At 33.6% G+C, this 144,179-nt stretch overlaps 10 protein-coding genes, 1 long non-coding RNA gene and 1 pseudogene across 16 annotated transcripts; 7 read left to right on the forward strand and 5 right to left on the reverse strand.

Moving 5' to 3' along the window:
* The first annotated feature begins 1,544 nt into the window (after window positions 1-1,544).
* LOC128179473 (uncharacterized) lies at window positions 1,545-3,124 on the forward strand. Of its 2 annotated transcripts, XM_052846906.1 has the most exons (4): window positions 1,546-1,645; window positions 2,336-2,392; window positions 2,462-2,668; window positions 2,800-3,124. In XM_052846906.1, the coding sequence occupies exons 2-4, from the start codon at window positions 2,347-2,349 to the stop codon at window positions 3,012-3,014; spliced, it is 468 nt and encodes a 155-aa protein (XP_052702866.1). In that variant the 5' UTR covers window positions 1,546-1,645; window positions 2,336-2,346; the 3' UTR covers window positions 3,015-3,124. The 2 variants fall into 2 exon arrangements, with proteins under 2 accessions (XP_052702865.1, XP_052702866.1); XM_052846905.1 differs by having other exon boundaries at window positions 1,545-1,645; window positions 2,462-3,124.
* Window positions 3,125-22,511: 19,387 nt separating this feature from the next.
* LOC128179476 (uncharacterized) lies at window positions 22,512-28,725 on the forward strand. The gene is made up of 4 exons (XM_052846910.1): window positions 22,512-22,626; window positions 25,039-25,081; window positions 25,328-25,534; window positions 27,423-28,725. The coding sequence occupies exons 2-4, from the start codon at window positions 25,039-25,041 to the stop codon at window positions 27,566-27,568; spliced, it is 396 nt and encodes a 131-aa protein (XP_052702870.1). The 5' UTR covers window positions 22,512-22,626; the 3' UTR covers window positions 27,569-28,725.
* A 7,327-nt stretch (window positions 28,726-36,052) lies between these two features.
* LOC128179471 (uncharacterized) lies at window positions 36,053-37,283 on the forward strand (annotated as a pseudogene).
* Window positions 37,284-39,265: 1,982 nt separating this feature from the next.
* LOC128179469 (uncharacterized) lies at window positions 39,266-51,242 on the reverse strand. 2 transcript variants are annotated; one of them, XM_052846901.1, is made up of 9 exons: window positions 50,980-51,242; window positions 50,085-50,183; window positions 49,048-49,215; window positions 47,916-48,010; window positions 45,940-46,129; window positions 44,067-44,233; window positions 41,086-41,757; window positions 40,607-40,787; window positions 39,266-40,335 (listed from the first exon to the last, which is right to left on the reverse strand). In XM_052846901.1, the coding sequence occupies exons 1-8, from the start codon at window positions 51,014-51,016 to the stop codon at window positions 40,611-40,613; spliced, it is 1,605 nt and encodes a 534-aa protein (XP_052702861.1). In that variant the 5' UTR covers window positions 51,017-51,242; the 3' UTR covers window positions 39,266-40,335; window positions 40,607-40,610. The 2 variants fall into 2 exon arrangements, with proteins under 2 accessions (XP_052702861.1, XP_052702860.1); XM_052846900.1 differs by having other exon boundaries at window positions 39,266-40,787.
* A 4,021-nt stretch (window positions 51,243-55,263) lies between these two features.
* Window positions 55,264-76,246, forward strand: LOC128179474 (uncharacterized). 2 transcript variants are annotated; one of them, XM_052846907.1, is made up of 4 exons: window positions 55,264-55,334; window positions 56,219-56,286; window positions 58,558-58,746; window positions 75,207-76,246. In XM_052846907.1, the coding sequence occupies exons 2-4, from the start codon at window positions 56,229-56,231 to the stop codon at window positions 75,437-75,439; spliced, it is 480 nt and encodes a 159-aa protein (XP_052702867.1). In that variant the 5' UTR covers window positions 55,264-55,334; window positions 56,219-56,228; the 3' UTR covers window positions 75,440-76,246. The 2 variants fall into 2 exon arrangements, with proteins under 2 accessions (XP_052702867.1, XP_052702868.1); XM_052846908.1 differs by lacking the exons at window positions 55,264-55,334; window positions 56,219-56,286 and adding an exon at window positions 57,653-58,039.
* On the reverse strand, window positions 64,169-74,198 carry LOC128179470 (uncharacterized). The gene is made up of 5 exons (XM_052846902.1): window positions 73,472-74,198; window positions 71,349-71,501; window positions 68,973-69,096; window positions 65,714-65,911; window positions 64,169-64,389 (listed from the first exon to the last, which is right to left on the reverse strand). The coding sequence occupies exons 1-5, from the start codon at window positions 74,143-74,145 to the stop codon at window positions 64,192-64,194; spliced, it is 1,347 nt and encodes a 448-aa protein (XP_052702862.1). The 5' UTR covers window positions 74,146-74,198; the 3' UTR covers window positions 64,169-64,191.
* A 3,909-nt stretch (window positions 76,247-80,155) lies between the features above and the next one.
* LOC128182526 (uncharacterized) lies at window positions 80,156-82,096 on the reverse strand. Its single transcript, XM_052851206.1, has 4 exons — window positions 82,055-82,096; window positions 81,123-81,184; window positions 80,672-80,890; window positions 80,156-80,381 (listed from the first exon to the last, which is right to left on the reverse strand). The coding sequence occupies exons 2-4, from the start codon at window positions 81,169-81,171 to the stop codon at window positions 80,257-80,259; spliced, it is 393 nt and encodes a 130-aa protein (XP_052707166.1). The 5' UTR covers window positions 81,172-81,184; window positions 82,055-82,096; the 3' UTR covers window positions 80,156-80,256.
* Window positions 82,097-86,512: 4,416 nt separating this feature from the next.
* Window positions 86,513-91,301, forward strand: LOC128182533 (uncharacterized). Its single transcript, XM_052851211.1, has 6 exons — window positions 86,513-86,596; window positions 87,123-87,214; window positions 88,382-88,656; window positions 89,376-89,520; window positions 90,302-90,508; window positions 90,897-91,301. The coding sequence occupies exons 2-6, from the start codon at window positions 87,124-87,126 to the stop codon at window positions 91,070-91,072; spliced, it is 894 nt and encodes a 297-aa protein (XP_052707171.1). The 5' UTR covers window positions 86,513-86,596; window position 87,123; the 3' UTR covers window positions 91,073-91,301.
* A 4,480-nt stretch (window positions 91,302-95,781) lies between these two features.
* LOC128179712 (uncharacterized) lies at window positions 95,782-111,358 on the forward strand. Its single transcript, XM_052847247.1, has 9 exons — window positions 95,782-95,871; window positions 98,808-98,927; window positions 99,303-99,399; window positions 100,165-100,220; window positions 101,375-101,437; window positions 101,747-101,964; window positions 102,274-102,354; window positions 104,903-107,418; window positions 111,274-111,358. Exons 2-9 carry the CDS (start codon window positions 98,819-98,821, stop codon window positions 111,356-111,358), a joined length of 3,225 nt encoding a protein of 1,074 aa, XP_052703207.1. The 5' UTR covers window positions 95,782-95,871; window positions 98,808-98,818.
* A 1,075-nt stretch (window positions 111,359-112,433) lies between these two features.
* On the forward strand, window positions 112,434-120,534 carry LOC128179707 (BLOC-3 complex member HPS1-like). Of its 3 annotated transcripts, none has more exons than XM_052847239.1 (16): window positions 112,434-112,632; window positions 113,099-113,251; window positions 113,524-113,645; window positions 113,793-113,901; window positions 114,026-114,177; window positions 114,582-114,810; window positions 115,136-115,178; window positions 115,552-115,685; window positions 115,926-116,073; window positions 116,873-117,072; window positions 117,327-117,491; window positions 118,257-118,369; window positions 118,719-118,910; window positions 119,368-119,500; window positions 119,680-119,793; window positions 120,185-120,534. In XM_052847239.1, exons 1-16 carry the CDS (start codon window positions 112,522-112,524, stop codon window positions 120,440-120,442), a joined length of 2,376 nt encoding a protein of 791 aa, XP_052703199.1. In that variant the 5' UTR covers window positions 112,434-112,521; the 3' UTR covers window positions 120,443-120,534. The 3 variants fall into 3 exon arrangements, with proteins under 3 accessions (XP_052703199.1, XP_052703201.1, XP_052703200.1); XM_052847241.1 differs by having other exon boundaries at window positions 116,876-117,072; window positions 120,185-120,533; XM_052847240.1 differs by having other exon boundaries at window positions 115,929-116,073; window positions 120,185-120,533.
* Window positions 120,535-136,105: 15,571 nt separating this feature from the next.
* LOC128179709 (uncharacterized) lies at window positions 136,106-138,533 on the reverse strand (the record flags this gene model as incomplete). The annotated part of the gene is made up of 2 exons (XM_052847242.1): window positions 136,106-136,859; window positions 137,130-138,533. Coding segments are annotated over 2 exons (2,109 nt in total), but the record flags the coding sequence as incomplete, so codon positions are not given.
* A 1,177-nt stretch (window positions 138,534-139,710) lies between these two features.
* Window positions 139,711-140,184, reverse strand: LOC128179713 (uncharacterized). The gene is made up of 2 exons (XR_008243123.1): window positions 139,970-140,184; window positions 139,711-139,864 (listed from the first exon to the last, which is right to left on the reverse strand). It is a non-coding gene; the product is annotated as an uncharacterized LOC128179713 (long non-coding RNA).
* Between the last annotated feature and the right edge of the window lie 3,995 nt (window positions 140,185-144,179).

A 144,179-nucleotide genomic window follows, 5' to 3' on the forward strand; every position in this document is an offset into this window, starting at 1 on the left:
CCAAAGTGCAAGCCCTTGTTAAAAGGGTCTTACTTGTTAACCTTTCTTTTTGCGTAAATGGCTCTCGATTTTCAACCATTTTTTCCTCAAGGTATAAAACCATACCGTTAATTGACGATACTGGTGTGTGTGTGTGTGTGTGTGTGTGTGTGTGTGTACTATGTTTCATTTTGTTTGGCGATTAAGGTCAGACGACACGTTCCTCAAAAATCTTTTTTGTATCTCCTCGTAATAAAGAGTTCCAATAAAAAATATTAATTTTATAATTACTTTAAAAATGATCAAAATTTACTTGGATTTTGATATTTGTCTAGATGGTCGAGTGGTGAGAACCGTGGCCGCTCACTGCCATAAGCGTAAAGGTTCTAGACGTCGTAAGTTCAAGTCCCCTCCCCGGCGGAGATATTGTTCTAATATAGTGAATTTCGCTGTGCTGTAGTTGTATTATTTTTATATCAGCAATTCAAGTGTATTTTCAAGAAGATTATTATTGCATACTCTAGTATTTTGCAGAAATGCCTGGTTAGGTACCCTAATTTTTTGCAAGAAAGCTTGTCAAAGTAGTAGTAAACCATTAACAAATTCCTGGAAAAAGTTATCTGAAATTGAGGAACGTGTCGTCTGACCTTAAAGTGTTGAATCGATGGGTTTAAGAACGATAACTCGCAGAGAGAGAGAGAGAGAGAGAGAGAGAGAGAGAGAGAGAGAGAGATATGATAAGTTAAGAAAATGAAGAAAATAAATAGAAAATATTGACAAGAATCGTTTTTAGTTAAATGCAGTGAAGCGTGTTTCATGTTTTAAATTTTGAATTTACCGGGTGGCAGTTGTCATGTTGTAAATGTTGTATTTACTGCCACCCGGTAAATTCAAAACTTTTTAAGTATAACTTTACTATTTAAAATCAAATACTTAACAAGTTTTGAATTAACCGGGTGGCAGTAAATACAAAATTTACAACATGACACGTGTATCCAGTTGGAAAATGATGCTAATCTCGATGTCAGTTCCGTTGAACTTTTAACAATCTGCATCGTATATTTATCCACACTATCTCATCACGTCGCAAACATCATGGAGACAATTGCGTTTGCCAATCAACATTTTTTATTCCCAAATTTAAAAAAAAAGTCAGATAAACAGTTGTAGCTCCAACGTAATGTTGTTTTTTTCCCCGTTTTTTCCCCTAAACGTTTGCTTACAAAGCATTCTTCTGTAGCTATGCACAAAATGATGACGTTTTCCCATTGTTACTGTACGTAAAAGAAGAAGTAGCACGACAGCCTCTATCTGACACCTGTTTGATTATAAGACTAAAGTATCAAAGATTAAAATTTTATAAACAGCTTGTGGTACACCACCTCCGTTCCTTACATAGACCTTATAAGGCCAATACGACTCGATTTTGATGAGAAATTATCTCATATCTTCTCGCGCAATATCCGAAAACAGGCATTTTTTTGTATGTAATAGCTATGTACCTCTAGAGAAAGCACGCGGGGACGGATGGAATAATTACCCTACCACCCTCGTAAGAGTGATGGATCTGCGACGAGCATAAGTATATAAACCACGCATCGGTTTCCTCTCATTAGCCTTCCCGTGCATTCGAATTCTCAGGACCTGCTGGACTCTCCACTTCAAGGTGATTGCTTTATCCCGAATTTATCAAATTTTTTTGGGAATGTTTCACTGATCTATCATTTATCAATTTATTCAGTTGTTAGATCTTCAATCACTATATTACTGATATGCATGTTTATTCTAATTTTATTTTTCGTATATTCCTCACATCTTTTTTTTTTTGAATTTCATATATTTTTACTCATTTTTACTACTTTTACTATAATTCATTCTCTGTAATGATGGGGTCTATATACTTCTTAAATCGCATACGATTTGCGATGAAAAAATATGATACTTGTCTAATAATTTTAAAGCCCTGTTCTTTTGCCTCGAAAAAAATCTTTCCTTCTCTCTCTTTGGGCGGGGGGGGGGGGTTATACTTCACCAAATACGGCCTCTGGTTAATAAATAACAGTAGCAATATCGTGTATTAGCATTGTATTTGAAGATTTTTTATTTCGGAGAGGTAGAGTGGTCAGGTGTGGCAATGATATGTAATTAAATTTGCCTATCTAACTCTAACATTGTCCCTCAGAGGAAACTTTTTGGAATAACTGACCGCGTTTTCACTCAAATTTTTCCACTCCACAAATTTTGTGAAAGATTTATAGACCATTTCAGGAATTCGTTATCACTAGAGAAGACTTTTCAATAAGTGTATACACTTGTATTGGGATAAACAGTTAATACTATTTTTTTTCTTTCGCAGTCTACGTTAAGATGCACTCCCTAAAGGTTCTTTTGTGTGTCGTGTGCTTAACTATTGGTAAGTATGAAAAACCCCAATTTCCATGCAACTTGAATTCAGTTTCCTAACAGTCTGTTTGTATTTTAGGCTTTCGTAAAGCCCAAGCAGCGCTGGGTGGAGGGACATGCACCATTCCTGCCGTAGGTGGCGGTCCTGGAGCCACCACTGTGTGTACAGCTGCCGCCAATGGCTTCTGTCTCATAGACCATTTGACGGTCACAGGAGCCGTCACAGGCGTAACTTACGATAGCGTGTGTGTCTGCTACTATGGATACAGCGGACCGCAATGCGCTAGTAAGATTTGTGTTTTTGGGAGAGAGAGAGAGGGAGAGAGAGAGAGAGAGAGAGAGAGAGAGAGAGAGAGAGAGAGAGAGAGAGAGAAAACAGTTCATACCTACCTTTCATGTGTGTTTTCCCCATTACAGCCGCTGATCCCACCGCCACCACCAGCACAACTTCCTCCTCCTCCAACACCAACAGCGCTGTGGCAGCACTGGCGCTGGGCGGCCTCGGCGCTTACTTCCTCTCACAGTTGGGCCAGGGGCAGAGCGCCCTGGGAACAGGCTATGGAGCAGACACAAATGCCCAGGAAGCTCTGTATTTACAACAGGCAGGACTGCCTATCGGAATGGGTAAATAAAGGAATGGAGACCTGTTATGGCCAGGGAAGGCCGCCGTCACCAGTGCCCCCAATATGACTATCTACTTATTGTGTTTTCAAATCTTAATAAATTGATGTTTGCAAAAATACTCTGGAAATTGTTGCCTTTGAACAAATGTGGAATTATCAACAGCGAGAAATATGGGCTGTTGTTCACTTGCTTGTTTCTTTCATTTATTTGTCGTACATCAACTCACGCAACGAGCTGGGTGTATGCCGCAATCGCTAAGGTTATGTTTCCGTTGATTTTTTAAGTTAAATTAATTTGATGTTAGCGAGACGACCTATAAAGTGACTTACGACTTAATGGATGAAAGTATCAATATATATCATACAATTTTTACTGGGTTTTTTTTTTTTTAGGTCAAATCCGATGATTTAGCTACCAGAGAAGTACAATATTAATCGAGCAGATGGAGAGGTGACGATATTAATTGAAAAAAAAAGCCAGCAATGATTTTTTTCATATTATAATTTAGCGACGAATTGATACATACTCTGGCTCGGTTAATATTGTACTTCTCGGGAAGTTAGTCATCGTATTGACCGTAAAACAGTAAAAATTGTATATTATTTTTTAGACGGGGTCACATGACCCCGTCTATTAGAAGTCTCAAACCGGAAGGCACGCGTAGAACACATGAATTGAGTCTACGCGTAAGAAAATAGTTCAGAAAATGTTCATGCATTTCAGTTAATATATATTATAAAAACACGCATTAAATCTTTTTAAGTCCTCTATGTATAAACCAAATTCTATAAAGGATATAACCAAATAGTGTTATTGATCAAAATATTCTTGCTCTGATTCAAAAGATGTAGCGATTTGCGGAATGAGTTACGTAACTGAATTCACAACGCCGTTGATGATTCAGTTGGTGGAGCTCATTAAACAATAGAAGAGGTTGAAGGTTGGATCGAAAGTAAAGTTTCCAAACGCAATGTGCCATTTTTGAAAAGTTGTGAATTTTATTTTAACAATCTATCACCTGAATACCACTGAACTTCATGCGCGAGCCGACGGGTTATACACAGATGTATTACATATTAAATAGGTGTTTTATTGGCTTCCAGTCTACTTGCCGTATTGACTGCTGTTTAAGGAACGCCATAGCTGCCTTAAGGTCAATTTCATATTATATGAATTGGTATATCTTTTATATGCAATAGTAATATCATTATATGCAGTGCTAACATCATTGTATGCAGTGCTAACATCATTATATATACTGTAATTTCACCATTATATTCAGGGGTAGAATCTTTATATGAAGTGGTAACATCATTACGTTATGTCGTAAGATCATTATGTACAGTGGTTCATTCATTATATGCTATGAATAAATCTTTATATGATATGATAAACGAATTTCATATAGAGCTAAACTCATAATGAACTTTTGTTCAATCGTTATGTTATATAATATGGTGCACTCTTCATGTGCAGTTGCAAAATCCTTTTCTTGACATTTATAGGTGATAAGTTCATTTTATGGAGTACTAACATCATGTTATGGTGTATTAAAACCATTATGTATATTGGTAAAACCTTTATGTATTGTGGTGAACGCGTTACATGCAATAGTAAATCCTTTATATGATGTGATAATTTTATTATATGCCGTTGTTGAGTCATTGTATGATGTGGTCTGTTCTTTACATGATGTGATCATTTAAACAATAAAATGCTTTTTTTGGTGATTCATTCGGGATATGAAGGTAGCGTCATTGCAGGAAAAATACATAACCCGCGTTAGCGGGTTATGTTAATTTTTCCTGCAATGATCGCTACCTTCATAACCCGCATGAATCATCAAAGAAAGCATTTTATTTTTTATATTTACATCTTTTTTAAAATAATTAATAAATTGATTATGAAAGGTTAGTAAAATTCACTAAATTACTGTTAATGTACATAAGTACGTTAGCTAAAAGAAACAGCCAAATCTTCTCTTGTGAGACTTTGAGTCTGGCATCATCATGATTATTTCGTGCAGTCCGTGTGTTACTATGGTCGCTGTAGATTCAGACCAATCGATGAACAGGGCGTGTCAATTTCAGTCCTGTCACTTTCAGCCGCTGTAGATTTCGACCAATCGATAAATGGGGCGTGTAACTTTCAGTTTGGCTGTTTCTATAGAGCTATGAATTGACTATATTGACTATATTTTTCCGTAAGAAAAAGAGGAAATTATGCATGGTAGATATAAATGTATGATTGTATGGTGTGGTAACTTCGTTATATGCAGTCGTAACTCTTCATGATGAGGTTGTAAACTGGTTCTCACTAAAAAGTTTTAATGGGGAAGAGGTCCAGTTTTTCTTTTAAAAAGATGCCACAGAGAGTTCTCTGTTCTTGATACATCGATGTGTGATAAATCGAATGAATTTTTAATAGAGTATGCGTTTAATTTTTAATTTTAAAGTAAAATGAATTTCAAAAAAAGATTGTACTTTGTAGAAATTTAATACCCCTCTGCTTCTATATCCGCGCAAACAGTTAGGTAGATCACTTTATGTATCTTGATGTTAACATAGAACAATTTAATTTCTACTTGCTAGCGTGTTTTAAATATACATGTAATTCTTCGGAGCTTAATTGATAAATCTAATTCTGTCTCTTCAAAAAACACATGTAAAATATTACAATGACAAGCGTTTTGGAACTTATTTATCCCGATATTAATTATTTTCAAAACCATCGGAATAGGGGTATTACCTTTTTGTGCGATCAAAAATTAAATATAAATAGATTCTTGTTGCTATAGCAACAAAAAGGTCTTCCGTTCTTCATGTATTAATCTGTACAAAAATCCATTTATCTTGTAAACAGAAAATGGATATAATATAAACTGTAAAGGAATTCCCAAGAAATAAAAACAAAAAGACTTTTGTTTTAGTAATTTCTGTTTTTGTCTCGGGACCGGAAACGAACGAACGGAAGTGATTAAGAAATTGAAAACAGATATTTTAGTACATTTACCTACGATACGTTATTGTTCATCACATTGAGTAAAATGTTAAAAAATTTTAAAGTAAAAAAAACAAAACTTCTATTGCTTGAACGCTTCGAGTGAGAACCGGAAGTGACGTACGACCAAATAAAACAAGTTAAACACATGTTCAATCAAATGTCCATTATCCATAAAAGTTTTGTGTCTTAATCTCTCACAGGTTCTGAGATCCTGAGAAAAGAAGGCTACCTGAAATATTTGATATGTCTCACCGGAAGTAAAACCTTTTTAGTTTTTTACCATGTGTAGATAACCTTTTGTATTTTTATAGCTAAAATGTTACTTCCATGCTAAATAACCAAATTATTTTAAAAAAATCAAAATTGGGTGTACTTCCTGTGACGACCGGAAGTTACGCCGGATATAACAATATAGTGTTTACACATGAACATACATAGGTCTATCATCCCACAAAATTTGGTTGTTTAAGTCGTTACCGTTTTTGAGATCTCGTCGAAATAAGGTTTTTTGTCTCGGAACAGGAAACGGGCAAACGGAAGTGCTCAATAAGAATTTAATTTTTTATTTCTTGCTTACTTGCCCATCTTACAATATTGTTTATCGAAGTAGCTAAACTTATCGAATGAAAACAGTTAAACGGATAAACAGCTTGATCCAGTGTGGACCGGAAGAGACGGTCGACAAAATGAAACGGTTTAAACACATCTTCAATCAAATGTCTATAATCAGTAAAAGTTTCGTGTCTTGATCACTTACAGTTTCTGAGATCTTTTGGGTACAATATATGTTTTAAAAAAAGCTTCCTGAGATAATCGAGATATCTCACCGGAAGTAGAATTTTATTGTTTATTTAACATTGCATAGATGACATATGTAAGGATCTATACTAAAAATTTTATTCTACGGAAAATAAATTAAAAACGTAAAAACAAAATTTTTTGAAGTGCTGCCGGTGACGACCGGAAGTTGCGACAAACAAAACAAAATAGTTAAAACACATCTACAACAATAATTTATCATCCCGCAAAGTTTGGATGTTCAAGTCTTAATCATTTTTGATATTTCGATGCCACAAGCTTTTTGTCGCGGGACAGAAAACGGACAACCGGAAACGAATTTAGAAAAAAATGAAAAAACACCTCGAGGAATCATCATTTTCTATCATCCCTGAAAATTTCAGAGAAATCTATAGAACCTTCTCTGAGAAATTCTGCCGACAATAAAGGAGAAAAAAAATAAGAAAGAAACTAGACTCTTGTTGCTATAGTAACAAAAAGGTCTTCCGTTCCTCATGTCTATCGGTATTAAAAAAATCCATTTCTCTTTAAAATAAAATGGATACAATATATACTGTAAAAGAATACGGAATAAATTATTTCTAAGTTAAACAAAACAAAAAGACTAAATGTCAATTTTTGAGTACTTTTTGTGACGACCGGAAGTTACGACGGATCGATTAAAACATAGCAAACCATATCTTCATACGTTGTTTTGTCTTTCCTCAAAGTTTGGATGTTCAAGTTTTTTTTCAGTTATAATATCTCGTTAAGAAAAGGTTTTTGTCTCGGGACTGGAAACGAGCAAACGGATGATTAAAGAAATTAAAAGTAGATATTTTTAGTACATTTACCTAAGGTACGTTACTGTGCATCACTCTGAGTGAAATGTTAAAAAAAATTCTAAAGTTAAACAATAAACCTCTATTGCTAAAACGCTTCGAGTGAGTACCGGAAGTGACGTACGGCCAAATGAAACCCATTAAACACATGTTCAATCAAATGTCCATTATCCATAAAAGTTTTGTTTATTGATCTCTCACAGTTTCTGAGATCTTGTGGGTAGTTTGTTTTAAAAAAAAAGGCTAGCTGAGATATTTGAAATGTCTCACCGGAAGTAGTTCTTCTTTACGTTTTTATCACGTGTAGATGACTTTTTGTGTTTTTATAGCTAAAATGTTACTTCCTTGCTAAATAACCAACATATTTTTAAAAAATCAAAATGTGTTGTACCTCCTGTGACGTCCGGAAGTTACGCTGGATAAAACGAAATAGTGTTAACACATGTACATACATAGGTCTATAATCCCACAAAGTTTGGTTGTTCAAGTCTTCACCATTTTTTAGATCTCGTTGAAATAAGGATTTTTGTCTCGGGACAGGAAACGGGCAAACGGAAGTGCTAAATGAAAATTAAATTTGTTATTTACTTGTTTACTTGCCTATTTTACATTATTATTTATCGAAGTAGCTTAAACTATCGAATGAAAACACTTAAACAGATAAACAGCTTGAATTGATTGAATTCTTTCGGTGTAAACCGAAAGTGACGGACGACAAAATGAAACTGTTTAAATATATCTTCAATCAAATGTCTATCATCCATGAAAGTTTCGTGTCTTGATCAGTTTTTGAGATCTTGCGGGTACAAAATATGTTTTAAAAAAGCTTACTGAGATAATCGAGATATTTTACCGGAAGTAGATTTTTTTTTTGCTTATTTAACATCGCATAGATGACATATGTAAGGAATTGTACTAATATCTTTATTCTAGGGAAAATTAATTAAATAGGTAAAAATAAAAAAAAATTGAAGTGCTTCCAATGACGACCGGAAGTTACGCCGAACAAAACAAAAATGTTTAAACACATCTACAACTAAAGGTCTATCATCCCTCAAAGTTTGGATGTTCAAGTCTTTATAGTTTCTGATATCTACAGGTGACAAGGTTTTTTGTTGCGAGACAGGAAACGGACAAACGGAAGTGCTCAGTGTAAATTGTATAAAATATTTCTTGTATACTTGCCCTTTGTACATTATTGTTCATTGAGCTAACAACAAATATCAAAGAAAAACAGTTAAACTGATAGACAGCTCGATTTGTTTGAACTCTTCCTGTGTGGACTGGAAGTAACGGAAGAAAAAATGATACCGGTTAAACACATCAACAATCAAATGTCTATCACCCATGAAAGTTTTTGGGCTTGATCATTAATAGTTTCTGAGATCTCGTGGGTACAAAATGTGTTTCAAAAAAGATACCTGAGATACTTGAGATATCTCACCGGAAGTAGAATTTTTTTGTTTATATAATATCGCATACATAACCTATGTATAGATTTATACTTAATTATTTATTCTATGGAAAAAGAATTTAATGCGTAAAAGTTATTATTTTTGAAGTGCTTCCGGTGACGACCGGAAGTTACGACGAACAAAACAAAATAGTTTAAACATATCTACAGATATAGGTCTATCATCCCACAAAGTTTAGATCTCGAGGGAACAAGGTTTTTGGACGCGGGACAGGAAACGGACGACAGGAAGTGAATTTTGAACAATTGAAAAAACGCCTCGAGATATTATCACTTATTATTAGTCCTGAAAATTTCAATAAAATCTATCCAGCCATCTCTGAGAAATCTTGTGGACAAAAAAAATGGAAAAAAAAGAAGAAACAATACAATCACTATAAGGTCTTCCGTTGGACACGGAAGACCTTAAGAAAGAAAGAAAGAAAGAAAGAAAGAAAGAAAGAAAGAAAAAGCACTACAATCACTAATCACGTTTCCAACGGAAGACCTTAAAAATACCAAGCAGTTAGTCTCGATGATTATTCGGCCATCCTGCGTAACCACTCGGGTATACTAAACACGATTAAGTTTGCGAAGATTTTAAACACCGTTTATTAACTTCGGATTTTTTGTTCGAAGTATAATTTTTAAAAATATGTCCCTTTTTTTAAAAAAGAAATGAAAACGAATTTTTATTTATGTCTATTCCTTTTGTGTTGGAGGCATTGATCAGCGAGGAGTAGCACCTACCTGGTACATTGAAACATAGGTCTTTCGACTTTAATTTTAAGACGCTTGCTTCATTTTTTTGTAATTTCTTTTCCTCTTAAATTAAAAGAATACTCTTCTTATAATAAATTCGATTTTTCACACAAAATGGGTTCAATAATTGATATTACTATGATATCGATGTTTAAAGGACAGATAAACTCTCTCTCTCTCTCTCTCTCTCTCTCTCTCTCTCTCTCTCTCTCTCTCTCTCTCTCTCTCGTGACTTCAAAACATACGACATATACACTGTCACAATGAACGCGGCATCTTTTTTAAAATAAAACTGGAACTCTTCCCCATTAAAACTTTTTAGCGAGAACCAGTTTACCTCATCATAAAGAGTTACGACTGCACATATGAAGAAGTTACCACACCATATAATGAAATGATCACATCATGTAAAGAACTGACCACATCATACAATGACTCAACAACGGCATATAATAAAATTGTCACATCATATAAAGGATTTACTATTGCATGTAACGCGTTCACCATAATACATAAAGGTTTTACCAATATACATAATGGTTTTAATACACCATTATATAAATAGTTCCTGCTTAGGAGGCTAAGAGTTTTCGAGGGGTGTCAATTTCAACTCTTACCTTCCTAAACAGGCACTATTTATTTTATTATACTGAATGTCTTAATTTTACAGAAAACTTTACTACTTTTATATATAAATGACGTGAATTCTTTGGGGAACAGTACGCGCATAGTTTACGCGCATGTAACAATTCGTTTTAATATACTTTCATGTTAAATACTGAAATCTGATTGGTTTAGACGCAGTTGATAATCCGTTCTATTACCCTCAGTGTTAGCAACACACTTAGCAACTTGAAATTATCATGTAAACAATGGACATTTCAAATGTCCTCTTTTTGCCCATTCATCCAATATGATACACGCTTAAAAACGTTACCCATTTTAAAATCAAATATTCATTACAATTCAAATACAACGATACCTGCAAGCGTTGCTATTTTTTATTTGCACTAGGGTTTTTGTGCTAATCATTATAAATTGTTCAGTTTTTCGGTCTTTCTTTTCTTTTATTATATTTTTGTATTGGGTCCTACCGCTGAAATTAAAGGTCATCGGGTTAAAACTCTGTGCATTTTTTGCATACAGCATTTCAATTACATTTCAAGTGTACTATGATATTGTGTCCTACCCTCTGAATCAAAAAATTTGATATCGATGAACATCAATATATAACCAATATGTATTAACTACTAGTACCTGATTCTTTGTTTAACTACATGTTTTTATAACATTTTTTTTCAACGGGTTGACCTTTTCTTGAGCATTATATTAGATCATCAGGGTAAATCAAAGCAAGTACATGTAATGATATTAATATCAATTTTCTGCATTCGGTATTTCAACAGGCGGACCTTTTCTTGAGCCATAATATTAGGTCCTACCCTTATATGAATATTAAATATCTGTATTCAGTATTTCAACGAGGCTGACATTTTCTTGAACCATAGAACCATTTTAACAATGCCTTTGACTTTCAGTAGTACATTTACGTATCTATCTAATTCTTGTGTCAAAACAAGTCAAAAATGACGCGGTTTTAAGCGAAATATGCACTGATTGCGTAGTCTTAGCTCAAAAGCCAGACAAATCTTATTGATTTCAGAGAGCCATGGCTGAGTAGCTGACAATGAAATAGACAGGCCTACGTCACATTGCTGTTTAACACAACTACCCAAAGTCCAAGCTCTTGTTAAAATGGCTCTAATATTGGGTCCCCACTGAATCAAACGATCATCATTAGATGAAAGTCAATACAAGTGTCAATTTGATTAAGTATTTTCCTATTTAACAATGATACCATTGCTGCATCGAGGCTGATCTTATTTTGGGATATGAAATGAAACTAGGCACTTCTCCGACATGGAAGTCAGAGAGAGAGAGAGAGAGAAAGAGAGAGAGAGAGAGAGAGAGAGAGAGAGAGAGAGAGAGAGAGAGAGAGAGAGAGAGAGAGAGTTATTTATCTTTCTATACCAATACCAGACTGTGATAAATAAAGTTCACTTTTCAGTTATGAAAAACCAGTTTTTACCAGTCTCAGTTTTTCAAAAAAAAATATTGTACTTTGTATTAAAGGAAGAGGGATCAAGTCTGAGAGAATAATGAGGTAATCAAACACGGTGTGAATACGGATGAAATTATATATTTTGTATTTACATAATTCAGTGTCTTTGTCTGTGATAACACTACGTATCGATTTTGTATTATATAACCCATAATACAAATGACGCCAAATTGAGGCGCCGGCGGGGTTTGCTTATTTATAATTAAAGATTTAATCGTACGATGGCCTAAAATTATATAAATATAAATAAAAGGAATCATTCTTTGAATATTATGAGGTGATAATTTCGGTCGGGCGTGATCAAATCTATCATAAAGCCCTTCGGGCTTTATTGGATTTGATCACGCCCCGACCAAAATTATCACCTCATAATACTCAAAGAATGATTCCTTATTCCTTATATAGATGCTTGGTTTTAGAAATTAGATATCAGATACTTGTTTTGATTTTCCCGGATAGCTTTTGGAAGCATATTCGAGAAAAACGTGGACAATTACAAATTCAAACTTTCACGACCCCGTCTTTCAGCACTCTCAGTACTTTGATTTTAGATTGTGGATATCAGCCAATCAAAGAGCTAGAAATTATTCAATCATGAAATAAAACTATGAAAACAAGCATTCTGAGAGTATTGCATAAGCAATACATGTCCCCTACCGGTTTGTATTATTCTATGAAAGCTTCCAAGCACACAACTATTTCAGAGCCATTGTAAAATGTAAACGAGATATCATGCTTTAATCAGAGAAAAAAGAACAGGAAATTAAAACGATATAGAAATTAAATACAAAATAGGTGAAGTAATACTCTTTATTTCATCTCCTGTAATTTCGCCAAGTCTATTCTGTATTTGCTGGTAAAAATTTGTGAAAACAATGCACTGTTATGCACAATATCATTTCTTACCGTCTTCTGTACCCCGAATCAAACCAAACAGTTAAACAGCCCAACCCGACAACGAACCCGATTGTAATAATACCAAAAAAAACCCTGCCGATTAAATTTACAACACAATGTTTAACATTTTTTTTTACAGAATTTATTTTTTTGTTAGATATGATAAAAGGAACGGTACAAGTAACGCACGATATTATTACTGACTACATACTGGCCTCGTTTATTCAATACACTCCGAACCCGATAACGAAACCGAACATTAAAAAATTGGAATATAAAAAATTAATTTTCTCGAAAATATGTCAATCAGACGCTACGAAAGTGTAAAATTGATCTGTAGTTTGACATTTTGAAGCTGTTAAGCAAGTTTCATATTATTCCTCAAATGCATAAAGAAAAAAAGTGTGGAAAACTGAAGTGGGACAGACAGACGGACTGACGGACGGACAGACAGACGGACGGACAGACGGACTGACGGACGCAGAGGAAAGCTATAGTCCCCTCCGGTGAAACCGGTAGGGGACCAATAAAACATAAATGATGTAGCGTGTGGAATACTTCAACCGACGTTAATTCTACATGTATATCTTAACATCTACCAAGTATTATTCCCTCTACTACTTACAGAAACTTATAGTCACTTCGTAGCTCTATAGAAACAGCCAGAATGAAATCTACACGTCCCGTTTATCGATTGATCGAAATCTACAGCGGCTGAAACTGGCAGGACTAAAATCGACACGCCCTGTTTATCGTTGGTTGAAACCTACAGCGACTTAAGAAAAATCACGGACTGCACGAATGGTGATGATAATGTCAGACTCAAAGTCTTACAGGAGACGATTTGCCTGTTTCTTTTTGCGTACGTACTCATGTACATTAAGATTAATTTTTTGAATTTTACTATTTATAACCAATTTATTGATGAGTTAAAAGGAAAATGTTAATATAAACAATAAAATGCTTTCTTCGATGATTCATGCGGGTTATGAAGGTAGCGATCAGTGCAGAAAAAATTTATTTACATACATGTAACCCGCTACGCGGGTTATGTATTTTTCCTGCAATGTCGCCATCTTCATATTCCGAATGAATCACAAAAGAAAGCATTTTATTGTTTATATTTACATTTTTCTTTTTCTCCACCCAGTGTTGCTTTGCAGAAATGTGTTAGCTACCTTATGTATGTTTTTGACGTTAGTCTTACTATGACGTAGGCAACATTCTTTATCCGATATAAAATAATTTTTTAGCCAATCAGCAAGCGTGTTACAAACAGAATTAAAGTATTTCTTGTTTGAAAAAATGATTATATAAGGAATAAGGAATCATTCTTTGAGTATCATGAGGTGATAATTTCAGTCGGGGCGTGATCAAATCCAATAAAGCCCGAAGGGCTTTATGATAGATTTGATCACGCCCCGACCGAAATTATCACCTCATAATATTCAAAGAATGATTCCTTATTACTTATATTTATATAACTTTATGCCATCATACGATTAAATTTTTAAATATAAATAAGCAAACCCCGCTGGCGCCTCAATTAGGCATCATTTGTATTATGGGTTATATAGTACAAAATCGATACGTAGTGTTATCACAGGCAAAGACACTGGGAAATGTAAATATAGTCGGATACTGCAAACATACATGTATGTACCATTTGCCTCAATTGCAAAAGGGGTGCGCTACGGTCATTGTATCAATTTCAACTGTTGCCCTCCCAAACAGGCACTATTTATACTCTATTAATTTGTTTTAAGCCCCTTCACAATTGGTTTACGAGCAGAAGCGACTGAATATTCGTGCGACTGATAAAATTAGATATGAATCGTAAACTGTTGCCGAAATAATCGCATTTGAAAAAAGTATTTGTACGAAATTCGCACGATCTAAGCGAGCGTTGTGCGATGTAAAAGCATTAAAATATTGCGATATATCTTGCGTCTATATGCGACTGTTGTACAATGAAAGCGACTGTTGAAAGATAAAGCGATAGGATCGCGCGAGAGACAGGTGATCAGACCATTGAACTTGCGCCAACGCGATTGAACGTGCGATCATACGTTCCATGGTACGAATGCTCGTGCGAGTCAGATGGGGTATATAAACCGCCCATTTCCGACGCTCTTCTGTAGACATAGTTCAAAGCGAGAGAACATGCCGCCCAAGAGGAAACAGAGATGCAGCAGCATTGATTAATATACCTGCATATGATAATTCTATATTTGATTGGTCTAAAAAGTCACATGACAGGGCCATTTCATAGATATGAGCATATGATGTAGACAAGTATGATTAAATCAAAAATATCTCAAAACCAACTTAACTATCTATGATTCGAAATTATGAAAGAAAAGTGAGAGTAACAGAGGAAATCAAACAATGAAACAATTTTTAGAAATCAACGTATTTTGTATATTTGTAATAATTCCGGATATTTAAGGTTCGGCCCGGACCGGGTTTTTCTTTTAGTTCCTTTGTTTATGTCACGTGATACAAGGGTATAAATATGACAGTGAATCAGCTGTCGGCTGCTTAAATAGAAATCAGCAGAAGAGAGAAGACTGTTAGATAATAAAAGGTATTGTGTCAATACAGAGCTTGCCCGTTCGTAACGGTGTTAAGTGTTTTCGATAAGTCATAGAGAGGTTGTCCTCTTGATACTGTAGGTTGCAGTCATTTTGGATTGTCAGTGTGTCACAGTAGGCTTTCCTCGGAGAGGCTAGCCATTGTTCATTACTCTAGTAGCTGATCAGACTGTCGTCCAGGCCGTTGTGCTCACTGTCCGTCCTGAATAAGGCAGCCTACAGTGTGCACAGTGGTTGAAGGGCTACCACATATACTGTCCGTCCTAAATAAGGCAGCCTACAGTGTATGCGGTAATCTGAGGACGGTCAGTCATTTTAACTGAGTGGTTGACCTCAGTGGATTGTCACTGTGGGTGTGTACTGTCCGACCTGAACAAGGCAGCACCAGTACATCACACACAGTGTCAATTATATATATTTTTTTATACCCCTTGTTTTGTTTGTAAATATTCTAGATTCCCTGAAATTACTTGTTGACTATTAACCTAAGTAAGGTTAGGCTATACCAATCATTTTTGACAATCAATAGAAAATCATTATATTATAAGACTTTGTTAGTGTATACCCCAAAACCCTGGAAAAGACCAGGCACGAACCCCTTCCCCTGGCAGTACAAGTAGCTCGGTACGTTACAGAAATTTGGTGGCAGCGGTTGGATTTTGGGTTAACAATTAGATACACTTGCATTGTTTTATTTGCTTTGTTTATATTTTGTTAGTTAGATTGTATCATTATATTGAGTGGCATATTTTGACATAATGACAGACCTGCAAGATGAATTAATGGGGCTTGAAGATGAGTTTAATAGACTTCAGGAGAGCATAAATAAAAGTAGGAGTAAAGCCGCAAGAGATTCAGGTTTGCCTGAAAGTATGCGGAATTCCACAGAAGATCAAGACTACTTAGAACAGGGTGCAAGACCTAAAAACATTAGGACCGACACCATAGAAAATCATTATATTATAAGACTTTGTTAGTGTATACCCCAAAACCCTGGAAAAGACCAGGCACGAACCCCTTCCCCTGGCAGTACAAGTAGCTCGGTACGTTACATATTCATATGTTGTTCGTTTATTGCATTAATGTTCAGGGTATATGAAGATTTATTCCCCCCCAAAAAAAAAGAATTCCCGCGGGTGATGCCCTTGGTAAATATCATTTTTCTTGGAGAAATAAATCTTCAAATTTCCCCCACCAGCATGCAATAAATGTTTATTGTTGAATTGTGGTCTGAAACAGAGATGCTTATACAGGGTATATATACTAGTGGCAAAGCATGGCATATTACTAATAAGTCGTGCAATGATAGTGAAACATTGCAAGATAACATGAGACATCTTGAGCAACAGTCTCATGGTCGCACAAAACGCGCATTAACAACTGCGATTCATCTTACGACCTTTCAAATTCGTGCATCACTCTTGCGAGTACACAAAACGTTGTAAAACGTTTGTACTAATGTTCGTGCGTTGCACTGCGATGGTTTGGATCGCATTCGGTCGCGTCTGAATAGTGTGCATGTCCACTATTTTGAGGAGACTTGATGCGAGCACTAAAACGCATGTAACGAATGCGAGAGCTCGTGCAACGTATGCGAGAGCTCGTGCAACGTATGAGAGAGCTCGTGCGAATCTAAAAAATCCGGTCGCAAAGCGTTGTAAAGTGCTCGTGCGCCAATTGTGAAAGGAGCTTTACGGTGCTACCGTTCTGGCGAGCGCAGCAAGAATTACACATACCTTGCATCATTGTCAACGTAGTGTTATTTAGGTGTCATTTAATATTTATTCGTTTGATGAGACATTGCCGCTTCTGATTGGTCGAAAAATTTCTTTGATACCTGCATCAACAAAATTTTGCCGGATCTACTTTTCTAAACTGTTCTGATCTAACATTATTTATAGAACGGGAATTTCTAAAATAAACACTGTCAACAAAATGTTAAGTTGTGTCTGTTTTATTGTCAGCTAACAAAATTCAACTTTATAAACGTAAAAACTTGAAAATTTAACCTTCAAAAATAAACAAAACACATTATTTGATTCACGAAATAGAAAATTAAGCGTCTTCTCACGATTTGGTCTGCTTGAGATCAATCAATATTAGTGCGAGGCTGGCTGTTCCTTTTCCAGAATAATTATGTAGTAATTACCCCATATGATATTGTTGGTTATGTGCAGAGTCAAGTCGTACCCAACCCGACTCGCACCCAAACCAACTCGTACTCAAATGGTCAGGTCATACCCACGGGGAAAAATATATTTATACTAAGAAAATAAAATACAATAGTTTTCATTCATATGTTATGTTTTTTAATTTATGTTTTATTTAACAAATTTATATATATATATATATATATATATATATATATATATATATATATATATATATATATATATATATATATATATATATATATATATATATATAACATCCCTAGATCTCAGTGTATTTGAATACGGGCAGATCAATATTTATTATAAGAAAATAAAATGAATGGCTTTTATTCGTATTTGTATTTCATTTTCTTAGTATAAATATATTTTCCCCCATGGGTACGAGTTGACTAGTGTAGTCGTACTCAAATATTTTGGGTACGAGTGAACCACATAGTTTTGGGTACGACCTGACCATTTGAGTTCGAGTTGGTTTGGGTGCGAGTCGGGTTGGGTACGACTTGACTTGATTCCTGTGCAGATACCCGATGGGCGTGGTCATAATATATGACACGAGGGAGCGTAGCATAGTGAATAGCGTAGTGAATAGATTTGATTAAACTTATCACTTCAAAGATAACATCATGCAAGTGGAATTATGCTGACGTGAAAGACAATCTGACATTACTTACTCTGTTTTATTTGATTGATAAAACAAAACTGTACTATCGTTCTCTTAATAACTGAGTATACAAGATGTATCTTCATGTTTTGCAACAAAACAGCACCGTAAAAACCTCTTGAAATGTCTTCGATATCTTTCGACAAACTAACTTGATTTTAATTAATGAAAAATAACGCTACGGTTATTTGGATGAACAATTCAGTAGATCATATATATTATGCATCAAAGTGGTCACTACTGATCTCATCAACGAAGGGAGATAGATCACTGGTATGATTCTTTTGCACGAAGCCAAATTTTATGGGCTGTAGTGTCGGTTACCTTACAAATTCTAAGATAATAGTAATAATAATTTTAGGAACAAATAAACAATTTTCGGAATCAATTTTGGTACAAATTGCTATCGTGTTTTTACCTGAAAGCACCTTGTTGCGAGCAACAAGTGGGTCTTTCGTTTGATTTTGAATTGATAGGGTTCATTTGGTACGATTTACTATCATTTACTATCATATTGACTTCCTTTTAAACTAATTTTTTAACCTACACTGCGAAATGCAGATTTCCGGAAAACGTCATTTTTAAACTTTAATATCTCTGCAATGCGTTGTCCGATTTTAAAAAGGTTTTTAGTTTTGTATTCAGTACAAAAATGTCAACAAAACGTATATGCTTTAAAATTCCAAATATCGAAATATTAGAATCACTTCCGGTGACGACCGGAAGTGACGGGCGACCTGCTCATATTAAAATTTGATAAGTTTAAAACATATTCTGATGGGAAAAAAATTGTAGATTATTTGATTTAAAAAAAATTTTAAAACACAATTTTCCAAAAATGCTGTTTGAGCGGACCGGAAGTGACGGACGATCGTAGTTTAACTGATCGGCCCTAGAAATTCTAAAATCTATCATTCCTGAAACTTTCAATTTTCTATCTTTAATCGTTTTTGCGAAAAAGGGAGGACAAGATCACTTTTTACAAAAAGAAAAACGAATATACCGGCCGACCGGAAGTGACGTCATCAACAAAAATGTACATGATAAAAGACCTTGATATTTTGTATTATTCGTGAAATTTTCATAAAAATCCATTGTAGCATATTTGAGATATTTGAGTTTTAAGAAAAATGTTAAGAAAAAAAAGAATACTAACTAGGCGACTAATTGTTCACGGAACAATTAGAGGCCTTTCCACCTTTTATAATGATTAAAAAAAACTCCCGAAAATGTTAAAAATTATTGAGTAATTAGAGAAAAATCAATTTACGACCAAAAAAAAAAAAACCGGTTCCGCCTTCAGATATCGATCTGAGAACCCTAAGCTTTAAATGCAAGAGCGTTGCCACTAGGCTATTTCGCTAGTTAGTAGATAGAAGGTAAATTTTGTTGAGTTGTGTAGTTAATTTGGATGATGATAGAAAGAAGAGATTAAGCATTCTTCTGTCCATCTAAAATTGATACCCAACGCTATAGCGATTGGTTGGGAGGGCAGTATTTGTTCATCAGTTTATTAATAAAAATCAGTGCCGCTTGTAAAAAATGTGGCCGGATAGCGTTGACTAAGAAATCAACAGGCCAGGTCAAACTCTGGTCGCCGGCGGGTATTTGAAGGTGTGGGAACGTCACGTCGGCTCAGCTGATGCGAATTCTCCTTGTGATTTGAAATGCACGTGCTTAGAAATCTATTAACTGTCATGCATTCGTGGATTACAAGTACGGAAAATCGGAACTGAATTAAGGTCAGTCATGTATTTCAGCCAAGTCGGGAAATGAACAAACTTAGAGAAAATGTAAACAGGTAAACTTAATTCATATAAAATCGGGGTCTGGGAAGGAAGAGTTATCTTTCGTAGAACTTCAACACAAGTCGTCACAGTTGCTGATAGAAATGTAAACACAGATTTTCAGTGAAATTTTAGCATGAATTTACAAGACACAAATATCGAAGCGTTGAAATTTCGTTTCTCGGGATGATGGTTCGATGCCGCTGAGGTGGATAACTTTCTTCAATAGGGTTCATTTTGTTTGAAATTTGGCAGGCAATTAGATTCAGGTATGAGGAACAGTCCCATGAATTTTCGCCAAGTTCTACAGAGTTTTACTGGAGCTGGAATTTTTATTTGGAGGCGTAGTCTAAAACGCGGTCTGGAGTCAAATGGCAGGCAGTGTTTCACCTTTTAAAAAAATCTGACAAACGGTTGTAACACTTTTTTAGGTTTTATTTTAAAAAGGAATATTTAATTTCAAGTTCAAATATCGAGGGTCATGTTCATATAAGAATTCAATCCTTGTATAAAAGAAGGGGGGAGGGGGGGGGGGGGGCAAATTGTTCATATAACTGAATCTGATATATATGTTGCATACACTTATTACAATCTGAGTATGCATGTTAAACCAAACATTTTGGCACAATTTTTTTTAACGTCGAAGGTCATGGTCATCCGTTACCCCAAAAAGTGAAAAAGGGGGTTTATGGACTAGTCGCGCAAGGTAAAATCTTTGAATTCGTGTCGAATGGTTCTTTATTGCCAGGGGTCAAGGTCAAAGGTCAACTTTAATGGGATAGGTCAGCGCCTGAAGGTCACACACTTCTGCAATATGACACTTTAGCGATCCTAGTTGACCTTTGACCTTGACCTTTGCTGCAGCCAAAATGGTCCTCGAAGCCATCGCAAGTGGTTTCGTGTCCCTACGATCAGTCGTTTTCATTTTTGGGAATTGATTTTAATCAACTCTCCTATGCAGTTACTCAGACAAACCGAAAGTGAAACAGTGTTTGGACCTCAGCACAAACCATCGCTGTTGACAAGACTTAGTTCTTGAAAATGATTGATGAATTCGATGTAATGTATGCTAAAGCATTGTTTTTCAAGGAAACTTATTTATAGATACTTTGAAAATAGTCTGATTTTTAATGGTACGAACAATTTAAATATTTTTCGAGTCGTATGTATTCCTACGCCCGAGTTCAATAAAGTCTCGTTCAACTCGACGCTCGGCTGTCTCCGTAAGTGCTTGTCGGAGATTTACGGTGTCAGCCGAGCGTTTGGTTGAACGAGACTAGAGTTCAATATTGCTTGGATCCATACAGTTTTAGAGAAATATTTTGTATTACTGATACATAGTTTGATTGAATTAATTTTACTCTAAATATTGTTTAACATGGTTCATATGGAGGTTTCTCGACATTCTTGTCGAAAAAGTCTAAGAATTCATATTATAAAAATGTGCTTAATTCAAATACAAATTAGAAACTACATGTACTTGTCATGCAAAATAACATGTCATTGATTTTAAGATAAACAAACATCGACAAAATCAACTCCCGTCAGTTCTTCAGTACTTTGATTTAAATAATTGGCTAAAAATAAAAATTGCGGTCGACAGTAATTCTAAGCGGAGACTGCGAAACCTTTCGTCTTTTGGACATCTGAGACTTCTCTTCAGACCGACATCATCCGCGAAGGTTTCCAACTTGCGCGTGTAGCGGCTTCCGAGGAGTAGCGATAACAAACTTTTACGTGCGCGCGTCAATAGAAACGAAACGCGAGGTGTTTTCAAGACGCAGGGTCAAATGCCCACATCATTTTCCGAAAGCAGTAAGACGTGAATGAAAGCGTTTCGATAAGTCGCGAAACAAAAATTCATTTTGCTTTACGGAAGAAAAATAAAAATAAAAAGAAACAGAACAATATCAATAGGCCTTTACACTGTGGTGTAAAGACCTAATAATAATAGTGAAAAATAGAGAAAAAGAAACCAAACAAAAACAATAGGGTCTTCCGTTGGAAACGGAAGACCCTAATAATCATTTATTAATGTCATTTACACAAAGGCAGTCGTTAAGATATGAACGTTACGTAGTCATGTAGTGACCGGGTACGGGATAATACCTGTTTAGTAAATTTCATACCCGGTTCGGCTTCGCCTGGCCAGGTATAAAGGTATCATCCCGTACTCGGTCACTACATGACTATGTAACTAATATAACAATATGTTTACCATTATCGAGAACTGTACATGATTATTGCAAGAGAAATATCACGCGTTCAATAAGGTTTGGTTTCCGTATTATGAAATCAACCGAACATTAATTGCCGTATATCCAAGATTAATCGACCATCCTGTTATGTATGGTTCCGCTGAGGCGTCCGTATAAAACGCCCGTGGATAGTGTTCCCATGTAGCCGTGTTCTTTCTCACTTATAACCAGCGTAACGGTGATTGATAGCATCAATAAACATCGTCAATTAGGTAGAGGTATTTAAACATTTTCAGCATCTTTCAAGTCTTTATTCGCCTTCGTGTGTCAAGGGGGATCGCCGGATCAAGGTGATTTTCAATTCTTTAAAAATTTTATTCTGTTTTTTTTAGTTTCTCTTCTTGTTTCATTTGATTTTATTTGAACACCGATTTGAGGAAAAAAGAAAGAGAAAAATCCAAAATAAAAAAAAACTTAAATAGTACAGTTACAGCATAAGTATACTACTTTTGCGTACATGTATTAGATGCATGTATATTGCCATAGTTACATGTTAATAATTTTAGCTAAATCTTTTATATTTTACAATGTAGTTATGAACTTATTTAAATAGTACAGTATTTTCATCATATGAAATGTCATCATCTCCAAATAACAATAAATCTTTAGTTACTGTTTTTTTTTAGCTCACCTGAGCTGAAAGCTCAAATGAGCTATTCTGATCACATTTTGTCCGTCGTCCGTCCGTCCGTCCGTCCGTCTGTAAACTTTTTTACATTTTGAACATCTTCTCTAAAACCGCTGGGCCAATTTAAACCAAATTTGGCACAAAGCAGTCTTATGGGAAGGCAAATATAAATTGCAGAAATGAAAGATCGATCTTTTTTCAAAGCGGAGAAAACCTCGAAACTGTAGAAAAAGGGGGATGCATTTTAAAAAATCTTCTTCTCAAGAACTACTGAGTCGAATTCAACGTAGTTTTGCGAAAAATAATCCTTACGGGAAGGAAAATATAAATTGCAAAAATTATCGGCGAATTTTGTTTCAAATTTGAGTAATTTACGAAAATAAAAATAAAGAGATAATTGCGGTCAATCAGTTTATAACTTCGGGTTCGGTATTCCATATCGAAAACGAAAGTTTTTTGTAAAAGGCAGCCATGTTTGAATGTTGACGCATGACAAACGGGTCAAACTGACAAAGATGAATTTGCTTGTTGTGCAACAGTTTACGTGCGAAGGGATACTTGAAACATGCTAAATATATTTGTGCCGATTTCGTGAAGTGAATTGAATGGAAAATTTTCCTGCAATGATCGCTACCTTCATAACCCGCATGAATCATCAAAGAAAGCATTTAATTTTTTATATTAACATCTTTCTTTAATTAATAAACTGATTATGAAAAATTAGTAAAATTCACTAAATTACTGTTAATGTACATAAGTATGTTAGTTAAAAGAAACAGCCAAAAAGTCTCCTGTGAGACTTACAGTATGGCATCATCATGATTATGCCGTGCAGTCCGGGATTTTACTAAGGTCGCTGTAGGTTCAGGCCAATCGATAAACAGGGCGACCTCTTTAAAACAATTAAAAACATTACTGTTACGGGGATAAATGTATTATCGCTATTCCTAAGAAAAAATTACAGCGGAAAATAATCTTGATTTGTAGCCATTTGTTAACGTTGATTTTGAATAAAGGGTGGGCCTTCGTAAAAAAGAGCGATATGCCTGTCAATACATTGCAGTCTGAGGCTCATTGAGAGGGGTGGGGGCTTGACCTTATCAGAAATCTTGACAAGCAAAAAAAAAATAAGATTTTGAGTCAAGCTATGTCTAACTTTGCAAAAAAAAAAAAGGGGGGGGGGGGGGGGGCTTCCCCTCCACCCAGTTCCGATGCCATATATAATAGCTCTTTAATATATCACATGACAACTTTTTTCATTCGAGTGTATTCATTTATCAAGTGAGTAAGGTTATAAAACGTAGCACGAGTTCACGTCTGGTAAACAACAATCGTTTATAATGCGGAAGACCAATTAAATTTTTGAATGTTTTTAATGTGAGCGCCTTGGGGAACAATTTTCCTCTTTCACATATAGGATTTTTTTAAATAAAATACAATAACTAGCTAATATCTTTTTTTTAAAAAATGGCTTTAGTTAAATGTTTTGTATAAAAATTAACGACCCTTAAATTACTTACTAAATCAATTTGCTATTCATCATTTTCAATTTTATAAATGGTCATGCTTATTTATTTTTAAAATATCTTTAACCAATTTGCAATTATTATTTTTTTAAGAAATCACTCTATGAATTATATTTTACTAGAATCTTCTTTTTCAGACCTTTGATATAAAATTTCAACTCGTAATTGTCTTAATTTTCATGTGTAGTTACATATATTTATAACCGTGATATTTTTTCCATTTTTTTTTTCTGAAAAAAAAATTAAAATGAAAATTATACTCTAGACACTTACTGTAATATATAAATAAGTTAAAGTAAGGAAATATAATTTAATAATTACATAATTTCTTTTTCCCTATCAATGGAATATTGCATTAATTAAACAATGTTTAAACAGTTAAATCTCATTAGATGGTTTCACAAATGCATTGTTTATATAAGAAAGTGATCCTTCACCCCTTTGTAGTCATTTTCGATGGAGAGAGAGAGAGAGAGAGAGAGAGAGAGAGAGAGAGAGAGAGCAGTTTAGTTGTGTTAATTTGTAACAATCTTTTTATTCATTTCTAGATGAAGTTTTTAGTTTTCCTTTGCTCGGCGTGTTTCGTCCTAGGTATCCAATTATTTTTTTACTGTATATTTGGATAGTTTTGTTTTAAATTATACTGAAGTTCAAATTTAAACTTTTATTAAAAAAATTCATATTCATATTACATAATTACAACTTACTTTTATATATCAAAATGTCCAACAAAAACTAGATTAATATGTAACATTTCCTTTGTAAATCTTGTGACAATTTATTGACATTTTTAAAACATTCATTTACCGAGTTTCTTTTTATTAACATTATCTTCAGGGATTCATAAAGCCCAAGCTGCACTGGGTGGAGGGACATGCACCATTCCTGCCGTAGGTGCCGGTCCTGGAGCCACCACTGTGTGTACAGCTGCCGCCAATGGCTTCTGTCTCATAGACCATTTGACGATCACAGGAGCCGTCACAGGCGTAACTTACGATAGCGTGTGTGTCTGCTACTATGGATACAGCGGACCGCAATGTGCTAGTAAGATTTCCTTGTATAGTTTTTTTTCTCATGTTTATTGGAAGGTAGGTGTTAGGATTTATCGAAATAGTAGTCCAGCTAATATATTTCACGAATGATTGAATATTACATGTATACGAAGCACGAATAGGGCCACATACAAATATATTTTGATCTCGTAATTACGAGAAAAGCTTTCGTAATAACGAGTAAGTTATCTCGTTATTACGAGAAAAGATTCATAATAACGAGAAAAGATCTCGTTATTACGAGATGATTTTAAAACTCGTAATAATGAGATCTTTTCTCGTAATAACGAAATCTTTTCTCGTTAAAACGAGATCTTTTCTCGTAATAACCAGATCTTTTCTCGTAATTACGAGATAATAAAGTCGTAATAACGAGATCTTTTCTCATAATAACGAGATGATTAACTCGTAATAACGAGATCTTTTCTCGTAATAACGAGAAAATCGACTCGTAATAACTCAATCTTTCCTTGTTATTACGAGATATAAAAACGGTTTGCTCCATTGCATTTTATCCCAGTTCATCATTAAGTGACATGAATTGCACATTTGTAAGTATATAAAGAGAATGGTAAAGCTTTTCTAAGTTGTTATACATTTGCAATATCTTTTGTGTACTTACATATACAAAAATGTTCAAAATGAACCAAATCTACGTTCATACCAAACTGTCACTTGCGTCTGGATGTGTGCTCTTCTCTATTTTTTTTTTTTTTTTTTTTTGCTTAATCGAATTCGGCATGCAATATGAAATGTCCTGTGTCAATAATTCCCTGCAAATTAATATAGGACCTTCAAAGGACATGACAACGATATAAGCTCAAAACATATCTACTTCTTATTGTCGGACGTGATTTACAATGCTGAAAAAAAAGATGGGGGATAAGATAATATAATATTTTCAACGTATAGTGGGTTGTAGATTGGCATCGGCTTTTCTCCAATAGACCTTATTAAAATAAAGAAAAAATATGGAGCACAACCCACTCCATGACATAAAAGACATTGAAGTTCTAAATAAAAATGACACCATTTGGAGGTTTTGATACGCACATCATCATGCCAGTTTAATTCAACACATATTTCAAGTATTGAACATATTTACGGGTTAAAATTGATGGGTTTTTTTCATAAATATATATTGTTTAGATTGATTTTTTTGAAAAATTATCAGATTTGTTGTTTCTTGTTGTACATAATCTTGACTGTCCTTATATAGACATTTTACAAGCCTTATCCACCCATCCTCTTTGTTGTTGACGGTTAATGTTGTGCCATGTTATTTGTTTTCTTAGGTAATGTGTTGGTAAACGATTAATAAGCTAGTATATCATATACTGGTAGATGTATATATGTACATTTTTTGTTATAAATGTCATTTTGAACACAGTTAAGCGGCCTTTATGCTTGTTACTATAGCTATTTTGTCTTGAATATGGCATTTTTCTCAACAGTGCATAATTGCAAACAAAAGTATGGCACCAGTAATGTTTTCATAACAATATACAAATAAATATATTTTTTTAATTCCAACTACCAACAAAAGAATATTCCATAAGATTTGGGTTAAAATAAGTATTGATTCCAGTCCTACATGATTTAAAGGAGATATACTAGAATGATTATTATTTTTAGAAGTGGGAGTGGTGGTGATGGATCTTTTATTGTTAATGAAAGAGAAAAATGGATTATTTTTAAAAAATTATATGAAACATGAAACAAACCTTTAAATAAAAGAACTTTGTTAAAAAAAAATCTTCGTAACAGCACATTTTACTTGTAAGACATATAAAAAGTAGCGGAACTTTAAATGATCTCAAACTTCCAAGCTTCAGTACATTATATTAATGGAGATTTTAAAAGAAATATTCTTTTTTCAGCTCAAGACGCAACAACTGGCACTAGCAGTGGAGTTACAAACGCTATCGGGGCTATTGCTGTGGGTGGAGTTGCCGCGTACATTTTATCTCAGGTGGCATCAGGACAAACTGCTCAAGGAATGGGCTCAGGGATTTTAACCGGATAAAGTGGTCCCTATATGATTTAGGATTGTCAAAAATTATATAGAAAGATTCAATAACCATTGCAGCAAACACCTGCAGCAAACATCTTTTTGGTTGTATGAAATATTAAATTGTATTTTATTTTTTGTTTGGAATTTCAAAACATATTCGTTCATTTAAGGTCCAATTTTTATACACTTCAGATACTATTTTTAATTATAATTGAACAACATTGTTACAGTACATTTCCTTACTTTGTGGTATACTATTAATAGTATTACTTGATACAAAAAATTAATCACAATTCAAGTATTTGACCATTTATAAATACTATTTTGCTTTATAAAAAAGGGAACTTAAAGGACATTTGTTAACAATACATACTTGTATTCGATATATGTTGAATATTGAAGAAAAATATGATGAAAGAAGGCTATTTCTGTGATTTTTTTTTACAGATGCAAAGTTAATTTGAATACGTTAACAAAATGACAAAAACGTTATAATGATTACGGCTTAAAGTTACTTGGTTCGATTGCATAATGGAACTATGGACGCTGTTAGACAGTTGTATATTATTAACAGTTAAGTTTTCTGTTACGAATAAAAGAAATGATTTTGGGAGAGGGTGGTCTAAGATATGGAACTTGTGTCCAATCCAAATTGTATTTTTGTACAAAAAATATATTTTCAAATCAAATAAAAGAAATTATAATACACATTTTTTTGTAATTTACACGAAAATGAGAAAGTATCATGTCTTGTCTCTTGGATAGATAAAATAGCCATTGATTTTACATCCACGGCCCAATATTGAGGCGGGTACTAGTGAAACGTCTGTTACATTTGCTAAAATTAACGTTAGTTATAATTTATACTTAATGAAGTGATTTTGATTATTGACACAACATCCCACGTAAGAGTTAATTTTTATTTTATCAAAACATACGTTTTGTTTTTTAAAATATTTTTTTTAAGTCAATATGCGGTGTAGATACCATTTGTTAACATTTCCATTTAAAAAAACGCACTTCTTTCCATTTCTTGTGTAATGTAACCCAACAGAAGATATTTATGTTTACTTTTTCTTACTTATTGTTCTTATCTTTGAAAAGACAACGTTAAAAATTCGGAGTGTATAATTTGGTAAAAGTTTTCAATAAAGAAATTTTTAAAAAGAGCTTTTACTTTAAGTCCATTACTTCATTATTTTGTATTATGAATTGTTATGTATACTTCCATTTTGAGCAAGATATGTTGACCTAGAAATAAACTAAAACTACCACGACCAAAGGAAACTGACTTGGACTTGAAATTGTTAAAAATTTTATACCAAAAAAATTTGATACAATTACTGAAAATTATATAAATACATGTTAATAGGGAACAAGGAATCGTCAAAAAACCGAAGATTTGGTCGTTTTGGATTTGACCACGCTTCGACCATAATGATCACCTCATGTTACTCAAAGAATGATTATTTTATCCCTCGTTCATAATGACACATTTTACAATACTGTCGATTTAGATACCTGTATTCTTGGCATCAATGTTATAGTCATCATTTAACAAGCGACACTATTTGAATTTTCATATTGTTAATGAGGGTCGTAAAGTGAATTGTAGACAAAATGAAATGACACAAACAAGTAGAAAAAGTGTTAGGATTTTGTTTCGAATCAAATGTTTTCACAGATTATTAAGGAGCTTGGGCGTATAATATTGTTTTTCTCATGCATGGAACAACAAATACCACTAGGAGAATGCTATGTTTTTATAACTAAATTAAATTTCATTAAATATTTAAGATTTGAAGTTGCATTTTTAAAGAGTAAAAAAGATAAAGAATTTCTAATAGAATAAATAAAAAAGATTATCCTTTCAATCTCATCTATACTACTATATTAAAATAATAGACTCGAATTTTTGGGCTTTAATACCGAGACATCGGAAGAGTATTGTCTTTTGCTATATACATTTTAAACATCATTGGTACTTGACGATTACCAATTTGTTTTTATTTTTTTTCTCAATCAAGCTTTGCTAATTAATAATCGACGAAAATTCCTCCAAAAATTTTAGAAATCATCTAGCTTTTTTGGATATTACAATCTTGCGCATGCGCATTACATATTCATGCTTAATCACGGGAAGCTTTAGTTATGTTTCCACATTATCACATTTGCATTAACAAGCTTCTTTACTACTATGTTAAAATAAGAGACTCGAATTTTTTGGCTTTAATACCGAGAAATCGGAAGAGTATTGTCTTTTGTTTTATATATTTTAACCAACATTGGTACTTGGAGATTACATTTGCATGGATAAACTCAGAATTTGAACGATATTACAAATACGTGTAAAGAATATGGGCGCTTAAGATGTAGATTCGGCAGGAATCTGGGCGCACAAGGAGAGTGAAAATTTCATCAATTAATTTTGAATATTTTTCGAATTATAACCGTTATTTGGTTTCTGTTGGATGTGGAATGAATGGAAAAATATTTGAAATGCAAAAGGTTTTATTATAATATGGGTCTAAATATAGCAACACGATGCAATTCATGCAAAATCCTACTTATTTACAACTGTTTTTAAATGATTTTGTTGTCTCTGGGTCTTCTCTCCACAAATTTGAAACGTGTAAAGGTAACATATTTCAACATTTAAAATGTCGCATTTTAAAAAAAGATGGAGAGATCACCCAGAGATGACTAATTATGTACTTTTCAAATTATTTTTTGAAGGATAAAAAACAAAGTCCATTGATATGACAGTGGTGTTTCAAACAGTACTTTATAGAGCATATATTGACAAGTCTCCGTGGCTCAGTGGTTTCGTCCTGGATTTAGTGAATACATACATTCAGTGTTTTGGGTTCAAATCCAACTGGTGGTCTTTTTAAAAAAAATTAAACTTTTTTGTTTTAAATGTATGTTATTATAACATGATGTTGAATTATAATATACCGGTATATTTTAATTTGTTTTTATTGATTTCTAGATCTGCTGTATGAACACTATAAAAAAATTCTTTTCTTATTACTAATTTTTTAGGATAACACAATATAACTTCATTAAATAATGTTTTCATTAACATTTCCAACTAGTTATCGGTTTACCTCTCATTGCCATTTTTTGAAAGCTTTGTGAGTTTTTAATAACCGGAATAGCCATGTACTTCGACTCTCAACATAATATATTTTTGTTGAAACCTGTACATAGCCTTTTGAGGTTATAGACATTTAAATCCCAATTGATTCGTGTCGAGGATTCCTGCAAACTTACAATCTTGAGCGCTCACTTTCTTTTCATTGAAAATTTGTCATATATTCTGTTCATCAAAGGAAATACGGAAGATAACTCTAACTCATTTAAAAGTGCATTTAATATGAAAAATCCAGAGAGTTCCGAATGCCAACATGGCGTGTAAATTCGAAGCGAGTAAAAAACATGAAAAAGTGTTGAATTCTTAAAAAATTTGAATTAAATTTTTAGATGAAAGGTATTTACAGCCTCAAAATGGTTTGTTCTGAACAATTTGACTGTTATTTACAATACAGCTTCATTAATTTTCTCCTAAATCGTTTCAGAGCGATTCTGCAGTTTTCTGCTACATTACGGGTATATGGATGGCATTTTTACTGTGGCGATGGCCTGTCCCGAGACATAGATTATTCTAACTAAGCAGAGTGCAGTGAAATTAATAGCATTATTGTAGGCTTACAGCTTCGTTATGTAAATGTCAACAATACGGTGTATCTATTTAGTAAAAGCCCGATATCATATGCAATATGTCACCCATGCACGCACGGGTCAAAGTCTAGTATCTTTTAAAAAGATTGGTGAGCTAGCGCTGTAGCCATCATCAAACACAAAAGGAGATTTCTAAAACATTGGTTTAAAATTTTTAATCGACTAATTAACAATAGGAAGGCACTGTACTGGTGTACTTGAATTGTGTTACGTACATTAGCTGGAGTGGGGTCTCAATTTAGAATTGTGAATCTACAATGGGCTTCACATCGGAAATGGCATAGCTCATTGACTGTGCCTTAATCATTTTGTATCTACTGTAATTTCACTTTCGAAGTGAAACTTTTCAAGAATCATCGGTACTGTTTTGTAGCAATCGTATCTTCTCCGGCCTTTTCGGCAAGCTCGGTAAACATATCCGAGGTTGTTTACGAACTTGGAAGGAATTTATAATAAGATAAAGCTAGCTATTTATTAAAATATTTAAAATAACTTTGCATTATATGACCCGCTACTTTTACAATAAAACACAAAAAAACGAAATTCTACAGAAGCCTGTTAGTGCCACATAAGATATATAAAAAGAAAAGTCTATATAAGAAAACCTCATTGTATATATAAAAACACACACATATATATAAGATGAACTCGAATATATAATTAAAAAATAAGCAGCTTTATATATAGAGGAATTGCCAATATATACAAAGAATTGTGTATATATATAAAGCTAGGTCGTGTATATATAAACAGTACTTTGATATATAAAAGCAACAGTGATAAATATATAAAGCGAAAATTTTCCACTGAGTGACCTTCACTGAGTTCAGCCCAGCGTGTGCATGATAAACCCCGCCTACGGAGGAGAGGGTCAGCAATATTATGCTCCCGATGATTAGTTTGAACCATCTAATTAATGTTACATTACATGATTCCCCAGGGATTTGGGAAAAGTCAGTGGCAGATTTAAAGGGATGGCATCCAGCACCCCTACCTAAATTTTCAAATTTAAGATCTTTTTTCTGTCAAGTTTTCTTTTCTGTTACTTGTGTTTACTGTTGTAAATAAACGATGATATATTTTTTCAATACCTTCTTTTAAGGTTCTACATTAAATAATACTTTCTACCAAATTTGCAGAACAGTTGCCCAGAACATTAATTTTACTTCATTCCACTTCGATGAACATGAAAATTTTATATTCTATATTATTTTACAAATAATTAAATAAGGAATTATCATTTCTTTTGACAGAATGGCTCGAGGCAAACACAATATAAACTAATTTAATGTTCATAAATTTATAACATTATCAACAGAAGAACCAACATTTGATTGAAACTGACCAATACAAACAAATATGTAAACTATATAACAAGACTTGAGCTTTGAAGAATTTCAAAATCTATCTTGCTTGTAACTCAGTTTTTGTACTTTCAAATTTTGACATTATCATTAAAAATACCCATATTAACCATTCTAAACACAACAATAATGAGATTAAACTGCCCCCCCCCCCCCCCTTGCCCAAATAAAACCCAGCCTCAAGGAGTTTGTATAAAGCATTGATACAGGGGCGTCGGAAGGTATTTCATATTGTGACGGCGAATTTGATCGATAAAGGGGGGGGGGGGGGGGGTAAACCGGATTTGGCTTGAAATGAAGATATTTTACGATGTATCCAGTTATCTTTAACTTAATAAATTATATTGTCACTTATTTGATAGCATTATAAGAAACAAAGCAAAATTGTACTTAGTATTAGTTTATTTAGTTTGACGACATGAAATGTGTATCAAGATAACGCAACTCACATTTATATTAATAGAGAGAGAAGTTAATATGCATGTATGAGCAATAATTTTGATTCAACTTATCAGTCTCTGTTGCACATCAAAAACATCCAAAAATGAATATCCATGAATCTCGCGTTGACACGAATTTGTTTGTTCATTTTCTAACAGCTTCTCAAAAACATTCTTTGAAATTAAGTGGCTATTGAATCTTAAACTGCCTGCCTCGGGAGCATAGTGTTGTTGATCCTCTCCTCCGTAGGTGGGGTTTATCATGCAGATGCTGGGCTGAACTCAGTGAAGGTCACTCAGTGGAAAATTTTCGCTTTATATATTTATCACTGTTGCTTTTATATATCAAAGTACTGTTTATATATACACGACCTAGCTTTATATATATACACAATTCTTTATATATATTGGCAATTCCTTAATATATAAAGCTGCTTATTTTTAATCATCTTATATATATATGTGTGTGTTTTTATATATACAATGAGGTTTCCTTATATATATATTTTTCTTTTTATATATCTTATGTGGCACTAACAGGCTTCCGTAAAATTCAAATGGTACAGTTTATATCTACAGTAGTACAGTATTCCCAGAAACCCCCACTATGGAGTCAAGCACGCGTATTCCAGTGAAAAAGATTAACGTAGTTGCTAGCGCTTGAGAGCGCTAGCAATAAACTCAAAAACGATAATTCAATTACGTGTAAATTTTTTATTGGAAATTTATGGTGGCATAGTTCTGCCATCCACATAATTTTTTGTCAGCATGGCATATCACGTAAAGTCAAGATAACTTTCTCGTCAAGTCGAGACAACTTTCTAGTTTCCCGATCAAGACTGACTCCTTGTTGGAATAGCTATCTCGATAATTTATCTAAAATTCGTGTCATTTGCAATGACAGCCGTTCACAAAACAAAATAAGTTATAAACATATATTTGATAATAGAAGTTTGGAACTCATTACCCAGGATTCCTTTGATCTGCATAGAAGATAATTAATGAAAATTATAAGGCCGTCCTCAAAAAACATAAATATGTTGATTTTCATTTTGCCTTTTAAAACACACTGTTTTTAGCGTCATTATATCATATCTATAAATTTGTATTGTCTTAAATACACTAAACTCTATGCGATTGAAAGTGTTATGCTAATAATTAAAATAAATCCTTTTTTACTTTTGGTTCTATTTTGGAGAATTCTATTTGATCTTAATACCAGTAATCTTTGTTTGTTTTCATTCCTAATTAAAACATAATAAATTGTTGTTTTTTTATATTGCTTATTATTTTAATCTTTAATCGTACGATTTAATTGAATTTACATGTAGTTCAATATCAACCTTGCGTCATCCGTTTTTTATCCAAGGTGTTTAAAGCTCTATGAGTCAGCATACAATGTATTTATATATTCATGTTAAACACAGATTTAGATATGAATTTGCACCTGGGGATAAAATAACAAACGATAATTAATGAGACACTAATTGACGGGCCATTAGGTATATTTCATTTTGATTACGTGCCTTTCTATAAACGTAAGGGGATCGGGTATTGAGTTTCAAAATACGATTATACGATTGTTATACATGTACTATCTCGTTTTGTGGGTGGCAGCATTTAATTGCAAATGCAACAAATTTTAGTCAAGATACAAGATAAATAATCTCATCTTATCAAGATAGTTATCGCAACAAAATGAAGTAGCTTATGTTGACTGGACAAAATAGAAGTCGGAGTTTGTTGAGAAACAAGAAAGTTATCTTGACTTGATGAGATAGTTATCTCGACTTGACATGATATGCTATGTAGATTAGAATTATGTAGATGGCATAAATATGCCACCATATTTATGCCACCATATTTATGCCATCCACATAATTTTTTGTCAACATAGCATATCTTGTCAAGTCATGATAACTATCTCGTCAAGTCATGATAACTTTCTGGTTTGTCGTCAAAAACTGACTTTTTATATTGTTCGGTCAAGATAAGCTATCTTGTTTTGTTGAGATAGCTATCTTGACTCGACGAGATCAATATCTTGCATCATGAATAAAATTGTTACATTGACAAAAACTGACATTTCAGATATTGCAGTCATGATATATAATAGTGACGTTTTACGGGTGTCTCGGTCATTTTCGTATTAAATTTCTGAGGAACGGGAAGTTCTCTATCACAAGGTACGTAAATTTATTTATTCTTTCTATTCCCCCCCCCCCCCCCCAATTGACCTCTAACAAGACCCACGGGATTAAACAATTGCCTTAACTTGGATTAAAGTGAAATTCTTGCCAAAGATTTCATAGAAGTGGGTTGGGTGGAAGGTATTTTACTGTAAGATTTATAACCTGAAATTAATCTGTGAAAAAAATCACTATTGAATTTAAATCATAATTTTCAGAATTTTATAGTTAATTTCACTTCCTTGTAGAGAAATCATGCTGGTCAAAGTATATGACAGCAATAGTCGTCGTTTGGTCTGTTATGTGATATGAGTTTATTACAAATACTATTCTTTAGATTATATTTACTAGCATTTAAATTATTTAAATACAAAGAAATAATGTTATATAACGTGCGTTACTAAATTAGTATGCACACACCTTTGGAGTTATGGGACTATATCTTTCAAAAAAATATGTAATGATTCCATGGCGATTGGATTTGCTCATACGCCGTGTTAAGGCCGTGGGGCTATAAAAGCTGGACGAGCTCGCTTTTAATCTCAGTCTCCTCAACTATATAAGTGTGACTGAGATCAAAAGTGGGCCCGTCTAACTTTCATGGCCAAGGTTTGTCAAAGTTGTGTTAATGAACATTAAAACGTCGCAGATTTTGAATATAAACATAAGGGATATACATGTAGACACTGAATGTAAATAATATATTAATTTTTAATTTAATATAAAATAATTTGTTATATTTCATGCAGATAAAAGTCAAGGCAATGGGAGAAAATTACATTGGAACCTTGATCCAAAACGTGCAACTGCATCAGATGGTGACAAGGGATGATCTCATTGCCCTTTACTATCATGCTGGATATTCTGTGAATGAAATCATTGGATTCCTTGCATGTCATCATAGTACTAAGAAGGATGAATATACAGAGACGAAACAATGAGTCATTATTAGAAGACATAGTCAGAGCAATTATTTTGGAGCTAAATGGCAGTGGAGGTAACGTTGGATACAGAAATATGAAAAGACGATTATTGACAAATCATGGTCTCCTTGCCACAGCAGAAACGGTCAGACTGGCTCTTGTAGTACTTGATGCAGAGGGCGTCCTCGCTCGTAGCAGACATGTTCTTCGTCGTAGACAGTACATTAGTAAAGGTCCTAATTTTTCAATTCATATTGATGGATGGGACAAACTTAAACCCTATGGAATATCGATTCATGCAGGCATTGATGGATACTCTCGTCGCATACTGTGGCTAAGAGCATGTAGTTCAAACAAAAAACCGGAATATATAGCACATTTTTATTTGAAATATGTAAGAGAAATAAATGGAGTGCCATCTATCATTTATGGAGACAGGGGAACAGAAAACGCAATTGTTAGGGACATCCAGTATGCGCTTCGCTGGTACCATAGGGATCCATTCCAAGGGTTATCTAGTTTTATATATGGGTCATCAACAAGGAACACTCGCATAGAAAGATTTTGGAGAAACCTCAGAAGCATGTGCGGACAATATTGGATGGATGTTTTTAAAGAAATGGCAGACCATGGAATTTTGGACACTTCAGACAACATTCATTTTGAGTGCATTAGATTTTGTTTTATGTCCTTCATCAACAGAGATCTTAATGATACTATTCAGCAATGGAATGAACACAGAATTAGACGAAGCAAAAACACGGATGGACCTTTTGGCAAACCTGATGTCTTATATTTCCAACCAGAGGTCTTTGCAACAAGGGATTTCCGATTGGAGTTGCCTGGAAACATTGATCATATTGAAAGGGAATTCAGCATTGCTCCACCTGAAAATGGAGTTTCAGATGAATTCCAGGAACTTGCAAGTGCCCTCATACAAGAACACAGACTTCAGTTCCCACCGAGAACAAAGGATGACGCCTTGGAATTGTTCTGCAACATCGTCAATGCTATTGACTCGATTTAAATTTTCTGCATTTATCAATGGAAAAATTAAAAAAAATATATTACTCATTGCAAACACTTATTTTTCTGTAAATTGAGAAATTTAATTAGTAAATTATTTGATGTATAAATCACATTTGCAGACAAGGCAAGAAGTTAGCGCGTTATGAAAATTTGTATGCACACACCGCTGCAGTTATGAGACTATATCTTTCAAAAAAAGAATGGTTTAATGCTTATATTTACATTTTTTAACCTCTTGCCTTGTCTGCAAATGTGAATTATACATCAATATTTCTGTTTTATCCTAAGGGGAAGTTCAAATCAATGGAAGAGCCACTGTAACAGCCACAAGCGTGAACTTTGATTCCCGCTTGTGACGTTGCATTTGACAGCGTTCAACGTTTGTGACGTCATAATAAAACTAGTCATTCTAACCTTTGAGTACCCTGTGTGTGTTACGGTCTTATAACTGCAGTGTCTTTTCACACACTTTACATGCAAAAAATATTTGGAATGTAAATATGATGTTTTATCACGCAAAACATGTTTTGCCTAAATTCAACGAAGACGTAATAACGCGTGATTTACGTCAGACGTTTTGTGACATATGGATTTTTGCCTTAAATTTCTACCAAATTCTGAATTGGAAAAATCAGAGGAGTTCCAAGAGGGGTGCGATATGGTACCGTATCAGCCCCGCAGATCCCATCGTCTAACGCCACGGGTTTTGGGTCCATTCTATTTTCACAAAGAATGTGAAAATAGAACGGACACAAAACCCGTGGCTTGAGACGATGTATCAGACCTTGAGGCTATTACAGTTATTATAAGTTGGCTTATGTGTCGCATTTGCAAAACCCCTTTATTTATTGAAAAATATAACAATACATACCATTTTCAATATTATACCTTGAATAAGCCCTCGGGCCTATGGCTGACATTGAAGGGTGAAATATGGGGATAAAGTATGTATTATTCTCTATTTAATATCACGTTTAGCTCAACATCAGTAGTTATCACTCATGTAATAAATTGATATTCATTAGAAACTCATTATTTTTTTAAATAGTATAGTATCATATATAACTGCAACGGTGTGTGCATACAAATTGTGTAACAAAGTTCACAATTGACTGTTGCAGTGGCTCTTCTATTAATATGAACATACCCTTAGAATAAGATAGGAATTTTAAGGTATAAATCACATTTGCAAACAAGGCAAGAAGTTAAAAAAATAAATACTGAGGGTTCCACGTAATCTGGTTGCGGTTAAACTGATATTTAGGTTATTCTAATATAATAATAAAACATCAAACCATTCCTTATACATTCCTTTATATTTGTTCCTGATAATCTGATAGGATTGTGACCGTGTAATAATAATTTCCAATCCTCTTACATCTGTATATTACTTTAATTGGTTGACGCCCCTCTTGTGTACACAGTAACTCACTACAAGGCATAAGTTACACTTCAACGCACATAGATGGCTCCCTTCTTTGTAAAATGAAAGCTACCGACATCGATAGTTGTTTACACGTTAAATTGTTGGTTTATTTACCTATACATGTATTGTATGTGTTAATTTCAAGCAGGGCTTGCTTAAATAAGAATAAGTTTAAAAATGGAATTTCTGAATGTATCTAGTGATTTGCTTTAGATCATGTGACATCGAGGATATTCTAATACTTAAAAAAAATTCAAAATAAGGTTCGGGGATCAAAAAGCGCAAAATGAGTAGGGTAAAAATCATATCAATTTATGAGAGATCCTATATATCAACAGCAACATCTATCAAACAATTAAAGTATGCGTGAGGTAGGACCAGTGATTTTTTTAGCATCCTTGATAATGGAGATCGTGCACAGTGAGGTGCTGCATCTGAAGCTATCCTTAGGCTAATGTTTCAGATCCCAAGGTACATGAACCATGAACATCTGCCAGGGCAGCATTTTCTTCCGACAGTCAAACCTGCTATGAGCAACTAAAAAAACTTCCACCTTGAATATGATTTAAAACAAGACTTCTTCCATTTTTTTCCAAACATTTTATTGCAACATGCAATAACAAATAAAACATACCTTTGTAAAATGATTAAAAAAAGGAGTTAAAATAAAAGTTTCCCTGCAAAAAGAGCATTTTTTTATCCCTAATTTCATCGTCATTCTTGAAAAATTAGACATTGTCCCATTTTGGTTTCATATAAAATCCTATATTTTTTTTCCTTATCCTTTTCTGATAGAAAAAAAAATACAATGAATACAATGGACCTGTACACAACCCATATGAAAAATGCCAATGAAAATGCATGTAAACAAATACAAGTAATTGCATCAAGCTCATTAGTGAGAGAAACTTCAAGACAAAACTGATCACAAGACTACATTTTACTACAAGAAAAACTCACAAAATAAGACCCTTTTATGCATAAACAAAAATAAATTTCTTTTGCTTTACATTCTCAGAACAGAAAAAAAATATCTGAAACTTATTGAGCAGTTACTTTATACCACTTAAAAGTATCTATTATGAATCATCAATGGGCATTTATCTAAGAATCAAGTGTTTCACAATCTAATACTTCTTTTTAGATTACTTTTGTGACTTTTACAATAAACCTATATTGGTCATATAGAGCAGTTTTTGAGTTAAATATACATGTACAACAGAATAATGTTTAAAATACTGCAAGTTTTCTATTTAGCTCAGTGGCTCTCCTCTGAGAAAACAGCTCTAGTTTTAGATATTAGATACCCCTCTAAATTATTGCAAAAGTCACACAGGACTCCAATATATTTTAAGATTGAACAATATAGACATAGACAAGAGGTACATGGGCCACATCACTAACCTGACAACAATGAACATAATATTATGGAGTCATAAACAAAAAAATTGTATGTCCTGGGGCCCAAGTCTAAACAAAATATCTGGACAATGTAGTATAACAGATCCTGTATTAAAAAATTGTTCTCCCCTGGGTATTCTGTTTACCATATAAAGAGGCTTTGTACCAAGTTTCCTTAAAAGTTATTTACTGATTATAGAGAAAAAAAAATGTAAAAAGTTTACATATGAACAGAGACAGACGAAAGATGGACAACAGATGGTCTGAAAAAATAAATGATCGTGTTAAATTGTCAAAAAAAAGTTTCCCTGAACATATATATATCCCCACTCGAGGAGATAAAATGGAACTTGAATTGAAAAATAAAAGACAGACTGCCAAGTGATATAAAAAAGATAATTTGTCTAAAACAAAGTGTCACCAATAGCTATTTTGCTTCTAAAGTGCTGTCTTAAACTTTAACAAAAATAAAAAATGGTTCATATTCTTTAATTTTCTAGAATGTTTCTTAATGAAATATTGTTCAATACATACTAGTTTAATAATACAGTTGGGATACTGTTGTGAACTTCTGTCTGCAAATATGGCAGATAGACCCCCGCTCTGTAAGTTCCGTGGCACAAACAAAACAGAGAATGTGCCCACAGTTTAAGAAAGCATCTGAGAATCTGTCAGAGCATATTGTGCAAGTTGGTATCCTAGGCATTCTCAAAGTCTGAAATACAAAGCATATATTGTATACAGTTAGTATATAGTATATAATTTAGATAGATAGTTATTAATTAGTTAAGAGATTAATTGCTCAAGCATTGACCCTAGGCAATGACCCCAACCTCATTTATTGAAATTTACAAATCTCTATGCTAAGATGGAATGCTTCTGCGTTTTGAATGCAAGTTGTTTTTCTATAAATTATGTCACCATGAAAAATAATTATGTCAACATGCAACATATGTTGACTTCCAACAAGAAATGAAACCAGATACAATTTTGAGATACTTTTAAACACTTACAACAGGGGAGAGATCCAAATATGGATTTGTCTCAAACATCTGGTGTGTGTTGGTAACAGTTGCAGCATCATTTGTGTTGGAAACAGTTGCATCATCATCCGGGTTGGTAACAGTCTCAGCATCATTTGTGTTGGTAACTGATATGACATCATTTGGGTTGATAACAGTTGCAGCATCAATTGTGTTGGTAACAGTTAGAGCATCATTTGGGTGGGAAACTACTGCGGCATCATTTGGGTTGGAAATAGTTGCAGCATCATTTTGGTTGGTAACTGTTGGAGCATCATTTGGGTGGGAAACTACTGCAGCATCATTTGGGTTGGTAACAGTTGCTGCACCATTTGGGTTGGTAACTGTTGGAGCATCATTTGGGTGGGAAACTACTGCAGCATCATTTGGGTTGGTAATAGTTGCAGCATCATTTTGGTTGGTAACTGTTGGAGCATCATTTGGGTGGGTAACTACTGCAGCATCATTTGGGTTGGTAATAGTTGCAGCATCATTTTGGTTGGAAACAGTTGCAGCATCATTTGTGTTGATTACAGTTGCAGCATCATGTTCCTGATGGTCTGTCTCTAATGACTCTGGGGAACTGTGGGTGCTGTATAGTAAGTCAGGCAGGTCAAAGTCATCAGAGGAGTCCCCTGATAGTAGTTCAAATAAGGAAGGTAGCTGTAAGTGTAATTTAATGATATTTACAGATGTATTACCTCTGGTAAAAACATTATTATTAGTAGTTATTACCGTTACAAGTAGATTTTTTCCCATGACGGGATTTCGAATGAGGAATAACATGCAGGAAAGATATACCGCCCACCAAACAAAGAAAAGAATTGAAATGTATATCATTTCGTCCTGAATCTCTGAAAATTAAAGGAAGTGAACATGAAAAAATTAATTGCTGCTTAATAGATTTTAAAAGTCCTTTGAAACTTAAAAATGAGGTCTGTTACTTTTTTGTTTATTTCTATCAAGAGATTTTATCAATTTAACACTCTCGGTGAAAGGTTTATGGGGGTAATCCATTATTCCCCAGCATGCATCTGTTCTCTGACGTAGATAAGCCACATTGCTGCTGGTGACTGGGTCAATGTTGGAACTAGGCCAGTGTTTATGTACAGAGTTGATAAAAGTTACGAACTGTCATGAGAATAAAGGATTTAGTACATTTCTATAAATGAACCTCAGATAACTATGTATGATTTGTGCAAAAAAAGAATAGATAAATTATTTGTGAAATATGAGACCATCACATTCCAGATGTGGCAGTCAGTGTTTACATAAATAAAATGCTGTTTGTAGATTTCAATTTTAATTAATATAAAAATGTAATTTCTTTTTCCTTGTTGGGGTTTCTTACCGTTACTTTTTATTTAAATGCCCTGAAAATTTTCTGATTTGTTTTTATCTTTTTTGATAGATAAGATCTTGATCATATGTACCCTGTTCTGTTTATGCTGTCAGAAGAATAACAGGACTAAGACACTTTTTAAATGTCAGGATGCTGAGCAATGAACCTTGTGTGCTCATTTATGTAGCACACATAATGTTCAAACTCATAAACAAGAAATTCCTGAGTGCAAGAAAAAATAGGTCACAAAAAAAATTAATAACACCCTGATCCACAGACATTCCATTCTAGTTACATGTCACATTAACTGATGGTGGGAATGCATCATTCTGAGATCCAAAATCTTCCTCCAATAAACACTGTTTAAAAATGACAACTCTTTACATCCATTGCAAATTTCAATTCACATTTTGATGATGTCATTTTATCACTGTTACTAAATGTGTGTAAAAATGCAATGTGTCTCACTGACGTCAGCATCAGTGCTGCCCTCTCTCAGATGCTTAGAGATAACCCAGCAGGGAGGTAATGATTTTAACAATATGGCAGCGCTCATGGATTGCAAGAATTAGTTATTCTAAGTGGTATATCTTCTTACTGAGGAAAGCTCTGTCTAAACGGTTTTCAGATATCATTATACACATCAAACAGACAAATTTGAGCCCTTGATAATTTTTTCATACAGTTCACTTCCTTTAAGAGAGACATGAAATATGATTGATTGTGTGTGTTCTTTATGTTCTATCCAAGAAATTTTTCAATCATAATATTAATAGATGTAAATATTAATTATAATATTAAGGGTTTTTTTCAATATTATAAAATATTTAGTTAAAATATATTGTACAAAAGTTAGTTAAAATATATTCTAAGAAATGCAAATAACCATGCTGAAACTAGAGTCTTAATTATCTTGCACCACATCATTAAAATATTCAGGTTTTGTTAGGGATATATAAGATTTAAGAAAATAGTTAATATATGATATTGTAGTACATCATTTATATATAGCCATTTATATTTAAAAAAAGACATCTTCTGAAAAATGTTAAATGCATGGCCTAGTGGTAACACGGGGGTCTTTTTGATTTTGTGGTTGCTGGATCGAATCCACCGTGTAGTAAATATTTTTTATCATTTATTTAAGAAACATGAACAGGATGGAGGTATTAAGTTACATGTATCTAATCTTCTGGCATTTTAAAAAAAAATATTTATTTAATTCAATCTGAGTATGAGCACACCCAATATAAACAGATTTCTTCATTAACACTGTACGTGTGCATGTCCTCTATTTAAACATTTTGCTTGAACTTAATTATCACGGTTCAGATTATCAACTGACATTTTACACAGAGAGATCCCGAATGTATGTCAAATCAGTTGTTTCAGACACGATTATAAAATCAGTAACTAGGTTTTGAAAATCATACTGCGACAGTTAGGTACCTGAAGCTATTTTTAGTAACAGGTACTTAACAACCAAACACAGGTGTAAGTGAAATAATGGGAAAACGCCCTTACCTCTTTTAAACTGTTTAAACTATCCTTTGAGCAACATAACCTAAAATACCTGGAGCTTTAAAAGAAATTTAATAATCACCAATAAATAGGAACTGACATAACATACCTCTTGTTCAATTCTTTCCTTTGTCATAAGATATATCCTTGGTTTGTTTGAAAAGCAGGAATTTGTTGTATATTGTTGCAAACTGAATCCATCTTCCTTTATCAAATTTTGGGTGAAATTTCCAAGGACGCAAGAAAATTTCTCAATCCTTCCTTTTGATGACATCCCTATTAAAATATTTGAATGAAAATTACACATATTCCTGTATGAAAAGGCTGGAAATTAAATATACATTTTACTTTGATGTTTATTGAATGTTCATATAAAAAGAAAAGTGTGTCTTTAGTTTGGGGGTATTAAACTGGGTGCCATTGGTGTGTAAACAAGGTTAAGTGATTTTAGTTACATTTAATCTTTATTTACAGAAAATACATTTAGATTATCCATAATCCATTTGTCAACCCTGAATTGATAAACAATACCTATCCAGAGAAATTGTGTATATGCAATTTTCTGCAAGGAAGTGACTAAGTTCTACAGCTGGTATATTTTTTTACATCAAACTCTGAACCCTTGTGTGGCCCAAGAATTATCCAGGGCCACAGTCTAGACAATTGAAATTAACAAATGTCAATATGCTTGCATATTATAATACTATAATTATTTTTTAGAATGATAAATTCATTTCCTGTGTAAAAAAAAAAATGACTTCAGCACCCCCTCACATCCTTTTTTATTTGATTTTTCTCTATACTTTACACTACCTGAGAATGCTTCAATGCTAGCTTCCACACAAGCTACAGCTTTTCTGGTTAGTTGATTATGAAAAATTAAATATTTCTCATTACATTGCAATGTAAAATCTTGACCCCCATTGTGGACCCACACTATGTGGACCCACACTACTTGAAGATGCTTCCACACAAGTAACAGCTTTTCTGCCTATTGGTTTTTGAGAAGATTTTGAAAGATTTTTCTCTATATATTCCTATGTAATATTCCGATCCTTCCCCTTCCCTGTGGCCCTATCGTACCCCCCAGGGATCATGATTTGAACAAACTTGAATCGACACAACCCGATGATGCTTCCACACAAGTTACAGCTTTCCTGAACAATTAAGAAGATTTGTTAAAGATACCACCAAACTTTTAATAACTCTTAATTATCTCCCCTTGAAAGGAGGCCCTTCATTTTATTGAACTTGAATCCCCTTTATCTGAGAATGATTTGTGTGAAGTTTAGTTGAAATCAGCCCAGTGGTTTTGGAGAAGTTGAAAATGGTTACAGATGGACAGACAGACAAACAGACAACAGACAAAAAGTGATCAGAAAAGCTCATTTGGGCTTTCAGCTCAAGTGAGCTAAAAAAAAAGATTTAATACTTAGTTGTTTCTATTTCTGGAAATGTATGATGTTCCTCCAGGCTGGGGTTATTTACTTTTAATTTATATAAAGTGAACCCACACATGCATGACCCAAGAAACAAGAAAAGATATGGTTTAGAGGTCACAGGGGATCTCAACCATTTCAAAATATATTTGGGCACTTCCTGTTCTAAAGGGTCAGGACCACCCCTTGGTCTCCTGACTTGCCTACCATTTAATGCCCCATATTACACCAGGAACAAGATTTATATATACAGTTTAGGGATCAGGATCCCAACTGTTTTTGAACTACTCGGTCATTTCCAATTCCTAATTTGGGGTGGGATGGAGGTGGGGGATGACCCAATGGGCCTGATCTAATATACCCCATATCTTGCCTATGCATCAGTGTATGATTCTGAAGACCCTATTTTATTACCTTTTACATTTTTTTATTTATAGGTTATAACTATTTCCAATAGCTTTTCTCATAGGGTTCTAAGTCTTGTAATATGTCATATTATTTTTTGTTTCATTTAGGACGAATGCTGCATTTAAATATGCTTACCTGCTGGGAAAAAAATGTCGATTGCCTTCTCTAATATTTCTTTGTATGATGATGAAATGCACATTTCCACCGTTCTGCTTCCACCACCGGTTTTAAGTTTTACTTGTTGGTATTTGTTCCTGCTTTGATCAAAGTGTAACCATCCAATATTAATTTTCATCGAGGTTTTCGCTTTCTTTGTGGCTGGTTTCTGTAATTTTATCATGAAAGTTTAAAAATTACTGCATGGTACTCCAATGTTAACAAATTACAAACAATAAACTATCTGTATTGATGCTTAAATCTGACCTATTAATTCAGCAAAATATTAATTTGTTAAACCTCTTAAAAACATGTATACACTCTGTATACATGGGATGAAGTTTATATAGCCACCCATATTTAAAGACACATGATACATTTTTCAATTCTAGATACTCATTTATTTGCATCTGAAGATATTTATGCCAAAATATTCAGGGTACATTAATCACCAGACTTGTTTTGGAGTAAGATCTTGGATGCCTATAAAAAGTCAATACTGGTATATATGGTATGTGGTATATGTATTAGAGATGGCAATCAATTGCAGAATTGCTAATCGGTTAATTGCAATTCATTCCGACCGATTAAAAGGTTACTTGTATCAAAATATGCAGATTGTTGATATCTTTTTATTTCTTTTTATAAGTGTTATAAATGACACAGGAAGAAAGATATGAATATTCTGTTTATGTTTAAATCCAAATACATGTATAATATTAAAATTATATTAAATGAAAATTATTCAAAGAGAAATTTTAAATGACAAGCAAACACTCGATTCACTGGTCACAAGTAAATTCATAGTCAATTCAACTTCTCAAAACAAAGTCTACCCATTACAATTTATAGATCTCCGTTTGAAATAATTATCCATTCGGACAGTAATAATATGTATGTTAATTCACTTTACAATAATTGCTTCATATTTGTAATAAATTGATGTTGTGATTTAAAATTTATTTACATTGATACATATTATATATAATGCATGCATACATATATATTACATATGTTTACTGACAACAGTTGTTTATATATTGATTTCCTGAACACCGTGGGTCACATTATATTTACTTCCTTACTCTTTCTCTCTTCTCTCTCTCATTCAAGTCAAAAGCGGTAAATGTCTTAACTCCGCCTTCTACAATCTGATTGGACAAGGGTCAGTCAAATATTTTCATCACTGAAGATATTACAGCATACCAGTAGCTTACACACTAGTACCTAGTTCACTGACCTTTATGGGGTCTAAGGGCAAACCCAGAAAGATTTCGATACTAACCGATTCATTCTAATTAGCACAATCGGCTGCAACTTTAATTAACAACATAAAATATTCAGCGTGCTAATGGAAAAAACCTGAGAATCTGGCTCAAGTACCGTCACAAATATTTTAAAATCACTTAGTTCATTCCTCATTTTTACTCAAATCCTTAAAAGAAAAATGCTTAAATTTTAGGTCAATACTCAGACTTAAGGCCATTAGTATTGACTTCAGAAAAGTTGGTGACGGTGGGGCCTGATGAAGCCCTATTTCACTTCGCCAGCAATGCTCTCTCTCTCTCTCTCTCTCTCTCTATATATATATGAATAAAGTCATTCCAAACATAATAATTTCAAATATTAGTAAATATAAGGAATAAAGTTGTTTTTTCATCTGCAGTACACTATTTTCAATGCAATAGCATTGTTTCAAACTCATTTGTTGATGTGGCAGCAGCATGTCTTCGATGCTGGCTAAGCGACCAGCCGACTGAGTCGAATGGGAAAATCTACGGTGTTTTGAAACGGGCTCTATTTTTACAGTACCTCCTTTGGAAAGTTTCGTGAGGTATAATTATTAATATGAAAATTCTTGTCATCATGACATCTGAATGACAACAAACTTAAAAGATAAATGGGTAATAATTTTAGTTCAGCTATCAGTAAACTTTACATGCAGCTGGATGTACCTTTATATTCAAGCTAGTTTTCCTTTTTCTGATGTTATCTACCAAACTCAAAAGATTGGTCCACGGTGATGTCGAGCTCGAGGAAAAATCTGAATCTAAAAAAAAAAAAAAAAACATAATTCACTTTGAATATTTTGAAGCAGATTGACACTGATGTTCTACATATTTTAATTAACAGGTAATAAAGCACACACACACCTTTCTATTTCATCTATATCTTAAAAATATTCACCCTAGTGAATGTCCCTGAATCAATTAATTTAGAACTCTGCTACTCTGACCTTTTCCAATAAAAAAGAATAAAATGATTTTTATTTGTTTTCAGGAGACTGGGTGGTCAACAAATTACCCATCAGATCTAACTTTAATCTCTTTCACTATAAACTGTTCTTATATGTAAAATAAAAATTATCCATAAAATTAAACTTTTAAATTTGTAAATAAGACCCTTGACATTACAATTTATTGCAAATAACACAATTTTGTATCTCATGTTCATGTGTATTTTAATGGTTTGAGAGAATAAACATATTGAAATTGAGAAGCATTATTATGGCCATTAATTTACAGAATCAAAAGCCTGAAAATTATGAGTTCTCAATTGTTTATGGATTGTTAGTTGAAAGACATAAAAAAATCAAAATGCCCAATCTTCAGGTGCAAGTCAACTTTATAGAAAATGACAAAGGAAGATTTTATCTTCATAACTAATGATGTATTGATCATGCATCATACACCATTAAAAATATAAGCACTTTACTCTAGCGTTTTTGTGTTTTGTTAATTTCATATTCTGTAGATTGGAATTAATCAAAATAATCATAGAAACCAAAGAACATTGAAAAAAAAAATCAAATTATGACCCATATGATGTTTAATTAAAATTTCAAACATGATTCTTATAATTACAAAATTTTTTCAATGCAAAGTTAAGTCTGAAAACAGACTATAGCTTACCTGTAATTAAATTCTTTAATTTGTTCTCCACCTGCACCCTATTCCCACTTAGCCAACACAAATCTACCTGTATTTTACCTGTATTTCTGCAAAATGTTGGGTAAGTGGGAAGTGGGAAGAGGCTCATTGGCAATGTATTCATAAGTATTAAAACAAAATTATTTCTATAGCTTACCATTCAAGGATGATGAAGGAGCACCAGTCAAACGTGATTGTCCTGTAGTTAGAACAAAGAGTTCTGTACCTGAGCTCAAAAGCTGGAATGCATCTTCATCTTCAACCTTACAACCATCAGATAAGGAGATGTGAAACTCTGAGCTGGATATTTCAAACTTTGATTCAACTGTAAAAGAGATTTGTTAAATCTAAAGATTGATTTCATACTATAACTTATTTGAAATGGGACATATGTACATGACATTGTATTGTGCATACATTAATTACCGGTAGTACTATCAATTAAAAAAAAATAAAACTATGTACGGTAGTGCTGCAAGCACTGTGCATACATGGGTAACCCCATGATTCAGAAATAAAACTCCTCATTCTTAATTGTATTGAGCACATCATCGCTCCCCCGGGTCCATCTTGTCTCTTTTTTCCAAGTAAAACCTTTTGGTAGTAAAACACTCAAATGATGTTGATTTTTCTTTATGTTAATTAAAGCATTATATATCGCTTACTGGTACATTCATGACGAGAAATATCAAGCCTGATGGTAATCATTTATTCAAACAGTTTTGATTCAATTGAAACATTTAGAGAATTTTTCAATAAACAGTTCTTAAATTTATTTTGCAACATTTGATTTGGGGGGGTCAATATGGGATTACATGTATATAAACCAGCATAATTAACCCTCTATAATTAAAAAAGAATGAACTTATTCTTAAGAATATGTGAGAGCTGTCCAAGGCAATATGAAGTAAAAGATTCATTGAAATGTGTAATTTGTATAGAAATAGAGGATTGGAAAGAGATAATGGGTATACAGTTTTCATTATGCATTCAGTATTTAAAGAGGAGTCTTGGATAAGCTAGGGATGGTAATTTAACACACATGCAGATATTAAATGAACAGATTATCATTACCCCATCACTATATACATTTTTTTTTTAAATATATCAAATTCAATATTCAAAATTATGTTCCAGTCATATCTGTTCAATATTTGTTCCAATTGCATTATATATGCATGCATATACATATACCTTTCATTTTTAGCTCCTCCAACTTCTGAGCCCCAAGAAGACTGCCGGAAGTTTTGTTGACATTCCAAACTTTAAATATCTTCATTGTGTTACATGTATCTACAAAGTTGATTTTTTTTAAACATTATTACCGATAGCTTTAATTATTCCTTCAACATGTTGGTTGCCTCATACTGGGGCAATCAAAACACAAAATGGAAACTGGTTTCTTAATGTCTTATGACAAAGTTACAAACCTTCAAACTATACAAATACTTTATTGTGAAAAATCAAACGTATAGGTTTTGATATTCCCCAAAGATGGCGGCCAAGGGACATAACTTTTGTAAAGTGAGGATCACAGGTGCTTTTATATTTACACTCGTTTCCCCTATATATAAAAAGAGATAATTATATATATGTAGGGAAACGAGTCAGTGTGAATATAAAATGCCATAGAGTCGTGATATTTCTGTTATTTTTCAACTGGAGACATATATAAGGGGTTGTTAACGATAATTAATAAAAAGAAATTAAAAAAAAATTGAACAAAAAAATAGAAAAAAAGGGGGGGGGGGGGGTGGTAGTGCACGGTCCAGTCCACAAGCACCTGTGGTGAGGATTGGTGGCAATGGTCTATAGAGTATATATATAATAATAATGAAATCTTAAGAAGACCTAAACACTAAAATGAATAAGTCGTATCATCAGGTTCTGTGCAAAACAGAATGACGGCATTGGCGAGGGAGGGGGTTATATATGGATAATCTATGCATGCAACGTACGTCACTACTAACAAAACTATTTTTATATACGTACACTGATGCATATTTTGCGGGGTGCAGATATTTACATGTTTATATGTGATCAATGTCATTTATGAGTATACAACACATTATAAAATCGTCAAACTTACCGTCCATGTCAGACATCCGCTGCCGATGGCGGTGCATCTATGTTGTATAGCCGCACGTGCTCGATCGCTCTTTATCATGACGTCAGGATACTGGGAAATGAGTTCCGAAATACTATTGCCTAACATATTTTTATAACTTATCTCGTTGTGTAGATGGCAGTAATTGCAAATGCGACAATATTAAGTCGCGATACACGATAGATTATCTCTTTTTGTCGAGATAGCTATCGCAAAAAGTACGAAAGCTTATCTTGACCGAACAATATAAAAAGTAGGTTTTTGACGACAAACCAGAAAGTTATCATGACTTGACGAGATAGTTATCATGACTTGACAAGATATGCTATGTTGACAAAAAATTATGTGGATGCAGGCACGTAGCATCAGGGGGGGCCAGGGGGGGCCTGCCCCCCCCCCACTTTTTCTCGCAGCAACAATTTTTTTAAAATTTACATATAAAAAAATGAATTATAATGGAGTTGGCCCCCCACTTTTTTGGAAGTTAGTAAAAAATTGGTATGAAAATTAGGAAATGAGTAATCAAATTGAATTTACCCCCCCCCCCCCCCCCCCCCCCCCCCCCCCAGGGATTAGGAATTTCATGATTTGGAGGAAGAAAAATTTTGGTAAGGAAGAATTTTTTTTTGAAGGATAGTTGAGTCTACCCCCCCCCCCCCCCCCCCCCCCCCCACGGATGACGATTTTGAAGATTTTTGAAAAACTTTAAATTTTCCTTTTTTTGCTAGTCAAGATTTTTTGGATGGGTCTGGCCCCCCCCCCCCCACTTTCAAAAACGATGCTACGTGCCTGGGATGGCATAAATATGCCACCATATGTTTTGAAGCGAGTAAAAAACGTTGGTGAAAAAGGGTTGACTAGCTTCTTCAATAATATGAATTAAATTTTTTTATCAAAGGTATTTACAGTCTCAAATTAGTCTGTTATAAATAATTTGACTGTTATTTTAAATGCAACGTCATTAATTTTCTCCAAAATCGTTTTGGAGCGATTATGCAATTTTCTGCTATACAATTAATGTACATAACGGGTAAAATATACGAGAGGCTTTTAAGACAGATTATTCTAACTAAGCAAAGTATAGTGAAAATAATAGCATTATTGTAGGCTGAAAGGGGCATGGTCACGATTTTGGTCATATTTTTGTTTTCGTTCGGTTTCTTTTTCCCTATTCTTTTTTTTTTCTTACAAATTTTGTGCACGCGAGTTCTCGGAAACGGCTCGGTCGATTTTTATAAAACTTTCAGATCTGATAGAAGTTGATCTGAAGCTTATTGGAAATTTTTTATATTGATGACGTCATATCCGTTTCTGAGGTACTGATGATTTAGTAATTTTTTGAGGGTCTGCTTGTCCACTGAACTCCTCCTATGCGGAAAAAGATATTGAGTTCAAATTTTCAGGGATGATAGACGAATGATTGAAGATATGTCTAAAGGCAATCAAAACTGTCTAGGTCAAAGAGCCTAAAAGCTCGCCTGAACCCGAAAATAGGGATTTAAAAAAAGTCATGATTTTTTGTGGTTTTCTTTGTTTATCTCTTTTCTTAAAAATATTTTGTTAAAACTTGTAACGCAAATAAAGTTTATATTTATAAGAGCTTTCGTTTAATACCAAGAAAAAGGGGCTGGTTCCTAAAATTAGGGACCTAACTGGGTCTAAAGTCTTTGATTTGTAGCTCTTTACTGAGAGTTATTTTGTTATAAATCATAGAAGCAAAAATGTTTATCTTACTGCGATGTACCCATACAATATAATGACTTACTCAGATGTTATGTACTTAGGGATTTTTAGGGGTCAGCAGTTCAAAACTTTGATCATCTATATCTGCTTAATGAAAAATATTTTGATAAGCAGTATAGAAGAAAAGATGTTAAGAATGACGCACTCAACAATATTCAACTCTCAAAATTTCGTTAAACGGCCCCGATAAAAAGATAAGGGGTCGGCCCCTAAAACTTTTTTTTCTAGGATATCTCAAGAACGATAACAAATTTGTAAACACTTGTTGAACAAAATATGTGTAGTTTTAAGTGACCTTTCATTTAATATTACGGAAAATAGGCTGGCCTCTAAAATTAGGGACCAATAGGGGTATAATGCCTTTTTTTTTTTATATTAAGGGTCTTTACTAGAGGTTATTTTGTAATAGGTTATAGAACCAAAAATATTTATCGTACTGTTTTGTACCAATACGATATAATGATTTTCTCATGTATTACATAATTTGGGCTTTTTTTATGGGTCAAAAGTTTTAAGTTTTGATCACCTATATTTTCACCTATACCTGGTAAAAGAATTTTTTTTACAGCAGTATAGAAGAGAAATGCTCAAAACGATTTACTAAACAATATTCAACATTTCAAATTTCGTTAAACGGCCACAATAAGGAGATAAGGGGTCGGCTCCTAAAACTTTCTTCCTCAGATATATCAAGAACAATAAAGAATTTGTAAACTATAGGGGCCTGAGGCAAAAAAGTTCACTTGCGGTCGAAATTGTTCGTCATTAAACGGTTTTTTTAAATTAAAATTTGTCTGCGACGTTTCTCAAAAACGGCTGAAGATATATGGCTGAAATTTTCAGAGATGATAGATGTAACGTTTTTCTGGTGCACTATGGTCTAAAAAATGTCCGCCGTCACTTCCGGTCGTCACCGGAAGGAAATTTAAAAAATTGAATTTTTTGAATTTTTTATTTTTTTAAAATTTTTTACAACTAATAGGGACCCTTTTACAGTCTAGCCCCCCACTTTCAATTTGCTTCCGACGCCAGTGTGACATGTTATATACCTGTAATTTTACATTTTAAAATTTCTTTGCTTTGGTAATATACAGAGCACCTAATTTGAATTTGTGACATGTACATGTTATTAATATATCATTGTTGAATTAATTTTAAAATTACATCAAATATTTAAAGCTATACACGCTATAATTTGCGTCAATTTTGAATGACAGTGAAAACGCATGTGTTTGTCTACTTATAAAAGTTATCCTTAATCTGTAAATTACAAGGGTGAATTCCATCTCGTTACAAAGATATAGATTTTAAATTGTTTATTTTCCTGCCGGGAAAATATACCTTTTCATGAATATTGAGGAAGGAAGAGCAAACCGACCTCATTGCGCATGTCCGCGGAGAACTAGGTGGTCGTTATTGTTTTCCTAATTAAATATCCAACTTGATTTTTAATATGCTTAACAGTTGTTAATTTGAAATACATTGTATAATGAGTAAAATACGCTTGCCATTTACGATACCCTTACTTCTGCATTAACACTTATAGGATCTATAAATAGCACATAGGGGAAAAACACAGGTCTACGTCATTTTTTTAAAGGAAGTATTCATATCTACTCACAGGCTTGTATTTTTTTCCTTTTGTTTGTACTCGTATATCTGACAAATTTATGCTTTACTGAAAATATCCTTTCCTTTGTGAAACTATCACAATTATGAAGATGTTGACCCTTCACCAGTTTTGGTATGATAGGCTAAATTTAGCTGTCGATATCACGTGATAGATTGATATTCACGAGGAGGCATTACTTTCCTGGCAGGAAAATAAATATTTTTTATTGTTTAATATTTGATATATTTGTTACGTGATCGAATTGAGCATTATAATTAACAGCATAAATTAGTAATCAAACACATACATTTTCCCCTTTATTCAAAATTGACTCAAATTATAGCGTGTATAGCTTTAACGCAAAAATCATTGCGTTTAATCGCAAAATCATTGCATTTAATCGCAAAAATTATTGCGTTTAATCGCAAAAACGTTTGCGTTTATTCGCAAAAAATATTGCGTTTAAACGCAATAATAGTTTTGCATTTAAACGCAATGATTTTGCGATTAAACTGACCCGGCAAGCCTTGCGAATATATACACCATTTCAACTCGTTGGATAAAGCAAATATAAAATCACACAATATAGATATCCTCTATATATGATACATTTTTATATAGAAAAACGGTTTTTTTTCTATAGAACTATCACTCAGATAAAAATAGGCAAAATATTACTGTATTTCCTCTCTCATTCTCTGTCTATCCGTATGCGTGAGAGATATTGAGAGAAACACAGGAAAGGGCTTAAAAACTAACATATATACGTATAATAAATACATAACAGAGATAAAAGATGGCTTGGTTCAACAAACATATAAAGATGACGTATCGCCGCCCTGTACTGTGATATCGTAATTCGTAATAGAATATGACAACGCTGAACTTTTGACTTCATTGTAAAGGTGTATATAAACAGAAAAATCGAAATCAATTGCAGTTAGACAGAAGATCTCCGGATTATTGGCAGGCTTCACATCTTGTAAGTTAGTTTTGTATTTTTTTTTTCGGTCCCACACAATAGGTTTTCACGTTTACAGTTTAATCATCTCAAATAATTCCCCTCACCATCACACCCCATACTAAAGTTTAATTTACCGTTAAATTCATTATCTTAAGAGAAATTATAGACGAAAAAAGATCAAAATTAATTAATTTTCAAAATAAATTTTGGCTTAATTATTGACATTGAGAAATGCGAAAAAAAGGATGCAGGGGCGAGGGAATAAAAACACGGGATAATTAACGCTTTGTAAAACAGTTTCCTAAAACTTTATATAATTATGATAACCATGAATGATAAACAATTTTTTTTGTTTATCTAATGGTAAAATGTTTAAAAAAAATATGCCTCATTTTACAGAAAAAAAAAATAATAAGCATCTTATTAAATTATTTGGAAATGCTGCTATTAGTTGGAACATTGTTCAAGTAACTTAAAATTTTTTGAAGATTGGAAATCAGAAGAAATATTCTTAACAATACGTAATCGTATGAAAAATACATTAAACTTTATTCATAGTTAGAGATATATTAAATACAATTAAGAGGGAAAATTTAATTAATGATATTTAAGGCCTTGGTACATGTAGAACAAAGCTTTTGTTCGGTGATCGGGCTATTAAAAACAGTACTACCAATCAGTTATTTCTTACATATGAAAAAAAAAACCAAAATATTTTTTTCTAACTGAAATAAATAAATAAATGTAAATGTATAAATATAAATAAAAAAAACTAAAACAAAAACACCCGAAAAAAAATAATTCCAAATCTATGAATTGCTACAAAATGTCCATCTACATGTACGTTATTTATAAATCTTTTTAAAGTGCTCAATGAAGTACGTAACCGCTTTTCTTTGCAGACTCAAAATAATGAGCTACGCTACTCTCTCCAACCTCTGCTGCTTGCTGGTCCTGGTGGCAATTTTCAGTAGGTATATTTTATAATCAGGTTTGCTCCTTTGGTTGGTGTAAAGTTATTCACGGTGTCTAAAGATTCTGCAGCCTGTTGATTTCGGATTTTACAAACTTTTAGTGATTTTGTCCATTGGGATTACATATTTCAACAATGTTTATGAATTCTGTCGACACAATTTAATTAAAACTATCGATGGTGGATCCGCTCGCTGACTCGCTACACAACTGCTAGTGATTAAAGTGAAATCATTGAATATTTATAATCTCCGTGGGAAATCTGTTTTCACTCTTTGTCATTTGTCTGAGTATAAAAGAGGAAGCATGTCAAAGAAGAAATCTGTGACTTTTTTCCCCCCTTGAATCCATTTCAACTATTCCTCACTAATAGACAGGCACGTGCTTTTAATTTATCATAAAAATCGACAAAAACAGGAACCTATATAGCTAGGACGAACTGTAGATATTTTATGAATGTTTATTTCACTAAAATCATATCAATGGTACATGAAGACAAAAGACAAAAAAGTATTTACAAATGTACAAATGCAGGGTCAAGCTAGTAGGAAGAGTACAGAAATTAAATAAATCGAGCTAATATTTTTTAAACTAATATGGACATTTTTTTATCAATGGTATTCATAAGATTCCCAAATTCATATATGTTAACATTTGATGAGTATTTTTCCTAAATAAATTTGTTGCGGAATAAAGAAAATGCCTGACATTCCATAACATAGTGGCAATCGTCACCCAAAGTGTAATTATTACATAATGAACAGATTCTATGACATCTTCCCAATCGCAACTTCTCGAGCCTTTCCGGCAAGCTCGGAATTTTCGAGCCTGCCGGAAAGGCCCGAGAAGTTGCGATTGGACATCTTCCTTGTTACTCTATCTTCCAGTTTCAATTGGTAATTTATGATTACAGGTTCTAAATTTTGTAAATCGTTTGGGAGTTTCTTAAGATAAATCCCTGTCCAAAGCTTTTCTTGAAAATTCCGTATTTAAAACATTTGAATGAATTTTCTACATTTCTTTTGATTAATCCAGACATAAAAAAAGACCATATCTCTCATATATTTTAACCATGGGTGAATAAACGAACCTTCAGAAAGCTTCGGAGCTTCTTTTTGCTGATACAGATAAGAAACGATCTATGGTTAATGTGTATGCATACATTTTCGTGGGGTTCAAAGTGAGTTTAGTGCAACATTTTAACAATATAATGCTTTCTTTGGTGATTCATTCGGGATATGAAGGTAGCGACATTGCAGAAAAAAATTTTCTGCAATGATCGCTACCTTCATTACCCGAATGAATCATCAAAGAAGCATTTTATTGTTTATATTAATATCTTTCTTTTAGCTAATTAATAAATTGATTATGAAAAGTAAGTAAAATTCACTAAATTACTGTTGATGTACATAAGTAAGTTAGCTAATAGAAACAGCCAAATCATCTCCTGTGAGACTTTGAGTCTGACATCATCATGATTTTTTCGTGCAGTCCGTGATTTTTTTTTTAGGTCGCTGTAGGTTTCGACCAATCGATAAAGAGGGGGTGTCAAATTCAGTCCTGTCAGCTTCTTGTCACTTTCAGCCGCTGTAGATTTAGACTAATCGATAAACGGGCGTGTAAATTTCATTGTATGGCTGTTTCTATAGAGCTATTAATTTGCTATAAATGTCCGTAAGAAATAGAGGAAATATTACTTAATACATAAGATGTGAATATATACGATATGAAACTTCAAACTGGACACACTTGTATGTATCTTTTTGTAACTTTGAAGTGGAAAGATAAAAAAGTAGATCTCTATTTAACCATAAATTAAATTCACTTCTATTACAAGTAGCTTAAAGCAATATGAGCTGCATTTTTCATGTTGAATTTTTTTTTACTAAAATGTTCTTTTCTACTAAATTGACAAAAATATCATAGTTTTTCAATTTCTGTTAGCCATATTTTTGTGGGAAAGGCCGTTAAGAAGCCTTATTTGGAGAAAAATTGAATTATTGTCAACCTGTACAAAAATTCATTTGCTATATATTCCTTAAAAGAGAAATATTTCCTTTTGACAAAAATTAATGATTTTTTCAAATCTTATTAATCATAAAAGTTTAAGTTATATGCAGACTTATCATACTAGCAGGTTTTAGCAGCAAAATAAAATTCTAAAAAAATACAGCTCATATTGCTTTAATATGCTAGTAATGCCGGGTCAGAGCTCTCAAATTTTTTTTTCACAAGTGACCTAGCTAGCTCTGTTTTTATTTTTTGATAGATATCGACCGCTCTGAGGCTACGCTTGGTGGAGCAACGTGTAAAATTCCTACAGGTTCCCCCGGAGCCAGCACCTTGTGTACATCAACCAAGAGTGGTTTTTGTGCAGTCGATACTCTTGACATAGATAAAAAAACAGTCACCGGTATCTGCATTTGCTACCCTGGCTTCACCGGAGACAACTGTCAAAGTAAGTCAGAATCTTTTTTTTTTTTGCTACATGCAGATTAAATAGTAGATGATTTATTATTTGATTCATGAATCTGTTTATTATCTGAGCAATATCTGAATTCATCTGAGTAAAATCTAGACTCAGCTTATCAAAGAGCTGAAGTGAACTTTTCTAATCAAAATGTTTAAGTCTTATGCATGTAGATCATATGATCACATATTTCTAATTATTATTTGTTTTTATAAAGTTTGTCCATGCTAAATGTATAAATTTTTATTAAAGCTAAATGATTTGGGATGGGGTTTTAAAGTCAACACTCGCAAAAATTATATTTAACGTATTATAACGCACAAAAAGTAAGGACGTTATTTACGTCCAACACGCAAGGAATTAGAAATATTTTTTTTAAAAATTTCAGTGTCTTTGCCTGTGATACATGTAACATTACGTATCGATGGTTTTTTTTACTATACAGTCCAATAAATTCAAATGACGTATGATTGGGCGCAAACGGGGTTTGCTGATTTATATTCATATCCATCAGATCTACCTTAAGTTTTTCTTAGAAACCATTTTTTGTCATACACAATTATTTAGTTAAGTAAAATTCCATATATTTTCTTTTATATAATTGAGTACTTTGCTACATCTTCTCAAGAAAATCAATAAAATGTATCGTCTGATAATGAGCACAGCCACTCAGACCTCTGAATAGTAAAGTTGGACTGTTTCCAATTTTTTTTTTTTTTTTTTTTTGGTAAACCAAAGTCCCATGAGACAAATTGCTCACTCAAGAACAATAGTTTAAGTGGTGACTACAGCAGCAAACTAGTTTTAAGAACCGCCATTAAACAATAATACCGGGTACTTGTAAATTTTCAATCCCCCTCCCCCTGGTTCAAACAATACCCTTCATATCAGAACACTTCAAAAGAAGAAAATCAACATATTTTTTGGTCAGGTATTTTGGGGCAAAATCTCAAAACCAGGTTATTTTCAAATCTCGACTTATATTCAAGATAAAACTACTGCACGGAATAGATAATAAAGGGTTGATAAGTAGAAAAGACGACTTTTTAAAGTTCACGTTTAGATTAGATTAGATTAAGGATTATAACTTACATTCTTCATTTTAAAAATCAGTAAATGTTTATTATTTACGATTCCGACTTCTCCTGATTAGATAAATAAAGTGATATACATGTATATATTGGTCCTTTATCTGAATGTTAAGAACCAGCAGTAATCTTAATGTAGACCAAGCCTTTTTGAAATTTATATCAAACAAAACCTTTATTTTTATTTGAACAGTTACAACAGCTTATAAACTTACTAGAAAAGCAAAATATTTATACCTTAGCACATTTGTTTTCCTACAGAGAGCTTCAGCTCACATTGTCCAAAAATTCAAAATCCGAATTTTATAACACAATGAAGCATGATGATCTCATAATTTAATTAATTTTGCACCAAAACAAATCTTGTTAGGTTATAATAAATAAATTTTTTGATTGTTACGTGATCGAATTGAGCATTATAATTAACAGAATAAAGGTAACTTTTATTAGTAATCAAACACATACATTTTCCCCTTTATTCAAAATTGACGCAAATTATAGCGTGTATAGCTTTAAGGTAAATTTATCAATTGGTAGATTTATTAATAATTTATATGCACTCTAGCATATCCTTATACAGTGACATACTAGTAACTATATTTTTATTCATTTGTATTGATAATAATTGAAAATAATATATGTATTTCAAAGTACATTTTATTGATTTTAAATCCATGCTTGCAAGCAGGCCTACAAATTTCAGCATGCGCAGTCTAATATTTCCGGACACGACTTCCTACTAGACTGTGAAACTTGCAAAGTTGCGTTGGCGCGACGGCGTGTTGTGCAAAGTTGTGTTAGCGCGACGGCGTGTTGTGCAAAGTTGTGTTAGCGCGACGGCGTGTTATGCAAAGTTGTGTTAGCGCGACGGCGTGTTATGCAAAGTTGTGTTAGCGCGATGGCGTGTTGTGTGTTAGCGCGATAGTGTATTGTGTGTTAGCGCGATGGCATGTTGTGCAAAGTTGTGTTAGCGCGACGGCGTGTTGTGTGTTAGCGCGACGGCGTGTTGTGCAAAGTTGCGTTAGCGCGACGGCGTGTTGTGTGTTAGCGCAATGTCTCGTTTATCTGAACGCGATTTCGCGCTAGCGCAAATGGCCCTATCCGGACACCATATGTTTCTGTTTACATATGTTCAATATACCAGTAAAAAAATCTTTTTCCAGCTTACTTGTCTATCTTTTTATTTATTTTAAGCATAGATAAACAGTTCCTAATGTTTAACACATTCGTTTTAGGTTTAAAACTAAATTTTTACTTCAACGTTCAAAATGTAAATTTCAAGCTCTGCAACTCGCTTATGACTCAACAAATGATACTCAAATTTCGGTTACCTATTTAAAATGCCTTTCTGAAGCATTGTAAATATTAAAATCGGAAAAATAATTTTTGACCAAAATAGTGACCATGCCCCTTTAAAATGCTTCGTTATGTAAATGTCAACAATGCCGTGTGTCGATGTATCTATTTCGTAAACAGTGGTAAATGTCCGATATCAAAACACGTTATGTAATGTCAACCCGTGCACGCACGGGTCAATTAAGTAACAAATAAAAAGCTGTCAATGTGACGGCAAACCGTTTCTTTTATGTGAACTGTATCCATAATCCATGTCAACCCTGAATTGATAAACTACCTACCATATCCAGTGAAATGGAGAACACTATCTGCAATATTTTGCAAAAAAAATGACTAAGTTCAAAAGCTGGTATTTTTTCATAAATTATCAAAAATCGAAATCCTAGCAATATGCACACCTCTGATATATGTACAATTAATCTGCGAAAGAACAACTTCCTATATCTTGAAAACTGTAGGAGAAGTTATCCATACAATGAGGGTACCCTATATGTAATATTTTGCCCCCCCCCCCCCAAAAAAAATGACAAAGTTTGATCTGCAAAAGAACAACTTTTCAATCGGAATAAAATTTCCTTTATAGTTTTTGAGGCAAAAAGGCTTTGTAACATTTTACTGGGAGGTTAGTTCTTTTCTTGATACGTATAACACTATTTCATTGAGATGTCATTTCAGTTGGTAATTATTTTAAATCAAGTATCATATTCTAAATTTCTTTAATGAAAAATCCATTATTTTTGTTTTTTAGGTCACCTGAGTCACTCAGGTGACCTATTGCAATTGGTCTTCGTCCGTCGTCGTGCGTCTGTGCGTCGTGCGTTAACAATTTTACATTTTTAACTTCTTCTTAAAAACTACCAGGCCAATCGTTACCATTTTTGATGTGAAACATCTCTATGGTAAGAAGAATCTAAATTGTGAAATTCATGGCTCTACCACCCTTGGGGTGCCACGGGCGGGGCCAAATATGCAAAAAAAAAAGCCAAATTTTCAAAAATCTTCTTCTCTACTCCAACGCATGTGAGGAAAAAACTGGTTGCATGGTTATGTTGTCCATGAAGCCCTCTACCAAATTGTGAAATTCATGACCCCTGGGTCAGGGGTTCAGGATCTAGGGTGGGGCCAATGTGGCCAAATAGTAAAAATGTATTAAATCTTAGAAAATCTTCTTCTCTACTCCCATATATATTTGTTAAAAACTAAATGCATGATTATGATGTCCATGAGACCCTCTATCAAAATTGTGAAATTCATGACCCCTGGGTCAGGGGTTCATGCTCTAGGGTGGGGCCAATATGGACAAATAGTAAAAATGAATTAAATTTTAGAAAATCTTCTTCTCTACTACCATAGATATTTGTCAAAAACTAAATGCATGGTTATGATGTTCATGAGGGCCTCTACTAAAATTGTGTAATTCATGACCCCTTTATTAGGTGTTCAGGCTCTAGGGTGGGGCCAATATGGCCATATAGTAAAAATGTTTTAAATCTTAAAAAATCTTCTTCTCTACTCCCACACATGTGGGCAAAAAACTGAATACATGGTTATGATATCCACAATCTCCGTTACCTAAATTGTGAAATTCATGGCCCCTGAGTCAGGGGTTCAGGACATGAAGGGGGGGGGGGGGGCGCAATATGGCAATATAGTGTTAATGCATATAATGTTTAAAAATTTTCTTCTCTATTCTCACACATATGTATAAAAAAACTGACTAATAATTATGTTTACCAGGAAGTCCTCTACTGAACTTTTTTAATTTTCATGTCCCTTCAAGGATGGGTTTTGACTCTAGGGCAGGGCCAAAATGGATGTATAGATGTTAATGTATATAACGTTAAAAAATTATTTTCTTTACTCCCACACACCTGAAAGGAAAACTGAATTCATGATTTTGTAGACCAGATCTTTTAGTTTTTCACCAAATTAATAGGTTTCACAGTTCTTTTTGAAATGTGGTCGTCATTACAAATTTATAATTTTTTTACTCCAGTATGAAACCTAATTAATTAGATGCATATATGAGACTCCCTGACAAGTTTGTGTATGGGATATATGCTACTCAGGTGACCCGTTAAGGCCAATTGGCCTCTTGTTTAAAATACATTGAACAAAATGATATATTTTCTATAGATTTATCAGGCACAATGAAGATTCAGTTTTAATTTTCTTCGTGTTTATTGATTAGGAAAAAGTTTTTTTTTTTACTTATAAGTGTCTATGAATATTCACCAGGGACAGATAGGACGGAAACTATGTCACGTTAGATAGAAAATATTCACAGAGGTATAATGTATCCGAAGATACATCTATATTACACATCAATAGTTACATTATTTGTACAAGTTGATTGGGAATGAACAAGATTTGCTTAATTATATACTGTGGAATCATTTAAATTCGTGGGGGCCAATTTTCGTGGATTGTGAATTGTTTGCTTATTCGGGGGGATGTAATTTCGTGGATGCGCCGGTTTTCAGTTTCAGTAACAAGATAACTCTTACTAAATTTGTTTTCGTTGAGGATGTAAATTCGAGGGGGAGGGCTACCCAAGAATACCACAAAAATTAGGCCACCACGAATTCTAATGATTCTACAGTAAGTAGCTCCAAGACCATAAAACAATTTGATTTTGTCTTAAACCTGCTTAAGCATCTGGATAATTAAGATCACTGTCCGTACATGAAGCTAGCTGCTTCAAAAACCTTAACCTCCTCAAGCATAAGATTCTAAAATTCATGGCCCAGATTCAGCATCCTAGCATCCATCTTAAAAGCATCTTTAAGTTCATAAGTAGGCTCAGATACACAATCTATGCAAGTTTGGTGAAGATAGGACAAGTAGTAACTTAGATACAGGACCTGCAACAAAAACTTTAACCAAGTCCGGATGCCAATGCCGAGGGTATAGCATAACCTCCCACTGACTTCGTCTCAGTGAGCTAAAAATAATAATACAAAAAGCCCAACATACAAATATTTATTGATTAGGAAAAAGATTTTTTACTTAAAAACTCCATCAGTTTCTTAAAATGAAGAAAGGTTTGAATACAATCTGTTCTCCCTTCCTTTCTGAGTATGTTACATTCTTTACTGAATGTTATTGTTGCTCCTTTTTCCATCAGAAACCCATTTTTCAAATTCTGGTAGTAAAAACTGTCTGCCTTGAATGATGAAATCATCACCTGGAGAAAAGAAAGGTATTTTTGCAAAGATTTGGTGTTGAAAATTAAATTCAACCTGTACAGAGCAAGGCAAGTGAAGTAATTGAAAGAATAAAGAATTGAATATTAAACATCATTTATATAAATTGTTCTGTTTTCTGTTCAGTAAAAATGACTTTGGTTGTCATTGCTCGCCAAGGTGGAGCACATGGCTCAGTGGTCATAGGTGTTAGGCCAGTAAGTCAAAGGTTGCTGGTTCAAGCCCGCTGTGGCCACTGTTCTTGTGCCCTTAGACAAGGCACTTTATCTACATTTGTCTCATCCGTTGAGTCCCACCGAAACTGGGGATAAGCACAAGCCCTATTGGCCTTATGGCTTGGAGAAGGAGAAGGATTGCTTGCCAATACAGCGTTGTTGATAAATTTTGATGAAAAAAAAAAGGAATTAATGCTTATCAGGTATATCACCAAAAATGCACCCAGACAGAAATCACAAGTTATCTTTCTGTTTTGTGGGAGAAATCAATTAATTGAAGAACAGTATACAGTTGTTGACTGAGGTTGAGGGCAACAGTTGATCTGTTGGACCGACTTGCAAATTGTTGCCCAAGGCTGAATGCAGCGGGCAACAGTTTGCGAGCCGGTCCGACAGATCAACTGTTGCCCGAGACACGGTCAACAACTGTTTTGTTATACCCCTTCTAATCAATAACTCGTTTTTGCGGGATGTGGCGTCACCAGTCAGCAGTCTTTTTTAACAGTTGATTTTAACAGTTCCAATCCAACAGTTCCAGTCCAACAGTCAAAATGGTGGACTTGTTTTCGTATATAGTTATATAGTAACTGTTTTACAGGGGTATAACAATAGGAGATATTTCACCTTCCAAGGATTCAATTCTCACCAACACTGGTTTAGTTTCTGATCATGGTTCACCTCCTTGAAAAAGGCACAGAAGAGAGATTTAGAGAAAGTTGGTGAAACCAAGGATGATGTGAAACTATAGATGTATATGTACATGTGATTGATTGGAACCTGTGAACCATTTACCTGCTTCACTGATCATACGCGCCTGGGGTGGTATTGATGAGATAACACTTTAAATGGACGTTTGACTTGAAAACAGGGTGGTGGTCTACAAGTTTCTCGTCATAAAGAGAATCTTATATAGCAAAAAAACTGTTTCTTAAAAATATTGTGTTATTATAAGAATTGCGATGAATAGAATGGCGATAATTTGTGAATTGACTAAACAAAGTTTTTGGGAGGGGGCGTAATAAATACTCTGAAATAGATTATATTAGTCCCAATGACCATCTCTTTTCTTCCATAAATTTTGAAAACTTACTTTTGTTCCTTGGACTACAATTCCAAAATTCCCTTTCTCTCCGAACAGTGAGTGTGGTTGAGCACAAAGAATCTGTCCAACATGCTGACTTTGTAAATCTGATCCAATATGATGGGGATTAGAAATTCTCCTTTCACATTTTCGTAGGCTATGCACATTTTGGTTTGAATAATCTTCATCTAACCAATATTTCTTAACCTGCAAATAAAACCATAGAATGATCAAAGTACTGAAGTACTGACGGGAGTTGATTTTATCAATTATTATTTTTTCTTAAAATCTTGCTTGGCAAGTAGTTTATAATCTCTATTTGAATTACGCACATTTTTATAATATGGATTCTCGGACTTTTCCGACAAGAATTTCGAGAAAATCTCTTATGAATCATGTTGTATTATATTAAAAAATAAAATTGATTTCATTAAACTATGTATCGGTATTCGAAATATTTCAAAAAGTGTATGGATCCAACCAATAATGAACTCTAGTCTCGTTCAACCAGATGCTTGGCTGTCTCCGTTAATCTCCGACAAGTAAGAGATACAATGTCACATGATAGCTTGATGATGCGACCTCTAAATATAGACTGACTCTCTGCTTGTCAGAGATGTACGGAGACAGCCGATGGTTGAATGAGACTATATTGAACTCTGGCGTAGGAATACATACGACTGCGAAAAACTTCTAAATTGTTCGTGCTATTTAAAATCTGACTATTTTTTTAGGTATTTATAAATAAGTTTCCTTTTTAAAAAATGCTTTAGCGTACATTACATCGAATTTATCGATAATTTTCAAGAACTAACTCTTGTCAGCGGTGATGATTTGTGCTTAGGTCCAAACACTGTTTCAGTTTCGGTTTGCCAGAGTAACTGCATAGGAGAGTTGATTAAAATCAACTCCCAAAAAAGTAAATCATTAATTCAGTTGAAAAGTTTTGAGTTGTAAATGTGAAACAATTTAATGTTGTTTTGATTATTTTTCATGAATTTATAAAAGTTTTCCGGAAATAAAATGTTTGTTTGTTAAACTTCAAGGAACTTTTTTTCCATGCGTAAAGTTGTTGACGTCTTGTAGATAATCTGTTTTCGGCTCACAATAACAATGTTTACAGAAAAAGTTGAGATTAACAAATTACTTGGTAAAACATGCGATAAAAGAATCTCTCATGATTTGCAATGGTATTTGATTTTTATCCAATCCCTTGTGTGTTTTCTGTTCCCTCGAAAAGGCTCAGGGATAGAAAACACACAACTCGTTGGATAAAAATCATATACCATCGCAAACCATGAGAGATCCTATATTTATCACATGTTTATCTCAATATCAAGTGGATATCACTCATGGGAAAATTTTTTGATATTCCACTGCGTGTTCTTATGCCAGTGACATCATAATAAAACATTAGGTAGCTTCAATCGTTGAAGCAGGACCAAATTCAAACTCAACCTGTATATTCATATGACACATCAAATTTGAGTTGAACGTGTGCAACGGTTGGTGAGATAATGATCGAAAAGTGAATGATGACAGAATGACAGGAGGACGGAATGAAGAAACATGGTAACACTATATGACCCAGCCATATCATGACGGGGGCATAAAAAGCGGTAGATTTTCTAATAAATGGGGTAGGTGGGAGACAGTTATAAAGCAGTAGACTTCCATGTAAAGCGGTAGAGTTAACATGTATGATTAAACCTTAAAAATCTTTTTCTCTACTCACATATCGTGTATGTTTAAAAACCTAAATGTATGGATATGATGTCCATGAAGATATCTAACAAAATTGTGAAATTCATGGCCCCTGGGTCATGGGTTTAGGCCCTAGGGTGGGGCCAATGTTGACCATGAATTTTACAATTTAGGAAGAAGGCTTCATGAACATCATAACCATGCATTTTGTTTTCTCAAATTCTCATATACATTATTACCATAATTTCTGCCCCCCCCCCCCAACACCAGTAATGCAGTACATAGTAGACACAATTATGGGTAGTAGGACTTGGTAATAACATTAAGGTCAGACGACGCGTTCCTCGAGCATCTTTTTTTTATCTCCTCGTAATAGAGAGTTCCAATAAAAATTATTAGGGTCTTCCGTCTTCAGCGGAAGACCCTTCTATTATTCTATTGTTTCTTTTTCACTTTTCTTATTCTTATTATTATTCTTTTTTTTTCTTACCGATTTTGTGCAGACGATTTCTCAGAGATGGCTTGATAGATTTCATTAAAATTTTCAAGATTAACGTGTTTTTATCTGAAGTTTATTGTTTTTTATCCATTTCTGAAAATACACTTCCGGTCGGAAGTTATCGTCCGTTTACGATTTTAAAAAGTCAATTTTGTCGGCGACGTTTCTCAAAAATGAGAAAAGATAGAGGTCTGAAATTTTCAGAGAAGATAGATCTACCGTTTTTCTGGTGCAACACACTCACCAAAATGTCCGCTGTCACTTTCTGTCGTTTTTGGAAAAAAATTTCAAAAATTGATTTTTTCGACTTTTTTATTTTTTAATATTTTTCTTTGAAATTTTTACACCTTATAGTGACCCTTTTACTGATTCAGAATATGTAATTAGTTTTAAAATCGATCAAGGCATTCTCGAGAAATTGAGCTTCAAAATCCTGAAGCGGAGTCCGAGTAGCTCAGTCGTTATAGTCGTGGACATGGCCCAGGCGACCCGGGTTCAAGCCTCGAGTGCCGCAAAATTTTTTTCTCTTTTTTTCGCTTAGATCTACGATTTTATCTTTCAATTGATAAGTTTAATCTTATCTTTTCAAAAATCGGACGGAAGACCCACTCGTTGCTCGCAACGAGATCGAATCTAGTTATTTTTATAATTATTTCCAAAATGATTAAGATTCCATTATAAATGAATATATGCCTACATGGCCGAGTGGTTAGAGCTGTGGCCGCTCACCGCCAGGAGCGTAGGTTCTAGAGTTCGTGAGTTCAAAGCCTGGACCCGGCCAAGATAGAACTCAAATATAGAGAATTTCGCTTTGCTGTACATTTATTTATTTTTATATCAGCAACTCAAGTGTATTTTCGAGAAGATTACATCGGAAATTTCATACTCTAGTATTTTGCAGATTTGTCTGGTAAGGTATCCTAATTTTTTGCAAGAAAGCTTATCAAAGTAGTGGTAAACCATTAACAAATTTCTGGAAAAAGTTATATAAAATTGAGGAACGTGTCGTCTGACCTTAAAATAGAGGCACAGATAACTGAGTGTTCTAACTTATAGACTTCTTACCTCTACTACAGCACATATGTTGTCCTTATCTGTATTTGGATGGCAGATCACAGCATCTGGTACAGCAACAAATCTATTGTCATCCCCAATACCCATAGTGTACTTTTCAACATTGGATCCTGACCTTAAAAATGAGTCGTACAATGCTAATATGATCAATATATGTGGTAAATATTGTACAGACCCTGAAATGTACTACTACACCACAAGCTCGCTAAATGGTTAACACAACACGCTACAGCTTTGCCAGAAACAATAAACGGCTTGCACGAAATGCCCCCAGTTTACACAAAACGTTTCTCGCATGGAACGGTTTGCTTAGTTTTCACACACTTTGGACATGCTTTTATCTTGATCAATTTCTGTTTCACTTGGGTCATCTCAGATTTTTCCTCTGATGGTAAGAATTGTTTTAAAATGGCACAAGATAACAGAAGTACTGATGTTTGACAATGAAAAATATCTTTATTTAAATTGATACCAATATTGACATTTACAGTAATAAGAAAAATTTTTACACAGAATTACAACAATATATTGCTTTACGAACATGCATTTACTGCTCAAAAGAAATGTCCACCATTTGCAACAATATCTTTTACAGAAAATTGTATGTTTTTTCTCAAATTTTCTGTAAAAATACAAATGTAGAAAAATGAAATTAGTTATCAATACATGTATCAGAATTGAAATCTGTATCATTAGAAACCAAAATAGATTTTTCGATTTTCAGAAATTTTTTCTAGCATGAAGAATGTATGTTTAATTGACAGGTTCAGCCAGCTGCAGATGTTACCCAATGTCTGAGGTTATGTTGCTAATTGTACACAGCCAAATCGTTTCAGTTATCAATGGAAAAAAACCCATACATGCTTATTATGAAAAGACACTACCTCTAAGAGTTAAGAATTATTTTTCTAAGAAATTCATATCTCATAACAAACATTTCAATGCTTGGTGTATTTGAGTATCGTACTGGTAGGGGATATCAGAGAGAGACTTTCTAAGCAGTCTCCGATTGAAACTGATTTAGTCTTTTGTTTGCTGAAAAAAGAATACAAGTTTGAAAAGTATATTGATAGGTATATTGTTTTCTAAATTTATTTCCATGAGTAAACCATGTATACATGTATGTTTTGTCAATCATAAACCATTTGAAGAATTCTTAAGACTCACACACCATTTTGAAATGATTAATAAATTTTAAAAAAGGTTCTGATGAAATCTGATGAAACTACCTACGTAGATTCTTTTGAGTAATTAAATGCATGAGTGCATTGTATCCTTGTGTTAAAAATTCAACTGCACAGAAGTTGCATGCTTTTTTTGGTGTAGTATGACATTTCAGGGTCTGTAAATAATTTTACTTAACAAGAAAGCCAAATACATTATTCTTTTAACTTGTGATGGACTGGTGTCCAATCAAGGGGAAGTAAATGACTTTCATCCCCTTAGCAGAATAGCAGTGTTACAACATACTTTGAAAAATTACATACTTTGAAAAGTTTTTCAAGGGAGAACCCAGTGTTTGGCCAGCTTGATTTTTCAATATCTCTATACTTTACAACAGCAAAGCTATTCTTTAACATCTACCCTGTTTTAAAACATGGTAAATAATTTTCATTTGCATTTACAAAGGACTATGTGCGTTATGGTCAAATATCTGCCCCCGATTTCAACCAATTTTTAAATAGTGTCGTATAAAAATCAAATCTTCACAAATCATTGTATAGAGGATGCCTATAACTTTAATCTTAATTTTAGTCATCATTGCTTGTTCGCTGTTTATCTATGACGTCATCTAAATGACCTAATTCCCGCAAATTTGCAAACAAATGAAAATATTCTCATTTTTGCTCTATATTTTGCATTCGGAAGTATAGAGCGCAGGTCTGCTCAAGTGCGATTTTAACATATAGTTTTCTTCAGATAGTTATACATATTATACTAAAAAATGGTACTTGAGCAAGCCTGCGCTCGATGTTTCCCAGTCGAAAAACCATCGGAAAACACCCATATTTTGCTACAAAACAACAATTTATCAAAATAATACAACCTTCATGACGTCATTTCTACATTATGACGTCACTGTGGTGATAACCTTTTACACCTTTATTTTCAATATGATTTTAACTATCTTTTACCTTATTTTTAAAGCTCTTTTTAAAACTTCGATTTTGGGGGCAAAAAATGCATAAAACCGCACATAGTCCTTTGTGATTTATACATTTTTTTTTCAAGTCAAGAGGATTAATTTGTTTTGCACTCACAACGTATTGAGACGTAGGCAAGTTATGTTTTAAGATATAAATGAATTCTTTAGCCAATCAAACGAGGCATTACAACCAGAATTAAATTATTCTCATATATACTTACAAAATATGAAGATTGAATGTTTTAGCAAAGAGCACAAACAATTCCTGGTACATTCCTTTAGTTATTTCTTTCCCTTGATTCTGTGATTTTCTCACCATGTGCATTAGCTGCCACACAAATAGCTTAAGTTTCCTTGCAAGATCCTCCAACACTCTGTAAAAAAAAAAAATTACAAAATAAACTGGTTTAATTTGTCACACTTTCCTAAAAGAGTACTTAGACAGATTCTAGGTATTTAGGAAACTGACCAAAGTTTACGAAATGTTTTACAAATAGAAATAATTGTCAGTAGATTGTAAAGAAATGCCAAATATTATCTCCTTTTCCAAGGCTAAATAAAATATATCAATGAAACGTGTAATTGATTAACTTAATTGATGGCCAATATTTGACACCGATGAATGCTCCAATATTTAACATTGTTTTAATAATGCTATCAGAAGTATAGAAATTATGTATTAGCATAATGTCCCTTTTATTTTACCTTCTTTCCTTTAAATTAAAGGCATACGGAATAACAAACAACTCCATTAATATAATAAATGAATATAAACATATTCATGAATTTCCTTAATCATATTTCTCGTATTTTGTGTGAGAAGAAATTATGGGAGGAAACTCACATTAAAGACAAGGACAGTTTTCAAATGATATCAATTTCAGAAGACCGCGACGGTGTGGAACACTGTGGATGAGGTGAAAAGATGTACGGCGAGGATGCCCAGTTTTAACTAAGTTACCTGTGTTAAACCACGATCAATTTCACACGACGAGGACTTGCAGTAAATATGGAAACTATGTCAACCATAATGTAGATCTATTGTCCACACTTGATGGGTCTTATTAAACACATTAACAGTAAATATGACTGTGCTTCATTCTGTTAAACAGCACAAAACACCGTAACTGTCAACCCCAAATAACTTTCACCACACAAGTCAGAGGTACCACTTGTTTTGAAAGATGTGAATATTGCTGCAGGCAAAAATGTTGAAATTATGACATCATGCAATTAAGTTCAGTTTACCAGAAAAATGACTTCGCTTCGAGATAACCAGGTGAAATTAGGGATTCAGCCCTTCAAAATACTTCGACATAAGCGGAGTATTCGAGATTACAGTATTTGAGATATCACCTGGGTTTTTAAAATCTTTTATTAATACAGAAAAAACTATAATTGACATAAGCGGGGTATTTGAGATATCCTATGTTCCACCAATATTTACCTTTGTTTTCCCTCAGACTGAAATGTCACACTGTCATTGGTTTAACAAGAGACATGACTGCCAAATATGATTACTTATTAGGTTTGTTACTGACTGACTACAGAAATATATAGGGTTGATCAGTTTCATAGATGGCGAGGCGAGAAGTTGCCATTTGAAATTACGTCACTATGTTGTGTCTGGAGCAGAATAAAATGGCATGCAGTGTTGAGATTTGCTCAAACCTCTGAGGAGGAAAGGGAGAAAGCGTGTAAATTAAATAGCAAGAAAATATTGAAAGTGAACAGGGGAGTGACAAGATTTTCAACAACAACTTGAAAGGTGAGAATGAGGTCTTTGATGAGACCCCTTCACAGTAACTGCAGCAATGCTATTTTGCAGGGAAAAATGACATGTAAGTTTGGTGAAATACGATTAACATCAATTGTTTAATCTACGTCACTTAATTGTCTACTTACATAAACTTCACCAAAACGCGTCAGAGAGCAGTGCAGCAGTTATTTTGATGGGGTCCGGGGTCATATTGGACAAGATGTAAGGCCTAAGGCTGCTTTTAGTTTTACATGGATTTCTGTATTCAACGCTTCTTAGTAGTCCTCGAGAAAACAAAACACATACTAGGTTTGTTACTGACCGACTACAGAAAAATATTGGGTTGACCAGTCTCATAGAATTTCACCTTGCCATCTCTAAGACTGAGCCACCAGAATGTTTCTGTTGTCAGTCAGTATTAAACCTAATACAGTGTAAGTAAAAGCATCTGTAATTCCTGCTGCACTCACTCCAATGGTTGCACCGTAATTCAGATAATAGATCGTAACAATACATAGTCATAGTTCATGTGGTTTAAGCTACTGTATATTCAAATTTTGCCCAAGCTCAGAAAAGCAAACTTACTTTCTGCAATATTGCTTATTTGGAGATCGTTCTGCAAAATTGTCAATCCAATGAGGACTTGTCAACACACTTTCCATTTCTCTTAAATCATCTAGTTCAACATTTGAAAGATCATCACAATGCAAAGTAAAAATATGCTGCAACACATGCTTAAAGCATCCAATCACCGTTTGCTCGTCTTCATTCTTTGACACAAACAGGTCTGGCATGATTTCGGCACGTTTTTGTGGGTCATCTATAAAGTGTAAACAACCTTCTAGAAATACGTCATGCATATCAGGAAATTGTTGAACTACCTGAATTCTAAGACATGGTAGTACTTCTTCTGACCATTTAGATGTGTATTTTGGAATGTTCTTTAGAAACACCGGGCTGTCTGAATCCATTCGCGACAAAGAGGTTTCTGTTTCAAAATGGACTCGTTTACACCGTTTCACGGAATCTGGACTATCTGTATCAGAAGTTGTATCTGCTTCACTTTCAGCGTCAGACTTTTTCTTTGGAGATGCAAAAGAAGTATCTTGGCTACCGTCTGGACTATCTGTATCAGAAGTTATATCTGTTCCTTCAGATCGACTTCTTTTTTTCTTTAGAGATTTGCAAGAAGTTTCATGGCTGCAGCCCTCAGACGTCGTTGCTCTTTCCTTTCGCTCGAGATCACTCGCATCCGACATTTTAACCAGGATGGGCGCATGCCCAAAACCAACTGTCCATCGGGATCGGTAAACGTTGGGAGGAAATTCGAAAGCTATTTGGAGGAACTTCGAACTAATATACTGCGATTTTTATTTTTACATTAAATGTTCAATATAATAAAAATATTATGTAACCATACATTAGATTTTACACCAAAAAGTTGAATAAATGATTGAAAAAACAAAAAAGCAAATTTTCAGGAAAACAACAGACACTTAGAATCGGGGGGGGGGGGGGGGCACCCCCCCCCCCCCATTCCAGTACATATTATCTCGCACAAAGATTTTTCTTGAATTTACTTATTAAAAAGTGAATTAACATAGAGTTGCCCCCAATGCTTTTGGGACCATGTAAAACTTGAAATGAAAGGGAGGAAATCAACTTCCTCCACGGATTTTCAATTTTTATAAAAAAAAAAGAAAAAAAAAAGTATTTTGTGGGTTTTTTTTGCCAGTCAAGATTGGATTTTATGTAATCCAATATTATCTCGTGCATTGTGTTATTTACCAGGTTCTTCAAACATCTAAGTCCATAATAAAATTAATAAAAAATCCAAGGCTAAGGCTGAGGAACAATCTATTTTCCTTTTCTTTTTCTCATGAGCTTTTTTGGGGGGATATTAAGGGTGAACAGGTCACTGACACCTTATAGAACTATACATGACCCATCACTACGGTCTGTGTGCCCATCCCCTGGGTCTGTACACCCATAGCCAGTGCCCGTATACCCATCACCAGGGTCTCAATTACACCCATCACCAGGGTCAGAGTTCGTATCACCGGGTCTGTAAAACCTATCGTTTCTCTGTTGATTTAAGGTTGTTGCAGGAAGTTTAATAAAGATACCTTTCCACTGATCTTGACTGGAAGTTCTTATTTGTAGAATTGTTATAGCCTTTAACCTTTATGTTAATTTTCAGCTATTTTGGAATAAAATAACCATAACCCATACACATAGATGTTCTCAAACTCCCATTAAACTCTTCCGTGCATTATTTAAAACAAATTAATATTTGAAGAAATTTTTTACGCTTTTGTAGCTGCAGATCCATCTGTTCCAAGCACCAGTACAGGTGGAGTTTCAAACACTGCTGCCAGTACCGACGGATTCTCAAATTCTGTTGTTGCTATAGCCATGGGTGGAGTTGCTGCATACCTTCTCTCCCAACCAGCATCAGGACAAACTGCTCCAGGAACAGGGTACGCTTCTGGTACAGGCCTGGGCGCGCTCGGAAGTCAATATCAAAGTGCTTTAACATTGTATGGAAAATAATAAATGACTAGGTGTATGTTGACAGAGTTCAAGACAATATGAATCTAAATCAAAGTATTGTAGGGTTAAAAAAAAAAACAAACATGTGCAGCTCAGTCATAAAACCTGGAAAGCATGAATAGATTTATAAATCCTGCTTTAATGTTTTTTAACGTTTTAACAAGCTTTTGTCGTATCTGTAAATTGATTTGTTTGTAGAATCTGTTTACCTGATTTTTTTAAAAAGATGCAACGACCATCAAAGAAAATAGGAATCCTTCATAATCATAATTTTCTTATGTTCCTGTAGCAGGTGCCCGTTACAAAAATATTGCTTTATATCAACGCGATTTCATAAATTTGCTTGTCTATTACTAGGCAAATTATCGTTAATAATTGCTGGTATACTGCTGGTATACTTTATGACTTTGTACCAGTCACTTTTCTTCCCATTATGAAAAATAAAGTTACATTAGAATTTTCACAATATTAAACGGCTCCTTTGCAAACCTTAACTTACTCAAAAGTACAATCATTTAAATCGAAATTCGAAATTTATTGCTCATAAATTCCCAATTATATGCAGTTTCAGAATTTGCAGCACTATATGAATTTAGGATGCAAATTTGGGAATAAAAAAGAACAAAGTTATCTATTTCCATATTTTTTTCAAAAATATTTTGGTGATCCGCCGAGAATTTATTTAGAGTTTTACACCGGCGACTGTTTTTCCAGAGTTCCTTCGTTGTCACAGTTTTTTAAGCATATACTTGTACATGTATACAATGTAACAAGTGTCCATCCTTTTTAAGTAAATTTAACTTCATATGAATTGTTGTTATTAAAGATCGTCGATTTGTCTGACATGTACTAGCATCCTAACATTAGAAGTTGCGGCATTTTTTATATAACAAACAAGAGACAGCTTATGGGTTTTTTTTTATGAATTGATTATACATGTAGCTACAAGGCTGTCCCAAGTTATTCCTACGTAAAACATCAGATTCTAAATTTAAAAAAACCTACGACAGAGCGCGATAAAATTTAAATAAATTTAATTTTAAAAAAAATATTTTGGTGCTCCGCCGATAATTTATTTGGAGTTTTAAACCGGCGACTGTTTCTCCAGTTTAATTCATTTACATGATTATGGTGCATGGTTTTTTTTTAATTAGATTTCGAAAAAGCATTCAATTCAGTTGTATGGAATTTCCACATTACAAAATCAATCTTCATGAAAACTTTACCTTATTCATTAAAATCTTTTACACGAAACTTATATTTAGAAATAAAAAGAAAAATTAAAAGTATATGCATATCAGGCTTGGGGTAATGCTAAATGTAATGGTAATGCATTGCAATGCATTACATGTTTTCAAAGTAATGCTAGTAATGTGTAATGCCTCAAAATTAGCATTACAAGTAATGCTAATGTAATGCATTACTTTCCAAAATCTAGTGTAATGCTGGCATTACATGGCATTACTTTGCATTACTATGCATATTTATGCATGTTCACTTTAAAAAATGTGATGAATAAATGAATAGTTGAAATTAAATTTGATTAAATTTATTTTTAAACAAGAAAGAAATAATTCTAATTAAGAAAAAATGTTTTAATTGTACATGTTTTATTAAAAAAGGTTTTTTAAAACTCATTTTTGAATTGTTTATATTACTAAAGATAACAGCACAATTTCATAACATTTTTAAGAGTGTTGTTATTAAGAGTTTTTAATCATTTAAACAATTTACTCCAATTAGTTTGCACTTCAATAAGAAATGTGTCAACAACACACTATGCCCCCAGGATCAAAACAATCTATTGTTATAAGAAGTGCTAAACACCCCAATCCCCTTCCCTTCGCAATATGTCACAATAGAAAAGGAGACAGACATGCACCTTTAAAAGCCAAATGAATGCACTGTCCATCCATGATGAAAATCAATATCGCTTCCAATATCATAACCCATTTGAAAATAATCTTACTTATTCTCTCTCTCTCTCTCTCTCTCTCTCTCTCTCTCTCTCTCTCTCTCTCTCCTGTATATTAATTACACTTTACATTAGTTTGGACTGATAGAAAATACAAGATTTATGTATTTAATCTATTATTGCACTTAATATATCCTAAGATAAAGATCGTCAAACAGTATTTTCCAGTCCAAGCTTTGACTGCTCCTGCAAAACATTTATTTAGTATAGCCCGGAAGATGGATGCATTTAAAAGATGAACCCTTTGAAACTTCGATCATAAAATGCAACAGCAATCTTTTGTCCTCCGTAAAAAGAAATACGATTAAAATAAATTAAGAAATATAACTGGGAAAAATCATCTGTTTATAAATTAATAAAATTAAGTGTCCAAAATTATAAAGATTTGTGTAATCTGGGGATATATCTATATTTAGCTTTTAAAAACCGCAACATTATTTCATAAATTGTTTTTTGTTACGCATGTTATCCTGTGTCTCTATTTCATAATTATCTGATATTGTATCATGCCAATTGTCTATAAATATCATTTTACTTATGTAATATGTTGTTCAAAATGTTGCCACAATATGATTATATATTGAGCAAATAAAGAATGACTCTTGTTTATTCATTGAATTTGAACCTGATACCGCAAGCATAAAGCTGTAGATATGTTAAAGAGTGTTGTACATTTGAAACATTTGCAAAGACTCTTTATTAGCTTTACTTTAAAAAAAAAAGTAATGGTAATGGTAATGCATTACTTTACTCATGTAATGGTAATGTAATGCATTACTTCAAGAAAATCAAGTAATGGTAATGGTAATTTAATGCCCAAATTCATGAAGTAATGGTAATGTAATGCATTACTTTACAATGTAATTCGCCCCAAGCCTGATGCATATACAAAATGAACAAAAAAATTGCATATAGATTATTCAACATTATATATTATAACGTTATAAAGACAATCAAAGAGTATCACTGATTTCAATTTGATCCAATGGTTTATTGACATCAATATGTTGCCATACAGTCAAAATAAATTAAATGACAGACAAAAGAATATTATAACATAAATGCTACAGTATGCAAGACAATTTTAAACAATACTTCATAGTCCCTGGAAATGTATTCTTTGCATGAAGCATTTACCTAGGAAGTAGACACATACACTTTTTGTAGCATTATAATCACATGGATTAACAATTTCTTTAATGGGATCAGTACCACTGTATAATTTATCATTAAAAATACATGTATTGCAATATTGAAATCAAAGATTGTCATACACAGGACAGTAAAGTACAAAATGTTTTTCATTTTCGACTAATGATTAACAAGCATAGCATAAAAAATTTTCCTTCGGGATAATTGGTTTACAATATCTACCTGTTTCAATAAAAAGTGAATGTGCACTTATCCTTAATCTTGTTAGCTGGGGTCTTCCATGGTTTTTTATAAGGAAACGTTAAGTAATCTTGCAACTTATACTCAGTAGAATTTAAAATTTTAGTGTAGAAAAGAACGTTTAAAAAAACTGTAGGAGGAGTTATCCCTTCAATATACTATAGTGTTACGTACCCTATATCATGCAATATTCTGCGAGAAAATGACCAAGTTCAACAGCTGGTATCTTTTTCATAAATTATCAGAAATCAAAATCCTAGCAATATGCACACCTCTGATATATGTACAACTGATCTACAAAAGAACAACTTCCTATCTTGAAAACTGTAGGAGGAGTTATCTGTACAATAAGAGTACCCTTTTGGCAGCCGCCTGCCCGCCATTTTCACTATTTTAATAACCGGATTTTTTCGTTGGAAAACCCGGTTAAAAATACCAATAATTTCATTTTGAGTACTCGAGTATATAGTTTAAGTAGTCGGTACTCGACGTTCTGTTCAGTAGTTTGATCCGTCTATTGTCTTATTAAAGTCTGTCCAAAAATATTTATGCTGCACATTTTGAGGATTTTTAATAAAAAAAAAAAATACACACACCTGTGAAAGAAGTGCAATTGAAATAGATGAAAGGGAAAATTTCCAAGATAACTTCATTCCCATATTATCATTAAAATTCATTTTCCTTCCTAAAAATTCACAGTAACGAAAACAATTCTATTTTTATTTTTTGTTTGTTTGGGGTTTTATGTAGGTTAGGTGAAAATACAAAATGAGAAATAAGTCAATTTTAAAATTTCAACTAATTAGATGTATAAAATAGCTTAAGATATTCTGTTGCATTGTTATTTGCTTGCTTGGTTGCTAGGTAAATTTCTAAGTTCTTAGAAAATCACAAGTTTTCAAAGTGAACCCAACGTTAAAAATAGGCGATGAACCGAACCAACGTCAAAACACGTCTGGTCAATAAAACAAAACCAAATATTTTTTCAGCGTTGGTAAACAACGTTGGTGTGCTTGCTTGGAAAGAAAACAATACAGGAGTAAAAAACTTTTTGTTTCAGATTTCAATCGATATTGATTGATTCTCTGAGGTGATTACTTGTTTGTGGGGTGCGTACCACCCTATCGTCAGGTTTAACCTCCCTTGCTTTTGAATAGTTGTCTTGGTGTCAGACAAACAAAATGTAATGCAAGGGTACTAGTAGTGAAAATGTAATGTATGGGTACTAGTAGTGAAAATGTAATGTATGTGTACTAGTAGTGAAAATGTAATGTATGGGTACTAGTAGTTCTAAGAGAAACCATCATTTCTCAAGTATAAACATTAAAAGCAAAGTCTTTAAACTTTTGTGAATGATTTAATTCCAAATCTTTTACTTTACAGGCAAAGTAAACAAGATCCAGTCAGGAAGGAAGGCTCATTTATTTCCTTCCTTTTTCTTTTTTTCCCCTTAGTATTTATTATAATAATAACTGTCTTTATTACTATGCTGAGAGAGGTAATACGCAGCTAATGCAGAAAGGGCGGCGGCCGATAGGAGGGTTCCTGAATTGGACTTTGATGAAGTCGTAGACGCTGTGAAAGACGAAAACATATTTATTTGTAATATAATATACTAGTATATTGTTATTTATATACCGAGAGATAGACAGAGAAACATATATAGAGAGAGAGAGAAAATTACTTAACACTCTGAAAATTGTATTATTTTATATATAAACACAGAACATTTATCGACATTCGTTCACTAATTCTCTTATGGTAAAATTCATTTTGGCTTAATTCTCACGCAGACTACTTATATATAACATTCCATCGATCTTTTAGTCCTCCTGCATTGTATACATATATAGGACTAAACGTACTTTTCGTGGCACACTTTGGCCCGCTATATCCGTAGTAACAGACACACTTCCCGGCCGTATTCACGCCAGTGACGGGATTAGCTCCTGTCACCGTGAGCTGGTCAATAAGACAGAAGCCATTTTCCGTAGAAGTGCACTGTGCGCTGGCTCCAGCACCGCTACCTACGGCAGGAACGGTGCATGTTTCTCCACCCAGGGCTGCTTGGGATTTACGAAAGCCTAAAATACGAACAGACTGCGTGTCAGAAAACAGTGCCGAGTCCAGGATGATTGGCGCAAGGAATTGTGTATACTTCTCTCCTCCTATAACTGTCTAAGCTGTCTCGAGACCAAGGGGACTTCAAAGTTAAATTGCAGTAAAAACTTCTTCCACACGATTAGTAAGAAAAAATTCACACTTGACCACCTTTAAACAAGTTAACGATTTGAAAAATCAAATAGAAGTACTTACATGTACCAATGATTAGCAAAATCAAAGAGAGTGGTGCCTTTTGGAGCATTTTCTAAGACGACCTATAGAAAATAAAGTTGTAAATAAAAAAAGACTCGAAGTACAATACGCTGTCTTACCAGGCATTTGTTTTCCTCATTAAGCAATTTCGTGTATCATCAGAAGTGATCTACATGTAAAAGGCGAAGCGATCTTGGTCACCATAGATACAATATATTATTTAGCCTCCGAACAAGGATAAAATATTATGTAGAATCAAATGCAACAATCATTCAACATGACGAAAATTATATCACTGTGCCAAATATTCATGTAATGTCACTATGGGAAAGAGGACCGTAAAAACTTTCACCGCTATTTCTTACTAGGTTTGTTACTGAATGTCTACAAAAATATGTCGGGCTGTTAAAAGGCGAGGCCGCGCCTTCAATGATATGACAACCCGATATATTTTCTTAGACAGTCAGTAACAAAACTAATAAGTCTAGTTTTGTCGAGGATCGAACCTTAATACGTCAGTATGACAAAAGATATAAAAAGCAAAACAATACATGTTGCCGTCTATAATTTGCTTAAAGCAATCACGTGACGGATTATTTCCAATGTCGTTGGCGCAATAAATTAAAATATTACTTTCATTCCGTTGAGTTATTGATTAAATCAATGTCAAGATATACAGGAGTGTATGGTTTATCTTGGTCGCCGTCCCTTGGATGAGGGGACAGATAATCATTTTCTTTGTAGAAAAAATATCCTTCCATCTGTCAAATGGACGTTACGGCGTCAAAATTAAAACATCCCATGCTCTTCGTAATGTTTTACAAAGAAATATAATATCAAAAATATCAAAAAAGAAAAGAAAAGTATTAACCACAGAAAGGTTTTCTTAATCGATAGAAAATAAGTTACTTTGCTTCACTGAAATTGCTTACCTTTGATATGCCTATGCGACCTTTTAGGTGTGAACGGGCCCAGATGACTGAGGTTATATACTTTTTTCTTTATGAAGTATATATGATTTTTTGTCACTTATCAATCACTGTTACGATAGTTTTTTTAACAACTTCGGGTGAACTGGTCAAGTGTACCTACATGTATATCGGCAAAAAACTAGATTATTAGATTCGGACAGTGATTGCGTAATGATGACCAATACATATAAAAAAAAGAAGACGCCACCAAATCTCTCTAATATCCATGTCTACGTGAATATATATTTGCCAACATTGTGAAAATTGTGGATTTACTTTGCGGATATTTAGCTTTACTATTTTTTTTTTTAACTTTCTGAAAATACTTAAAATTTGCGGAGAGAATAATTGTATTGTGCTCGATTGGTGTACGTGATTTAGTGAAATATTATCATGATGTAAATAAAAAAAACCAATTTTGAAACACCGAATGAATTTAAAATTTCTTTTTATATGATTTAATTTAGGTGACGAATCATTGAATGATTATACAAGTTACAGAAATATCCGCTATAACACATCTTCAGTATAGGAATGTCTGCTGTTTGATCGAGTTCAAGAAGAAAATCAAGTGAAAAAATATATTCGCATCTTTTCGGGTTTTTCCGAAGGGCTCGGAAAACACCTCGAACGTTTTATATAGGCGTCCATGACAACCCCCTTCTTATAAAACTTGATATTTTAAATGCAACACATTTTACGATCTGTCGAGATATGGCGAGACATATCTTAAATTATAACCCAGAAGCGACATACGAGGCTGTCTAGCCGATACTGGTATTAATGGGGAGCGAGTTGATATAATCCGTATTTAATATCATTGAAACCTTTAATGTATATGCAATATTAAATAAAAGTTTAATCAGATATGTTTTACACGGATTTGAAATCGAAAATATCCTATTATCGTTAGCATTTTCATAAAGCCGCACATTGCAATGTCCATAAGTGCATTTAGCGTATAGAAAATTTAACAGACACGAAGCATCGCTTTTATATTTCAGTTTTAAATGTTTACAATGCTATACTAGTGAGACATTCTAAAAGTCAACCAAAATTTGAGGTCAGTCGTCAGTTATGAGCAAAATACAGAGCTCACAATTCATGGGACTTGTATTCGTCTTCATTGAAAGCGCTTCATGGTATGCGTAACCGAATTTACGTTTGTAATGGAGATGTAGTAAATAGAACTAAAATACAAGACATTATACGAATAGGAACGGAATAACGCAACATAGAATTAATCATAAGTTAACAGAATGAATAAAACAGAATCAAAGTGAAATATAATAAGCAAGGATATGAATACAATAAAGTGACATACATGTGAAAATGTAATGAAGAATAAAGAAGTAAGCAGAATAAGAATAAAAGCAAGATACATAGAATTTTGGCGGTAACTCCCTTCCATAGTTATGTAAACAAAACTCAGGTGATTTTGCGAAAAATAAATTGCAAGTTTAGATCTGAAATGAGTGTTAAAAACGCTAAGAACTCTTTAAATATGTTCAAATTGAATTAGCACATATAAATACATGTATCAGCTTAGGGAAGTGTTTTTACTAGTAAACCAATGATATCAAAAACATACAAACATGGCACGAGCCTAGCCCTTACTTACATAATAAAGAATTGGGCTCTGTATCTTGCTTGTAACTCTACGACAGACACTCTAATTTTGGTTGATCATTAGAAATGCATGATTAAAGCATTGTTAAAAATAAAAATAGAAAAATAAAGTTTGACCAAAATCGTGACCATGCCCCTTTTAAGAATATGTTCGAAATCATTATAGATGGTGTTCCGATGGGGCCGCTTCGACCGTCGCACTTTCGCCTTTAGATCGAAGATGCGAGAGTGCGAAGTTGCGAAGGCAAAAGTGTGAGAGTGCGACGGCGAAGAAGCGAAAGTGCGAAGATGCGAAAGTGCGAAGGTGCGAAGGAGCGATACTACTATCGTTCATTCGCCTTCGCAACTTCGCACTCTCACCTTCGCAACTTCGCACTTTCGCCTTCTTTGATAGCATTCAGAAAGTCTCGGTCAATTAGATAGAATTTATGGTGTTCCGATGGGGCCACTTCGACCTTCGCACTTTCGTCTTTAGGTCGAAGATGCGAGAGTGCGAAGTTGCGAAGGCGAAAGTGCGAGAGTGCGACGGCGAAGGAGCGAAAGTGCGAAGATGCGACGATGCGATGGCGAAAGTGCAAAGGTGCGAAGGCGAAGGAGCGATATACTACTATCGCTCCTTCGCCTTCGCAACTTCGCATTCTCGCCTTCGCAACTTCGCACTTTCGACTTCGCCTTTTTTGATAGTATTCAGAAAGTCTCAGTCGATTACATAGAGTTTGGTGCAGACACCATACTCGCCAAGGTTTTCCGATTAATCCATGATATTATTGGTACGCATGCGCTAGGCCATTGTGCTTACTATGAATGTTTATAAATATTTTAATGTGTATATGTGACATATATGTTTACCAGTGCTGGCTATACCTAACCATTATATACTCCACATAAATGTAATGTCCGTCATAATGTATACATATGCACTTCCAGACTCCTGTCACTTACCAGCTGTCTGTTTACCGTGAATCAAACACAGTAACATTCCAATTTCATAATGCGACACTCCTTGCTCATGTATGGATCTAGAGGAAGAGAGGGGGTCCGCCCCCCGGAAAATTCAATATTAATAACTTCACACATGCAGTAAAGGAGGAGAGAGGGTCCGGAACCCACCCCCCCCCCCCCAACCGAGAAATTTAATTTTATTAATTATATATAATAAAATCTCCAAAATATGTCTCGAACCCCCCCCCCCCCCCCCCCCCCGACAAATATTATTATCCCCCCCCCCCCCCGAAAAAGTAATGGATCTGCGCATGCTGTTGAAAATAAATTCTAAGAAAGCGAAAGCGAAGGCGAAAGCGCGAAGATGCGAAGGCGAGAGTGCGAAGTTGCGATGGCGAAGGAGCGACATTAGTATCTCTTCTTCGCCCTCGCAAATTCTCACTTTCGCCTTCGCATCATCGCGCTTCGCCGTCGCATCTTCGCACTTTCGCTCCTTCGCCGTCGCACCTTCCCACTTTCGCCTTTGCAACTTCGCACTCTCGCACCTCGACCTAAAGGCGAAAGTGTAAAGGTCGAAGTGGCCCCATCGGAACACCATAATTATCCCATGTAATAAAAAAATATGTGTGTAAATGTATGCATAAAGCAATCACAAAGCATAATCTGAATAGGCTATTCAATTTTGTTTTAGATTTACGAAAATAATGTGGACGAACAATGTTTGTCTAAAATTTGTTTGGCTGGATAATATTTTCATGTAGAAACATGAAGTACAGGCATGTAGCATCGTTTTTGAAAGGGGGGGGGGGGGGCAGACTCATCCAAAAAATCTTGACAAGCAAAAAAAAAATCTTCAAAATCCTAATCCGGGGGGGGGGGGGGGGGGGCGTAGTATCTAACTTCAATTTCAATCCTAATTTCCTTTATTCATATCAATTTTTTACATCCTCCAAATAAAGTGGGGGGGGGGGGGGGGCAACTCAATGATAATTCAATTTTTTATATGTAAAATTTATTAAAAATTAGTTGCTGCGAGAAAAAGCATAGTATTACACTTGTGCAAATTTTCCCCGAGTTGCAAAGATGACCATGTATATATATCTTTTAGAACGTGTCGGTATTGGCCAGTGGGCATTCGGCTATCTTAAGACCAAGGTATGAATGTCCACGACAACTATTATTTCACCTCTTACATAAGCATCAACATCGTGTTTTGTTTTTTCCTTAGGTAAAGCATATCCTTGTTTTATACAGTTGGCTTGTGACCATATTTTATCATATCAATACATTACCTGTTAAATAAAAGAAGTTGGTTTTTGTATATAATGTAAGTATATACATGTACATCTTTACTAATCAGCAATATTGAGGGAAAAAATGTTTTAAAATTATTGGTTATATGGCTGCTGTAATACAAAATACAGCGCATATCTAATTTACAAGTGCAATGTTAGATTTATAGAAATTTATAAGAAAAGTAAAATGGATAGCAATAAAAGGGGGAAAATATGAATATTAAATTTTCAGAGTAAATCTTGCCTTTCCGGAATATGTCAGTTTAATATTAAATTTTGTTCTGGGTAAAAATTATAGAACTTTTTCTTTCATAAAATCGAATAATTTTTGTCACTTTTAAAAGACGGATTAAAAGCTAATGTTTACGGTTATGTGTAATTATAAGACTATACAATCAGGAAAATGTTTAGTCATTGGAAATGTAAAAAGATATTTTCATGATTTATTGCAAATAGATTTAAAAAAAGAAAGACTTTTTTCTATCTTTAGTGATAATGTCTCAAAAATGTGCAGATTCCGGAATTATTTAAGTATTGGTTTTAAATTTATAAAACAAAATGCGGTGTTCTTATTGGCTACTTCACGATGTTTACTGCACCACAGCGCCATCTTTGAAAAACAGATAAAAGCGACGAAGTAAGTATGTTGACTTGCAATGCTTTTTGTGCTTAACGTAAACAAAGGTTGTAAATAGAGAAAAGAAAAAGCTCCATACATCAACTAGAAAAATTGTGCGAGAATAATTCAATTTCTGTCGTCTTCAGTGTATAGGCTTTTGAATACAAGTCACGCTGAAAGAAAACTGTGCCGAGCCCTGTGGTACATCCACAGATCTCTGAATTTAGATATCATTAAGCCATTAAATGTGAGGTAAAAGTTAATATGAGACTCGAATCAAAAGTGAGCTCAACTATATTAATTGGCCTTTGGGCCAGCAGATCAATGCATATTGACATATTGATTATTTATTTATTGGTAAGACTTATGCAAGTTTACCCATAAGTTCAAGTTTGAAGCAATAGAATTCTTTAAAAAAATGAGATATTATTGAATTTTCTTCACATGATAAAACTTAAACAAAATAAAATAACAATATAGGAACATTAGTATTTAGTAGGTCTTACAACATTTATATGACTGGATATTGAATTATTCCTTTTAGAATGGCTGCATTATCCTTCCAAACCTATATTGACAAGGAGAACTCAAGTAGTCTTTCATCAAGAAAGGCCAATGGTCTGAGGAAAGGCCTAGGTATTTATATAATCTAGTTATAATTCTCTAATCTTTGTTTAACAAATTTTCATCCTTTTTAAAAAAAATCACAAAATACTTGATTGTTTCTTTTTTAAGGAATGATATCATTTTAATTATTAGATACAGGTAACATCTACTGTAAGGGACTGTGCCTGACCTGTTCAATATTCTTCTTTTGAAACTTCATTGTGCATATAAAGTTTATATACTGTTATTTTGCTTCTTTACTTTAAAAGACTATTTCACTCTGTGAAAGTTTTTGAGATTACCTTTAATTTCATACAATGATTGTTTACTATCAAGTACATTTATATATTTTTTCGAGAGGTACTGGCGTGCGATCAGTTCTTGCCGAGGACCATTTCTTGCCAGTGCATTGTTACGTCATTTTATCACGTGACAACACATAAAATTATACATGAAAAATGTTGTAACAATGCTCAGTCGAGAAATGATACTCGGCGAGAACTGGACACAGTCCATGCCAAACATGTATAAAATCTATTTATCATTATAAGACACCTTTTTATATTTTAAACTTGGAAAAAAAGTAATTGAGATGTAATTGAAAAGTAATTGAAAATACACAATATTTTTGGAATGTATTTAAATACATTCAATTACTTGTAATTGAAGACAGACTCAATTACAAATTACTTTCAATTACTTTGAAAAATGTAATTAATTACAATCAATTACAAATACTTTTTTCAATTACCCCATCCCTGGGACACACACAAGTATAGACAGCGATAGCTGTCAGCTTCCTCTCTTTTCTAACCCTCCTGAATTCAGGAAACTTGTCAGAACCAGTGAAAGTTTATGTGATTGTCTTGATTGACCAATGTTTTGACTGAAACGTGCCTTGATTTATCCAATAGGTGAATCATTTCAACAAACTTACCGATAGTACCGGTATAAGTGATCAGGTGGCTCAAAGTAATCAGTATTTTATATATTAAAGATGCATGAATGGAAAAGTCATAAAACTAAAGATCTGTTAGGCAAATCAAGGTGAATATTTTAGTCAAAACATTAATAAAAAATGTAGACAAACACCAGTTCAACATCAACAAAGTTTCCCGAATCAGAACAGGAGGATTTCCAAAGAGAAATGGATGAAGGCAATGCCCATCCACTTCTCTAAGGAGAATATTTTTCAAGGTGTGAAATCAGGAAAGGGGCTAGATGAGAACTTTGTGACCCCACGCAAAGCACTGGGCAACCTCAACAAAGAAAATCAGGGACTCAAGACCTTTGGTCTGAAGCAGAACAGTGCAAACCCTCTGAAGCCTCTGAAACTTGCAGACAACACAAATCTAGTCACCCCAAGGAAGGCCCTGGGAAACATCAACAAAGACCCCAGGGCAGCAAGCATCAAAACCCCAAGTCTAAAACCTTCTTTGAATCAAGGCTCTGGTAAACCAGACAACTTCAAGGTAAATAAAAGTCTGTAGAACAAGATCAGAAAAATTGATGTCAATTCATCTAAAATTTCCTTACTGTGTAATCAATTAATTTCATGGGGGGGGGGGGGGGGGGGGGGGAATTATCATGGATTGTTGGGGTTTTTCTTTTTTGCTTATTTGTGGGGATGTAATTTTGTTGATGTGTCAGTCTTCAGCAAGAAAGATAACTCTTTCAAAATTTGTTTTTGTTGAGGATGTAAATTCCTGGGGGAGGGCTATCCATGAATACTACTAATATGAAGCCATATACATGTATGAATGTCAACAATGCTAGTATAAATGATAAAAAATCTCATTTCTTTGTAAATTAAATTTTCATTTGTAACAAAATTTAACAAATCTGAAAAAATAAAGCAAACACTCTGTATATTTTTCTCACTTTAAAACACAGCATTGAATGAGGTACATTTAAGTTTACAAGTTAATTTTTGCACAATCTTGAAAACAAAAATTAATTTAAAAAAAATCCTAAAAATTTTTCCTTTCATAAAACACCTGTGATCATGTCCTGAGAGAGGAAACAAACAATTTTTAAAATTATTTAAAAGTGGTATATTAAAAATATATAGAAAACAATTGAGTTTATACATAGCATGAATTGAATGAAAGGTATATTTGGATAGCTACTGAAATTTAACTTGTATAGAAAGGTTTCGAAAATGTATTTTTTTTAAATCGCTCCCTTTCAGAAACTGAGCAGTAAGCCATCCAATGATCTTGGCCAAAAACCTAAATCTGCAGCTCCCAAACTCAAGTTAGGAAAGCTTTTAGCACCGATCAGTCAGCAGGTGGAGGATATAGAACACATGTATATTCCACCTCCCAGTGACGCAGGTAAGACCTAATCACACTGGTATAGCCCAGTGACGCAGGTAAGAACTATTCCACCTCCCAGTGACACAGGTAAGACCTAATCACACTGGTATAGCTCAGTTTTAACAGATTAACTTCTGTAGTACGATATGTACTTTTTCACATACCTACTCACACATCCCACAATCACCACCACCACATACATGTACAGTCATAAAGTTGTCAAAACACATTTCTGAATAAATAGGGGTCCAAGTTCCTTTTAAATTGGAAAATCATACTTCATGTACTCACGATTACATTTGAAAATCTGAAACAGGCTACTCAACACCTCTATCACATTAAAACGGGTAAAGTCATTAAAAAGGTGTTTATGAAAGATTTACTGTGTATAAACCTTTATTTTTCTTTTCTATTCATATTCTTGATATAATATTAGAGTAAACACCACAATTGGTAAATTGCAATAAATGCAGTGTATGTAGAATTTTTTTCATAATTAAATTCCTTAAATCATAAAATTTCTCAGAGGAAGATATTGTTAATATTTTTTCAACTCAAAATTTTCACCATGCTTACAGAACTTTATTGGTGTAGATAAATTGCAAGACAAATAAAAATGTGGTTTGATAATAATTTTAGTCTAATTAAAACCACCCTCTTTCTCTTAACACTTGTCAGAGACCCTGACACGTGTAAGGAGAAGGGGGTGGTGTTAATCAGACAGATGATAGTTTCTAAAACTGTTTGTATCTATCAAATGGGCTTGATATTTTAAACTTTCCCATTTTAAACTTGACAGAGGACGATTATGAAGACATCATGCCGAAAGCAGACCGAATCAGCACCTACATCTCCAAACTGATCAGCTGGAGGCCGCCATGTTTTGGGGACTTCCCCTTCTCTGACGAAGAAGAGACACTGAGTGAGGAGGAGGTTTTGAGGAGGAGAGAGGACATTGCTCAGAGACTTGGACAGAACCTTCCCAGCAACGACTTGGACTTGCAAGGTGAGATCAAAATGGGATAAAAAATTTAACGGTTATATTTGATTTATATAAGAAAGGTATATATGGGTAAAAGATAAAGAATATGTTAATAACTTTGGCAGTTTGGGATTTATTCTCTTTTTTTGACAGTGTTTGTGATTGATTTTGAAATATTCCTAAAATCTAATTTAAAAGTTTCAGTTAAAAAAGAAAAAACATTTCAATGTTTGCTCTGCAGATTGCAAGGTATTCATGTATTCCGAAAATGTATTTGCCTAGATTTCAATTATAACATAAATTTTCTGTCACAAAAGTATTTCTCAGCTAATCAAAATGTTATACAACTGTACAGAGAAGTGTTATAGGCCTACAAATCATCTTGCTGATTTTTCTCTTTCCTGTCTTTCAGTAATGGCAGACGAGGACTTCCTAGCTTTGGAGCCTCTAGAAGACGTTCCTTTGCCATCAATGGCCTCCATATCTGCCTGCGATAGCTCGTTTCCTGGACTAGACGATTCAGTTGACATCGTAAGCAGCATGGGCACTCTTCAGCTTTGTGAACTTTCACCTCTGCAGAAGACCTGACCAGTGAGAGAGAGCTGCTTGATAACTTGATACAGTGACAATTTTCAGGAGTAGATCATTGAACAAGAGTCAAAGACTAGTTGTGTGTGTACTGAGGAAAATATCCTTTATGTCTTATCGTACCAAGTTTCATTTTGTGTAGCAGTAGTCAAGATAAGAAATGGCATGTAGTTTATTTTAGATTGCATCGTCATGATCTTATAATTTGATATTGTAAATACAGAGTCTGATTTTTAAGGCGTCGAGCTAATGCTCGGCAGCCTTCTAGCGATCGTCTGGATTGGCAATCGTCCAAAAATTCATGCACTGCACCGCCTTTTAAATGCGCACAAAAAATAAGTTCCTTACAGTATTAAACGTGTTACAAGATTTTTATTCCACTTATTCAACTACATTGTGTACAAAAAATCCAACTTTGCCTCCCTGGTTATTGATAACTCTTTGCATGATATTCAAGAATGGCGGATGAATACAAAAGGTGTAAACATTCACTAAATATTATTTTAGTTTATCGATTACATTTTTACTGGAGACCGTGCCCAATAGAAATAAAATTTGATATGTAAATTTATTTGTTATCGGGCACGGCCTCCAAAATGAATGTAAGCGATAAACGTATCTAGTGATTCTGTTGCAATAAATAAACACGATAATGCAGTCGGTTTGGTCGAGCAAAATATAGCACGTGTTGTGGATTTGTTTGTAAACAACCATACCATAGGTAATCTTGTTTCAAACGGGAATTGAAATAAATAAAAGTATGTTTTATTATTATAATTAGAGACACACTGTAATCAATGTATTCACCTTGAAAAATGTTCAAAGACTGTTTAAAGCAGAAAGAAAATATAATTTTTTTTAACTTTGAAATTTCTTTGATTTTTGTAACTATATGATGAGTTATTGTATTATAAACGCATCACAACCTATTATATTTGGAAATATAGTGATTTTTGTTTTTAAAGAACGCAAAACATAATTCATTTACTTTTTTTATTCTAATATGTATTATTTGATATACGACTATTAGTACAAAAATTCAAATTATTGATATCTTTTTATCAATCTTTATAAAAGAAAATGTCAGCTCGACGCCTTTGTGGCCGTTCCGGCCTTTGATTTTTTTTTAAGAAATTTTTAGATTTAATTCAGATGAAATTATGGCTGTTGATTATCTGATAATGATTTAATGTTTGATACTACCGGTACTTTTCAGTCTCCAGTTGAACAGTGGTAGTTTTTTCTATTTTTACTTTGATAATCTTGTAAAAGGCTCTAGTTAGGAAAGAAATTTTTTTTTTATTTGGTGCAGTTATTTCAGGATAGATTTTAGTCTTTTTAGTTTTCTGAGGCTTAAAGACCTCTGCAACAAAGAAATTTGGGATATTTGCAAACAAGAATGCGCCTAAGGGACACTTTTAAACTTGTATTTTTTCTCTTTCCTCATGATTTGTGTTTTATACGTTTTACTAGTACATGTATTAATTTTGCCAATAAAGTTTTTAAATTAAAAAAAAACAACCTTTGTTTTTTTTCCCATGTAACAGTAAGGATATTTAAGAAATCTTCATATTGCATGTGATGTATGAGGTTCTCTCTTTCGAAATAATTAAATTAACTCGGCTCCATTCATTTATGCTTTTATAGCTTGATGTCCAACACTTCTGTTGCACAATAGGTTATGATAATAGCTAGAACCGTTTTAACAAGAGCTTGGACTTTGGGTAGTTGTGACAATTTAAACAGCAATGTGACGTAGGCCTGTCTGTTCAGTGTCGGCCACTCAGCCACGGCTCTCTGAAATCAAGATTTGTCTGGCTTTTGAGCTAAGACTACGCAATTGGTGCATATTGCGTAATTTTTAACTTGTTTTGACGCAAGAATTAGATATTATGTCCTACTGAAAGTCCAAGGTCTTGTTAAAATGATTCTGTTTCGTTGGAAACCTGCTACAATTCAAAATATAGTTTTAACGTTATAAGAAATTTTCGAATGCATTTTATTTCAGAAATAAACAGCAAGTTAAAAAGTTAACCAGGATATGAACTTTGTTAGTCACGTGATCAAATCCTATGAAGCCATAAGAGCCTCTAAAAATTAATTATATCATAATCTGAATCAAATTCATATTCTGGTGAACTTTTTATCATTGCTGTTTATTACTTACGTTTGAGAAAGAAAAATTGTTCAGAATTATACAAAACTATGACTGTCAAACGATTATTGCGTGCGGTAATCATTGTGACGCCATTAAAAGTTCTCACAGAAACTAACTTTTTTGCTTTTCTATAGGTTCGTAAGTGGAAATATAAATTAAATATACGTCAAGTATTTGACAATATACGTCAAAGGTTGTTCCTCGAGTTTACTGAAAAGAGCGAGGGATGTTACTTCCAGTTGTTCAGTTTAGGGGGGGGGGGGGGGTAGCGTAGCATATTGATAATTTCAATTTAACTGTTAATTTCCTCCAATTTTTTAAAGCCCCCCCCCCCCTCCCCGACACTACGTGCCTGCCTAATAGTCCAAAACATGTATGACCCTTATATTAACAAAGGTCAAGGTCACAGCATTTGTATGTCAATCGACAATTGCACCTGTCTCAAAAAGGTCCTGTAGAGATTCAAGTCCTTAGCCAGTAGTACTCGGTTTTTAAAACTTTAATAGTTTTTCCTATTGTAAAAAGTAAATACATGTATACATTTGCATCTACCATGTATTCCTTTGCCTTTTTTATTTTGATTATATGCCACTGCATAGCCATTATGCGTCGGAACCGATGGTGCGGGGGGGGGGGGGGGGGTGCCCCCCCCACACTTTTATCGTAATGATATTAATTAATTTTTACAATGCACAGCAGTAACCCCCCTCCCACCCAAGGATTAGGATTTTGAGGATTGGCGAACGTGATTTTTCCTCTTTTGGGGGGGGGGGGTGTCTTGGTTTCGGATATGGCTAGCCCCCCCCCCTTCCCACACACACACTTTCAATTTGCTTACGATGCATATGCACTGAATAAGAGTATAATTTGTTTTTGCTCAATAACTCTATAATGGAGAAAGTTCAAACATTGTGGCTCTGCTTTGTAGAAAGTACGAGGAAGTCAAGTAAATTCCTGCCCTGGCCATATAATCAAGGATACTCAGTACAAAAAATTAATGTATGTGACCTGAAAATGTTAGGAGCCTTACTTGGCTAAATTTGAAGATCAGGACTTCAGATTTTTAAAGCGATTTGTACCAATGTTTGGCCATGGCTCAGTATTAATCCAATGCCCGAATGCTGTTCCTTCATACTAGACGATAAAATAAATTTGGTTTTCAACTTCTTTGTTTTCCAGTACAGTTTTCCTGATATTTTCAACACCTTGGCAAGTCAGCCTTGCAACAGGGATTTATAATGACTGCATGCTCACTCTGAAATCCATACAACTACGTATACCTGTTGCGTTCATAACTCAATCATCGCAAATGCTCTCAGTAAAATTTTATGATAGATAAAAATCAAAATGTACAAAATTGAAATAAGTTGTCTATATAAGTAGCATTTTCCAGTGATCATGGCCGTATTGTGAATTGTAGCATGCTCTGCTGGTATTCTTACGAGCTAGTGTGCTAACGTTTATCTGGAAATATGATTGCAGAAGAGTACTTTTACTGTAGCTCATAAGTCATGTTAACAAAAAAACGATTACGTTGTTTTGCTTGAATTTATTTAAATACATATGTAACTATTGATACAATTTTCAAGAAAATACAATGCTATTATGTATTAAGGAATCATTTTCATATAATAAGAAAGAAGGTGGGGGAATAAGCCGAGGCATAAACTTACTTAAGTCTATTTGAAAAACCCACATTTTAAGCATATGTAATAATTTGCATTCAGTAATGCCTAAACCTTCAAAAATTGACTTCAAATTTAACTGATACTAAGACATCAAAATATGTATATGCTAACTGAGCAACAAAATGCTAATGGAATCGGATGTTAAGACTATAGATTTTTATAGAGTGGTCCATCATACTATTTTTATAAGAACATATACTGATAAAACATGTAAATGTCTATCTTTTTCACTTTAAAAAAAATGGTACCAAAACCCACTTTATGGTAAAAGGCAAGTTTTCTTCCTTCAATTTTCAAGATGATCATCATATGGCTTAGACCGAATTATGTTTGCGCAATTCTAAATTGAGTGGAGTGTCATTTCTTGGTGTAGCGGTTAGCAAGGAGTTCCTAGATCATTTATATGTTGAATTAGGTGTTCAAATCCAATGATTTTATGTCTTTGTTTACTTTGTTAAATTCGAAAAACTCATTTGACGTAAATTAAGAAAGTAAAAATTGCGTTGTTATGAATTAAACACACGCACTTAATTATTTTGTAGTTTTTTTGTTAACTGCTAAATAAGTCATCTTTAGTATAAAAACATGTTACTTTGTTGAGGGGGTACAAATTATGGACTTTAGGACAAAAAACTGGAATTCTTTATTCTATGTACACGCAAATAAATAAATTCTCTGGAGATATGTAAGCACAGGAATAAAAATACTTGAAATTAATACACATATTATACTAAATGCGTGATTGTCATTTGAAACATACTTAAGTCTAATGATAGGGTTGTGGCCACTTCAGTGTGAGCATACTCTGCTGACCCAGTGATATCGCCTTTTCCATAGTCATTCCGGATAATAGATCTCCCCCCCCGTGTTGGTTTTTCAATTAGATGTAGACACAAACAAAGCAGGGATGGGAGGATCCTTCGATGTTTTTTAACAGTTTTTCTTAAGCAGATGTGAGTATTCTATATTCACTTTGGAGAAGTTTTCAAAGAGTTTTACAGCTTGGTTTCTAAATGGGGATCTTGAATACATTTATACATATTTGATTATTACATTCGAATTTCCTCTGTTCCTCCAAATACATTACACTCATTTCCTCAAACTAACGACTCAATTCATAACAGAGAAATACCGGAAATCAATCGTGCGATATATTTTTCTGGTGAATTTAAACGTGTATATAGTTTATGCTTAGAAATTTATCTATTCAATCATTCATGCATATTTAAAAATTTTACTGTACAGTGTAGGCCTATAGTCTGTCCCAAGATATCTTGGATTCACATTTTGCTTAATTGCTTGATATTTAATATGTTTTACGGTGCGACCGTTGGGGCGAGCACAGCATGTGATCAAACAATGAATTATAATAAATTAATAAAATAAAATTAACAACGTGAAATTTGAATGCCCCAAAAAAAACATACCTATTTTTCAGTAAATTTTCATTATTCATAGTTTATAAGATTTGTTATAATTTATTTATTTATATGTAGAACAATAATTTAATCTCAGATACAATGTTGTTAAATAATTAAGATTTTAATATATAAATATTCATTGCACTGCATTCTCCTCTTTAAAAGTGATTGTGATCATGATTGATTGATTGATTTCCCCCTTTTTTTTTGCAGTAGACATTTTTTCTTAAACTTACATAGAAAACTTGACTCATCATAGAGCTCCCCCCATGCTAAATTTTTTTTCATTTTTGTCAATTTATACATAGAAAATCAACTTACTATGGATTTGTCCCTCCACTTTAAAATAAATAATTAATGTTTAATTTTAATTTTAGTTTACGCTTAAAAATATTTGCTTATCATGTTAAAAGAACATGGTGTTGTCCCCCCCCCCCCCCCCCCCCCCCCCCCCGCATGTAATAAATGGAAGTGAAAATAAAGAAACCATTGAACTGCTAAAGAGCTGAAGAATTAGAATTTTCATGATTTATTTTTCTTTTTGCTTGCAACGATTTTTTGGATGATGCTGCCATCCACCCACCCACCCCCTTTAAAAAAAAGGCGCTGCTACGTATAACGTTACGTTTCAGGAAATTACCGTAATTATAGTGAATAAAATATTTGTGAGCATTCATCCAAATTAGTGCAATTTACAACTGTTTTGAGAGGATTTTGGTCATTTCAGCAGATTTACAATAACTTCAATTAGAGTAATTTCCCCTTATCAGTGCTTATTGTGACGTCAAAGCTGACGTTGGTTAAGTGTCGTCTTACTCTTTAAAACTCCCCTGAGAAATAAAAGTATGCGAAGTATACTGTTTTATTTACTTAAAAAGCATGATGTTCTTAAAATTACACATCTTATAAGCTTTTCAAAGGTTTTACTTTGATTCTCGAGAGAACGTGATGTTGGAACGTGAGGTTGGAAACCATTGGTACTATGAATTGTGGGTCAAAATTTACTGACTCCGAAAAAATATATCGGATCAATGTGTAAACGTTTGTGACGTCACACGATTATTTTTGATTGAAAGTGTACTGAGGTGAACTTTAGAGGTAACATTGACTGTATGTCGCTTACATCGTTATTGTTTTTACTGTTCTTTGTCTTGCTGATTCTCGTGAGAGTGTGAAGTGATAAAAATTGCCATGATTACAGGGAACTACTGGGACGATTAAAACGATGCATTACTGGTCCGATTTACTGACGCCAAAAAAATCCGTTGAATGAATGTGCAACTAGTCCGAATTTTCTATTCACACACGCCTTGCCGGTAGAGCTCGCTTCGCGCCGGCGCTGTGCGCTGGCTAGCTGCGCTCGCTATAAATACCTCAGGGTTCAAACGATGTTCATTCAAAAGTATAAAAAATTTCCAAGATATCTCAGTCGAAACGCCCCTGTTAGCGTATCAGGTTTTAATACAATGCTAAAAAATGTGATGTCTAGGGAGATTTTGTATTGCAGCAAGCCCGGATGATAACGTTGAAAAATTGCGCGATGTATTCCGAGTGTATTCTGAATAGAGTAAAGATATAAACATTCCCCATTATAAATCTCCGTAAGGAATCTGTTTTCGGTCATGTGATTTTTTCTGACTGTCAGTTGATAATGTGTCAATGAAATTATCTTGGAAATTATCCATTTCAACTATTACAAGTGCACTTCTTTCACAGGTATGTGTATTTTTTTTAAAAATCGTCCAAATGTGCTGCATAAATATCTTGGGACAGATTATAGTTACCAGGTTACATATCTATATATCATAATACATGTACATTGTATACTCTGTCCCGAGTTTTTGCTTCCACCACTTTTTGCTTGATATTTCAATAATAGTAAATACCTTTGTGCTCAAACTACATCCACTAATATGAAAAATGTCCAGATTATCTGTTTTGAAATGCCCCCTCTACTGCTTCAGGTTTCAATACACATCCAAAAATTGAAAGTCTATGGAGATTTTGCATTGCGTCAGCCATTAATAAGCCCAGATGATAATGTTAAAACATTGAGCGATGTATTCCGAGTGTATTCCAAATGGAGAAAAGATGTAAACATTTCCCATTACAGATCTCCGTAAGAAAATTGTTTTCGTTCCTGTGAACTTTTATGAGTGAAAAGGAATAATTGTTCAATGAAGATATCTTGTATATATTCCCTTTCATCGATTTCAATTGTATTTCTTTCACAGGTATGTGCATTTTTATCAAAAAATCATCAATAATTTATGGAAGCAATAACTTGGGACAGACTATAGATAACTTATCTTTCTATAGTTCCTATTGGCTCTCTGAAGACTTTCGTGGGCCAAAACATTGTGAGAATTATGTATTATCTAGCTGTAGTGAGAGTATTTCTCTATCCAAAGTGCTTGTACAACCAGTACTTGTAGTAAGTCACAATGAAGGCGACTTTGTTATTTCAGAATCTGTAAACATGATGGAAAAGAAGGTAAAGCTGAAGACGGTGAACCCTCACATCTGCTGTACTTTGTGTAAGGGATACCTCGTAGAAGCCACCACCATCACAGAATGTCTCCACACATGTAAGTGCCATGTCCATTGGCTTTTCTGTACGATTTGATTTATCTGCATTATGGAATCACAATCTTCATTGTATGTCCCTTTTTCTGCTTAGATTTGATTGTGAGATATTTGATATGCTTTGATTTCCATTAATGTAATTGGTACTATCATTAATATATTTGATAAAAATACCATGCATTGATGATTTTTATTTTTTTGGATATTTTATTGTAATTTACTGTATTAACATGATAAAATAGATAATTTAAAAAAAAATGAGATTTGAAATTCAACAATTTACAAAACTAAAATTAGATTATTTTGACTTGAGATGTGCTATTTTGGTGGAGGGGGTTGGGAGAAACATATGCTGATGAAATTTTTTTATTTTGCAGTTTGTAAAAGTTGCATCGTTGGATATTTGAAAAAGGAAAAAAATTGTCCAAAATGTGACATTCTTATTCATCAAAGTCACCCCTTGAATTACATCAGGTAAATGATACAAGATGTTAATCTATTTCTAAAATCCAAAAGGATTAAAAGAATTTATTACTTTTACTAAAATTTATGCTACTTTATGCAACAGAATTTAGTATCTGTAATGGTCAAGATATTTTAAATAAGTAAAAAGAAAATAAATTTGGCTGTGATATTACTAAACATTTCTAGAATTAAATTGCACATGAACATGATTTAAGATAGCTTTAAATGTGTCTTCCCCTTACAATTGTCTTAAAATCCTTTTCCAAATCAAGTACTTTGAAAGACTGTCCTGTGGCTACTTTGCATTAAAAATATATCAAAACCGGTCTTTGAAAATAAGCTTTGTAAAACTCTCTATATTAAATACATGTATCCTTGACAATGTGCTAAAAATTAGTTTCATTTGAACTTTGATGAAGCCTATGAATAAATGATTCCCGAATGAGAGAACACTTAATATTATTTTTAAAACGGTTTCCAATTTCTTTTGTCTTGAGGGTGAAGTGATTAGATTATTTACATGTGATCCATTTCTAAATACTTTCTTATGTATTATATGTACATGTATACAATTTATTCTCTTTCCTTTCTGTGATAATTTGTGACAAATATCAGTCACTCAGTCAGAACAAAAATCCAATTCTTATACATGTATGACCTCTTTATACTATACTGGTATAGACCTTTTAGCAGATTCACCACAACAAAACATTGATTGGAAAATGACTTTTTTACAAGTACATGTATTTTTTTTTTTTACTTTCTTCTTTACAGCCATGACAGAACTATGCAAGATATTGTGTACAAACTGGTTCCAAATCTTCAAGAAAGTAAGTGCCTTGCTCAACTTCAATATATAGGCCTTTTAGCAGATTCTTCACAGCAATTGGTCATTATACCCTTCGCAAACTAAGTTTGGGGGTATATACCAGGGGTAGGAATCACCTTGTCCGTCCGTCCATCTGACCGTCTGTCTGTGCAAAATGTCCAGTCCATATCTTTTTTATGAAGAGACATTGAAAGTTTCATAATAAGGATGCAATTAACTTATTCATTAACAGTTAAGTTCAAATAAAATGGAATTTAAAGAACAGAAATTGATTTGTGTACTCATATTAGCATTATAGAACATGGACGGTGAAGTAAATAGCATCCATTACTTTCTATAATAGAAAAATACTTGAGTTATGATTTTTTTTTAGGGGGGGGATATCATTTGTGAGCTTGCTCACAGTTTATTTTATTATGTTTGATCATATCATAGGCCTTTTAACTGCTACTTCAGTCCAGGAAATGATAACTTTTTGCAGAAACAGTTTACCTGCAATCCTATTGATGTGGTATGTTTTTTGCTTTTCTATTCTTCCTCTTAACTGTTTTAAAATCAAATCCCCCAGTTTACATGAATATGCACATTTTATGATTGTGTATCATCATAGTTGCAAGTAGAAAATGTTCAGCTATGATACTACATGTACCGGTTTTGTAATTTTGGAATTTGACACTTCCTTGAATGGAGTGGGCTGACCTATTGAATTATTATATACCCATCAATTTACCCTGCTTGATACTGTCAATTTTACAGAGTGTGATCCAATTTTCTGGATCACCACACTGTGCTTTTCTGATTCCGTATCACCACTCTCTGAAACTGATGATGTAGTACGCATTAAATAACATCTGTAAATTTTAATGTGTTTAAAAAGAGTTTAAAAACAAAGTTTTGTTATTAAAACTTTTAAATAGATAATGGTTAATAATAAAAGTAACTTGATCCAAAGTGCGAATCACGTCTCATTGCCAGGTGCCGATCATCAGATCAAACGAGACACAAACTCACTATGAAAAGGAATTTTGCCTAAAAAAAAAACCCCTGTAATGATCTAGATGTACATGTAAGATGTGATAGTTGAAAGTGGTTTGCACATTCATTTGCACACATGTGAGTGATCCTCTTTTTTATTCCTTTTTATTTGCCTTGTAGAAGAAAAGAAAAGGCGTCAAGAATTTGCATCCAAGCATGGTCTTTCAGAGGAAGTAAAAGAAGGTAAGTCAGGTAAACAGGTATAAACTGTGACCACCATAATAAACATGTAGAGGAGAAATTATGATTATTAAATTAAAGCACTTAGTTTGATATGTGGAATAAATGGTGTGTGAAACATATAAATACCGGTACATATATTTCAAATAGTTTTATTTTTTTGCAAAGTAATTCTTCTTTGCCAATACATGTATTTTCCACAACAAGCTGTTTAAGTTAGAAATAGTTGAGAGTCTGTTAAGTTGCACAAGGGAAAAGCTACATTTTTGGGCTAAAAGCATATGATAATTCTATGAATTATCTTCATCACAGAACCACCTTGCCAGTCTAATGAAAAAGAAAAGGAAGATGAAGGAGCAGACAAGGATTACCACAGGAACGACGAACAGGTGAACCTCTGTCTGGAGTGTAAAGGGAACCTGAAGCACCTCAAGAAGAAGTACCTCAGAATCTCCTCACAGGCCACCATTTGTCACCTCAAGAAATTCCTCGCTCTCAAGGTCTTCAACGATATCTCCAAATATGGAGACGTAAGTTTGACAGTTTTGAATTTTGATTCAGTTGGAGATTATTATTCCTGTCAGTTTTATTCATTATGCATTGGAAGTTATGACTTGTTCTTAATACATGTATTTTTTTGTTCTCTACAAGAACAAAAAGTAAAACTGCAAGTTTCTTTTGTTTGTTTTTTTTTGTTAAGGAGGTAAAGGAATATAATTGAGATTTAATAAATAGATGTTAATACAATGTACTATATGTATAAACTATTTATCAAATTAAACATAAGAAGGAAACAATTTGATTAGTTTGGATTCATTGATTTTTTTTTTTTGACACAGGTAGAAATATTGTGCAATGATGAACTTTTAGGAAAAAGTCACACCCTCAAATTTGTGGCTGTCACAAGATGGAGAGTTAAGGTAATGTACATGAATGTTTAAAACAATAGAGTATTTTAAATATCAATTCATCGTTCTTAGATGTACTTTGGATAAGAATGACCTAGTAATCCATACATACTGCATCAAAATAGGACGAAGAAATTTTTCTTTTACAAGAATGATCAAATATGGGTTCTCATACAGACATACATACATGTTTATAATAGTTTTGAAGATATTTCAAGACAATACCATTATTTTTTTTTTCATTTCAGGATGTGCCTTTGACACTTCATTACAGGAAGAAAACAATTGATTTGTGATGTCTCTATTCATATATGGACTTCATAATTTATGTTGAGTGATTTATGACATTTCCAAGTAAATGCCATTGTCAGTGACAGAGTATGTAGACAAAACAGTAACTGTCAATGACAGTTAATTATTGACAGTGGCAATTCTGACCAAATGTTGAGTGACTGTCAGTGACAGCAATTTTTTTCTGAATGTTGTATAGAGTAGTGATCTGGAAATGGAGAAAATACTTGCTTTGACCTGTTATTTATAAGATACTAGTATACATAATGTTTATTTATAGTTTTACATCAGATCTACTGCCATTTTCTCTTCAGCTTATATTGATTTTGCGACTTTATAATTTATGAAGTATGACAGATGAATAAATGAGAAATACTGTGAGTTAAAATATTGCACTGCATATGTTTTGCAATTCAACCTTTAGAATATGTACAAGTAAGTACATGTATTAGAGTTTTGATAGAAATGAATACAATATTATGTCTGTCACTGAATTCACTTGTTTTTTGTTATTATCTATAGATAAATTGTTGATTTTTTTGTATTTCACACCTGTGTATTCTTACTACACAGAACAAGTAGATTTCACATACCTTTCATGCAATTGCATGGATGAATTGCGCAAGAGTATGTATATATTGCTATTAGGTGTGTGATTGTTATTCTGAAAAAAATTGTGTAGTTGCAAACATTTTTTTCTCATATTTCTCATATTTTTCTTATTGTTCATAGTACAAAATTAAATATTTATATCTCTGAAGCATCTTGTTTTTTTCTAGAGGCTGTATACATTTCAGTTGGGTTGAATACCTATTTAGTCTCAATTCAAAAATCAAGAGTAAGTTCACAAAGCTGACTTAGCGCCAATAAGTCGGACAATGTGTAGATAATTTCCCCTATACTGTTAACCAACTATTATTCGCGAAGAATTTATTTCGCAATGTATCTGAGATGAAGTGGTTCGCAACGGCTAATTTTCATGAACAAGTCATATCCCCACCTATTTTTTAATTACGACTACATGTATATTGCAAATACTGGTCCGTGGCGAAAAATATTCGCGATAGTGAGGCTCTTGCGAAGCTTGCTTAGTTTTGGTATCCTTCGAATTGACTTTGCTGCGGTTTATTTCTATATGTTTAATATGGTCAGATTTTTTGTTTTTTAAAGTAGGATGAAATCTCTACTTCTAATAATAGAAATGTAATGAATGTTAATGCCTGTAATCATAATAAAGAATGAGAAATAATCTGCATTTTGATCGGCGAGTACTTGACAATGTAATCGCAATATACCGGTAGTATACGTAAAACCAAAAAATTGTAATACATGCAAGGGTTTCTATGCAAAATACAATACAAAAAACCCCCAAGTAAACCATGTTTTTCACAAGTTACAGTTAATGTCGACCTTTACTCTGTAAATCAAGAATTCGAAACTGCATGGTTGGGACTTTACCAATGTTATTTTATAAATATTAAGGTCAAAACTAGCATGAATTGTTTTTAAATACATGTACAAACCATCTTTTCTAATACATGTATATCATAACTACCCGGTACTTGTTTAATTTTACTCCCCGTGTCCAGAGTATAGTTCGATACGTAACGGTGCTTTATTCCTCTGCCCCCCCCCCCCCCTTATTTGCTAATGACATTACATGTTTATAAATTTAAAATAGTGAATGATCTAAACAGTTCAAATAGACTAAATTGAAAGTATTGCACACTATCCCAATATCAAGAAAAACAAAATTTACAAATGCAAAAAAAACAACAACAAAAAACCCCCCAAAAAACAACAACAAAAAACAAAACACCCCCCCCCCCCAAAAAAAAACCAAAACCAAACAAACAAACAAAAAAACTCATACATAAAATAAAGGTTTGCTAGATCCGCCATTGAAATTGTTGGAATTTCTTATTTTTAATGTTATTTTAACAAGGTAAGTCGCTGAATTCGTTTTGCATTTAATGCCTATCCTTTTAAGGTATGAAGATTTAATATTAATATTTTAAGATTATAAAAATAATTGAGGTCGTCCTGAGCGCAGCAACTCAACCACTAAGTTGAAAGTATTGTTTTATGTCTGCATTGGAGCAAAAATCGATGGAAAAAGTCCATGAGAGTGATGTGATTTACCGAAATCCTAAAGCAGTAGCCCGTAATGATGCCATCTGGCATTTGTATATTATAATTATTTTTTGTTTTAGTTCAACATAAAGTTCACGTCATGTGAAGTAACTATCATTTTACAGTGACGTAATAGGAACGCAATAAAGGCAATGACGTCACAATAGCTTACCTTGAATTTCGGGTATTGCTACCCAGCGGTGGAAATGTCGAAATGACAGAAGGAAAGAAAGTTGTTAAGAAATCGGCGTTGAAGACGCCGAGGCTGAGATCAGTGATTCAAAAAGGAGACACGGCGGGCAAGGTTAGCAACGTGATTGGCAAGTGGAAAATGAAAGCCAACAAAAGCAAGGAAACCCTACTGGTGCCTGTTGAGGAGGTCAAGATCCCGTCGGCCATGAGGAACTTGCATCACCTTAAAATTCGAAGGGAAGATCTGGACAGAGTAAGACAGAACAGCAATCCCGTAAAAGCACGGCGATTGCCGCCTCGTCTGCAACAAGTTGTAGTTCGTCGAACAAAGAAAACCGACCAAAATGTTGTCACTTACGCAGTGTTGAAGCCAGCCAATGAGGACTTTGTTCTTCCGCCTGTTGATGTAACTAACTACGCGGGGCCAAGATTTGACTGCGAAGGAAATTTCATTTCATATAGCATTCTCGGAAGTCTGTCGGAATTCAAAAGGGTCGCAAAGGAGCGCGGGGAATTCAATGAACTTTTTGTTGCTGAAAACGCAAAAACGGCTACATCGATGAAAAAAGTAGGCGAACAACAGTGTTCTTCGTTGAAACTTTGGAAAGATAGGATAAATGAGTGGAATGAAATTCACAGAACCTTGTCACAAAGGTCTAAAAGACCAGTGGAGGATTTACTTATGAGAACACCCAACGAATATCCGGAAATCGTAAATCAACGCGCAGTTATTGAAATGGCCTTGGAAACATCATGCGGTTGTGATCAAAAGAGAGAAAATGCTAATTTTTTCAAGCTACGCAATACGATTGGCAAAGGCGATTGCTCAGTCTTCTCCACGCTCGGCAAGTCGGTAACAAATGAATACACTCCTGTAGAGATCTTTCAAGTCCCTGACGTCATTGACCAGGAGAAAGGGTCGGACACGCCGTCACTCCGTAGAGGTTATCCCGTCTACCACACACCATATCTACAGACCAGGGCGTCAGAGATTCAGGAGAGCACCCACATGTTCATTCCTCAGGCGCAGCAGCTTAAACAGCTGCAAGTTGTTGGAGTATCCTTTTCAAAGCAGATGGGTCAGGAAAGGTTAATCAAAAAACTCGAATCCTCTATCGTTGAACCTGTAGAATCTCAGAATGGGGTTAAGACTGGACAACAAGATGTTGGATCGAAATACCCGATAGGTTTCACTGGACCTGCTCTCATGGTTGGAAATCAGCTGATCAAATGGGAGGGTCACGGACTATCTCAACAAGGTCAAATTGGAATTAAAACTTTCATCGTGTTTGATGGAAATCAAAACGAGTGTCTACACAATAGGATACGGCTAGAGAACGTGGGCACCACGCGACTGGTTTACGATTTGACAAGAGCGCCGGTTCGAAATTCTTTTGACATCCCTAGATCGAAGGAAAAGCGGTTCTTCTTACTATCAGAAGGGGGAGTTCTAGCTGCCAGTGAAAGTCTGATGCTACCAGTTATTTGCAAGTCAAAAACTCCCGGGATCTTTCAAGAATCGTGGGCTATAAAAACTTCACCAGTTTTAGGTTGTGGGTCGGACATCATTGTAAATTTTAAAGCCATTATTCATAGTACAGAGAACTATACGCAGAAATTTGCTATAATTGAAGAGAAACTTTTGCAAAACAAAGCGATGACAATTGTGAGGGAAGTTGTTAGCAGACTAGTGGATAGTATTTGTTCTCCAGACCCTCCCGCAACGCCTACATCTGAGTTCATTTCAGAAGAAGAACAGTTCAACGCCGAGAATCAAGGGCTATTGTACCACAGCACCACAATTCGCGCAATGGAAAATTACCACAGTTTCCTGATAGAAAATATTCCGGTCATTCCTGAACAATACCGGGAATTCTCGTTGTCAAATCTTAGAAAGTCCATTATCATAATGACCGATATCGAGGAAGGGGAATTAGACAACCCGTCACCACTAATTGCTGAAATGGATGAGGACTGGGATTTCACTAAACGCCGACTACTGTGGCGGTATCTAAGACAAGTGAACAAGCTGGGCTGTGTGTGGCCTGAACCTTCACAAAATCTCGGGGACATCACGTTCAGAGGTTGTCGCGCTGTTCTTGCTTCGATATTTGATCGTTTTAGCGATCGCTCAACAAGCATGGCCGTCTTTCTTAACCTTCCCATGAAATCTAATAAAGACCAAGTTGAGAAAACGGTCGACAAGAAAAATAATCACAAGGGAGGTAAACAGAGGAGCAATCAAGTTGTCTCTAAAGTAAAGAAAGGGAAGGACGCGCCGTCTCCAATGAGAGCGAGAACTCCCACCCAAACACCGTCAATCGTCCGGAAGTCAGCCGTCAGCCCCTCAATGGACGACCAGCCTGATGATGTCATGGAAAGTTTCATCCCGGTCCCCAAAGAAAGTGAACATGAGAAAGAAAAGTTGAACTTTTACAGCGGCAAACTGCAACAGATAATGTATGCCGAGTTGAGTTCAGCGATAGATAAACTGATGGTGCTATGTGATGGGGAGATTTAAAGACATGATAAAAAATAGTTTTATTTCATCTATATGTGTACAGTGTCGTTAATTTCTTAGATATAGATTTAACTTAGAAAATATTTTAAATGACTCTGATTAAATCTCTTTGTTACAAAATAAATATTCAAGTCTTATTTCATTATTCCGTTACATATGTATAAAGGTTTGATGGTCAACAAACTAACCACAAGATCTGCCTAAAAATTTAAGATATTATTTGTTGAGCTATAAATTACTTAGTATTCTTTAGTCAAGAAAAAGAAAAATCCATCTATATTACTTATTAAATGTTGGTATGTTTCCTAGATTTGGATTCTTTAATTATACAACATATTGTTCCACAAAAAGATATCAATGTCCAATCCATAATTTGTGGAAAATTTGAAATTTTAATAATATAGACCGTACCAGCCTTCCTTAATTCACTGATGCACCAATAACGAAAAATAAACCCAAGAATTCATAAACATTTATTACACAATAACACTCAATAAAAATATATTGCCACGTGTCCATAGTTCACACTGATACATGTACACATAAATCAAAACAACAATACATAACAACGTGCACAACTCAGTGTAAAAGATATTTTTTTTCATTTTTAATATCAGATAAAAAAAAGATATCTGTGGGTCAATGCTCACTAGCGATACCCCTGCTCTGATGTGATTATGCAAAGTTGACATTTAACAGAAGTTGGCATCTGATTGATACAAACATATATCCCACAATATGGCATGCCTAAACAAATAGTGTGTTAAAATTGCAAGCATCTGTAATAAATAGTTGCTGAGAAATCTTTGACGAATATTTGTTTGAAAATTTTGGCTAAAAATAAACAAAATCGTAATTTAACGGGAAGTGGACGTCCGATTGGTACAAAATTATATCCCACAATATGGCATGTCTAAACAAATAGTGTGTTAAAATTTCAAGCATCTGTAATTAATAGTTGCTGAGAAATCTTTGACGAAAATTTGTTTGAAAATTTAGGCTTAAAATAAACAAAGTCATCATTGAACAGGAAGTTGACGTTTGATTGGTACAAAATATATTCCATGATATGGCATGCCTAAACAAATAATGTGTTAAAATTTCAAGCATCTGCAATGAATAGTTGCTGAGAAAAATGTGACAGAATTTTTTGTTACGGACGGACAGACAGACGGACGGACGAACAGACAGACGGACACACAAGGTTAAAACAGTATACCCCCTTCTCCTTCGGAGAGGGGTATAATAAATATTTATTCATAGTCTCAGACTGATTGAGAAATGTTACTTTAGAGTTGCAATGATATAATCAATTTATCCTAAAATTATTGTAAGTCACACGTATGTTATAATTTTTTATGCATTTCAATATATAGAACTATTAAGTGTATATTTGATATGAATATGTAAAGCCTAGCATGAATTTTGTTGTTTTTTTCCCACATCAATTTCATGAATATATTTCAGAAGACTTTAATACTGTTGAATCTATTAATTCGTGAGGGCCAATTTTCGTGGATTGCTTAAATTTTACAGGTTCGTGGGGACGTTTTTTCATGTATTCTCTTATACCTACAAAAGGAAATATGAATTTATTGCCTTAATTTATTAATTCGTGGATAAGAATTCCACGAAAATTGAGCCACCACGAAATCTAATGAATCCACAGTATGTGATTAAGGAGGCTGGGGGGGGGGGGGGGGTCAACAAATTAACCATCAGATCTTTCTTAAGTTTTTATATATAAATCATAAATGTATTTTCACTATAAAATATCATTCAAGTAGGAAAATTCCCTTTATCATGTGTATCTTGGCTTTTGAGTTTTGGCTACATAGTTATACAGAGCTCTTCTATTTAAAGAGATTGATTAAGTGATAAAATGGACACAACCATCCATCCCTCTTAAATTCAAATGAATTTTATGTCTTACACATTTGCACAAAAGAAATAAAATAGATTTGTGGAATTCACAAGTACAAACAAACAGCAAAATAACTTTGAGAATAACACCCTAAGGGTATAATCTTCTATAATTTAAAACTCTGATGATCACAGATCAGCATTCAACAATTGAACACATAACATTTATACAATCCATTTTCCAATGGTGTCAAGTTCATCATTCCACTATTGACTAACTCACTGCACTGCTAACAGTGTAAAAGATAAACATTGGAGTTCCCTGGATAAAAAAAAAAGAAATCAGTCAATATAATGTTGGTTCACCTTATTCATGATGTTGGCTAATCAAATCAATGGAAAAAGTTTTTCCTTTGTGAAAAAATACTGGATTTTTCAAAATCATTAATGTTTGGAAACAATTTCAAAGTAGCATGTCAGAAACTCTAAATTGTGGTAAATTAATACATGTACCAAAAAGCATTGGACTAGTACAATAATATAATTTAACAGAGAGAATACATGAAGGATCTGTTTTTTTAAAATAATGATATCTTTTTTTTTTTTACTCACTCTTGGACTCCAGTTCATAAGATAAACTTGCTTTAACGACATGTCATCTTGAAGCTCCTCAGCTCCACACATTAATAATAACTAGAAAGTAGAAAGTGAGAAAAATAGCATCATTCAATTTGCATGTACTAGCTACCCAAGCATTGAGAAATTTAAAGCTTTCGAGGACAGAATTATCTCCCTTGTCAAGTTTTGATGTTCCTAGTCATTAGTAGAATACTGAATGTCTATCATGCTGTAAACATCGTTTATCCAATTGATAAATTAATATATATCAAGGTTTCTTAGCCTTCACATTTGCTTACATTGAAATGAGATGGAAAATGTAGACGTTCATACAAATGCTGTTTAAGATCTGCCACACAAACTCTGGCTGAACACCGTAGGAATTTTTTCTCTAGTTTTGGCAAGGTAAAGGAGTGGCTAAAGAAATGTTGAGGATGCATGCTGAAACACAAACAGAAATTATAATGTGTATACACTGTAAATAATTTCAATTTATGCATTATAGAAATTTGACTACTGATAAAAAACATTGGCCCTATAATTTTTAATGATACATATACATGTAAATATCTATATGACTACATCACTGGAATTTTTTAGATAGCCGCCATATAAATCGGTACTTTTTTAAAGATGGACCTGGGGAGACCACACTAAAATCCCAATAATGAGGAGTTTAATAAAAAACAATTGACATTCACAGAATTTGCTGAATATGAACACACAGCAGGCAGCTTAACTTTATCTTTGTTTTAGGTGTAATGCATAGTTCTATTCTAATCTTGTATCCATTTCCAAATTCTGCAACCTATGATAGCCAAAGAGCTCAAAATGTACAAGTTAGTATTGCATGTAAGTAAAAAATGTGAACAATTGGTATGTCACATACCTGTATCTTTCCAAACACAGACATATCTTTTCATCAAATTTGAATTGATGTGCATTCGGTATACTAAGTATACAAGACAGTTTTGGCCCTGACTTCTTTTCTATAACTCCAGCTGTAAAAAAGAATTCAGTATAATCATGTATTTTTCAGTTAAACATTCATTTCCATTTAGGGCAATTCTCCATGAATATATTAAGTATTCTGTAACTGTGCATACCCAAAACTTGGCCCTTTTTCTGAGTTTCAAAACCTCTAGAGTTGTAAAACTCTTCTTTTCTTTTTTCCTCACCTGCAAAATTAAATATAATATTACAGTTACTGATTTTTAATGCATGATACATAAACTTTAAAGTTTCTAAATAAATATTGAAATTGCATGGTTTTATTAACATCTTAATTATGTTTTAACAAATTACTTTCAAAGAGATGAGGCACAAGCTTGTATACTACATCCTGCAGAGTACGGTCTGGTCGAAGATGAAGAAGAGGCTGAGTCTCATGAACTTTGACCCCACACTGCGGACAATTCTTGCTACTCTGGAGATGCTTTACAATACAACTTTTACAAACTGTTGCAAAACAAATTATGTTGTGTAAGAATACAAAGGTAATTATTAGTGTACAATTAGTGTCAATTAACACTAGCTTTTATTATTTCAAAAATCATCAAATCATTCTGGTTTGTCTAGAGATAAACAATAAAGATCCTAGGTGGCCTTAATTAAAATTGGTGAATTTCATATTTAATCTCAGGCTAGCTTTTAAAAAGTTAAATATAGCGGAAAAGTAAGACGTGGTCTGCAGATATCAAAAGTGGGCTAACTTTTTTACTTGCAGTTTCTTGGTGACCCTACATTGATACTGGGATGCATTTTGAGACAAATTTGCGACAATTTTGTAACTTTTACACACTATCAGTTCATGACCCTTCATGGAATTTTTTTTTTTTTTTTCAAAAGCATTTATTTTTAATGAATATTATTTCACCCTCTATAGTTTATTTGTAAAGACATCATTTTCAAGCTGATGAATAATAAATATTAAATGATGTGATGGTGAGTCATAAGATCCTTTATAAATCACGGCCCTGATATGTAATGAATTCACAAAACTACTACAATTTAAGTCAAAATTCAATCATACATGTGTGAAGGCATTCTGTGATTGTTGTGGCATCAATGAAGTATCCAGCACACATGGAACACACGATATGGGGGTTTATCAATTGTATCTTTATCTTCAAATCCTGAAATAAAGAAGAAAATTTCGATCGAAAATTGTCTTTTATTATGCTGTCATTTCTATCAGCATAAAATAATTGTAAGAATCTTAATTTACCTCTTCCATCATCTTGCCATTTGTTTACTATTTATTTTCGTATTATTTGAAACAGCAACATATTGTTAGTAATGTAAGATTTTCGCACAATTACACAAATTCAATTAAATTGGTTCTATAAATATTTGACAATAGATATGATGTCAAGTTTGGAGAGGGAGTTTTTATAATACGAAACTAACAATATAATTCCTCGTCTTCTCGGTGTTTATTTTAAGAAGTTTTATACAAAATTATAACAAAAATCAAACTTACATTGAGTCTAAAAATGATGGGGGATGATCCCATGACCAATTTTTTCCTGAACTTGTAAAATGCGGCGAAAATAGCAATAATGAGAGGATTTGTGGTTGTCAACAAGATAAACGACGTATTCTACCTGGATTGCGACACAGAGTTTACAAACCACATCAATGCACAAGCTGTAGAACAAGGTTTACTCGAGGTGAGTCAGTTGCCCTGAGTTGGTCATTAGACGTATCCATGCAGATAAAATCTTAATAAAGTAGAACTAACTATCAATGACAGTTTTATGCTTTAGCTTATATGCACTGGAAGCTCAAATCCATCGGTTCTTAATCTTAATAATGGTTGTTTAAATTTATCATGCAAATGGTGGGACTATTGCTATGAGTACAGCAATACACATTTACTTAATTGATCGGATTGACAGAAAACATGATAATCAGGCCATGATTCGAACCTAGCCACCCCTCTCCCTCCCCTGAACCTGAAGACAGAATCACTATCAAGTGAGCAGTGCTGAGGTACTCTCATTCGCCTGTTTTGGACATTCAAGGACACGGATCATTCAAGAGACGAATGGAAAGGGGGAACCATAGAGATAAAATGAGTTTCAGTGGCTTCATAAATTATTGTAAGTCATCTGTCAACTTATATTTTTTTTAAAGGCTGGTAACTATGACACAAAAATTCTGGACCCAAGCATGGTCATGCAGTTGTTTTCACCGCTGTTTATGTCTCAGTGGTTTCTCATTGAGCAAAGAAAGAACCCATGTACATCGATCACATGTGAAAATGGATTTATATTTGTTTTCAAACAGGTCAGTTTACTGTGTTGTGTGAATTATTTGAATTTATTTTAAAAATACGATATAATCTTCTTCTTCTTCTTCTTCTTCTTCTTCTTCTTCTTCTTCTTCATATATATAATCTTCTTCTTCTTCTTCTTCTTCTTCTTCTTCTTCTTCTTCTTCTTCTTCTTCTTCTTCTTCTTCTTCATCATACTAATTAAAATATATTAAATGCTTTAAACTGTATTTAAATTATGCTCCTCATGAGTCAAAGGACTGTATACACATTTTATCTATATTAGTTGGAGGATTTGTTGATTGTTGCAATCAGCAGAGAGAAACCAGACACAGAACAGTTCTTAAGTAAGAAGATTGGTGTGTTTATACGTGTTGTTGAATTTCTATTTGGACCAGTTACAAATGAGTGAGTTCTATCGTGATTTATAAGGTTGTTTAACATTTCTCACACAATGATAATTGATCACAATTCTTCACAACTTGGTTTTCATAAACAAGAACAATTACCGGTACATAACTTTGATTTTTGATAAATGACAATCATGTGTTTTAGAATGGGCTACAGTGTCTTCTGCAGAAGAAGCGACAGGTGGACATTTTTACAAAATCTAATGAAAACCTGGGAACTGTTGAGAAAGGAGGAACATTCCTTTCTTGTTGAGGTAAGTTTTCTTGATATTAGTTTAAGGTAAAGAGATATTTTGCAACTGTTTAATGTCAACGGTGATGTTAAATTCATTGATGGCAAGATAGTGGTGTGATGTAATAACGTTGAGAATTTTTCAGGCAATAGAGAGACTGCATGTAAATCAACTTGTAAATGAAAAATGTATGGAAAGTTTGGAGTATGCCATGAGCCGGTTACAGAGTGCTGGAGAGAAAAACATCCATCATGCATTGCTGGTTGTCAACAGCAAACTGTTATCCCTTTACTCAAAGTAAGATGAATTACTGGGAAATCATTTACAATGTAATTTCATGGGGGCCAATTTTCATGGATTGTGGAGTTTTTGTTTGTGGGGATGTCATTTCATGAATGCATCAGTTTTCAGTTTCAGTAGGAAAACTAAATCCTGTATAATTATGTTTAGTTTTTATTGAGGATGAATGCTACCCATGAATAGCATGAAAATTGAACCACCACGAAGTCTAATGATTCCATGGTAATTTTAAAAAGTGATTAATGAGTATGGAGTTGTTAAGCATGATCTTACTGAACAAAATCCATAATGTAGCATCAATATTGGGGTTTAGGGGGATAGGGGTTGTTGGAGTAATTGATATCTCTATAAAAAAAATTCTTAAAAATCTTTGAAATAATTACCGGTATTTATTTTTTCAGTCGAAATGCACCATCATTAGCTGAGTCCGATGTTTTATGCACCATCTTGTTGGCACGTCTGTTATTTCCCACCAATGAGAAGTTAGAGGATTTGTTTTCTTATCGTAAGCCAGACGACAGTGGGTCTACTACGGAGGAAATGAAATCGCCTGCTTCCATTACAGTAACGCCACCTCTTGAGAGATATGAAAGCGCTGTAGAGGGAGATGACTCATTGGATGAAGACAATGTATATTGATTAATTCTTTTATGTTTAAATTAAAAGATCTTTAATTACCCGTAATGATTACTTAGAAAAGTGAGAAAAAAATTGACAAAAACCTAAAGGTATTCATAGAGAAATACTTCCTGATATTTGGTGTAATTCTTGTCCTTGAAAAAACTTTACAATCAAATTAAAAGAATATACATGTGTTTACCAGTTTTTGTCAAAAATTAAATAATTGACTTTTTAAAAAAATATATTTTGATCAGCAAAGCATGCTTTAGGTTCTGGTATGTAGAAATCTTGTTACATTGTATAATATGTAACAAATATTTTTTTCCCTTTTCAGTACCTAAGTGCAACAGAAACTATAACTAAAACAAAGTTGCCAGGTAAACTTAGTGTGTATTCTTTGAAACCAGTAGTAATACATGTACAGTGGTCTCTTGTTCTTATCATATAAGGGTCACACTGATTTATAAGTCTTCATATTTTGCTACCTGTCCAGTATATCTAACATAAACTTACATATACTGTTAATATCAAGATTTTTTTTTATATTTTTTTTTGCAAAATTGGGGAGATGCAGTAATGAAAAATGTTGAATAAAATCAATCTTATTTTAAAGATTGTATATATTCATCAAACCTTTCTGGGGAATAAAAAAAATTCCCCTTAAATGGTATTGCAATATATGAATGCATTTTGATTATCTCCACTTGGATTTATGGACTTCCATTTATTGATACTGATTCTGATTGACAGAGAGCCCTTATCCTGCTGTCTCAGAACATGTCACTGAGGAGGAGACACCCACAGCAGAACCTAAGGGGACCGACATGATGGGGGAGGGATTCGCTACCCCCGATTCTGCCTCACCTGTCACAGACATCCATAAGGTAAGATTACAACTTACATAAAAGTAGATCACAGATCTGCTATAAGGCTTATTATGTTCTCTTTGAAAATGACTACCCTGGTATGTTTTTGTAATTTTTATGAAATGGTGACAAAGTTTTGTTTGATGCATGTTCTATTAGAATTAAGTTAAACAATTTATTGTACTTTGAAACATGATGTAAAATCAACTTACACTGTATGTCATGACATACAATCAGTGTCAGACCCTATTTTTTAAACAGCTGATAAAAGACAATACGGGGAGACTGACACCTGTGGGTAGAAGTCGTAGTCGGACTTTTGATGGAATGATAACTGGGCGGGTCACCCCGGGGCCGGGCAGGGCCAGGAGTAGGAGTCTGAATGTGGACCAGCAAGGGCAGAGAGGTGAAAATATTTAAAGCAAATTTCATTGTTAGTTTCTCGAGCCAAAAATTTCCTAGTATAATGTGATGAGCAGGTATTTTTGGGTTTTTTTTGCGCAAGATTTGCAATTGGAAACAAATCAATTTTTATTTATCAACAAAAATTGATCAAAGTGGTAGCTAGCAGTTGGCCTGATGCAGCAGTGCCTGAGAAACAAAACATTAATTTTGTTTGCCTTATAATGAATAATTTTGCATTGAAATCCTTGGTTAACTAGCATATACAGTAAAACACGCTTATAACGATGATGGACAATTTTGCTTTGTTATAAGCATCATTCGTTATATCCGTCAAGTTTTCAACATGTAATAAAGTCACCTGGAATGGAAATCACTTCACTGTAAATGTCAATTTAATATAAGTGTGTTCGCTATACCAAGTTTTACTGTTTACAGTTGCTTAAATCTGGAGATAGTAATTCATATTTATAACCAGTATAGTCATAACATGCCAAAAAGTTTACAAGCATCAATTTATTTCTGCATATGCTTCTTAGCGGATACCATTCAATGAAAAAAACCCAATTACTTTAGTTAACCTACAAGTGTGCATTTTGAAAATTGGTCTAAACAAAAACATTGAATAGCCTTGAAAATACAAAAAGCCTTGAAATACAGTTAAAGATCTACCGGTACATTAAATTTTCATAATTTATTATTTATTCATGAAGGTTTAAGTAAATAAGTTTGAAGCAACACAATTTTGCTTAAACAAATAGCACTGCCACATTAATGATAGATACTATATATATATGTGACAGCAGACATGCCATCAATTCAACGAAGTTCCTCCCCACTGCCAAAAGGGGAGCCCATCCAGCCTGTGTCCCCAGTAATCCGCTCCAGTCCGGATCACATCCGTCAGACGGCCTTCCTGTCCACCCAACTATGCAACTTCTACCCTTATCAACTAGATTTTGTCCAGATATTCCCTGGCATGGTCATAGTTCTGCTGAGTGAGGTATGTTGATTACACATATAGAACAGCATATTTTTACAAGGGAAAAGTTTAGAGATAAACTTCTCTTTCTCTTTTAAAAAATGATACATTATCATATTGAAAGAAAATAGATTTGAATATTCATAGAAATGTGTGGGGTATAAAAGAAAATTTTTATGTTGTTGTTAATGAACTTTTACAGTGTTTGTAATCATTGTTATCACCATTTGAAATTTAACCACACAATGTACATGTTTAACCATTCGTATTTTAAGATACCCAGAGCCAACCATGCTAGTAGTTTATGTCAGTTGCTAAGGTTACTGACTGACCTCTTGTCAGGACAGAAATCTCAAGTTCAGAGGGTTCAAGGACATGTTCTGTATGACCTAATAAACACCCTTCTCGTCAAACTGGCGACAGCTATGAAAAAAGCTAAGGTAAGACTCTTTTGTTTAGAACAAACATTCTGTCAATGAGAGATTACAATTTATTGTTGTGATGATGTTTGTTAACATAGGATATTTGTTACTGAAATTCAGTAAAATGATTTGTATTGGTAATTTGATGTCAAAATAGAATATGTTCTGTATATAGGGAAATATTCGTCCTAGTTTTATTTTCGTCTTTCGCCCTCATTGTCAGTGGGCAAATTTAAGACTGCCAATGTAAATTGTAATGAGACAGAGTTATATCTTTGAACATGACAGTCACTGTGTCTAGGCAAATTTAAGATGAGCGAAACTGTTTACAAGTTTAGAGGGGCAAAAATAACACAGGGCGAAAATAATCCTGTATACAGTAGCAGTACGTTTCAAATTCACATGTAAACATGCATGCCAACACTTTCAGATCTTTTAAAAAGAAAGGAACATTTAAAGATTTTTGATAAAAATGTTCAGATTAATGGAACAATGATGTGTCAGAATGAAGGAATTAGACCTACAGGTTTTGGTATACATGTAGTTCTGACATTGCTAAAATTTTAATGCAAAAAAATGAATTAAAGGAACAGTAGATGGCATCATACTTTTTCACCTCTGATTTCTTTTATGGATGCCCTTTACCTTTAATTTGCATTTCATATAAAAATTTTCATTACAAAACCCTATGATGCATGTGAGATTTATCAAGATACTAAATAACTAATGACTCAGGAAAACAACATTTATCTCTTTCCTAAACTTTTTTGGTGTAACTTGCAGGGCAACATTGAGAGAATTTTAGAGGACATACGGAAGAGATGGGATAATGCTGAGTTCAAATCTTCTCTGCTGTCTTATCTAGAGCAAGGGGCAGGGACAGAGATCCCACCTGGGTAAGAAATTAATATATCCCTGTATTATATATCGCAGCACCCACCTATATAACAAAATGCAATACAAGATTGATCTTATTAAAATAAGATAACACATAAGAACGGTAGTCATATCTGTCAGTATTTCTCTATTGTAGTTTTTTCCAGACCATAAGTCAAATTAGGGTGTCAAAAATGGTATTTAGTACCCTTTAAGTTAATTTCCAATGTTTATTTTTTCTTGTGTACAAGTTATGATTCAGAATTGGTCCTTAATTTTAGAAAGTTGAATACTACCATTGAAAAATATATTTCATTGTATAAGAATTTGAATTAACTTTGACTTATGAATACTTTCAAATTTTTTCAGTGCAGAGAGATCTTTGACTGGCCTCCATAGGAAGGTGAAGGAGTTATTCCTACATCTGTACCTTTATCCTTATGACATTCCACCAGCTGTCAGTCAGGCCATGACCTCAATATGTGAAAAAGCCAAGGTCAAATTGTTTGACTACAAGGACTACCTGTCTGTGAAGTCACAAAGAAATATTGTGATGACCTCGTATCCTTTCAAAGGTTTGAAATGGTATTTTATATCAGGAAAAATTATTAGCTCTATGAAATTACTTATATGTTTATTTATTTACGTATCAGAGGTTTAGGAAGTAGAGTAGGAATGCTCAAGTCTCAGTCTATCTTTAATAATCAGTGTTCTCTCTATTACCTCTAAAAGGTGCTTATATTTAATGACATTAAGTATGGTAGTTAGTAGAAATGAAAAAATAAAAAAAAACCCAGTAAAATTGGCAAGAAGTATAAAAACATTAGTTAAAACAACATAGACATAGAAATAATGTGTAAATAATACTAAAATTTACCTGATATTTTTCACAAAATTAAATGAATTCATGCTGAATTTAGACATTGTATTTCATTGTTCATTAAGTTTTGTTTAATGAGTTTAGATTCTTGAATATGAATTATTTGTGTACTGAAGAGACTATCCTTATCAGAATCAGATACCTTGATGCCTTCCCTGGACTGGTTCACTTTATTTACATAGACAGGAGAACCAATCAATTGACAGCTCCCTCCCTCAACATCACTGCTGAGGGAGAAAATCATGATGCCACCCAGTTTTTAAAAGACAAAGTAAAATCCTGCAATTTATTTTTGACTTATTATAAGTGTAATCTAATGTTTTATAAATTTTTTTCAAGACTTATGAAAATTTTTTAATGCAGCATCAAAACTTGGATATGTTCTTTCCTAGCATTTCCAAATCTGAATGCACATACCATCTTATTCATAGGTTATATTATTTTTTTTAGATTTGGAATATGACATGTTGGGTGTATGGAAAACTTGCAGAAGGGGTTACAGTGGCGACTGCTAGGGAAGGAGATTACCATTACTCATATTTCATGTGGTTCACAGACTACCAGGTTATATACTGTTTTTATATTTTTCAAAATAAAATCAAATGTCAATGTCTTAAGATGGCTGGATGGTCATAGCCATATTGAGACTATTTTAATCTCCTTGAAAAGAAAAGTTCTGTAAAAAGATGTATTAAACATTTCAAAGCTGAAATATTTGGAATTTTCTTTACTTAATTGATAATTTTTTTTGATAGCTAAAAAAAGCCATATCTGAAAAAAAAATTAAGATAGAAGTGATGGGTACTTTGTTGACCACTGAGCCACAATAGCAATAGAATGAATTTTGGGCAATATGTTCGTAATAGTAAAAAAACGCCTGATAACACAAACAATATGGAATTAATGAATCATTCTTATTCTGTTCTATTACATGTAAAATCTACTTCTTTGACAGGGAGCGCCAAAACAAATCCAAGAGGCGTACCAGGAGGGGGACATCAGCATTCCGCCAGGCATTTTGTCTGGACAGTTTTACAGCTCGCTGAAGAGACACTGTTTTCCAAACTGTCTTCCTGGTTCTGTGAATTGTTATGAACTAATCATGATGCATGTAGGACTGGTCAATGTGCAATATATTTTTACTCACCGACAGATGCTGGCCAAACAATTCTTTGAAGCATCTGGAGACACACAAATGAATTTAGTGCTGTAGTTCATGTGCTTGTATGTATGTAAATTTAATTATACCTTTTCCGGAATAAATGTTATATACAGAAAGTAACAAGATTAATTACATTAAGTTTCTTTTTATTATAGGAGCATTTACTGTACTGGAAAACATGATAAAAAAAGACGCCATTTTGAAATAAAAGGCGGCCATCTTTATAATGACCAAAACTTGAATGGCCAGCGATATTTTTATTCAAATAATGTTCAAGAAACCTTCATGCAAAATTTGATGCTTGTCTCCTCAAGTGAAATATTTTCCCCACTATCCGCTACACTATATTGTTATCAAGGACAAAGACAGGGTTGTGAGTAATCATGGTAATAGTGAGTAAACATGTGCGTTGTGTCGTTGATGGCTCTTCCATCTGTCCATGGCATGACTAGGACAAGTTCGATACCAGGATTCTACATCAATATGTCATAACGCTTATTCTTTGTCATGTGGAGTTTTATGATATTTAGATTAAATATAGATCCTCGAGATCTTATTTCCAACATGCCCACACATGGCGGGTGCCCTATCCAAGGTGTCTACTCCTCAACCTTGGGAGTAGCCAGTGTCCCAGTCTTTATAAAAAGAGGAGGCAGAAAGCTTTCAGATTACTACTCTTTTATTCAGGTATAACATTTTAATATGACATTTTAATAATAAATATGAATATTAATTAAATAAAAGAAAGTTGGCGCACTAGGTTGTAAGTTTGCAGGAATCATCGACAGGAATAAATTGGGATTTGATTAAATATCTTTAATCTCGAAATGCTACAGGTTCAAACAAAAATTGGTTACTCAGATATTATGTTGAGAGTTGAAATACACGACATTGTCTATTCCGACCATTAAAAATCTTACAAGCTCTCTAAAATAAGCAATGAGGGGTAAACTGATAAATAGTTTGTTTGAAATGTAAATACATAAATATATTCTAACACAGTTATATTATTCATATTGCGTATCCTAATAAACTAGCAATAAGAAGAGAAAAATTGTGTACACATGGCAAAAATCAATAACGACAAATTATAATAAATCATTATAGTACAACATAATATTATATCAATATGAAAAACATGAAAAATCAACCGGTGCGCCATGGGAGACTTTTAACAACACTGTATGTGGTATATCTGGGCCATTTGTCCATTTTTTTAAAAGCGACACTTTTAATGTTGAAATATGTCATCTTTACAAATCTTTACTTTGTGGAGAGAAGACGCAGAGACAACAAATTCGTTGAAAACTGCTGTAAATAAGTAAGATTTTGCATCAAGTGCGTCGTGTTGCTATCTTTAGACCCATATCATGATAAACCTTTCGCATTTCAATCATTTTTTCTACCGATTCCACGTCTAAAAGAAACCAAATAACGGTTACAATACGAAAAATTTGCAAAATTACTCGATGAAATTTTCAATCTCCCTGTGCGCCCGGATTCCTATCGACTCTACATCTTAAGTTAGTTAAGCGCCCACTTTCTTCCTCACCATTTGTATCCATTAATACAACTAAATATCCCTGAAAACAAAATATGAGTTGAACCCCCTGAATCTATTAACTTTACTTTTAAGAATGCACGCAAGTTTAATAATTTATCTTACCTGTATAAAAAGGGGGAGCAGAAAGAAAGCTTCCAGAAAACTACTGGAGAGCTGTGTTTTTCCGCAACCCCATTTTATACGCACGGACACTGCGCTACAATATTCTCGTCTTTTAAATAAGTAAATGCGACCAAGTGCATACTAATGATATGATGCAATGTAGTCAGTAATAGCATTTTATTTATATTTCTGATTTTAACCAATTTCTGTAGAACTTCTGTTATGATATTTGTATCGACTATCTTAAGTGTGCAGGCAAAATTATTTGAGTTATTTAAAAATAAAATGTTCAATCTTGATTTAATATATGCATGGACATATTTTGAATAGGAGTCATGCAAAATACTTTGTTGTCTCGAGTTGTCTGTACTCACTAAACAGAAAAATGAATCCAAAATGGTCAGAACTAGATTTTGTAAACTCAACCGTTGTCATAAAAACACAGACATACTAGTAGATTGATACATGTAAATCAGCCAAGAAAGAAAGTTAAAGTAGAAAATGTATTTATGAATATCAGATTATCATTCAAAAATCCATTTTTTGTATTGTGTTTGTTGTATTATCATAATATCATTTTTTCTTTCAGTTAGCAGAGCAAAACTTAATGCATATTAATCAAAACTTTAATTTTTATATATTACGGAAGAACAATATACTCATTTGATAACTTGAATTAATTAATATACTCTGTACATGTTGTATGTCTGTAAGTTTATTTCATTTTTATTCAAGAAAATGTTCAATGAATTACAATTATTGTGGTTTGTGATTTGCCATTGTCATGGAACATAACGTAGTAATTTTACAAATGCTTCATCCTATATACTCCACTCCTCCAAATAGAACAGTGTATGTCGCGAGATAAAAGTCCTCGCGCATGAACATTTAAGCATATGTTTAACAAAATTAATGGATACATTTTGTATATCACGAAGAGACCAAATTTAAGGGACTGAATGCGATTGTCTACCCTGTGTGATATATTTGAATGTACCGTACATTTACCAACATTAAACTTCATCAGTAGAACTGAGTGATTTAATTGTTATTTTGCAGAGACAAAAGTTACTACTACCGTAATAAATGAATTTCTTAGGGTGGTGTGGGACACCTCCATAATGTGACGTACTTCCTTTCGAAATAATCAATAAATTCAAATATGATTTTATATAATTTTTGACCAAAAATAAAAATTACGTAACAACGAAGCGCAATTGGTTTGAGCGTTAATTACGAATCTTGTATGTCATGAGTTTGAATCCCGCTGGGGATTTTATAACCCCCCCCCCCCCCTTTTCTGAAATTTTTCTAAAATGTACTTTTATTTGCATCAATATCGTGTAATAGGAAGTGAATGATTAAATGATCTTCACGTTTATAATATGTAATATGAAGATTAAAGAGAGAAAACAATGTTAATGGAACAATGTATCTAAATATGCTTGCATTTATATATTAAACATTTGATAATTCACTCCACTAGAAAGTTATAAAGATAGAGAATAAGAGAGAACGTGTTTAATGTGTAGTAATAATGATATCTATCATATTCTAATCACTTACAAGACTTGATTAAAAAGCAGAAAAGGCCTGATTAGAATACGAATAAAATATGAATTAATCACACCAATTTTATTACTCTTAAACCTGTATATATATATATATTAGGGATGTCAATTTTAGTCGGTTGGCTTAGTCGATTAATCAGAGCCTTTAGTCGAGCGATAGTCGAGTACTCCTTGTTTATTTGAAACTGTGTATATCTCTGCCCCTTGTGTGCAAGTTATTTTTCTATCAAATGTGTTGACATGCAAGATAAATATGTTGACATGCAAGATAATTATGTCAACATGCAACATAATTATGTTGACATGCAAGAAAATTGCAATCAGATAAAAATAATACAAAATCTAAAAAATCCTCAAATATCGCCAACCTGTGACATCCAAAATGCTAGATGCTACCTTTTTATGTCGACAAGCAACTTATTTATGTTAACATGCAAGATAAATATGCTGCCATGCAACTTATTCATGTCAACATTCAACTTATTTATGTCGACATGCAAATTATTTATGTCAACATGCAACTTACTTATGTTGACATGCGAGGTGAATATGTTAACATGCAACTTAGTTATGTTTACATGCAAGATAAATATGCTGACATGCAACTAATAAGTTGTATGTCAAAATAACTAAGTTGCATGTCGACATAAATATGTTGCATGTTAACATAACTAAGTTGATGTCGACATTAATAAGTTGCATGTCGACATTAATAAGTTGCATGTCGACATAAAGAAGTTGCATGTTAACATAAAGAAGTTGCATGTTGACATTAATAGGTAGCGTATCTAGCATTTTGAATGTCACATGTTGGCGATATTTTATATTTTTTTATAACTCTTATTTGATTGCAGTTTTCTTGCATGTCAACATAGTTATGTTGCATGTTGACATAACTACATGTTTCTTGCATGTCAACATATTTATCTTCCATTTTCACATAATTAATAGAAAAATAACTTATGCCACCATACTATTCTATTGTCAGATACACCATATCTTAAGATAATATACGTATGATAACACGCGCTAGATATATTTTATTTCCAATAAATTAATAATCATTTTATTTAGATATCCATTAGCTAATGTCTTGGCTTTTCCTTTTTCATGTGACGCTTACACATAATTGAGTTCTATATCTTATTAGGCAAATCAAATGTGACCTGTTTAAAATATACCAGAGACACCCTTCAATTCAACAGAGTATAACGTGGTTAATAATGCCGAGAAAAGGAAACCCTTATTTTTATTTGAAGTCCCAAAACTGCCGCCTTGTAAAGAAAACATTATTTTGAATTTCTTTCTCCACTTTATAATGAGTAATCGATTAAGTAAATTTTAGTCGATGATCGGTGTGACCGAACGATAGTCGAGTACTCGAAGACATCCCTATATATATATATATATATATATATATATATATATATATAGATAGATAACTATTAGAAAAAAAAAATATAGATAACTACTATAATTAACAGCAACCCCCAATTAGCAAGTTAATTCGTTCGCGTTATCTTTCAGCACTTCTTCACAGACCGTCCGCTGCGTCGGACGGGATTTTTCTTTCTCGGGCTCGAATTCTTAAATATAAAGATGTAGCTGCCACGTGTTGATCCGGTGTTTAAATATTATCTAGTTTTTATATATTATTTAGTTTAGTTTAGTGCTAGTTTTGTAGATGTTTTTCTTCTTTCTTATGTAGTTTTTATTTTGTTGTCCTGAAGAAGGGACGGGTTGTCCCGAAAATTTGAGAATATTTTACTTTATTGTTCGTGTCGTTGGTTATTTTTAGTGCTTTTTTATATCTCATCTTATAACCTTGTATCTTTTGATCCGACACTTTAGATAACGAGTGTTGTTGGTTTGCTAGTGCTTCTTATATATATATATATATATATATATATATATATATATATATATATATATATATATATATATAGTGTGTGTGTACATTTCCCCTATGTTTGCATTGGTATTCTGCGACGTTCAATTTTCTATGAATACACACAAATATAAACGTAATCACGTGTTTTGAGTATATATATATATATATATATATATATATATATATATATATATATATATATATATATATATATATATATATATATATATATTTGTAAGTTTAAATGAAACGCTCTACCTTTACCAATTTGATATGTACCTTTGAAAATAATAATTAAATAATATCTACTTAATAAAAAAGATTTTTTCTCTACAAAGTTTCTGGTACTATATTTTTGGCTGCAAGCGCGAACTAAATAAGATGTTAATATGGCTGTTCCATGTTTGCTTCATATCCGTGACTGAGAGCGTATATAATAGCTTTACAGCAACAATACACATATATTTCATACAAATAGACATCGGTATGAATATAAATAAAAGCACTGAATGCTTATTTTAGGATGTCGTCGGTCCTATGACACCAGGCACGTAGCATCGTTTTTGAAAGTGGGGGGGGGGGGGGGGCAGAGTCATCCAAAAAATCTTGACAAGCAAAAAAAAAAAACAAGAGGCCCAGGGGCCACATCGCTCACCTGATCAACAATTGCCTTAATTCTGATCAAATTAGCATTACAGTATCAAAATATCTTGACAACTAAGTACAATAGATCTTGCTAAAAAAAAATTTTAAAATCTGCCAATTTTTATCCATCTCTAATTTTGGTAAATACCAAGCCCTTTTTGTTGTTGCACCTGTAAGAAGATTGTTTTCTATTCCTATATACCCCCCCCCCATTTCGTGGCCCCACTTTTCTCTAGGGAATCATGGTTTCATCAAACTTAAATAACCTGTGCTTTCACACTAAGTACTGAGTTTTGGACCGAAAACTTTCCCAGAATATTTTTAAAAGATTTTCTCTATATATTCCTGTGTAAAAATTCAAACCGCCATCACAGCCCCGACCTATCACTAGGGAATGTGATTTTGCAAACTTGAATTTACACTACCCGAGGATGCCTCTACACAAGTTTAAGCTTTTTCTGGCCTAAAAAAGATTTTTAAAGATTTTCTCTATATATTCCTATGTAAAAATTCATCCCCCATTGTTGCCTCACCATACCTCTGGACTATTATTTAAACAAACTTGAATCTATATGATCTAGGGATGCTTCCACTCAAATTTGGGCTTTCCTGGCCTAATAGTTTTGAGAAGAAGATTTTTATAGATTTTCTCTATATATATAAATGTATCCCCCATTGTGGCCCCGCCCTACCCCCAGGGACCATGATTTGAACAAACTTGAATCTACACTATCTGAGAATGCTTCCACTCAAAGTTGAGCTTTTCTGGCCTAATAGTTTTTGAGAAGAAAATTTTTAAAGATTTTCTCTATATATTCCTTTGTAAAACTTGATCCCCCCATTGTGGCCCCACCCTACCCCCGGTTACCATGATTTGAACAAACTTGAATCTACACTATCTGATGATGTTTCCACTCAAATTTGAGCTTTCCTGGCCTAAAAGTTTTTTATAGAAGAAGATTTTTAAAGATTTTCTCTCTATATAAAAATGTATCCCCCATTGTGGCCCCGCCCTACCCCCAGGGACCATGATTTGAACAACCTTGAATCTACATTATCTGAGGATGGTTACACGCCAATTTGAGCTTTCTTTGCCAAATAGTTTTTAAAAGAATTTTTTTAAAGATTTTCTCTATATATTCCTTTGTAAAACTTGATCCCCCAATTGTGGCCCACCCTACCCCCGGGGACAATGATTTGAAAAAACTTGAATTTACACTATCTGAGGATGCTCCCATTTTTATTTGAGCTTTTCTGGCCGAATAGTTTTTGAGAAGAAGATTTTTGAAAAATACCAACAAATTTTCAATAATTCTCAATTATCTCCCCTTTAAAGAGGGCGTGGCCCTTCATTTGAACAAACTTGAATCCCCTTCACCTAGTTGTGCTTTGTGCCAAATTTGGTTGAAATCTGCCCAGTGGTTCTTGAGAAGAAGATTAAAATGTGAAAAGTTTACAACGACGACGACGCCGACAACGCCGACAACGACGACAACGGACAAATTGTGATCAGAAAAGCTCACTTGAGCCTTTGGCTCAGGTGAGCTAAAAAGAAAAAAATAGAAAAGGAAAATTTTAAGTTTCTCAAAATCTTCAAAATCGTAATCCCTGGGGGTGGGGGTGGGGCTGGGGGGTAGTATATAACTTCAATTTCTCTCCTCATTTCCTTATTTTCATATCTAATTTTTTACATACTACTCCCAAAAAAGTAGGGGGGGGGGCAACTCCATGATAATTTAATTTTTATATGTAAATTTAAAAAAAATTATTGCTGCGAGACCCTGATGCTACGTGCCTGGACACACCAAGCGGTGCAGACAAATTATCATAGTTACCACGCTAACGCGCGGTATTCAATTTGTCTGCACCACTTGGTGCATTATAGGACTGACGACATCCAAAAATAAGCATTCAATGCTTTTATATATATATATATATATATATATATATATATATATATATATATATATATATATATATATATATATATATATATATATATATATATATATATATATAAAGCACTGAATAGAATCAACAACACTAGGCATCTTTAAAGTGTCGGATCTAATATATCTAATATATAGATATATAAGCCAGTAAACTGAATATAAAAAGATAAAAAGCACTAAAAATGGCTAACGACAATTTCTATTGTTCGTGTCGTTAGCCATTTTTAGTGCTTTATATATATATATATATATATATATATATATATATATATATATAAAGCTTCTCTTTGGCGGGGGCCCAGGTAGCGTTTATAGAAAAAAAAACAAAGAAAAAAACCAAAAAACAAAAAACAAAAACAAAACAAAACACAAAAAAAGAAAGAAAGAAAAATACTTCTGCGTGTTATTAACTATTAAATAGTTATTATTTGATGCAAATTGTTACTACTCCTGAAATATTGAGGAAAACATATACGTGGGAGAAATATGTCAGCAAGGTTTTTAAAATTAAACTCAGGAGAATGTGAATGTAAATTTCTAGAACTAAACTTAATTCTTGGTTAAACAGATTTAGAATAAAAACCTTAAAATAGTGTGGGAGGTGCAAGTTTAAACATATAAAAATATTATGTAGATGCAACGAGGAAAAATTACTATTTCAGGTAAAAGTTAAAGAATACGTGTACTGAAAATATGTTTTTTTTTCAAAATTCTCGAAACGACAACTCCAAACTTGATGAACACTTTGAACATATGGGAAGAAAATTCACGAGGAAGTAATATTGTTTCTCTTTGATGATGCCACTGGGAAATTGTTCGAAATGAAACCATAATGCAACCAACAGGTTGTTTTTGAAAGGATAACAGACACATCCCAACACCTTGACAAAAAACACAGCCAAGTTCAACAACCCTTAAGATCCTAATCATAAGTGAAGGAGAAAATTTGTTTAGAAATCAAAATATATGAAAATTTAATTTTCAAAACAGTTTCCAAATAATCGTACGGGTGGGGGCAAGCCATCTTGTTGCTATGTGTCTTGTCTATGTAATGGATAAATAACGAGATGGTGTTGAATAGTTTAGAGAAAAAATTCCCTCCGAGGGCCGAAGGCCCGAGGAGGGGATGTTTTCTCTAAACTATTCAACACTATCGAGTTATTTATCTTACTTAAAAAAATTCCCCCATTTGAGCCTCTAAGAAGCATTGACCCATTCATATATCCAACTGTGATGTCACACAAAAGTAAAATTCCAGCAATACCATACACAATAGCCTAACCAAACACACCTTTTTAATCATGGACGAGTGAACAGGTGCGCATGTTATAGAAAACCATACCGCTGTACTGAGCAGACATAGATTTAGAAGATGAATTTTGTTAACGCAAAGTACACACTTGTACAATGGATAGAGAGATTCACAATTCCTGGAAAGACATGGATACCGTTTGAATGCATGAAATTTTAAACTTGCAAGGAGAAAGGAGAAATCAGAATTTTGACGTCAATTAACAGACGATGATTTATCTAAAAAATTGATAGGAGTCTTATGAAGTCATAATGCGACAATATTTCCTATATTGTTAAACTAATTAGAAGGAGTGATATGGTTCAAGGTTCAAAGAGGAAGTCTAAAAGTTTATGAAAGTGATTCATATGTGATCCCGAATCTATCAAAATTAAGGAAAGGAGATATTTCTGCAAAAAAATTTATTCGTGGCTTATCGGATATACATTTATGGATGACAAAATTCTGTTTTATAAATTTGGATTTATATTGGAAACACACGTTTGAACATTTTTTCAGTTTTCTTTGTTTAATGCCCTGTTGGATATTTGAATATCCAACTGATTGACGGTTGGATATTAAAAATATCCAACTCCTATCAGTTGGATATTTATATATCCAACACCTGCTGGTTGAATAGTGAAAATAAACGTTGACTAAATACAATGGGTGACGTCATAGAAGTTTTTTAAGCGACTTTACACCATATTCAGTTCATATTCTCATCTTTAAATTTTACTTCTCTGATTCTGTCGTTGCTGTTGTTGTTTGTGTGTCGTCCGATGTGTAATTGTACACCGATATAGTTCCATAGAATCCTACACAGCATTTTCCACTTTCGTATATGCAGAGTCCTCTAGGCTCTCTCAAGTGCTTAGACATTTTTATCTTACGCTGAAACTCTCCTTCTTGATTAATAATATGGATACTGCTTGAACTAGAATCAACAATAAGAATAAACCCCTTACTATCCGTGGATATTCCGTAAGGAGTGAATCCGTTTTGGTCATGTCCTGGGTACATAAATCGGAAATTTCTATTTTTATCTACAACAACAACGCGCTTATTGTTGTCTGAAACACATAAATCGCCATTGGTATTTTTTACCAAGTATGCAGGATATTGAAAAATATTCTCTCCTGCTTTGTTTCTATGAATATCATCTTTTTCTGTCCAATGTTGATTAAATCTAGTAATCTTTGCATCATTATTAGTCACTAACCCGACATGGAATAATTTGTCGTCAGCCGAATAAATTATACTTATTGGTTCCCAAATACCAGTGCGTGTTTCAATCTTATCGTCTCTTTTCACAAATTTTTCTTCATTATGAACCCAATAAATATGTTCGCCTTCCTCATCATCGACGGTAGCTCGAGTGAAATGTCCGGTACATGTAGAACAAGTTTCTATCAATGTTTTATCAATACCACTAGGATCAATAAATCCAACTTTACCACGGTCATTGCTCGCCCAGATATCACCTGTCGCACTCAAGAACAAATGCGAAATGTGGCCCTTGACATTAACAGGGTTTATATCTAGCTCTCGTATATCAACTGATTGACTTTCTAATGTTGGTTTTGTGGTTTCTTTATTTTCTGTAAAGAAAACAAGCACGCACATTACTCATTATTATTAGTAAAAGTTTTCAATGAATTTCTATGTTAATTAATTTCTCTCCCAAAACCAACTCAGGCTACCGACACTACAGGTATCCATGATTGTAGTCGGATCAAAATTACATGTTTTCAGACGATGAGCCAATATATACAAATCAAAGAACTTAAGACCTAAATTATATCAGGATAAAACCTCAACGTCTCATCAAACATCGGTATTCAGCAAATATATTATCTTTAAAACATTTTTTGCGACGCTATCTTTTGTCAAACCAAGACCGATAAATCTCTTTTATTCCTGCACCTCGTCCAACACGTTACAAGTAGCTGTCCAAAGGGTTTCTACTTGGACGGGTACATGTGAAATGCCGAACGACTGCAGATACATGTAATTTTGGTAAACACAAATTTAAAGAAACAGAATTGAAGAGGAAAAAGCCACAAATTCTCGTTTCTCAAATTATATGGAAATTTATCATCATTGCGCGTGCAAACAGCCTAGAATATCCGTAAAAATGGGAATTTTCAGATCCTATTCACTCAGGGGTGCTTAATAAACGTCGTTTTTTGTATAGAATTGCAATTGAGTCAGAAAAGCAGATTATTCATTATTTTATAAATTAACATTTAAATTCTACAAAATATATCATTCTCTGTCGCTGTTTGCAAAAAAAGAAGGGTGCATGAGAGTTTCGAACCGTATTAACCTAAATGCATGATTATTTCATGACGCAATTTGATCTAATAGGACTAGTGAAAAAAACGTATGGTTATCTTAACATAAATATTCGCATGGACAAGTGTTCTTTTCTTCAATATTTACATTGTCTAGTTTTGCCTAACCGTTGACTTACTGGGTAGTGCCGGATAAATCTAACAAAACAGAACGATCGTAAAAATTCTTTAGAAGCAATGAAAAGTCAAAATGTGTAGAGGATCTATAAGTGGTCAACAAATTACGTTTCAGGTCTTCCTTAAATTTTGAGAAAAGAGTCGTTCAAATATTGATAATTTTTCTTTTTTTTCTCGAGAAAACTACATACATTTTAGCTTTGAAATTTATATATTTTGCTATATCTTTACACAGAGCTCTTCTTTTCAAGGAAAAAAAAATCTAAAAATGGCCACGGACATTCGTCCCTCTTAGTAAGTTGTAAGCCTCTATCTAGTTAAAAATAAAGAGAAATATATTTTCATGCGATGCATGGAACGTCATGTCATTAATTACTAATGCAAGTTTCTTTTATAAGGGAATTTAAGTTGACATGTTTTTCAAATTGCCATTGACACAAATGTGCAAATATCAAAAAAATATGCAATTCTTCACTTTAATCTCGTGCCGTATTTTGTTATCTGACAGTTAATGTTTACTCTATTCATATGTTCTTGTGGGAATTCCCTTTTTAATAAGATTATATTACTAAAGACTTCATATATTTTGAACATTAAGTTGTTTTCTATTTCACCATGACGATCAGCATAGCCCATGAGAGTGTTCAAGGTGGGCAACGTGAATTTTGAATGAGTAGAAACCTTGAATTCCGAAATCTTGCATTAGTTATTATAAAAACGTTATTTTTATATCCTGAAAAAAAAATTCATTTATTAGTTATTCGCTATCCATTATTTCAAATATCTTTTTATGTGTTGAAAATAATAACATGTTTATACAGAAATTTTTGAGAAATGCATTAGCAATTTTGAGTTATATATTGTCTGTAGTACACTGTAATTGATAACGAAGGTTAAATAGATCTTATCATGATTTCGATGGTGTTTATTTATATACATATATATTTGCATATCCATTGTTCTTTCCCACTGTAAGTCCATACGGAGGAACTGCAATTATTTTTCTATAATCTTAATTGCTCTGTCTGTATAAATGACGTCATAAAGGTGTGACGTCTTATACTTTTCCATGACGTTATAGATTTAAACGACTATACGATACATCATGTGTTTTTCTCCAACTCCATAAAATTGATGCATTTTAAAATTAACACATGTCTTATAATAACATTTTAAAGGAATTACTGTTATAACATGTCATTGATTCTGTAAACAAATCTATGTGAATTAAAAAGATACAATACAGTCTGAATGTTTATTTTTGATGCAATAGCTAAATGTCAAGGTCTAAGCTGTACTATGTCCCAAGATATCCTGGATTCACATTTGGCTTAATATTGTTTGATATTTATAAATACCCCCAGGATGCAAACGATGTTCATTCAAAAGTATGAAAAATTTCCAAGATTTCTCAATAGAAACGCCCCTGTTAGCTTATCAAGTTTCAATACAATGCTAAAAAATGTGATGTCTACGGAGATTTTGTATTGCAGCAAGCCCGGATGATAACGTTGAAAAATTGCGCAATGTATTTTCATGGCATAGTAATAAAATTATCTCATTTGTGACATAACGAGAAAACTTATTCAAAAATGGTATATAACAAGTTGTAATATTCAACAGGAGGCCAATAGGCCTTCACGGTCACCTGAGTAACATAGTTCATATCTATGCTATTATATATTAAAATCATAGACTCGAATTTTTGGCCTTTAATTTGTTTTTATTTTTTCTCAATAAATCTTCGCTAATTAATTGTAAACGAAAATTTCTCAAAAAATTCCGGAAATCATCTGAATTTTTTGGATTTTACAATCTTGCGCATGTGCATTACATTTACGCTCAATCACGGAAGGCTCTTTATTTTATGTTACCACAATATCATATTTGCATGGATAAACTCAGAGACGATAAAACAAATGCGTGTAAATTCATTGGAATTTTTTTTTCTGTTTATCAAAGAAAATACGGGAGATAACTCTAACACAGAGCATTTACTATAAGTAAATGCCAACATGGTGTGTAAAAACGTTGTTGAAGAAATCATGAATTCTGCAATTATAGAATTAAACTTTTCGAAGAAAGGTATTTACAGCTTTAAAATGGTTTGTAATGAACAATTTGACTGTTATTTTCAATGCAACTTTATTAGTTTTCTCCAAAATCGTTTTGAAGCGATTCTGCAATTTTCTGCTACATTACGGGTATATGGGAGGTATATGTGGTGAAGGCCTTTCCCCAGACACAGTTACAGTATTCCAACTCAGCAGAGTGTAGTGAAATTTAATAATAGCATTATCGTAGGCTTAAAGCTTTGTAATGCAAATGTCAACATTATATACGGTGTGGCGATATGGATCTATTTCGTAAATGTCCGATATCATATGCTACATATGTCAACCCGTGCACGCATGGGTCAAAATCTAGTAAGCATTTAATTAAGTTTCAATCTGGAGTAGAAAAAATACGTTATTGTAATGAAAAAAAACCTCCCTGTCTGAAACCCTTGAAAAAGGACTGTGAAATCTATAATTTTAGCGAAAGACTAAAGAATTATATTAGAATGCATGACCAGAAATTGAAAAAGGTATAATACTCGGATAGAATATTTTTTTTTCCATATTTGTTAAAGGACTAAATCCATGTTTAGCCAAAATCGGCCTAACGTCAAAAGCAATTAAAATTGTATTAAAAATATTCTAAAACATTTTTTCATTCGTTATGTAACTTTTTTTTTTGTGTTTAAGGATTCAGAAATTATATTTCTGATGTTTATTTGAAGACACTATAATAGCGAAAAACGCGTGCTTTTTATAGCGTCAAGCATGACGTTACGTCTTTAAAAGAGCCTTCAAGTAAATTACATATTAACTATATTGTTATCTATGAAATTGAATGTATTTGTCATTAAATTGAAGTTAAAGATAAGTTCATTATCAGAATTTAATCGAGAAAGAAACGGACTTGAATTTTTTTTTACCCGAATGGCACACCTTAGTTTCCGTAAAGTCGGCCATTGTGACACGATTTCGCACGGTGACAAACAGGATTGTACAGCGACAAATGCAAAGGATTTCATCGACGCATTTGTAAAGTAAGTGTTATAAAACATCTCGATATTCTCTCTGTAACGTAAGGAAATATAAAATAAGAAATATTTGAATTGTTTTATATAAAAAGAGTTAGATCAACGGTCGAGTCACATGTAATGTACAACACGCTGCATAGCCGCATGGTATGGTGTGTTGGCAGCGTTTCCATTTCATTGCGGGAAAAAGTTCACTTCACTATAGATTGGTTTATTATTGTTTAATTGCTATTTAAAGTATTATTTATTAACACATATCATGCATTTTTCATCAGCTGATCTGAGGCACTCACACATTTACCCAATTCCAAGAATGTACAAGGATATACATTAAATCCAGCCTGAATGCAAAACAAAGAAGAGCTACATGTATTAAAAAAAAACAACGACAGCAATAACTATACTCTATTTGTAACATATTTTAAGCTCTAGTGACTACATAGCATATATGTAACTACCATTTTCAACCCAAACAATGACTCATATATTTAAAAAATATATAAAAGAATAATTACATGTAACATATTTAACACAGAAATTAAAATAGCAAATAATGGGTAACAAATATGGTAATCATAAAGTAAATGATTCTTTGTTATGGCACATTGTCAATTAGTTTAAAAATGAGATGACAAAATGATTCAATATTTAACGAACATGATAACAGAACACATCATGCAAAATGCACTGACATTAGTCTATACAGAGGAGATACCCCTATCTAGTGCAAACAATGTTTTCAAGTTATACAAACATATATATACCAGTAATCAGGGTACAATTTATCTGCAGTGAAGATTTTGTAATTGACAAGAAGGTTGCATATAAATAAAAACTAGGTAGTGTGCTTCCATCATGATTTAGATAGATTGTATATACTTATCGACAACAATAAACATCTTATTTAAATTAATACACAAAAATATCTTTTGACACTGTATTAGAATTTTCTACTAGTATATATGTAAAAAAAAATTATGATATAATTCTCGCTTAAGTCATAATATGTTACAATTGACAAATTGTTGATTACAAAACATTTGTGTGATAATAATGCAACCAGATCTGTATTGTGTTTAAATGAATCAGATAAATGAATATTTCATATTATAAATCAAAAATGTTCATATTTTCAGGATACCAACAGAGTCTGATTAATCACTAGAAGAAGAAAAATGAACTCAGTTACTCCTCTACCTCACTGTCATCACTGTCCTCAGATTCGTCAATGACAGCTGCATCAGTGACAAACTCGGACCAGTCTTGAATAGACGAAATAGCCTCCCTGTTGTGTCTCCCAACAGCGAGAAACCAGATAACGGCGGCGACATGGGAACATACTCCCACAACACGGGCACCCGCTCGACATCTGCAATACCATGCAGCGATCTCAGACTCGGAAAACTGGATCCAGAGCAGATACTGTCGGGAAGAAACATGACGACTCTGTAGCTTGACCCTGATAAGCCCATGGAACTCACTGTGAACCAAGATATCCACATCCCCCTCCAAATACTCCTGAATATAACTTGGACACAACTTCAGTTGATAAACTCCACAGGTCAGATTTCGTATGTCATCTTCGCTGATGTTGGGGAATTCCAAAGAATCAGTAGCCACTTCCCACTTTACAGACTTCTTATCCAGACAGTTTTCTTCAACAAATGTCTTTAAAGAGTTAACTTTTGTTGACAAATACCTCATTTTGCATGCAAGGGCCATGTCTTCATCTTCACTTCCCGTCGACAGAGGCTTGCAGTAACGGTTGGAGAGGGCACACACGATGCGCACATAGTCACCGATAAATGGCACTTGATTGGTTGGAAGAACATGAGCAAGGTACTTCCATCGCTTTATCCTTGCATTGGCTGCCTCAACAACCCAACGAATCTGAAAAGTTAAAAACAAGCACCACTCATAAAAAAGGTAAAAGTGCCTCATTAAAAATTAACAGTGGGTATATTTCTTTACTAAAAGAAAAAAAATTAAAATGATGAAAATCATAAAATCAATGATTTGGAACAGCATTTGTTTATATTTCAGATGAAGACAGATGTAGAATAATTGTATAATGTAATTGTATTGAAGTTTTTCTGACATGATGATTGATGATTGAATTTATGTTGTAGGTCTGGTAATCAAAATATGAAAACAACTAACCTTGGTGACCAGACGAGAGGCATTGGCATCTAAGGTTGTCATCTGCTTCTGCCCTCTGCTCATCAGGCGAGGCATTTCGGCCCTTATTCCCAGCTCCTCGAGCATATCGACTGAATCTCGGAAGCCTCTGTCTACAACAAAAACATCATCTTCATGGAACCAGCCCTTCAGATCTTCTACATTGGTATGAAGCATATGGTTGAGGATAGTGGCATCATTATTCCTAGCTAGGTAGGGTCCAAGAACTGTTAGAAAGTATCCGTCTGTGGATGTGACAACCATGGGTTTAACAAGGGGCCTGCCTTTATGTAAACTATATGATTTCCGTTGAAACTGGAAGTTGTTACTTTTCTGAATATATATATAAGTTCCATCCAAAACAGCAATAGCTTTCTTATTTGTAAAATCACCAAAAAGTTCCTGTGCCAGAGGTCTTGTATGATTTTCTATAATTTCTTCTCTTGTTGTATGTTGTAGTCCAAGATGATGTGGTACAAATGACTTCATGAGTGCTGTACGGACTGATTTTACTGCTCTACAGAGGGAAGACTTTGAAATTCCAAAAATCGTGGCCAGAAGTTGATTTGACATTCCTGATCTCAGTTTCAGAAGAAAGATTCCAAGTGACATCCTTGTGCCTCGGTTTTGTGTGTTTCGAATATCACTGGAAATAAAGGAATGGAGGTCTTCAAAGTTTTCTTTAGAGATACCAGTCAGTGCCATATAATCACTGTTGCTCATGGTAGACAGTTCAAAAGAAAATCTGCTTGTTGAGGTCTGGAGGGCATAATTTCGTATTTTTTGGATCAGTTCCAGCACTGTCGACTTGTTTACAAATGAAGACTCGAATGTCTGTATTTTGGTCAAAACACCAGGTCTAAACTCTCCTTCATCAATGTGGGATGGACAACATCTGCTTCCAGGTGGGATGATGATTTCATGGTGAAGAAAGGCTGAAAATCTAGCTGCTGAAGACACGACAACAAGTTTAGGACCCGGTCGCTTGCAGATTAAGCAGTAAGCATGTGAAGAAGGTGTTCTCTGGAGAGGCAAAGATATAGATGGTGGACTGCACATTCCTGGTTGTAGAGGCTGACACACAGGAAGGGAACTAGACTTCTGCTGGCATGTTTTCTGGTTTCCATGGTAGCGATGTCTGCACTTGTTGCACAAAATGTCATTTGAGTTTGCCTCAACAAGAAAGTTCTTTCTGAGGAAGCGACGGATTGCTGTTGACTCACATTTTTTTCTGTCATTTGGCCTTGTTCTTTTTTTGCAAAGGATGCATGGGAAAATCTTTTTACTCTCTGTTTTCATTTGATCTTCATTCATTTTTATGTTCTGAAAATACAAAACAAAAATGTAGTGATACACAACTTTAATGTTCACTAAAAAATAAAGATATCATTTATATGTATTATGAATATTTATGTTTACAACTACTAAGCAAATACTTGCAATGTATCAAGTATAAAATAACTTTATAGAAAAACTCAAATTGACAAACTGTAGAATTACAGTGCCCCCCCCCCCCCCCCCAATGTATTTAATGGAACTGTCAGTCTAATATTTTTTGGAGCTGCAGACCTTCAGTTGTGTTACAAGTGTTGTTTTTGACATGTGATCAATATATTATCATTTACACATATTTTTCTAGATTAACTTTAATTGCTATAATATGATGATAAACTATAATTGCCAAATTATGATGAAAATGGTTTTTTTTTGGGGGGGGGGGTTATAGTAAAAAAGTGTATATTGAAAAAAGGTGTACTCAATATTTTTTCTATCCAATATTTAAAGAAAAAAATGTATCGCGCCCAGCGGTGATCGATCCCGGATCGTTGTATTTACAGTCGAGAACGCTACCTTTACACCATTCAGACTACGGTAGTTGTGGGAATTATATGCTGTACAGTACACTAAAAAAAACTTTAAAACAAAACACTTGGCCGTTTTTCCTTCTATTAAGAAAATAATTATGGTTTATACAGGTTGATTTATTTACTAAATATATATTTTCCATTAGCCTATATTGCGTCCTTCATTTTTTTATTTCTAAATATAGACGACTAACGTTCACTCGTTGCCTACATGACATCTGCTATACTGGCTCGCCAGTATGCATTTAAGTATCGGCAATCGAATATTGATTGTTTTTAGACCAAATCTTCAGATTAATAATCATTCTTGTATGTTTTTAATTACATGCCTATATAAAAACAGTCTTTAAGGCTGAGTAACGTATACACGGATTGAACAATCTTCTCATCTGTCAAATAGTATCATGCAGACGAACGTTGCGAACAATATTATTTATTCAAGAAAAAATCAACAGAAATCTACGTATTCAATCAAATTCTTATACATACCTTCAGAGTTCTTCTTTCTTCATTTTCTATAGGTTTTGTTGATCTTTCGTTCGTGTATTTTCAAGATTAATCACGCAAAGTAAAAGTCGCTGTTTGTTTACGTATGCAAATAAGCATGTATGGAATGTCGTGCATGCGCAAAATTTGGTGTTAAAATTGAACACATATACGTTTCATTAACAACACACTGTACCTTTTTATTTTTCAGATTAGATGACAATTACACAATGTGTTTGATTCTTGTGGTTTTTATATTTTTAAAACAAAAAGGTGTGAAAAAACGTGCAATACTGTCAAAAAATAAGTAAATCCGGATTGCTCCTCTTCTTGTTTACATTTTAATTTTCATCAACAGCACACCCTCTGATCCAAAAACTTTCACTTTGAATATCTTTTTTTATTGATACAATTTCATAATTTAAAAACAGTTTTTAGATCAGAGGGTGTGCTGTTGTTGAAAAACACCACCAAAGAACGAAAATGCTGTGATTTTACCCCAAAACCGATCCGGAACCGGTTTTGTCATTTACATATTTTTGCAAGCAGACGTTTTGGCGGGGAAATTCTGGCATGTCAAAATAGTATCAGGTCTAGAGTAACACATAACACCAATTTTATTTCATTTTGACCTAGTTTAATTTTTGACATATCACAGGGCCATTTATAGCTAAACATGGATTTTGTCCTTTCAAGATAGGTTTTATGTTGATGTTTTTTTTTTTATAGATAAACTAAAACAAGGTGGCTTTATACACGTTTAATTTAAAATAAGCTTCCATCCCCCCATTCAAAGGGACAGACAGAAAGATACTATAAGAGAAAGATTTACGGTACATCATTACTATGATAAATTTTTGCCCTAAAAAGTGAGGCTTTCAAACAATATTTTTCACGTGGTCTTTATGAAATGATGATTTTGACAATTTGCAGCGGACAAGTTTTCGACATGAAAAAATTTACCTTCAGATTGTGGAATGAGCGCATTTGATTCAAGGTCGATGTCCTCTGAAAGAAAAAAAAGGAAAATCAATGCAACATTACAAATTATCGTGGAAGATATTCGAGAAAAGTTAAGTAAAAACTTTTTCAATTCATATCATGCCCTTATGATTTAAAGCATACGACTGATACTCATAGGACAGTGTATCGCTACATGGAATTTATAGTATTATTTATACTAACTATGCGTATCGCAACACGGAATTTATAAAATTATTTAAATTATACTAACCATAAAATAACCTCACAGAGATTTAAAGTCATCTAAAAGAAATTTAACAATATCAACAGATAAATTCATTTCATGTTTCGGAATTTAAACCACGTCTATATGTGACAAGGACATTTTTAAAAAATGCTTTTCAAATGCTTTTCAAATCATCATACGCAAGAAAAGCGTTTATAATATGATTTATTAATTCCTAGCTCTCTGATTGGCGCATATCCAACTATCCCGATAAAGAGAACGTTTTATTACCTAATCAAATGGATTTTGTTGTTTTATTACAGATCAAATATTTTCGTCTATTTTGTACGTGTATTCAGGTTTGAAAGTGATCTATTGAATTGCCGTTCAATAGACTGTGGCCTACTGGACCGCCGGTCAATAGACTGCGATCTATTGGACCGGCAACGAATTTCAGAAAAAGTGAATTGCTACAAGATTAAAAGATAACTTTATAACGTTTAATTTACTATTGTTCTTAAAATAATTATTTATCTTTTAGGTCATCTTTGTATTAATTAACATTGACCTGAATGCATAATGGTATGAAAACCTTCTGTCATATACAATTATTTAATGCTTGAGCAGTCAATAGACCAGAATATTTTTCCCGAGGTGCAGGGAACAGTTCAGTATGATCTATTGCCCGAGACCGACGGCCGAGGGCAATAGATCATACTGAGCTGTTCGCTGCACCAAGGGAAAAAATTCTGGTATATTGACTGTTCAAGCATTTAATAATTGTTTTATTACCTAATTCCTTTTTTAGTTTTCGAGGTTTACAATTTGCATATTGCAGATGGTTTTCGTGCCATGATTATGCAATATACTCAGATCCCCCCCCCCCCCCCCCATCTTTTACATGCACAAAACCTGTTGCATGCATTACAACATCTCAATTTAATATTAGTGTACACAAAAAGGGGGAGTCTTCCATCCATTAGATTTAAATAGTCTTTTACCTTATATAAAGCTTCAAAACTGTTGATTATTTGATACTCCATTTTGATAACATTGAATTTGGTTTCACCAAGTACTAAAACAGCGTCTATGTAAAGGAATATACATTCCCTGAGAACTATCGAAAGGATGAAACATTAACATACCCGCGTTCTGAAATACGTTGCAGGTTCAATAGATCGCATTCTATTGACCGGCGGTCCAATAGATCGCAGTCTATTGACCGGCAGTTCAAAATAGACGCAAATATTTAATTTGTAATAAAACAACAAAATCCCTTTGATTAGGTAATAATTTATAATAGTGAACACAAAATACTAAAAACGGAATTAGGTAAAAAAAAACAACAACAATTATTTAATGCCTGAACAGTCAATAGACCCAATTTTTTCCCTTGGTGCAGGAAACAGCTCAGTGTGATCTATTGCCCTCTGCCGTTGGCCTCGGGCAATAGATCATACTGAGCTGTTCCCTGCACCTCGGGAAAAATGTTCGGGTCTATCGACTTTTCAAGCATTAAATAATTGTATAATATTGACCTGCACGTGACCTGGAAAGTCAATATATAACATTTGATACTCTTTACATTGGACTAAAATAGATCTTCTAATGAAAATTCGTGTTTCTCAGTTTGTTAAATAAAGGCTTCAAACTCAAATCATCGCGTGATAACACTCAGTTTGACATTTAAACTTTGGTGATTCATTCGGGGTATGAAGGTAGCGACATTGCAGAAAAAATACATAACCCGCGTTAGCGGGTTATGTAAAATATTTTCTGCAATGATCGCTACCTTCATATTTCGCATATAGCACCAAAGAAAGCATTTTTTTTTATTTATATTAACATCTTCTTTTATCTAATTAATAAATTGATTACAAAAAGTAAGTAAAATTCACTAAATTACTACTAATGTACTTAAGCACGATAGCTAAAAGAAACAGCCAAATCGTCTCCTGTGAGACTTTGAGTCTGGCATCATCATGATTATTTCGTGCAGTCCGTGATATTACTTAAGTAGTTGTAGGTTTTGACCAATCGATAAACAGGGCGTGTCAATTTCAGTCCTGTCACTTTCTCGTCAGTTTCAGCCGCTGTAGATTTCGACCAATCGATAAATGGGGCGTGTAGATTTCAGTTTGGCTGTTTCTATAGAGTTATGAATTAACTATAAGTTCCCGTAAGAAATAGAGGAAATTATACTTGGTAGATGTAAATATATCTATATGATTTCGTTGCTAAACCATATAATAAAATAATAACTGCTGGGTTTTTTTTTAACTAGGATGATTTAGCGACCCTCGAACACCCCTGCGAATGTGTTCGGAATGTTTTCTTTATCCTTGCTAAGTATTTAATAAATCCAGAGGTGCTCGAATGAAAGTTCACGAGACTTCACCGAGATTTGTTCAGTTCCTGTGAAATTTCAAGCGGAAGTATAAGTGTTCGGATAATATTATCAAAATATGTAAGTACTGGTCGATTTTCATATCATATCCTACTTTGATTTACGTTAAAACATCAACATCTTTTAACGAGGCCGGGTCTAATTTGTTCTGCCCTAGATTTTTGGATGAAACTTTTTACATGAATTTCTACTGATATCATTACTACTTTAAGATTTAGAAAAAAGACATTTACCAAACCGTTTGTTTAGGGGGTCATTTCAAAGTGTGTTAATCTTTAACATAGGACCCTAGGGGAATTTGCTTGAAATGTATCAATTTTGCATTTTTTTAATACGTATTTTCAAAACTTCTGCCCTAAGGATTTCTTTTTCTGTTCTACATATTAAAGTTATTGCTAATAGGCACCAAATGGTCAAATTAAAAAAAAACCTTTTACCTCCTGGTTTGTTCCAGGGGTCTTATCAAAGTTGATTTTTGTATGCCCAATTTCCCAGATTCGTCAGATAATGGCTATTTTTTATTTGACAAAGGTGGTAAAGGTGATCTTTATAGAATTATTAAAACATTCAGACATATTTAATAATAAAAAAATATATAACATCACATATTAAGGGTCATTTATATAAAAAACATGGTTACTGTCTTGAAATGTATGAATTAAGCTATATTTAGGCGGGTTAATAAAACGTGACAGAGGGCTAGGCTTGCTGAACCCTCTTCACGTTTTCGACCCGAGCCCAAATATAGCTTATACTTCGAGACATTTATGTTTATTCCACAATATAACATTATTTTTACGCATCAAACGAGATATTTTCAACAATTTTCACTGATTATCTGCAGTTGAAACTATCACGCCATGGCGTCAACAAAGCAAAAATATGACGTCACAATACAAATGAAACGCTGCACGAAAGCGTGCGTACTCGTTCTGTACTCGGCCTCGTTAAAATGCATGTCTTATTTCACTATCGAGCGGTTTTTTAAATTAAACGATGATATTCAGAACAGAGTTATCGTTCATGTTCAACCATGTGAATAGTTGTTGATAATATACATATTGGGTTGCTTGATAAAATCATAA

Source organism: Crassostrea angulata, chromosome 4, assembly GCF_025612915.1.
Source record: "Crassostrea angulata isolate pt1a10 chromosome 4, ASM2561291v2, whole genome shotgun sequence".
Taxonomy (NCBI): domain Eukaryota; kingdom Metazoa; phylum Mollusca; class Bivalvia; order Ostreida; family Ostreidae; genus Magallana; species Magallana angulata.

Excerpts from the sequence above, each read along its gene's own strand:
- LOC128179473 (XM_052846905.1), top strand. The coding sequence starts at position 2,347 with ATGCACTCCCTAAAGGTTCTTTTGTGTGTCGTGTGCTTAACTATTG. Across the intron at positions 2,393-2,461 it reads TGTCGTGTGCTTAACTATTG|GCTTTCGTAAAGCCCAAGCA; the intron begins GTAAGTATGAAA and ends TTTGTATTTTAG.
- LOC128179476 (XM_052846910.1), top strand. The coding sequence starts at position 25,039 with ATGAAGTTTTTAGTTTTCCTTTGCTCGGCGTGTTTCGTCCTAG. Across the intron at positions 25,082-25,327 it reads CTCGGCGTGTTTCGTCCTAG|GGATTCATAAAGCCCAAGCT; the intron begins GTATCCAATTAT and ends CATTATCTTCAG. Across the intron at positions 25,535-27,422 it reads CAGCGGACCGCAATGTGCTA|CTCAAGACGCAACAACTGGC; the intron begins GTAAGATTTCCT and ends TTCTTTTTTCAG.
- LOC128179469 (XM_052846901.1), bottom strand. The coding sequence starts at position 51,016 with ATGCACCGCCATCGGCAGCGGATGTCTGACATGGACG. Across the intron at positions 48,011-49,047 it reads TCCTTCATCATCCTTGAATG|ATTCAGATTTTTCCTCGAGC; the intron begins GTAAGCTATAGA and ends TTTTTTTTTTAG. Across the intron at positions 46,130-47,915 it reads AAACTAGCTTGAATATAAAG|AAACCAGCCACAAAGAAAGC; the intron begins GTACATCCAGCT and ends ATAAAATTACAG.
- LOC128179474 (XM_052846907.1), top strand. The coding sequence starts at position 56,229 with ATGAGCTACGCTACTCTCTCCAACCTCTGCTGCTTGCTGGTCCTGGTG. Across the intron at positions 56,287-58,557 it reads GGTCCTGGTGGCAATTTTCA|ATATCGACCGCTCTGAGGCT; the intron begins GTAGGTATATTT and ends ATTTTTTGATAG. Across the intron at positions 58,747-75,206 it reads CACCGGAGACAACTGTCAAA|CTGCAGATCCATCTGTTCCA; the intron begins GTAAGTCAGAAT and ends ACGCTTTTGTAG.
- LOC128179470 (XM_052846902.1), bottom strand. The coding sequence starts at position 74,145 with ATGTCGGATGCGAGTGATCTCGAGCGAAAGGAAAGAGCAACGACGTCT. Across the intron at positions 71,502-73,471 it reads AATAAGCAATATTGCAGAAA|AGTGTTGGAGGATCTTGCAA; the intron begins GTAAGTTTGCTT and ends TTTTTTTTACAG. Across the intron at positions 65,912-68,972 it reads ACATATGTGCTGTAGTAGAG|GTTAAGAAATATTGGTTAGA; the intron begins GTAAGAAGTCTA and ends TTTTATTTGCAG.
- LOC128182526 (XM_052851206.1), bottom strand. The coding sequence starts at position 81,171 with ATGCTCCAAAAGGCACCACTCTCTTTGATTTTGCTAATCATTGGTACA. Across the intron at positions 80,891-81,122 it reads TTTGCTAATCATTGGTACAT|GCTTTCGTAAATCCCAAGCA; the intron begins GTAAGTACTTCT and ends TTCGTATTTTAG. Across the intron at positions 80,382-80,671 it reads GCCAAAGTGTGCCACGAAAA|CGTCTACGACTTCATCAAAG; the intron begins GTACGTTTAGTC and ends CGTCTTTCACAG.
- LOC128182533 (XM_052851211.1), top strand. The coding sequence starts at position 87,124 with ATGGCTGCATTATCCTTCCAAACCTATATTGACAAGGAGAACTCAAGT. Across the intron at positions 87,215-88,381 it reads TGGTCTGAGGAAAGGCCTAG|GTGTGAAATCAGGAAAGGGG; the intron begins GTATTTATATAA and ends ATATTTTTCAAG. Across the intron at positions 88,657-89,375 it reads GTAAACCAGACAACTTCAAG|AAACTGAGCAGTAAGCCATC; the intron begins GTAAATAAAAGT and ends GCTCCCTTTCAG.
- LOC128179712 (XM_052847247.1), top strand. The coding sequence starts at position 98,819 with ATGATGGAAAAGAAGGTAAAGCTGAAGACGGTGAACCCTCACATCTGC. Across the intron at positions 100,221-101,374 it reads GGTTCCAAATCTTCAAGAAA|AAGAAAAGAAAAGGCGTCAA; the intron begins GTAAGTGCCTTG and ends TTTGCCTTGTAG. Across the intron at positions 102,355-104,902 it reads TCACAAGATGGAGAGTTAAG|GAACGCAATAAAGGCAATGA; the intron begins GTAATGTACATG and ends GTGACGTAATAG.
- LOC128179707 (XM_052847239.1), top strand. The coding sequence starts at position 112,522 with ATGAGAGGATTTGTGGTTGTCAACAAGATAAACGACGTATTCTACCTG. Across the intron at positions 118,370-118,718 it reads GGGACAGAGATCCCACCTGG|TGCAGAGAGATCTTTGACTG; the intron begins GTAAGAAATTAA and ends AAATTTTTTCAG. Across the intron at positions 119,501-119,679 it reads CCCAGTTTTTAAAAGACAAA|ATTTGGAATATGACATGTTG; the intron begins GTAAAATCCTGC and ends TATTTTTTTTAG.